Consider the following 144,179-nt stretch of genomic DNA (forward strand, 5'->3'; position numbering starts at 1 on the left):
TACATTACATTTGTGGAAATATCTAAAAGTCCAGGATTTATATTAAACACTTCTCTTGATTTTTGTAATATCTACCTGTCATTTTTCCATTTGATTAATAGATGTCAGAGGGCTTAAATTTTGAGTGCCTGAATTCACTGAAACTAAAACTTCTTACATCAAATGTAATTGAACTGAACATAGCCAACAGTGCATGCTTTTATAAGTACTGATTAAAATATATAGAAAAACACATATCCATGAACATGCAGATGGGGGCAACATGTTAAACCGTGGAAGTAGAATTAGTATTCTTTGTTTTCTGAGAAGACAAATTTTTAAAAAGCTAAGGGGTCTTATAACTTTCTAGTTTCCAACTTATTTACCCTAAAGTGGAAGATTGACAGCAGCAGAAGAGGAGATCCTGGGCCAGTGCAGGCTCTGGGAGCAGCGGGGTGAGTGCTGGAAGGAGCTGGCTGGAGGCAGAGCCAGGGAGGGGCTCAGACAGGCCAGGACGGCCTCAGGGCACGCGGCTCAGTGAGTGAGAAAAGGTTCACATTTCTTGGAGAGCCCTTGACTCTGCCCACGGAAAACCCAAACTCCTTCCAACGGGGATGTGCATCTCATGTAAAAGTTGTTACTCCCAGAAAGAAAGCCAGTGGATGTAGAAATTTTATGTATGCAGAAATAATTTCAAATTTGTTTCTAACCTTATCCTTTTCTTCCCCCATCTTAATGTGTGGTGACTTTCTGCAGGTGACGCACACATCTTAGGAGAGCGCTGTATTTCAGTTGCTGTTGGCTCTGATGTGACTTTGTGGTGTGCGATGTTCTTGTTCTGAGGTTCTGCCCAGAACGTGGCTCCTCCCTGCTGAGCGTTGCTTGTTGAAGGCCCGTGTGGAAACTTTCCCTGTAAGCTCGTTGCCCACAGCAGTCTTGGTTCAGAAATCTTTGGACCTCCTGAGACTCCACACAACCTTCTAAACTTTCTAGCGTGACCTTTTCATTTTACTGTTCCCCACTAACTCAGATGTTTTCCAGAATGTAAGTAATCTGCTGCATGCAGGGCGGGGAGTGCCCTCCGTTGGCTCTGGGGAGAAGCATCGCTGTTTCTCCGGGTGGAGCTTCCCGCCCACCATGGTGTGCTCCAAGACGCAGCAGGGTTCCTTGGCAGAAGTAACCGTCGAAGGCCCGTGTCTCCGTGGCATGGTGGCTGTGGGTATGCGGCCATGCCGGCCCCTCCCCATCAATGGCACCACGGAGAGGAGCAGGGGGAGGTCTGGGATCTGTCTCCAGAGTCACAGCTGTGCTTCCGAGACTGCGTCGTCCGTTTGTAACTAGACATGCAGAGAAAGTGTTGGAGATCAGCAGGAGACGGTGTCTGTCCCTAATGAGCTCAGGCATGCCCTTGAGAGGGTCAGGTTTCTGTGCGGCTGATCTGGACTCAGCCTGGCTGTGGCAGTGCAGGTGACTGCTGGGCTTTGGCAAGGCTGCACCCACTGTCCGTCTGAAATGGCCCCCTTCCCTGGCTCACGGTGCCAACTGGGTGCCCAGGCCTGTGTATGTGTCGGGGAAGGGGTGGGTGGGGGTCCTACTTTATTGCCGTATCCAATGGCACGCGGGGTCAGCACTCAGGAAACATGTGCTGTGTGGGTCAGCGATTGAGTTCAGAAACCTGGAAAATTCAGCAGTGTAGGCTTTGGGCATGACCCGTCCAGCCTTGGGGCTCTTTCTTTCTCTGAATTTCCTTCCATGGCATCCTCCTCATCCCAGGGGCCCCTGTCCCCGTATGGCTGTTGGCAGCTTCACAGGTTCCTCTGCCTCCCCTCCCAGGCCCTGGAGTGGCTGGGACAGCTAGTGGCTGTGCAGACCCCACAGCCAGTAGATCGTGGGTGCCAACGCCTTGGGCCTGGGTTACCTGAGTCAAGGACTCCAGTACATGGCTGAGCTCACCCCGAATGTCTGGATCAGAAGGCCTTGGGTTGCAGAAAGGTGGGAGTTCGATATCGAAGGACAGCCTCCAAAGCAGAAGGGGAAATGGCTGTGCTGGATGGGCAGCTAGAAGAGTCTGTGCACAGCCTGGGACCCAGTGCAGACACAGAGCTGACATGGGCACTGCAGTGACACGGCCACCGTGGAAGTGGGCAAAGTTATAGGCTTCAGATCGATATGGAGGGGCTGGTCTAAAACAATCCTCTGTTTCCTTTAATCCTAGCAACTGCTGGCTTTTGGGGTGGGGGAGTGAGATCTGTGGTGGCCGCGAGGAGAGACAGGGATTTTAATTAAACCCCTCTTTCTGGGAGAGGGGAGTAGCCGTTTCTGTAGGGCGGTGAGCATCGTCATCTCAGGCAGCTCAGGCTGCTGTAACGAAACACCATTGACTGAGCGGCTTATGAACAACAGGAATTTGTTTCTCACAGTTCTAGCGGCTGCAAGGCAGGATCAGGGTGCCGCACGGGTGGATTCTGGTGTGGGCTCCTTCCTGGTTGGCACACACCTGCTCTCTGGCCCTGACACAATGGGAGGGTGAGGGATTTGCTGGGCCCCTTTCTGAGGCACAAATCCCATTCAAGGGTCTCCAGCCTCGGGAACTCATCACCTCCCAAAGACCTCCTGACAGCATCACATTGAGGGTGAGGATTTCAACCTGTGTTTTGGGGGGCAGGCAGTTCGTAATCTTCACCCTCTTTGTGTATTTCTGACTCAACATTGAGTCTGCCTTTGGCTCTCCAGTGAACAGAGCCTGTGTGGACACTGAGCAAGGTCAGAGCTGCAAGCATGTGCACATCGGGGGCAAGGGAGCTGCCAGGGGTGTGAGAAGGGGGTTTCAGCGTCAATCGGAGCTGCTTTCCTGGCAAATGTACTCATACGCTATCCTGGCAACATTTGCTTTTCACGAAGAGTCGATGAGGCAGTGGGGGCAGCAGGCGGTGTTGCCAGAAGCTTGGAACTGATGGGCAGCAGAGAAGGGGCAGAGGCCATGACCTTGGGGTGGTCAGCAGTGCCAGGTGTCTGCCCTCCAGGTCTCAAGTCTGTGATTGTGCAGAGACTGAGCAGACCTGGAAGGTGTCCACATGGTGCCTTTTCTCCTGACATTCTGGGCACCACGAGGAATCATTCCTGTCTTCAGCACTAGCAGGAGACTTTTCCTGAACACCTGCTCCTCTTTGGCGTTGTGGGTGTGAAGGGGTCAGAGTGAGCCTGTCTTCATGGAGCTTTCAGACACCATGGGGATAGTGTGGCACAAGTGTCGGGCTCAGGGGGGACGGAGGCTTTCCCCCAGAAAACAGCTGCCGATTCCAGGATGGTCCTCGACCCCTCCCTCCCTCTGTTCCTCTGCGTCATGTGTGAATTAAGGCTGTTCTATCGTAGCGGGGGTGTCATGTTAACTGGAAGTGTGCTTTTTTACTGGGCAGAAAGGAAATTAATGGTACATTTGCCAAGGACAGCGAGGTTTGATTTGATGAATCCAGTGGGGGAAAGGAGAAGGGGCTTGGCTGTGTGGGGATGTGTGTGATGGGAGCAGAATGGAGCAGCCATGCAGGCTGTTGGGATGGAGGGGCCACGCCCGCATTTCCATGGGGTCCGTCGCTGTTTGTGCCACTAGACCTGAACCTCTGTCTCTACAGTAGTAACGCATCATTCACGTCCCAGCAGGCCAAGTCCTCAGGAAAATGGGGCCAAAAAGTAGAAAACCATGACCGTAGAAGGTAACGGCACATGACTGAGCTTTCTGGGTGGTGCGTCCTTGTGATAAAAACAGTCCTGAGCTGAACACCAGAATGAAAACGAACCGTCCTCCGTGCTGAAGGCGGAAGAGGTGTGCTTGGCTCTCCGCAGTGCCTGCCTGTTTGGGCGGTGATTACTGCAGGTCACACGTGCTGTACAGGAGGAGGGCAGTGAACTCTGGAGCCAGGCTGGCCGGGTGCAAGTCCCAGCTCCATAGCCAGCTCTGTGATCTGGGACAATTCACCTATGTCCTCTGCCTCTCGGTTTCCTCCTCTGTAAAAGGGGGGTAATAGTCGCATCTATCTGAAAGGGCTATGTGAGAATTAAACGACCTTGTAAATGTAAGGGGCTGAGAACAGTATCTGCTCTTGGTGAGCAGAAGGATGACCAAGGAGGTGACCAGCAAAATACCCCTTTCGAAGCCTCAATACTGTTCCATAGTGAGCAAAGACACAGCTCCTCTATGGACGAAGCCATTAATAGTCGATCCTGGCAGGCAGAGTGCAGATTCCTTCGAATCAGAAATTTGAACTCTGGCCAGCGACTGCTGTACTGATTGAGTAAATCTTAGGATTTGTTGTTAATGGTAAAGTCTACAAAAACAGAAACAGTCTGAAGGAGTTTGAGAGGGTGTGGGCTCAGCTGCAATCTCTCCTCCCAAGGCCGTTGGTTAACATCATCTCCAGCCCTGTGGAAAGACAGCAGCAGTGAAGAAAATGTCGGGCAAACATTTGGTGTGTTTGTACCCTTCTCCCAGAAATCCTAAATGCTTTGCATGTTTCAGCTAATAATTCATTGAAATGGATTATGCTGACCATTTTATAACCTACTTCACTGCTCTCCTGTCTAAATCCATCCCTTTGTGACACATTTTTTACACTTGGCTCATTTTTTCAATTGTGTTTGCTGTCTTACTGCCATGTAAAGGATAAACGTGCATGTCTATGTTGATTGGACTGAGACAGCTAATGCTAAATATGTCTCTGTTCCTTGAGGGTTGACTTGTGATGGTGTCATTTAAGTCTCTTACTTTTTCCCCTTGAGTCAGCAAAATATTCCATGTTACTTTGAGCAAAACTTGCTCACTAGTGTTATGGAGGGTATAAAAGCAAATGGAATAAGTTTCCTGCCTTCAGGAGGATTGAAATCTCAAAGTCGGTATGACAGCATGGATGGGAGTCAGCTCAGTTTGCAGCTTTTAAAACATGTTGGAATCTTTCCTCTGCCACTTTTAATGGTGAGACCCTGAGCAAATCCTTTCCACAAGCATCAGGCTCCCCATCTATGACATGGAAGTAAAAATAGCAATCTTGACAAAATTGTGATGACTACAGACGTGTACCTAACCTCTTATTTACCGCCTCCCGATAGAAGATATTGTAACTCATCCCATTTGAGAGCAGGTGGTGATCACCCCATCCTGTGAGATTCAAGTATAATAATTATCTGGAATCCCCCATCTGCAGGCGAGGAAGACCCAGCAGCCCTCACAATGTCTTCTGGAAACTGGATTTTGTTTGAAGGGTGAACTGACTCCAAGTTTCTTCTGTTTTCACGTATTGTCCTTCCTACGTGTCTCCTGGGGTTTTTCCCTACCTCCCAATCTACATTAACCTGATAACAGCCAGCTATGTTTTCTAGAATTCCCCTAAATTGACTCATGCCAAATACTGAATACAGTAGATTGGGAGGGTTCATTAAATCACGATAGAGCATCCTAAAGAAGGAAAGTAGACACCTTTGTTCTTAAAGGGTCTTCAGCCATCCCACCCTGGAGAAGGTTGCTGATTGCCTCTTCTCCTCGGGCAGTCTTGTTACTATGCATCACTTTTTTTTTTTTTTTTTTTCCTGAGATGAAGTCTCTGTCACTCAGGCTGGAGTGCAGTGTCATGATCTTGTCTCACTGCAACCTCCATCTCCTGGGTTCAAGTGATTCTCCTGCCTCAGCCTTCCGAGTAGCTGGACTACAGGTATGTGCCACCACACCCAGCTAATTTTTGTATTTTTGGTAGAGACAGGGTTTCACAATATTGGTCAGACTGGTCTTGAACTCTTGACTTCGTGATCCATCCACGTTGGCTTCCCAAAGTGCTAGGATTACAGGCGTGAGTCACCGCACCCGGCCTGCATCACTTTTTATGCCTCGTCTTCATCCTTACAGCTTCTCCTTCCTAGGGGCCTCAACTCCCAACCCTGGAGTAAGGGTCACAACTGTCCATCTTCATGCAACACAGCTTAGTTCCCCTTCTTCTCCTCCCCACCATGCCCTATGGGCTGCTTTTCTACAACCAGAATGGAGACCCAGGGAGATCTGCTAAACTAAGACAGTTCTCACCCCTGGGAGAAAAATCTACTTCCCAGTTCTCAGTCCTGCTAAACTATTGTTAAGATAAAGAAGGACCATGATAAATCCTATTGGCTAAGAGAAGAAGATTCTCCAGGTTGCCATAGGACAAGAGAGGAAGTGACAGAATCTGCAGCCATTTGGTCGAATATGTGATATGTGAGTCATTCTGAGGAATACGTTAAAATTCTGTAGTCAGATCTTGGAAAATGATATTGCCAGTAGAGGGAAGAATGTAACAAAAAACCCAGGCAGAAAACAAACAAGTGTGTGTGGAGAAGAACAATAATGTGATGTGAATGAAGGGTTCGGTGTCATGAGTGAGAAATGGCTGACCGAAAGTAGGGAGATGCAGAGAGGAAGATACCACGGGAAGACTGAACATCACATTAAGTGATTTAGGTGATTCTGCCTGCAGTGCAAATATTTTGGGCTCTGAAGTGAAGTCATCAAAAGGTTTACGTCTGTAATGGAGGATTGGTCTAGATAGCCTCTCAGATCCCACTCGGCTTTGAGATCCTTGATTCCGGGTCACACCTGCGGGTCTGGAGGGCAGTTCTTCAGGGTCATGAAGGAAGGATTCCAGGAGGCTGGAACATGAAGGACATTCAGGTGACCACATCAAGAGATCAAGTGGGGTAACAAGAGCCTGAACTAGAAGGAATGCAGTGCAAATATGAAGAAGAGGAAATGGGAAACTGACTAGAAACGATAAGTAGAGAAAAAGGGAAACGTGTGATTCCAAGGTTTAGAACAGTATTTGTAAGTTACAGTCCCACAACTTCTTGCAGAAACAGTATCTAAGAGAGTCATTTTAAAAAGAATAGCAAACTTCCAAGTTCCACGGAAAGACATCAGTATCTCTGTGGAGTGAATTGGGGAAAGAGAATGAAGAAGTCTGTTCAACTTTTAGATATACAAAATGTGAATTGAATTGCATGAGTGACACCAACAATGTGAAGATATTTAACAGGAGCTCTTTTTTCCCTTTTTGGCCTGTAGTAGTTAATCCTTCTATCATCATTATCGTCCTTTCTCTAATTTAATGTCTTTGAACCTTTCTTCAAAAATCCACTATGTATAGGTAACATGTTTGTGAGATTATTACTAGACCCTCTAGGAGGTTTCATTAACCCAGTTTTGATAGTTCAGGTAAGTCCTCCACCATTTTTTTTCCAAGTTGTCTTAGCTCTTTTGGGTTCTTTAAATTTCCAGACACATTTTGGAATCTGCTAGTTCATTTCTACTGAAAAAAAATAAAATAAAATCATGCTGGGATTTTGATTGGAATTGCATTAAACCTCTGCTCCACAAGGGCAGAACTGACATCTTAACAATATTGAGCCTGCTGATCCATGAACACAGTATATCACTTCATTTATTTAGTTCTTTAATTTATCTCAGCATCACTGCCTGCTTTACAGTGCATAGATCTTACACATCTTTTGTCAGATTTAGTCTTAATATTACTTTGTAAATTTCCATTTCCAATTATTTCTTTGCCAGTGTATAAAGAGATAAATACTGCTTATGGAAAGTTTGCAAGATACAAGCTAAACCCAAACTCACTTATTAGTAAGTAATTTATTATTAGTAGTTTTAGTGGCTTTTTGTGATTTCAGGAGATTTTCCACACGGGTGATCACGTCACCTGCAGATACAGATAGTTTTAAATCTTATTTTCTAATAAGGGTGCATTTTATGTGTTTTAACTTGCCTTATTGCACTGACTAGACTCCAAAAAAATGCTGAAAAGCAGTGAGAAAAAAGTCATCAGGTGGGATGGTAAATACAGCCCTTGTTCTTCCATTTTGACCTGAAGCACCCAGTGTGATCATTTTCTCATTTGATTTTTGTGAGGACATTTTGTTTCCTTTTTTTCCTTTATTTTTTTTTAAAAATACACTTTATCTTTTAGGCAGTTTCACGTTCACAGAAAAATTGAGGGAAAGGTGCAGAGAGACCTTCTATATGCCTTCCCTTCCCCCACGTGCACAGCCTCCCCAACTAACAACACTCCTGCCCAGAAGGAGCATTTGTAATAATTGAAGAACCTACGTTGACATATTGTCACCCAGAGTCCACCGTTTACATGAGGGCTCCGTCTTGGTGCTTGTTCTATGGGTTTGAACAAATATGTCATGACATGTATCCACCATGATAGCATCGTACAGAGCAGTTGCACTAAAATCCTAAAAATCTCCGTGTTTCACCTCCTCATCTCTCCCTCTTCCCAACACCTGGGAAGCACGGACATTTTCACTCCATAGTCTGGCCTTTTTCGGGATGTCCTTTAGTTGGAAGCTTACAGTATTTAGTCTTTTCCGAGGGGCCTCTTTTGTGTAGCCGTGCATGTTTAAAGTTCCTACGTGTCTTTTCATGGCTTGACAGCTCACTTCCCTTCAGTGCTAAAGAATATTCCATTGTTTGGATATATCACAGGTTATTTATCCACTCACCTAGTGAAGAACATTTTGGTTTCTTCGTTGCCTCCAAGTTTGAGCAATTATGAATAAAGCTGGAATAAAATGAGCAATTATGATTAAAGCTTCTATAAATGTCCATGTGCAGGTTTTTCTGTGAACACAAGTTTTCAACTCCTTTGGATAAATACCTAAGAGTGCAATTGCTGGAGCACATGTTAAGAGGATATCTCGTGCCCATCAATGATACACTGGATACACAAAATGTGGCACGTATATACCACGGAATACTATGCAACCATAAAAAAGAATGGGTTCCTGTCCTTTACAGGGACATGGATGAAGCTGGAAGCCATCATTCTCAGCAAACTAAAAGGAACAGAAAACCAAACACCACATGCTCTCACTCATAAGTGGCAGTTGAACAATGAGATCACATGGACACGGGGAGGGGAACGACACACACGGGGGCCTGTTGGGGGGTGGGGGCAAGAGGAGGGAGGGCATTAGGACAAATACTTCATGCATGCAGGGCTTAAAACCTAGATGATGGGTTGACAGGTGCAGCAAACCCCCATGGCACATGTATACCTATGTAACACACCTGCATATGTATCTAAGAACTTAAAGGAAAATGTAAAAATAAAAAATAGGGAGTATAGTTTGGTAAGACAATGTGATAATTTTACAAACACAAAACATGTCATACCCACTTCCCCACCTCCCTCAAGTGCTTTCAACAGCATCCTGTTGCTGTTATTAAGAGAATAAAGCATCTACCATCATCTCCCAGCCCCTGCCTGCCTGCCTTCATTCTTGTCTTGTGCCACTTTCTCCCGTGTTTACTTCCTTGCACGTGCCTGTTTCCTGCTGCAAGAGGCATTCTGCACGCACCCCCATCTCTGTTTAGACCGTGGTGTCCCTACACTCCACCCCCCTCAACAAGCAACCTCTACTTCTCTCCAGACTGCAAGGGGATCATACCTTCCAGAATGCATCGGTTTTCTACCTCTCATCCCAAGATACGCCAGATTCTTTTACAGCATAAATTTAGAGAACCCCGCTTCCCTTTCTTTGGTGCGCTTTCCTCAATTCTTCATCAGAAACCCATTAGACTGATTGTCATATTAGTGCCCATTCTCCCCATCAGGCCGCAAGTTCGTGTGAGCAGGGGCCGCAGTCATGTTGGTGAACCACGGTATTCTCAGTGACTATCCATGTGCTTAGAAAGTATTTGCTGAATGGGTAAATGGGTCTGCAGTTCCAACCAAAGCTAGAAGCTTGACTTTGGAAGAATGAAAGTAGATAACATCTCCAAAGCAGACCCCATAGCATGAAAAAAGAAAGGAAGAACGGAGGCAGAGCTGAAGGATGAATATTGGCACAGGAGTAGGTGAGACTTTGATGTAGTTTGAACTACATCAAAATCTTAAGAGTAGCCATTTCAGGATGACAAGAGAACAATATATTGTTTTTGTTCTTTCTTTTCAACATTTGCAAAGTTTTTTGCCTTGAGTATAGCCACTTTTGCAATCAGAGGTTACAGTGCTTGATGGAATGAGGCCATGAAGCACACACACCACCGAGTTTCTAACACAGAGCAATCTGTGAGGAAGGATGGAGACACAGGAAAGGTTCATTTTAAAGCAATGCAGGTGTTTTCTTTATAAAGGCAAAAGACATTTTTTAAAGTGTTTGCATCATACGCAAGTCTGCTAAATTTGGTCAAGAAACAGAGAAAACAGTAACAGAAGAACACTTTAGCCCACAAGGAGACCAGCACACCCAGCTCGAGACCACTCCAGATGAGGAGTGGAGAGTGGTTTCCTCACAGCTGACCCACAGGATCGGGTAACACAAGCAGAAGGGAAACATGGGGACCACAGAGACATCAGACTGTGGACTTCATAGCAAGAGACAGCAACACAAACTAGCGGAGTAATTAAAAACTATGGTAAAAAGAGGTCCACATTCTATTTTAACCTGAAATCAGTGGCACGGGGACCACCACACCACCCTGCAGTTGCCTCCTCCCTCCCCCACACACAGCAGCCTCCTGGGACAACATCCTACTTCCAACTTGCAGTTGCCTCCCGTCCCAGCCCCCCACAGTGGCCCCCTACGACAACATCGTACTTCCACCCTGCAGCTGCCTCCCATCCCCAACACACAGCAGCCTCCTGGGACAACTTCCTACTTGCCGGCCACAGCCTGGAGCCCCCAAAGCATGGAGGGGCTTAGCGAGCCACACAGCATTCCCCCTTCACACCTGGGAAGTCAGCCCCTCACTGAAGTGGGTCCTGTGCCCACCAGCTGTGCACGATCAGAGGTGTGAGGTTATGGACCTGGTCACCCACTGTGCAGAGAGGCGTGAGGTCATGGACCTAGTCACCCGTTGTGCACGATCAGAGGTGTGCAAGGTTCCAGACCTGGTCACCCACTATGCACAATCAGAGGTGTGAGGTGATGGACCCGGTCACCCGCTGGGTATGAATAGAGGTGTGGGTGGTTAGTGACCTGGTCACCAGCTCTGCACAATCAGAGCCATGCGAAGTTGCAGACCTGGTCACCAGCTGCACCCAATCAGAAGCTTTTGAGGTTAGGGACCTGGTCACCTGCTGTGCACAGAAGTGTGAGGTTATGGACCTCGTCACCCGCTGTGCATGATCAGAGGTGGGCCAGGTTAGGGACCATGTGCGTGGTGATGGACCTGATCAGCAGCCAAGACACCTGCCGTTTCCAGTGTCATCCCGGCTTCTTTCAAAACTGGAAAAGTCTTCAGATATTTCCCAAAAGCTTGTCCATCTTTGAAAACGATATGCGTGTGCACAGGTGATACCGATGACTGAAGATTGAAGGTTAGAGCATTCCAGCCCCATGCCCATGTCCCATCCCATCTGCGAAAACTTGAGCACAAACATCTCCCTCTCTGAAGCTCCCTGAACCCTGTGGCAGGCCTGAGACTCAGGTCCAGTGTCCTGTCAGTTACACTGAACAAAATGTAATTCAACACTGGCCATGGGCCCTGTGCTTTAAAAACCACATATAAATCTCCCAAAGAACTACAATCTATGAAAGCTTTCATGGCTAGTATTTTAGGAAGACTGATCAGTCTTGACCTAAATCAAAGCCGACACTGCCCAAATGCACTCTAACCCCAGCTTCGTGCACAGGCAGCCATCGCCTGGCCGTCAGGGTGACCAGCAGCCTGGGCACAGACAGGACCAGCGCCGGTCCCTCCCTGCACCTTAAGGGGGCTTCTGAGCTGCTGTCCATGATCAGTGATGGTGACGCCCAGAGCAGCTTTCCGGGAAAGCAGTAAACCTTTCAGGTCCTCACCTCACGAGGATGGCCATGTATAAATCAACCGCCTTTGTTACTGCCCTGCCATTCTCAAAGAGGAGATGGGTTAAACTTCTTTATCCACACGCCCAACACAAGGCACACCTGCCCCAGCACGAGGCTCATCTACTTAATCCCGGGAAACTCACACAACCCACAATCAGAGGCCGCGCACAATCCGAGACTGAGCACAATCAGAGACCACACACAATCAGAGGCTGCACAGAGACCACACACAGAGACCCACACAATCAGAGGCCACAAAGAGGCCAGAGGCCACAATCAGAGACTATACACAATCACAGGATGTGCACAATCAGAGGCCATGCACAGTCTCTGCAACCTCATCAGAAACTGTTTCTGACCATTCACCTGAGGCCACCAAGTTTAAATGAGAGGCCCAGGTTTTAAAAGACAGCAGGAGTTCTCTGAAGGCAAACTCCGTGCATTCCACCATCAGCACCATTTGTGCCTGTCACGGTCAGGAAGAACCACAACCACGTCTCGGTGCCCTTGCAGTGCAGGGCGCTGCGTTTCTCCCCCTTTCCAAACCCGCGGCGGCTCCTGGCGACCCAGCGCCTCTGCTCAGCCACACGCCCCCAAGGCCTTCCTCCCTCACCCCACAGGGGAGCTCCGGCAGCCGGGCTATCTGGCTCATCACTCCGATTCAGTCACTTACACCCTCATTCCAGGCTGAAAATCTCTTTTGAAAATATCCAAATCTTACCCACGTCAGGCTCCATCTTTTCCCCAGAGCTCCTCATCCCCTCCAGAGCAGCAGCCCTGGTGCCCGTGCAGCCGGGGCCTGTGGGCAGATCCGTGGGCTCAGAATGCCCAGCCCCTCAGCCCCTCTGTGTGTCCCCTTACTCCCTGCTCCCTGGCGTTAATGCCCTCCGTCTTCGATTTCCTGATAGGCAAAAGGGGGTTAATTCTAAGAGTGCTAACCGAACTGGATCACTTAACACCATGTCGGGCCCAGAATACCCCTTGATCAATGACAGGTATTGCTGCGCTCTTACCATTGCGCTGGGTCCAGGTTTCCTGTGAGCCCTTTAGGCTCTTTGCCGTAAAGGCCACTCAATGGTCCTGTGCAAGCCTGTCTGTGGCAGATGGACAGGTGAGTGGCCGATGCACACGTGTGATGCTGAATGGGATCGTGCAAAGCTGGCCCGGCGTATTGTGGTCAACGTAAGAAAAAAGTCGCCCATGCTTGCTTGCTGCTGCCCTGCGGTGTCCAGAAGGAGCCGCTTAAAGGCAACTGCGCCGCACCTATCTTCTTGGAAGGAGACGGCAAGACCAGACTGGCTGGAGCTGGGAAGTTGTGCGCTACAGATCAGGGCTGCGTAACCCAGGGAAGGCATCACTCGAAACACGTGCTGGAGGGCAGCCAATCCGACCCGACCGTCCACCTCCAGGGTCAGCCATGGGGCTCCACTTGATGTGTCATCCTGATCACCCCTCACAGAGCAAATGAGCCTTTGACTTCAGCCTGTCCTAGGTACAACACTGACTCCCACCTCCCACGTCCTGAACCAGCCTGTTCCGGGGATTGCTGTGGAGGTAGAGGAGCAGGCCCAAGACATCTAGTGGCATTTCCTGGCAAGGACACTCACCATGCTCGACCATAAAACTCGGGTCAACTGGTTTTTCGGAGGGACTGTAATTTACTTGTGGCACGCATGGATACTGATTGACCCAGGGAGGGGCACGGAGGAGGCTGAAGGAAAACCCATGGTGACTGCGCCAGGCATTCCCGCACACACCGACATCTTCAGACTGGGGCGGCGTCCTAGTCTTACAATCAAACCGAAAGCCCAGAGAAACTAGGGACCTTGTCCAAGACCAGCAACAGGTATGTGGGCAGCTGGGATTCAACTAAGTCCTTTCCTGGATCCATCCGCGCTGCTCCCTGCCCCCACTCCCACCACCCCGCCATGGCCCCCGATAGACACAGCAGGTCTGAACATCAGGCACCCCGCACGCAGAGTACGGAGCAGAGCCGGCTTCCGCAGTGGGATCTCACACACATCCCACTCCCCTTCTTGCCGAATGCCTCGGGACTCTGTGCGGTCAAGTCTGCAGATGTGGCCTCACTCTGCGCTAGGAGATCTGGGTGGCCGGCAACGTTTTGCAGAGTGCTCCTCCAGACGGGGCTCGTCGGCTGATCCATGAGACACAGGACACCCGAGAGAAGGGCCGACAAACCCCACAAAGTCGCTCCCAACATGGAGAGGACAGGACCACAGCGGGGCTCTCGCAGTCCACGCTTTGGACAGGTCTTGCTGCAAACTGTGGTGCTCGTCAGGCGCGAGGAAGTTTCCCAGGGCAGGAGATCTAAGTGACACAGCAAAAGCGACACAGGCGATGCAGCAGGATGTACTTCAGCTCAGGGCTCAGGAACCACGGGGTGCAGCGTGGCCTGCAGCAAACCAGACACATCAGAAGCCAATGTCCCACCTTTTACATTCAGTGACATTGAACGGAGGGAGTTATATGTAGCAATCATCTTCCTGGGGGACCCGTACAGCACGCATGACCACCGACACTGACCACGAGTCCTTCTTAGGTCCTGGGGGCTACCCCACTTTACACGCACGGTTCCATGCACAAATCTACGCGTGGCAGTTGTTAGCCCCAGCTTAGAGATGAGGAAAACGCTGCTGGAAAAGCTAAGTGAGAAAATCAGACTTCAGCACACCTGCCATCTCCAAGACCACTACTACTCTATGTGCTAGGGTCTCAAGGGTTGGGTGTGTGGCATTTTAAGTGACTAATTGTAGGTGGTTTTCTTCTCTCCTACACCTGTTTAGCCTGAACGTGCACGTACATGCTCTGCTGCAGGGGCACTGCCATATGTAGACCAGCAACACTCTTTCCTGCCTCGCTGAGACTTTAACGGCGAAGACAGTGGAGTAATGGGGATAAACTGAGCAAAACTGTATTGTAACGCAGATGAACGTCTAGAAGCAAAAGAAACGGACACCCCTGAGAGCAGGCGACTGTCTCTTACTATGATGTTAATAGCAGCTTGCTGTTTCCAGTGTCTCCGTGTGCCAGGGTTTCCAGTCAGCGTTTGTGTTTATCTGCTCTTGGGCTACCTGATCAAACCTCTACAGAGATCAGGGATATCTAAATTGACCCAGTATCTGCAGGCTGGCTGCTCAGAGGCCGTGGTGTGGAACGGCCAGGACATCGCTTAGCCATACGGGGCACAAGCATGTCACTTGCCACTCCTGTCTTTCTGTTTCATCAAACCCTCTTTTCTCCTGAATATTGACCATAGCAAAGTCATTAGCCTTTGAGATGCATTTGAAACATCAACTTGCTTTGTTCAAGAGGTTTAAGACACACGTAAGTCTTTCTTGCCATGCTCAACACACACAGCCGGCCGTTTCTGAAGTCAGTGTTTCTGGAACAAAAGCCTCGGCCTGCCCCAGTGAACATTCACAATGAGCACACTGTCGCAAGGCTGCTTGGCCAACCAGCAGGGGGCAGGAGAGAGCTGCAGGGGCCACGTGGGGTCCCTGCAAAGGCGCCTCACTCCCTCAAATCAAGAGCGGTGCCTCCTGCCAATCCAGCGGCTTCCTCCAAGGGGAAGAGGCCTCTTCAGCTGCTACTGCACTGATTTCAGACGGCTCAGCCAATGGGGCAACAGATTCAACAGAGTTCTATGTTGTTTAAGGAAAACTTCTGTTACCAGGCAACCTTAGTACCATATTCAACGTAAAATAACCAACAACATTGTTTCCAAAACAACATGCTACTAGTGCCTAATCCTTCAATGCTGCTTAAACACGGAAAAGTATGAGGAAAAAAGAGCATGGCACTTACTTCTTAAAAAATAACACCTCTTCCAGGTTATTTTTACCCCTATCATAAAGACTTAGAACTGTGGATTCCCTACAGGAACGTGGAGTGGGGGTGGATCCCCACGCTGACCCAGCCTCACCCCAGGTCAGTCTTCCCCCCCACCACGGGGTTCACACCTCTCCAGGCCCTGTCACCTCATCAAGGAAAGGTGGCGTCTCTGAGCTCTCTTCGCAGGAAGCACCCGAACGGGAGCTAGAGACACAGACACACCCACAACTGCTTTGAAATCCTGAACATATTTAAGGACTTCATTATTAGCTTTTTAAAACTGTAAGAACAAAGTGACCCTGGTTTTAACCTCTCTGCCACAATAACACCATGTCCATCTGTCTTTTACTGTTTGTTCCTTCTCCAGCAGCCGCTGCCTGGCTGGCCGACTGCAGAAGAACAGCCTCTGGTACCCCTGGGAAGCCCTCGGTAAAAGCGTGAACACCACGATCACGTCTCAGGACGCCGCACATGTTAGGGTCGCCCACAGACCGCCATTCCCAGTGCCTAGAAGGCACTGAACAGGCCTCCTGCTCTTTGTAAATGTCAACTTTCCTAAGCTAAGTTGTGTTGAAAATTTTTAACTGCAGTCCACACGTACTTCTTTGTGTCTTGTTTTTATCCTAGAGGAATATTTTTATGGAAAATTAAGCTTGCAAGGTTGAAGGATTTTCTGAAAGTCGACTCCTAATCCTGGAAGAAAAAAAAAAATGGGCCAAATGTGGTGCTCACGCCTGTAATCCCAGCAGTTTCGGAGGTTGAGGCCAGGAGATTGCTTGAGCCCAGGAGCTCGAGACCAGCCTGGAAAATATGGCAAAACCCTGTCTCTACTAAAAATACTACTACTACTACTAATAATAATAATAAATAATAAAGCTGGGCGTGGTGACGTGTGTCCAGTCACAGCTACTCAGGAAGCTGAAGTGGGAGGATCACCTGAGCCCAGGAGGTGAAGGCTGCAGTCAGCCAAGATTTGCATCACTGCACTCCAGCTTGGGCGACAGAGTGAGACACCGTCTCAAAAAAACAAAAAGCAAAAACAACTGTAAAATCATTATAGAAGGGAGCTGGCCAGGCACAGTGGCTCACACCTGTAATCCCAGCAATTTGGGAGGTCGAGGTGGGCAGATCACCTGAGGTCAGGAGTTTGAGACCAGCCTGGACACTATGGCAAAACCCCATCTCTAATAAAAATACAAAAATTAGTGGGGCATGGTGGTGGGTACCTGTAATCCCAACTACTGGGGAGGCTGAGGCAGGAGAATCACTTCAACCCCGGAGGCGGAAGTTGCAGTGGGCCGAGATTGCATCACTGCACTCCAGCCTGGGCAACAAGAGCGAGAGTCCATTTCAAAAAATAAAAATAAAAAGGAAGGGAGCTAATGTTTTTCATTTAAGGGAAGGGAGAAGAACATCCAGTATTTATACCTCTCAAGCACACATCTCCAGTGGTGTCCTAAAGTATTCAAGATACACATTCCTACAAATATAGCTCAAAACTACTCACCAAGTTACATGCTAAAAGCACATGCATTGTAAGAATGCTACATTATATTTTTTGAGCATCTGTATCCAATATTTTAGCATACTGGCAGTTTTCCCTTCAGGTGCTGTATGCCTAAATTATTACATGTTTAGTCATTCATTTTAGAATTTATCACTTGCTTTAGGCAATAAACATAAGCTACTAAATTAATGACTTGGGGGAAAAGTTACTAAGTTAACTTGGAAGTTAAACTTTGCAAACTGAATTTGTTGGACCTCATTCAAGCTAGATGATCAGTTTTTTAAATTGTTTCCTGTGTGTTTCCCTCGAGGATAGAAATAGCTTCACTCTCATCCACTGTGCACACTGCAGCCCGCGCCTCTCGTCCACTGCGCCACACTGCAGCCTGCAATTCACCCTGTGCCAGGCTTTCCACACCGTACCTGAAAGTCACTAAGTATAACCAAGAAGGAAATGAAAAGCAGATAAATGACCTCCACCCCCACATCCAGCATGCAAATGTTAAACATTCATCAAAGTAAAACCAAAAACCCATGTTAGCTCACGATTGTAACTGGTAGAGTTATGTGCATGGCAATTTTAAAAGTCTAGTTAAGTAAAAACCTAATTGAGACTCTCAAGAAAGACATCTGCAAAGATTGACAGTGAGGAGAGGACTTCACTCTGCATCCAGCCTGTTCTGGAAGCCACGGCCAAATGCCAGGTTGTATAGATCCGAAAAGCAGGAAAAAACAAGTGTTGAAAGGTGTACAGTCTCAGCAATGTACAAATTCGATGTAGGATGCTCAGAAACCTTGAATTTCCAATCAGGAAACAGCAACATGAGCAAGTTTCCCAGCAGTGCCCACTTTCTACCTACGGCACTTGTAACAGTTACGCTGGCCACCTCCGGGGGGACAGAGGCTTCCTGGTCACATTCGCTCTGGCAGCCACACAGCTGGCCCTGCCAAACACCTGTCTAATACTGAGGAACCACTCTCTCCCTGGGCTTTGCTCACTCTAGCCAGGAGAGCATATTTACAGAGTACTTTACTGAGTCCTCGTTCAATGCGTCAAGCTTGTTGAAGGCAGGGCAACCCCATTCCTGGCCCAATTAAGTGAACTGAGCAGAGGAAATGCCTCCAGTTGGACGGCACTCAGTCACAACAGCAGTGGCCACTGTTCACAGGGCGCTGCCTTCGTGCCGAGAACAGTTACAAGCGTCTTCTCTCTGTCCGAGGAATGTGCACTGCAACCCTGTGGGGCCGTTTGCAACGTCCACCAGAGTTCTGAGGCAGCCAAGTCCAGGCTGTCCGTGGGCCTTGCCACGTGGCCGTCCACGTCCCCTGCAGATCAGACCTCACTGCAGGGACCACGGGTTCCAGGGCTGCCTTGAGGCACATGCTCCCTTCACCACCTCCTCCTGGCCCCTGACATCAACCCTCACCACTGCTGCCAACACTTGATTTTCTCATGGCTCCTGAGGGGCCTGTTCTGCCCTTCCCTGCTCCCTGCGTCCGGCTTGGAGGGTACCCACATCAACGCCAACGCTCACGTAATCACCAACCTTTCCACGGGGCTTGATGCCTAGGAGTCTCAATATCAGAAAGTCAGATTCCTGTGCTTGTTGGAGAATTTCTTCCCATTGTACAAGTGAAGGAGATAAAATTCTAGGTGCCTGCAATAACCTCATTTCCACAACGAAGCAACTTCAGTAGTAGCACAAAAAAAAAAAAAAAAAAGCTTTTTTTTTTTTAAACTTCTTTTATACAAGCTAAATACAATTTAGTTTTTACATCCACGTTCTCATCAGCTCCCACCTGGTGAGCAGGCAAATAGTAATTTTCAAAGAAACAAATTGTTGCATAATTTTAACACTTAGCATTATCACTATTAAGCAAGAATTATCCCAAAAATACATGATGATCTTGTTCTCACGTTCAAAAATTGATTGTCACACAGTGAAATAACACTTAATGCAAAGGAAAGTTTCTTTTCAGGTATCTGTTCTGGAAAAGAAAAAAGATTTCTGGCAAAGAGATAAACATTAATTATGTAACAATCCAAAATGCCTCTGGGAAAAATGATGTCATCCAATTAGTTCTTTGAAGTGTTACAAATGCAGCTGAGTTTTAATAGTAATTTCTCCATAATTATCAAAAGAGTCTTTAAAAATCTTAGTGCTGAAATAACTATAAATGGATATAATACGCAAAGCAGAAGAGTTAACATTTGGGGTAGATTTTGGCCCATATTTTTAACATATGCATAGTTATTCACCTAGTTGAAGCTTATCCCTCTCCTCCTAGGCTCTTCAAGACTGATTTTCAAACATAGACTGGCTTTTGGTACATGAAGGCAGCTTTAAAAGATGTCAGGATCAGGCCGGGCACAGTGGCTCAAGCCTGTAATCCCAGTATTTTAGGAGGGCAAGGTGGGCCGATCATTTGAGGCAAGGAGTTCGAGACCAGCCTGACCAATATGGCAAAACCCAGCCTATATTAAACATTTTTGTAATTAGCCAAGCGTGGTGGCACACACCTATAATCCCAGCTACTTGGGAGGCTGAGGCAGGGAGAACTGCTTGAAGCCAGGAGGCGGAGGTTGCAGTGAGCCAAGATCGCACCACTGCACTCCAGCTTGGGCGACAAAGAGAGACGGTCTCAAACTAGAACTTAGCCCTCAGGAAAAGCATTGAGCACCCCCCACCCAAACCAACCCAAGGAATCACATGGCGATGGTTATCATCTGATTTCGACAAATAAAGTTCTGTTCTCCCCTCTGAACACAATGGTAAACACCTGCCATCAGCCCACAGAAACTCCCAGGACCCAGTAACACTGGACTAGCAAGATCAATGGGCCACGTATGCAGGGTTCAGCAGCAGAAAGTCATGGCACCGAGAATGGTGTGTGCTCAAACCAGATTCCTTGCTGTCGGGGTAAAGGGGCTTCCCGGGAAAATCTAGTCCAGTGGGATGGTTTCCACGTCCACCATGAGGAGGAAATGGGGGGTTTCCTGAGGGCACTGACAGGACCTGGGTCTCTGCCCCTTTGTCCTCTGTCCTGTTATGGGATGAGGGTGGGCTGAAGGCAGGTTTCCCCTACATCTTCCGGGAAGGAGAGATGGAGCTGACACGTGGACGACGCTTTTTCCAAAACATTCCCATGTTTATAACCTGTTATCAACCTGTTTTCCCTGGAGATCAGTGAAGCAGCATCATTGACTCTCTTCCATTAGGGACAACCCGGTGTTACGGGAGGCAGGAGACGACATGCGAGCTGGTCTGGGTCAGTCACTTGTGTCTGGTCCCCAGCGTGCTCATCTATCAAATGGGCGGCCCCACAGACCAGTGACTTTGAACCAGAGTTCCATGGAGGTTGCCCAAGGACAGGGAGGGGGAAGAGGGGGAAGAGGGGGAAGAGGAGGGAGGAGGAAAGGGAGGAAGGAAGGAAGAAGGGGAGGAAGGAAGGAAGAAGGGGAGAGGAAGGAAGGAAGAAGGGGAGAGGAAGGAAGGAAGAAGGGGAGAGGAAGGAAGGAAGAAGGGGAGAGGAAGGAAGGAAGAAGGGGAGAGGTAGGAAGGAAGAAGGGGAGAGGAAGGAAGGAAGAAGGGGAGAGGAAGGAAGAAAGAAGGGGAGAGGAAGGAAGGAAGAAGGGAAGGGGAAGGAAGAAGGGGAGGGGAGAGGAAGGAAGGAAGAAGGGAAGGGGAAGGAAGAAGGGGAGGGGGCGGAAGAGGAGTGTGGAGGGAGGAGTGTGGAGGGAGGAGTGTGGAGGGAGCACTGTGGAGGGAGCAGTGTGGAAGGAGGAGCAGAAGGGGGGTTCTCTGAGGAGGAGGGCCAAGTTTTTGAGGTGTCTTGGAGTCAGAGGTGGCAGTGGCTTGGGCTCTAGGCCCTCTGTTGCATAGTTTTAGGCTTTAACTATTTATATTTGTGGACTCTTTAAAAGATTTAATTTGAAGGAAACCGGAGTTGGGGATACCTTGCTTCTAAAACACAATTTCTCAAGCCTGAGACTAAGTGCTAGGCATTGCTCATTCTGTTACAATCATTTCCTCCTATTTAAAATCAGCCACACACCCCCAATCTCCCTTCAGGGCAAACACCTTTTCCGAGGATCTCAAACAGCAGAGCGAGCGGCCCGTGACCCCAGCCGTGGGCACGAGGAGCGAAGAGGAGACGTGTGGAGAGGGCTGCTGATGACATGAGAGGTAGAGGCCCGGCACCTCCCTGCAGGGGTTGTGCTCCTCCAGGCCTAAAGGACATCCTCGCCTCTGGGGTGAACAAGCAGCACAAACTATCAACACTTATTCCAAAAGAACAGGAAGAAAATTCAAACGAAGTTAATACAGTTACCCCAACACAACACTGCAGCAGCCCAGAAACAGGAGGGCCATTGAGCCTGAGGCGGGCGGTTCCAATAGCAGGACAGCGACGTTGGCATTAGGGCTTTTCGGCAAAGAAAAAAAAAAAAAAAAAGACACAAAAGGTAACATGGGCCACCCATTATTTCCTGCCAGTGGAAAGACACCCACAGGCCCCCAGATGCCAACGGCCCCTTGGGAACGAGCTCACGCAGCACTTCAGGTCTTCGCACGAGCAGGCACGTGGTGTCCTCAGTACCCCCGCCTGTGACACACACACCACACTTGACTCCCATACCTGAGGGTCCAGGGGAATGGCGGGAAGTTCTCGGGGGACCGGGCATCCTGTGAGGGCGCTGCATGACTATGTACCTCAGAGGGGTCCCCGGGCAGCTGCTCTCTCTCTCCAAAGGATGAACTGGATCCTGACCACACCCAGATTGTGCTGGCCTCCAAGCCGAGCGCCAACATCTCACATCCAAAGGGATGCACAGATGTCTGCTGCACGTGGAGCCCAAGTCCCTCGCAGAGCTCAGGACGAACCCAGTGTCCAGGCCTGGGGCCATCACCAGCCAGGAGAGGTGTCCGGGGCAATTCCCAGCGATGGCCACAAGAAGAAACAACTCAGGACAAAGCCAGTGTCCAGGCCCAGGGCCGTCACCAGCCAGGAGAGGCGTCCGGGGCATTTCCCAGCGATGGCCATGGGAAGTAACAACTCAGGCCCATCAGGGCTTCCTCACTATGCGGGTGTTAGAAGTAGAGACAGAGGTCCAGGTCTAGTGGCACAAACAGCGACGGATCCATGGAAATGCGGGCGTGGCCCCTCCATCCCAACAGCCTGCATGGCTACTCCATTCTGCTCCCATCACACACATCCCCACACAGCCAAGCCCCTTCTCCTTTCCCCCACTGGATTCATCAAATCAAACCTCGCTGTCCTTGGAAAATGTACCATTAATTTACTTACTGCTCAGTAAAAAAGCACACTTCCAGTTAACATGACACCCCCGCTACGATAGAACAGCCTTAATTCAGACATGACGCAGAGGAACAGAGGGAGGAGGGGTCGAGGGCCGTCCTGGAAACGGCAGCTGTTTTCTGGGGAAAGTCTCCCTCCCACCTGAGCCCGACACTCGAGCCACACTATCCCCATGGTGTCTGAAAACTCCATGAAGACAGGGTCACTCTGACCCCTTCACACCCACAACGCCAAAGAGGAGCAGGTGTTCAGGAAAAGTCTCCTGCTAGTGCTGAAGACAGGAATAATCCCTCGTGGTGCCCAGAATGTCAGGAGAAAACAAGGCACCATGTGGACGCCTTCCAGGTGAATTCTGGAATGACTCTGCCGAATGCCAGTCATCCTTTTACAGAACAAAACCAATACCGGAAAACATGTGTCGCCAGCAGAGAGATGGTCCTTTTGATGGCTTACAAACACACCTACGTTACGCTGAATTTATCTCAAGCCACCCTCTCTGTGCTAATGTAAAAAGTCTCCTTTATTAACCAGTAGCCTTTTTCATCTGGTGCTTTATTAACAAGCAAGACGGTCCTGTAACACTCAGGCATTGTTGAAAACGTCAAATGGAAGCCTAGAATCCTCTTCCGTGCAGCTTCACTGCAAAGTACTTTGACGTGAGCCAAATCATGCTATTCCTACATCTCCACAGGAAACTCAAGGCTTCATCAAGGAAACGCAGCATCATTTCTGCTAGGCACAGAAATTGGTGGGGTGGGCATGGGGTTGAGGGAACATTACATAGAAAGCACAACGCGATAATCACCTGTATGAGAGCCACACTGGCCGGCAAGCCCCGGTCGGCTCGGTCTCTACACAGTCACAGACGTGAGGCCTGGAGGGCAGACACCTGGCACTGCTGACTACCCCAAGGTCGTGGCCTCTGCCCCCTTCTCTGCTGCTCATCAGCTCCAAGCTTCTGGCAACACCGCCTGCTGCCCCCACTGCCTCATCGACTCTTCGTGAAAAGCAAATGTTGCCAGGATAGCTTATGAGTACATTTGCCAGGAAAGCAGCTCCGATTGATGCTGAAACCCCGTTCTCACACCCCTGGCAGCTCCCTTGCCCCCGATGTGCACATGCTTGCAGCTCTGACCTTGCTCAGTGTCCACACAGGCTCTGTCCACTGGAGAGCCAAAGGCAGACTCAATGTTGAGTCAGAAATACACAAAGAGGGTGACGGTTACAAACTGCCTGCCTGCCCCTCAAAACACAGGTTGAAATCCTCAGCCTCAATGTGATGCTGTCAGGTGGTCTTTGGGAGGTAATGAGTTCCCGAGGCTGGAGACGACCCTTGAATGGGATTTGTGCCTCAGAAAGGGGCCCAGCAAATTCCTCACCCTCCCATTGTGTCAGGGCCAGAGAGAAGGTGTGTGCCAACCAGGAAAGAGCCCACACCAGAATTCACCCGTGCGGCACCCTGATCCTGCCTTGCAGCCGCTAGAACTGTGAGAAACAAATTCCTGTTGTTCATAAGCCGCTCAGTCAATGGTGTTTCGTTACAGCAGCCTGAGCTGCCTGAGATGACGATGCTCACCGCCCTACAGAAACGGCTACTCCCCTCTCCCAGAAAGAGGGGTTTAATTAAAATCCCTGTCTCTCCTCGCGGCCACCACAGATCTCACTCCCCCACCCTGTAAGCCAGCAATTGTTAGGATTAAAGGAAAATGAGGATCGTTTTAGACCAGCCCCTCCATATCGGTCTGAAGCCTGTAACTTTGCCCACTTCCACGGTGGCCGTGTCACTGCATTGCCCATGTCAGCTCTGTGTCTGCACTGGGTCCCAGGCTCTGCACAGACTCCTCTAGCTGCCCATCAGCACTGCCATTTCCCCTTCTGCTTTGCAGGTTGTCCTTCAATATCCAACCCCCACCCCTCTGCAACCCAAGGCCTTCCGATCCAGGCATTCGGGGTGGGCTCAGCCATGTACTGCCGTCCTTGACTCAAGTAAACCAGGCCCAAGGCGTTGGCACCAATGATCTACTGGCTGTGGGGTCTGCACAGCTACTAGCTGCCCCAGCCACACCACAGCCCGGGAGGGGAGGCAGAGGAAACTGTGAAGTTGCCAACAGCCATATGGGAACAGGGGCCCCTGGGATGAGGAGGATGCCATGGAAGGAAATTCAGAGAAAGAAAGAGCCCCAAGGCTGGACGGGTCATGCCCAAAGCCTACACTGCTGAATTTTCCAGGTTTCTGAACTCAATCGCTGACCCACACAGCACATGTTTCCTGAGTGCTGACCCCGCGTGGCATTGGATACGGCAATAAAGTAGGACCCCCACCTCCCCCTTCCCCGACACATACACAGGGCCTCCGTCCTGGCGGGAATTCAGGCCTGGGGGCCCAGTTGGCACCGCGAGCCAGGGAAGGGGGCCATTTCAGACGGATAGTGGGTGCAGCCTTGCCAAAGCCCAGCAGTCACCTGCACTGCCACAGCCAGGCTGAGTCCAGATCAGCCGCACAGAAACCTGACCCTCTCAAGGGCACGCCTGAGCTCATTAGGGACAGACACCGTCTCCTGCTTATCTCCAACACTTTCTCTGCATGTCTAGTTACATACGGACGACGCAGTCTCGGAAGCACAGCTGTGACTCTGGAGACAGATCCCAGGCCTCCCCCTGCTCCTCTCCGTGGTGCCATTGATGGGGAGGGGCCGGTATGGCCGCGAGGTCCCATACCCACAGCCACCCTGCCACGGAGACGCAGGCCTTCGACGATTATTTCTGCCAAAGAACCCTGCTGCGTCTTGGAGCACACCATGGTGGGCGGGAAGCTCCACCCGGAGAAACAGCAATGCTTCTCCCCAGAGCCAACGGAGGGCACCCCCCACCCTGCATTCAGCAGATTACTTACATTCTGGAAAACATCTGGGTTAATAGGGAACAGTAAAATGAAAAGGACACACTAGAAAGGTTAGAAGGCTGTGTGAAGTCTCAGGAGGTCCAAAGGTTTCTTAACCAAGACTGCTGCGGTCAACGAGCTTACAGGGAAAGTTTCCACACGGGCCTTCAACAAGCAACGCTCAGCAGGGAGGAGCCACGTTCTGGGCAGAACCTCAGAACAAGAACATCGGACACCACAAAGTCACATCAGAGCCAACAGCAACTGAAATACAGCGCTCTCCTAAGACGTGTGCGTCACCTGCAGAAAGTCACCACACATTAAGATGGGGGAAGAAAAGGATAAGGTTAGAAACAAATTTGAAGTAATTTCTGCATACGTAAAATTTCTACATCCACTGGTTTTCTTTCTGGGAGTAACAACTTTTACATGAGATGCACATCCCCGTTGGAAGGAGTTTGGGTTTTCCGTGGGCAGAGTCAAGGGCTCTCCAAGAAATGTGAACCTTTTCTCACTCACTGAGCCGCGTGCCCTGAGGCCGTCCTGGCCTGTCTGAGCCCCTCCCTGGCTCTGCCTCCAGCCAGCTCCTTCCAGCACTCACCCCGCTGCTCCCAGAGCCTGCACTGGCCCAGGATCTCCTCTTCTGCTGCTGTCAATCTTCCACTTTAGGGTAAATAAGTTGGAAACTAGAAAGTTATAAGACCCCTTAGCTTTTTAAAAATTTGTCTTCTCAGAAAACAATACTAATTCTACTTCCATGGTTTAATATGTTGCCCCCATCTGCATGTTCATGGATATGTGTTTTTATATATTTTTAAATCAGTACTTATAAAAGCATGCACTGTTGCTACATTCAGTTCAATTACATTTGATGTAAGAAGTTTTAATTTCAGTGAATTCAGGCACTCAAAATTTAAGCCCTCTGACATCTATTAATCAAATGGGAAAATGACAGGTAGATATTACAAAAATCAAGAGAAGTGTTTAATGTAAATCCTGCACTTTCAAATATTTCCACAAATGTAATGTATACATTAGTACATAACCTTGAGCATTTTCACAACTCTTTGCACTCAAATTCCATTCTTAACTTTTATAGATAAATCGACATCCATATGTGATTTTAAGCAGCTCAAACATCAGCTCTTAAAAACAATCAGAAATGTTGCGGGCAAATCCCACCGAGCAGCAAATAACGGAACTGTACCCAACAACCCAGGTACCTCCCCTGAGGCATCTGGAACTTGAGCATTACAAGCAGCCTTTGGTTTCTGAGGCACCCGAGAGTGGGGACTCCCAACTCCCCAAGTCTAAGAAGGCCTCAGCGTTAAGGAAAACTGGTCAAAAAGTCATCCCTGCCGGCTCCCTGCGCCACGGGCTCCTCCCTGCCCGCCCTCAGCCACGTGCTTACAAGATCTCACTTCCTCTCTGTCCCGCAAAGCCTGACTCCTGATTCCAGCCCTGCCGCTTACTGGGATGTGGCCATGGACGTCAACTGCACCTGTAAGGGGAGAAGCTGGTCAGGATACAGGATCCTGGCCATCCTGGCAGTGCTCAAGCTGATACTGTAACTTGGTAGTGAGTTACTTAATGCAAAGGTTTAACTTTGAAAAATTTAGATACGTGTATTCTAAAAGGGAAATTCTGAACGTAGAACACAGGCCACACCCTCACACTGATGTTGTCTGGCCAGCACTTTTTTGTTTGCCTTTTCAATAGACGTTTTTAAAAGCAGTTTTCGGTTCATAGCAAAATCAAGAGGAAAGTACAGAGAGTCCTCACATATCCTTTCCCAGCACAGGCACAGCCTCCATCATTCTCCTGCCCTCACCAGACCAGCATGTCTGTACGACCGACAGACCCGCATCAACACGGCACCACCACCCACAGTCCACAGCTCACACGAGGACTCGGCCTGCTGCTGCTCACTCTGTGGGTTTCACAGACGTGGAACGGCATGGATCCCCCATGAAAGCCCCACCTGGAGTTGCTGCCCCACCCTACACACCCCCTATGCTCCTCCCATTCATCTCTCCCCTCCCCAACCCCTGACAGCCGCTGATTGTTTTAGTTTCCACAGCTTTGCCTTTTCCAGACTGTCCTGTGGTTGGACTCAGACAGCAGGCAGCCTTTCCAGATTGGAGTCTCACTTAGCAACATGCGTTTATGATCCTTCTGTGTCTTTTCATGGCTTAGGGGTCCAGTTCTTTTTAGTGCTGAATAATATCCCAGTATCTGACATACCACAGTTTATCCATTCACCTACTGAAGGGCATCTTGGTTGCTTTCTGGTTTTGGCAATTATAAAGCTGCTGTCAATGTCTGTGTGCACATTTCCGCATGGAAGTAAACTTTCAGCTCCTCCGAGTAAACGTCCAGGACTGTGACTGCTTCTGTGGTCGGAGAGCTTAGTTCCACGGAAAACCGCCATGCTGCCTCCCACAGGAGCTGCCCCACTTCCCCCAGCGATGAGTGAGGGTCCTGATGCCCACACACCCACCAGCACGTGGTGGTGTCGGAGTTCAGGTTTTGGCCAGGCCGATGGGTGCACAGTGACGCCTCGCCCTATGACATAAGACGCGGGCCATCTTTCCACGTGTAGATTTGCCATCTGTGTATCTTCTTTGTTGGGGTATCTGTCCAGGTCTTTGGTCCATTTTTAATCAGGTTGTTCATTTTCTTGTTGAGTTTTGAGAGTTCCTTGCACGGTTTGGATAACAGCCTTTCTCAGATGAGTCTTTTACAGATGCGTTCTCCCCGTCTGTGGCCTCCCCTCTCATGCTCCTGAGACACTGTTTTTTATTTTAAAAAACACTTCAGACAGAAGATGGACCTCCCAGCCCACCACGGTTCTCAGTTTGGCTGTGGTCACCACCCTCCCAGCCATGGTTCCCACCTTTTCACGATCTGCTGGTCCTATGGGCATCAACCCATACCAAGTCCCTAACATATCTCCAATGATTGCAACGTCAAAGCCGGCAGTTTGCAGGTAGGAAGGAGCTGATGGAGGCCGGAGCAGAATGTGAAGGCCAGCGGATTCATCCCTCGGGGACCGGCAGGCCTCTCAGATATCTCCCTGGGTCACCTCCCAAATGAAGTACCTGCTTTGGCCGCGAGCAGGAAGCAGGACCTGGCCCAGATCTCAGCATATTTGACCTGGCACGGCATTTACAGGTGAGCCTCCATAACCGGAAACTCGACTCTTTGGGGAGAATGCATTTTCATTATCAAGGCTTTTAGGCTTTTAATTAAGAAACCAAAGAGCAGTGACTGGAGTGAGGATGCAGGGACTCTGGGTGACCCACACGCTCGTTTCCACCTGGCACGAAGGACCCTGGAGTGAGGGTGCAGTGCCTGCTCTGAGTCACCAGCACACTCATCATTTCTACATAAACAACCCTGTGAGCCTGTCCCAGGACTTTTTAGCCTAGACCTAAAAATTCACAGCTCAGGAAACCTTCATCATTTTAGGAACCTGAGGGGTGGGCCAGGGGGATCTCACAGAGTGTGGTGCTGTCTATGGGGTCAGCAAAGTACAGCTGGGGCTTCCCGCAAGCACTTCAGGGAGGCCGTGCACTGGCCCGAGGCTGGTTCCGCCTCCTATCCTCGGTTCTCATGCCCAGCCGTGAGGGGAGCCCCCCGCTTCAGGAGCGGTCCCTGGCTCCAGGCCCTAACGTCCATGTCCAGGCCCCTGGTAGGGCAGCTTCTACCCCAGGGAGGCTGGGACTGGAGACAGCCTGGAGCTCTAGGCAATCCTGGCAACCACATGTTTCCCGAAGTGGCTGCAGATAAACTCCTGCTTCCAAAACCTGGCACGGGCTGTGTGAGGCCTGGAACGCGGGAGGCGCGTTTCCAGGGTCCCTGCTCACATACAAAAGCAAGGCTAAGAGCAGATAAATTATTTAATTACCCTCTCATGGTTATCAAGTCAAGTCATAGTCTCTTAGACTTATGTGTGACTAGAAGTATACACATTATGGAAGTGTATATAAATGTGAATACAGATATGCTTATTTTCCTTTTATATACCTTACATATATGTGTATACGTGCATATGTATAAAAGATGGAAGAAAAAACCATACTTAAGATTTCAAATCTCAGTCACAAAGATCTCAGAAGCAAATTATTATTCTTTAACAAAGATGTAACATTTTACATTCTTACAAACAAAACGTTCTCTATTAGCATTTTATTTTAAAAACTAAGAATGCATTGCACTCTCTCAGTTTCAATTTTTAACTCAGCTCACAAAGGTCCCTGTACAAAGACCTCAGTGCCACCGCAAGGATGGCGGTGGTCACACCTGTGTCCATTTATCCTCTCTACATCTAGCTCCTCTCCCTGAGGCAACAGCACCTCCGAAGTCACAGCCTGGCCTCCCATCTCTCCCCCGTCCCGGGCTTTTTGGCATGTTGCTCTGCTGCACACACCTCAGCAAATACTGCTGATTAGCCAGAATCGCCCAGAAATCTCTTAACCTTGATTCTGGCTGCTTTTGTAATTTGTAATATCTGTACTTCTGGTGTGATTTGAGAAACAACAAATTTTAAAATTAGAGAAGATGTAGTTTTTATTCTCTCCTTTCTACTTTCAACCTTGAAAATTCAAGTAGCAGCAAGGGTTTGTTGAAAGTAACTTCCACCCAATATAACCTATTACAAAGGTACTACAGAGTGTCAAATAACCACATAGATGTAAAATAGAGATGCAGACACAGATATAAAATCCAATGGTTAAACCAAATTGAGAAATGCTTGCCAGTTTGATAGGACTTCTAAAACTTGACATAAACGTTGGCTGAGGGATACAAGATGTTATGAGATGAGTGAGATGCTTGGCCTAGAACCACAGGCTCTCTCCTCTTTACAGCAGAAAATCCATAAGGAAGTCAAATCTGAAAGAACCAGGTACCATTGAATAGCATACTCAGCCATCCTTCCCCATTCCTGGGCCCAGCTGCGGTGAGTGCAGCCAGTCGTTCACCAACATCCATCATCCATCCTCCAGGCCATGGCTACACTTTACTCCCAGGCTCCCTGTCATTATGTAGATTAGGTAAATCAGGGACACTCTCACCTTAAGCCTCCCCTGCCAGCATGGCAATCGCCCAGTCCCAACCACAGCAAGGACAGCCATGTCCCTGGGAACGCAGAGCAGGGGTCGGGAAGAAACCTGGATCTCTGAATACCTCATGGAGCAGTCACCAGCCTGGAACATCCTCCCTGATGGCTTTGCAAGAGAGAAGAACTCCTTGGTTCCTCAAGCTACAATACTGCAGAGTCTCAGGTCACAGCATCCTTATCTACCCTCGTCAGGAACCGTTCATGCTCATCAAGACATGAGAACAAAACTGCAGTGGCACAGTCACACTCGACACAGACCACCTGCTGCTCACATTCATCGTATTAACACCAAAAGGCCACCTTGGTGGATATCCTGGATGTGGACACTTGGCGGCTTTTTGCTGGAGACGCGCTTTGTGCATTTATCGCACGACCATCTTGGCCTCAGGAGGGACTGTGCAGATGGCAGCTGTGCACGTCACAGGGAGTCTCACTTGCTGGACTCTCAGCCAGCTCCCACTATCAGTGCCCGCAGAGTCCTCTCCTCCGGGAGCACGTGCTTGGACGCCACAGTGGCCTGTGGATCCACACAACAGCACTGTGTGCCCCAGGAGCTTAGAAAGTACCACTGCATCAATGCCTCCACAGGTGAGGCCGGGGGCAGAAGCCAACCTCAAGCAGTTACCGTCCTCCGTGGGGCTGGCGTCCAGGCAGGAAGGCGGCTCAGCGGCTCTCCTCTCACTGTGAAACTTCCTAGGTCCCCAGATGAACAGAACCCTAAAAAACACGCAACAAACAACGGGAACGAGAACACGACCAGCAGCTTCTGAGATGAGCAAGCTGGGCTGATCATGAGACACCTGACGGGGACGGTGCCAGAGCCCCTCCCGGTAACCTGTGAGGACAGCGCTGCCAGCATCTCCCTAAAACCAGCCCAAGTCAAGTTAGACTTGAGGCTTTCCAGGAGTGGGTAGATCCCTTCAATCCCACAGTCTGAACCTTCCAGGCCGTGTCTCATGGCCCTCATCTCACATATGGGAACGCGGACGCTGCACCATAAACGCAGCCCCAAGCCCTCGTTCCTTCTTCAACACCACACACCAGTACAGTGAACACTTAGGATCTGGGCATTCACGTAAAATACTGCTTAACTAAAACTTCTGATTTAGAATATGTTTAATTCCTACTCACAGAGCTGAAAGTGTATTGTCATAGAAGGCGGTAGCTGTAACTAAGCATGAGAGAAGAAGGGTTCAGAGTGGTGCCAGGTATTAAATATTCCTCTAAATCTATTCACCAGGTTGCCATGCTATTGTCACCTGCTTTATTTTCTGTCCTTAAAAGACATAATAGTTACTTTTCAAAATAGACAACCTGTTTTACTGATGCTTAGCTATAAAGTAGCGAGCTATGTATCCAAAAGGGAGATATGGGAAAACAGAAAATGTCCACAAGCGATCGGGTGGGGAGGGGCGCAGTTGCAGCAGCACCTGGCTCTGTTGCGTTGTGAGCCAGCCACGTGGGCTGGACAGCTCACTTAGCCACTGAAATTATATCATCTAAGATTTTGTTGCAGTTACTTTGACAAATTCTCCCTCCTGCTATGAAGAGTAAGGTTTGAGGGTTTTTTTTTGTGTTTTTTTTTTTTTTTGACTTGGAGTGTCGCTATGTCATCCAGGCCGGAGTGCAGTATTACAATCATGGCTCATCGCGGCCTTGACCTTCTGGCTCAAGCAATCCTCCCGCCTCAGCCTTCCAAGCAGCTGGGACCCAAAGGCGAGTTTGATTTCTTTGCTAACGAATTCCTAATTCACCTCGCAGTGGGCCTGTCAAGGCCATATGCCCGGACATCCACCTTGCCGACCGTCCATGTGGTCTCTAAGGTGGATGCACTCCGGTTGCCTGGGCTCTGCACGCGATACTGAGTCTCCAAATCTGCCGCTGTATAAGGGACTGACAGCCCCAAGCGTCTCGACGCGCCACCTTGAGCCGGGCTTTATTCCACAGGGCGACTCTGCTTCCCGTGATGAGATGCAGCACGTGAGCACAGATCAAAGGGTATCAGCAACTAACCCATTCCCCTGGTACTAAGCAGAGGACCAAGAGTTTAGTTCCTTACTTATTTACTACGGGCTTGATTCAAAGCAGCTTTCTGGGATCCTGGGGAGAAACATCTCCAACTGGTGAGAATTCTGGCTTTAGTAACAGAAGAATCACCTAATGCCCATTTTGTAACTGCTGTTCCCATCAGAACTTGAGGCCAAAGCAAAAAATAAAAGGGGGAGGCTAAGATCGTGACACCCCAGTTTGCACAAGGCCAACCAGCCTGCTTGAGGGGGTGAAAGGAGTAGGATTTTTGAACTGCTGAGTTTTAAAAACATGGCTGTAGGCTGGGCGCACTGGCTCACGTCTATAAGCCCAGCACTTTGGGAGGCTGAGGTGGGAGGATTGCTTGAGGCCAGGAGTTCAAGACTGGCTTGAGTAACACAGCAATACCCTATATCTCTTGAAAAAGAAAAAAAAAAAGGTTATTAAAATAGTAATAAAAAGTTTAATGCAATAAATTACTATATCAACATGGCACCCCCAGCTGTCAGACGAGGTACAATCTCTGTGGCTATGATGAGATCTGGAGAGAAATGTAACTGGCATCATAGGGAAGGTCAACCCCAAAGCCCCACGGCACTACTCCTGTACAGTGTGTTAACCAGCATGAAGACTCCTCCACAATCAGAAGCCTGGTTTAGAGGAACGCTGTCCACGGGACCTGGGTGGACTCCAGAGGCTGGCTGACCAGACAACCCCCCCACCGGGACCCTGCCGGCAGCCCCAACTGGACAGAATGACCTCGTGAATGTCCTTTCCCGCCACAAGCTGCAGACCCTGAGCCAGTCCTGGCTGTGACTGAGGCTGCGCATAAACGTCTGCGCTCAACAGCTCACCTTTGTACATGACACGCCCAGTCCACCTCATTTCAAATGTTACGCTCGCCCCAAGGCGAACATGGATGTTACAGGTTAACTCACTGCATGTGTGCTAGACTTTCCCTGTAAGTGTTCAGACATTGCACGAACCGGATGAACAAACCCCACTTTCCCTGTAAACGTTCAGACATTCCTTGAGCCCGATGAACACACACAGCCAACAAACCCCGGAACGTGTAATGCCGCGGCCTCCTCTCCTCCTGAGGGGCGTGTGCTTACAGCTCCCCCAAGACCACATTTCCCAAAGCACAGAGTGTTACTCTGAAAATAAAACCTCCTTTTTCCTTCCTCTGTACATCTCGTGGTCGTGTTAACAACTATTGCTACAAATGCAGAGAAATGGGGTATCATCCGTGCTGGTCACCGAATTCCTAGCACCAAAGCTTCAGGGCCCCCCAGTCTGAAGGAAGCTTCTATCGCCCTAAAGCCAACTCTGGAGACGAAGGCCAAGCTGGGGAAAGGCTGTGTCACCGCAAATCCACACCACGGGGCCCTCTGCAGTTGTGTGTAACGAACTCTTGGCCTGTCCTGGGGTTTGGGGAAATCAGGATGCAAGCAGATACCGTACGCTCTGCCACGGGACTGTGAAGTCTGCGGAACCTCAGAGGAACACGGAGACAAACGGTGGCACGATTCTCACAGGCCGAGCCTCGATGGGCGCCCGTGTCAAGAACACAGACACGCCGGGAGGGGCAGCCGATGCAGGCAACGCCTGCAACTCCAGCAAGCAACAGCGTCTGAGTGTGGGGGTCTCTGGCCAGGCTCCACCACAACTGCCATATTCTGTGACAATATTTTAAAAATAGGTTTTAACTAGTTATAACTCTAACTTGTTTTACACATAAACAGAACACAGGGTACCAACAGGCTCCAAAATACTTTGCCTAGAACCAAGTCTAGAATGCAGATGGATGCTGCTCCGAGTGTGAGGAGTCCCCCTGTAGTGCCATAAATCCTAGATCTAGGTGACTAAGTGCTCTTCCTAAACCAGACGGCACCATGAGGCTCTGAGGGCACCCTCTGTCCCCAGGCCAGTCCATCAGGCCCTGCAGAAGCTTCTAGAGTAAGAGCCTGTGGATTTGTATTGGACGGATGTAAACCAGGCAAAGTCACAGGGGCTCGTCCTGGAAGCCTATCCATTTACCCACTCATGCCGTGGAGAGCCCTGCCCCCAACTCCACACCCGCAATCACGCTCAACCACAAGAACTGGCTTCTAAGCCCTCAAGCTACTCCCTCTCGACCCCGGACAGACGCTTCTCAAACCATGAGACCCAGAGTAGTCTTAACAGGTGGTCCCAGCAGAACTGGCCACTGCATGAATTGATATTTTGTGTGTGGGGGGGTGGTTGTTCTTCTGCCACTCAGGCACAGTGCACCATAAGTACAGTGGTGCTATCATGGTTCACTGCAGCCTCAACCTGCCAGGCTTGGGTCATCCTCCAGGCTTAGCTTCCCGAGTAGCTGGGACCACAGGTGTACATCACCTGTCCTATTTAATTTTTTGTAGAGTCAGGGTCTTGCTATGTTGCCCAGGCTGGTCTGGAATTCCTGGGCTCAAAAGTGAACTGCCCAACTCAGCCTCCCAAGGTGCTGGGATGACAGGTGTGAGCCACTATGCCCAGCCTAGAATTGGTTTTTCTTAAACCTGAGTTTGACACATGAACCCCACTTACATAGATATCAGCACACTCTCACAGCTCGAGAGTTTTCCTGAATCTCGATTCTGTCCGTTCAAGGTCAATATCTAAGAAAGGGTCAGAACTGACCCTCCCTCCGTGAAGCCTAAGAGCAAATGCAGCAGCATCTCAGTGTATGAGGAGACAAAGTAAGAAGGGTGGAAAATACACACTGAAATTCTAGTGCTAGAATCATAATCACCAACACTTTAAGAGGGAATCTGCTTTCCAAAATATGTAGCTGCTGGATTAACTTCAAAGTCACCAGATTCCACAGGCAGTAGCTCACAGGGGCACAGCTTTCTAAGGCCGCACAGCCCGGGACAGCGTAACAGCCTCAGGGCAAAGCAAACTAAACAAAGGCTTGGTTCTCTCAAGGACGAAGGTGCTCAAGTCCTTCCAAATAGATTCTTCTTCTAAGTAAGTTAGATGCCTCCTACAACACTGTTTAGAGTGCCAGTGTATTCAGAAACATGAAGTTGAAAATACATCTCAGGACCCCAAAATCACTAAGGTAAAGGGACGTCAAGGTGAGGAAGAGCTTAGACCAAACCTGCCTCCCATGCTCTTCCTAACAGAGACAGCTACTGGGGGTGGGGGGAAAAGCCACGTACCTCCCTCACAACCGATCCACAAGGAAATTCCTCATGGACAGAGGACAGAACTCAAAGTCACCATCTGCACACGGAGATAAATGCGGATCTGACTGCTTCCTCTGGAAAGATGCACCAGAAATGCATTTGTCTGATCTACCTGTGACCTGGAAATCCCTCCCCGCTTCGAGCCGTCCATCCTTCCTAGACTGAACCAACGTACGTCTCACATGTATTGATGTCTCACGTCTCCCTAAAATGTGTAAGACCAAGTTGTGCCCCAAACACCTTGGACACATGTCCAGGACCTCCTGAGGCTGCCGCAGTGTGTCCTCAACCCCTCCTAAGGCTGTGTCTATAACCTTGGGAAAATGAACTCTCTATGGATCGAGGACTGTCGCAGAGATCCTTCTGGTTTACAGGAAGCATTCTCTCCTGCGAGTATATCAATGAAATCATGTGGAATTACAAAATGCCACTTTAGTAAAAGCCAAAGGAATTAGGGTTCTATGTGCTTCAAAAAAAAAAAAGTAACGTTCTATTTGTCAATGGACCATGAAGCCCACACCCCCTTTTGCAGTGAAGATGTCAAATGGGACGAGAGGCCCCTCCTGAGGATGCTACCCTCTGACCCCACTTCCCAGAGTCCAGTTTCCTGCTGCTCAGGGAACAGCAACCCCAGCTTCACGGGGCTCAGGCCTCCAAACCCAACTCCCACCCATGCTGGAGAATCACCCCAGGGACTAGCTAAGTGGCAGGTGCAACTCTCACCTCACCCCCTTAAAGGGGAAAAGGCACCTTCCCGCTCCTCTTCCTGCTGGTGGGAACAGGGGCAGGAGCTGGAGGATCAGGAGTCGGGCGGCAGAACGGAAGCAGCCTGGGTCCCTGCTAGTCAGAGTTGGCAAATGCCAACCATCCCCGACATTCACTTTGCAAATAAATCCTTCTCTTTTGTCAGGTCCCTGGTTATAAGTTTGCACCCATAACTTAAAAAGAAAAAAAAAAACTCAGATAAAAAATCGGTGTTTGGCTGACAATATTTCAATTATCTTGGGGCCTTGGGTCAAATGATGGCAAAACAGGAAACTGAACGCTGTTATTCAGGAAACTACCTTCCAGCGCCGTCTACCCTCCCAGGCTGTCACCTTATGGTTGTTTGTCTGCTAGATGATTAACAAAACTGTTCTGAAAACCTAGGTGTACAGAACAGACAAGAAGTCAGCTTGGGTTGAGGGGAAGCAGGATAAGACCCCCTTCCCCGCAGGATGGTGGAAGAGGAGGAACCTTCAGCACCTGGGTTTTCAGGATGCTGGATCTCTGAGAGCATCTCTCACAGCTCAAGTACAGCCAGACCCTCCTCTGACACAGCCTGTTCAGGCGAAGGTGGGCACCTGCCCTAGAGACCCACAGCCCTGTGCGGGGCTCAGCTGGAGCTGAACTTGCCTCCCTTGGTAAGAGTCAGGGCCAGGGGTGGGGAGAGGAGAGAAGCAGCAGGCCTGAGGGCCACTGTGGAAACTCCATGCCACGGTAACTCTCGTCTGATGTGCTCCGGCCAAAGCCACGCTTCTCGGAGGGAGTTTCCCTTCACACATCCGGAAATCATCAACATCTAGTCTCCCCACAGAACAAATCCTTCCCTAGGAGGCAGACGCTTGGCTGTAACACGGGGTAATGAGGGGCGCGCCTTCGTGCCCACTCTGTAGTGTTTCCTGTTACCTATTTTACCTTAAGCTACAAATGATTCCCGTTTACACGGGACACAGTGACACAGACAGCAAAACACATGAGATTCAGTGTGATCCCACACCCGTCACTGCTGACCTCAAGTGCTTTGTTCGTTTTGCTTCTAGAGTTTGTATTCTCTCCCGGGGTTCCAGGCCTGTGGATTCAACCAACCATAGATCAACATATTTTTTAATGTATTTGTACTAAGCATTCAGACTTTATTATTCATTAAACAACTACTCGCATGGAATGTCCATGGTATAGCTGTTACGAGCAACCCTGACATGACTATCTGCAGGAGGATGTGCATATGTCATATGCAAACACGATGCCATTTTATTGCAGGGACCTCAACGCCCAAAGACCTTGGATTCCATAGGCAGTCCTGCAGCCCACCCCCATGGGCACTGTGGAATGGCTATAATAGAAAATATGGAGGTTTTAAACAGTTATGTACTAAATCTAATCTTTTGTTAAGAAATTAATGTGTATCACTTGTATTATTTGGAAGTCCTTCCTGGCCCAGAGACTTGACATGTTCTTATCTTTTTGTCCACGGATCTAGCCATTCCAGTAAGCTTGTTGAACACAAATCAATTTTACAATTAAATTCTTACAAGAATCACACTCAATCTGTAAGCTGCTTTGGTTTTTAAAGTGAAATAACCAATAGTTTTGCCAACCTGCTATATCATAGAATAACAGGATAAAGCAGCCCCATGGCATGCAAAAACATGGGGTTTCAAAGCTAACCAGTATAAAACACGTTACAAACCCCTAAATATGAAAACGTTTTACACCAAAACAGATATTCCAGAAAAAAACAAGATGTTCAAAAAAGCCCTTTGCAGAAAAGCACTTTCCCCTTCATTTTTCACACGGTTTCCTGAAGCTTGTGTTTGGTGATGACCATGAACCAGAAGTAGCGTCCGCTGCAACTACTGTTACGGCAACACAGAATATTAAGGGGGGAAAAAAAAAAAAAAAAAAGGCCGGGCGCGGTGGCTCAAGCCTGTAATCCCAGCACTTTGGGAGGCCAAGACGGGCGGATCACGAGGTCAGGAGATCGAGACCATCCTGGCTAACACGGTGAAACCCCATCTCTACTAAAAAATACAAAAAAAACCCCAAAAAAACCTAACCGGGCGAGGTGGCGGGCGCCTGTAGTCCCAGCTACTCGGGAGGCTGAGGCAGGAGAATGGCGTAAACCCAGGAGGTGGAGCTTGCAGTGAGCTGAGATCCGGCCACTGCACCCCAGCCTGGGCGACAGAGCGAGACTCCCTCTCAAAAAAAAAAAAAAAAAAGGACACAGCATATTTCCTATTGATGAGAACAGGTAGAGTGTTATAAAATGAGTGTGTCCTAAAGTCAACAATGTTCAAATTCTAGGTCTCCCACAGACACTAGACGGTAACCGCCAAAGCTTATGTACCTGGCAACGTTCAAGGAGACCAAGTTCAGAGCTGTCACAATGCAGCACCATCCTCACGCGATTATCTCAGGCAGGTTTGAGGGCAAGTGCCCCCGTCACAGTGGGAAAGCTGCCCAGCCCAGCACTTCCTGAGATCACAGACCTTCGCCTTCCCACGTCTTCAATAGCTCCTTTACACCGGGAACCACACAACAAAACCTAAAACACTTCCTCAAATCTCAAGACAGTCTTTAGAGCTCTTTTCCTTGCCCCTTCTCTTACTGAAAAAGCTTATTTTGTAAGCAACCTGTAGTGCTTACCAGAGCTGGGGCGGGAGGAGAGCTAGTGTTGGGTAGACCGAGTTTCAAGCGTGGGGAGACCAGAAAGTTCTGGAGATGGATGGCGGTGATCGCAGCACCACAGTGTGAACACACTTAATGCCACAAAACCATACACTTAAAAATAGAGTGCTGTGTAACTTTACCACAATCAAAAAACTGAGAAAAGTCATCTATAATTACTGTCTCCAATATCTTCCATCCTGTAAGTTACATTTGCTTTCGGCAATCCTCAGAGCAATCATGAAAAACTAATACCCTGTCGTCTCTGAAACGCAAAGTCGTTCAAGGGCTTTGGTTATAGGAAAGTAGCTGGAAAGCAAAGCGTCCGTTAGGCACAGCAGCCGTGATAGGACAAACACACGGTAGGAAGGTGGTGGTCATGCTACACACAGATGGGAAGGGTGTGGGGAGCCACAACACCTGATGCTTGGGAGGCACCTGGGCAGGAGCTGAGAATGTACCAAACACGTTCGATCATGCAACATTCACGGACCCCGAGTCCAGCCACCACCGCTGACATCCACTGTGGCTGGGGTGTCCTCCCAGCCTGTGATGGCTCGCTCCTTCGGTTAACTGCCTTGAATCTACTGGTTCCTCTCCTCATGGACCTCTTTCCTGTCATCTTCCTGTCATTTTTCTGTCAGCAAACACATTTCCTGTCATTTTCCTGAACTGACATGACATTTCCTGTCATTTTCCTGAACTGACATGACATTTCCTGTCATTTTCCTGAACTGACATGACATTTCCTGTCATTTTCCTGAACTGACATGTCATTTCCTGTCATTTTCCTGTCAGCAAGCACATGCGTCCAGCCTGACTTTGCTGATGTGCTCCAGCGGCCCTGGACTCGAGCCGCACTGTTCCATCAGTGTGGCATTCGCGAGTTACCTCCTGGGAAATGCCAGGTGATGGTAACATCAACCAGGAGGCACAGCTGAGAAGCAGAACGCATGGTGCAGTGCCCAGAACGTCACGTCCTTGAACAGACGCTCCGTATCTTCTCCTCTCCTGCCAGAGCTTCACTGTAGGAAGGCGGCCATTCCTCCAGTGCTGCTACTTCCAACACCGGGGAAAGCAAGCTTCAGAAATGAACGGTGTCAAAGAGGGAGGACCCACCAGCAGGGCTATCGGCAGCCAGACAACCGCAGCCCCAGCATTCCCCAGCCACCATGACTGACAGCCCAGGCTCCAGAAATGCACGGCTTCAACCTTAGGAGTAAAAACCCTCCCAATCCAACTATTATTTTCAACAATGGGATTGAGGAACGAGGTGTTCTAACCCTGCCTCTCTCGACAGCACAGATCATCAGATCCCAGTTCTTATAGGATTGGGGAGTGGGGTGGGGTGGGGTGGTTCCTAACCCTGCCCGCCTTCATAGAAAAGAACTTGGATATGATGACCTGTGCTAGATTAGCACTTTGCTTCTGCCACATGCAGTCATCCTCAGCACCAGGAAAAGTCAGAATCGTTGAGTGATGACACCAATACCAACACACGCCGTTCTGCGGCTCTGGTAACTGGCTGCACAGATACAACCCGATAGTGGTGAGGTCTAAAGACATCACCAGTCTTCCCAAGGATTGTGTTCCTGAATATTTTGCGTTTGGAATAACGGTCTTCTTTGCCAGGGCTGAGCCATGCTTCCCTCTCGCCTGTCCTCTGCCTTCACCAGCTTCGTGTGCGCTTCCGGACAAGTGTTTGTGCAGGTGCTATCACTTATTTCCACAGCGAGAATATACAGAGACACCACACAGAAGTGGGCAACCCCGTTAGGAGCTGTGCAGGGAGATCTAACTCATCCCATGTGCCAAATTCCTGTTGCCATGGAAATTAAAACTAACTAAACTAACGTTGCTATGATCTCATCTCTTACTGTACCACTAAAGATCATCCGGGTAAGAGGAATGTGCCTCTGCATAGCATTCAGCTCACATTTACATGTCGGTTTTTCCTGAATATGGTTATGTGAGATAGAAATCAGTAAGATGGGGTGTAACATACAGTATAGGATCGTTGTGTCTCCTAGCCTCAAACACTTCAAGATCCTCAGAAAATGAAGTTTAACTCTGGGGACGTGAGTTACATAGTAACTTGTTTTGGATACTATCATATCAACACCAAATAACTTCTTGAATTCCTTTTTAAATTGAAAAGCAATTTACAAAGCACAAAAGCCCCAATATTAAAGAATACAATTCAGTCTTTTTAGCATATTCTAAAAGCTGCACATCAACCACTAGTATGTAATTCCGGGACTTTTTCACCACAGGCCAAAGAAACCTTGAACCCATTAAGAGTCAGCACCTGGCTCCTTCCTTCTACCAGCCCCTGGCAATCACCAGCCAACTTCCTTTTCTCTGGATTTGCCCATTCTGGACACCTGTTGTGAGGAGAATCGTACAGTGCATGACCTTTGGTGTGACCTTCGGTGCTGACATCTTTCACGTCTAAGGTGAGTTGAATCTCAGTGAGTGACCGGTTGACAGACACCTGGACTGTTTCTACTACTATGAATAATGCTGCTGTGAAGATTCAGGCATGACATACTTTTTGGAAAAATGTTTTCAGTTTTCTTGAGCATATGGCTAGGAGTGAAATTGCTGGGTCGTACGGTGATTTCATGCTTTTCTGAGGAACTGTCAGACTTTTCCAAATCAACTGCACCATTTTACTTCCCCTCCCACTAGCAATATATCAAGATTTCAGTTTTCCCCAATTCACCAACATGTCACTGTCCAATACTGGGGTTTTAACCACCCATCACGGTGGTTGTGAAGTGTTATTTCACGGTGGTTTTGATTTCCATTTCTAAGATGACGAATTCTGCTAAACATCTCATGTGCTTTTTAAGGCATTTATATGTCTTTCTTTGGAGAATGTCTATTCAAATCCTTTGTCCATTTTTAAATTGGATTTTTATTAAGAGTTTTTGAATATATTCTTGATATCAGGTCCTTATCGTGATAATGTATCCTGTTCTGTGGGTTGTCTTTTTACTTTAATAGTATCCTCTGAATTGAACATTTTTAATTTTGATACCGTCTTTTTCCCTTCAGTTGCTTGTTATAGCTCTAGACGTCTCAGCCAAGGAAACATTGCCTAATCCAACCTAACAGTTTCTCCAGGATTCTCCCCTAAAGGTGTTATGAGCTGAACTGTCCCCCTCCCCCAAGATTCCATGTTAAAGTCACAACCCCAGAAACCCAAAATGTCACTGTATTTACATACAGGGCCTTTAACTTGGCAATTTAGGTCCCATAAGATCTTAAAAGTAGGCCCTGATCCAGTATGACTGGTGTTCTTTTAAGAGAATTTAGACACAGTCCTCAGTGCTGCATACACGTAAGAGAAACCTGTGAGGACACAGAGAAGAAGCTGTCTACACAGCATGGGGTGAGGCCCCAGAGAATCCAACCCTGCCCTCACCTTGATCCCAGGCTTCCAGTCTCCAGAAAAAAGGAAATAAGATGCTATTGTCTAAGTCGCACGGTCTGTGGTGTCCGTTATGGTACCCAGCAGACTGACAGAATGGGTCTCAGTCAGCTCCTTACATTGGAACCATGTTGAGCTTTGCATGTAGGGTGAGGAAGGGTCCAGTCCATCCTTTTCTATGTGGATACCCCAGTTGTCCCAGCACCATTGAGTTGTGAAAGGAAAAAAGTAAAGCAACCCTTGCTGTCCTCTCTCCATCAACAGATTAGAAGATACACTGAAGAATCATGGACAATTTTGTCGGTTTAAGCCAGTGGTTTTCAAACTTTTTGGTCTCAGGAACCCTTTGCACTTTATTAAAGAGCACAAAAAAGTTTTCTCATCAGGCCGGGAGTGGTGGCTGCTCATGCCTGTAATCCCAGCACTTTGGGAGGCAGAGACAGGTGGATCACTTGAGGTCAGGAGTTCGAGACCAGCCTGGCCAACATGGTGAAACACCGTCTCTACTAAAATACAAAAATTAGCCTGGCATGGTGCTGAACACCTGTAGTACCAGCTACTAGGGAGGCTGAGGCAGGAGAATCGCTTGAACTCAGGAGGCAGAGGTTGAAGTGAGCTGAGGTCACACCACCGCACTCCGGCCTGCGTGGCAGAGCAAGACTCCGTCTCAAAAAAAAAAAAAAAAAGAACATAATTTAGTTTCTTTTACAAGGATAAAGTCATTACATCTTAACACACTCTTAAAGAAGAAACCATTTTCCAAAATAAGCAGCAGCGTGGCAACAGTTTGTGCTACTGTGAAAACACCTAACATCTCTGCACCTCAGACAGCAGGATTCTCATGCCTGCATCTGCGTTCAGTGGGCTGCAGAGCCATGGCTGAAGTTTATGAAGAAAGTCCGACCCCATACTGATATACAATTAGGAAGCAGTATTTTCATTGTGTTTTCAGATCATTTTAGGTATTCTCTGCTGCCAAATGTAACAAGTGGCACTTCCGTACAGGCTGTCTGCAACACAGAGTCTGTGCTCTGGTCGACGGGCCTTTCTGCCCCAATTCCTTCTAAGTCGACTGGTCCGTCTTGCACTTGAATGGCTTTTACCAGCACACGATTTTGTAATCACACATTGGTTAGAAAATACTGGTTCAGAGTTATGAGCGGCTTCCACATTTCATTATATGTCCAAAAAAAAAAAAAAAAAAAAAAACCCCACATCAGTATCACCATTGATCACATGAGAAAGTGGTGGACACAAGGTTTTTATGTTTTAATATTCGCTGGAAAGCTCAAATGTCTATCATTGGGAAAAATGTAAGGTACTTTCCTTGAGATGAAAGTCATTTTGTTCATTTTTCAGGCCACACCTGCAAATACCTCCATCTGAAGTGGCATCTTTTGTAAGTCATTCTTTATATAAAGGCGGCCGTTAGTGGAACAAGTGGTTCTGCAGGTTCATAGTTCAGAGGCACCAGTGCTCTCCCAAGAGATAACCATAAAATCCGCAGAAGACGCACCTGTGCGCACTTCCTGTTTCTCACTCAGAACATTCCAGAAGGAACCCTGAATCCCAATGCCACAGCGGGACTGAAGTTTGCTCTCACCCACACAATAAACCCAGGGAGCTCCCCCAGCCCCCACCCCGAGGCCACAGCCTTGGTCCTCTATCTGGTCTAGGGGGGCTCCTGCAGCTCCAGCCTAACAGGGAACAGAAGGCACCCACATGTCACAAAGCCCTCCCAAGGCCCAGCGAGCACTTCTGCTTATGTGCCAGCCAAGTGCGTTTGACAATTCTACAGCCAGCTGTACGGCAGGTAGCGAGGTACCCAGCAAATACTCAGGGCTCACGTTACTAAGGAAGGTGCACAGCGAGGTACCCAGCAAGTACTCAAGGCTCACGTTATGGAGGAGGAAACCAGGCAGATAGTGAGGTACCCAGCAGGGTTCACATTACCCAGGAGGAAAGGAGGGTAGAGACAAGGGGGCTGGAACAGTCTGTCATAAGCTTTAGCATTTACAAGGCTCGCTGAAGATTATCTGATTTGATCGTCACAACAGCTCACAAGATAGGCAGAGGCAAGACTATTTTCACTTCATAAAAAGAGATCCCGAGAACTGATGATGACCACGTGCTCTTCCCACAGGCTCCCAGAAATCCTCCTCAAATCATCTCTCAGTTGTATACATGTGATAATATCTCAGTCACGTCCCCTCTCTGCAGGGGAATTTTACTGCCGCCCTGCTGTTCCTTCGCACCCCTGCCCTCTCCTGCATTTCAGCCATGCCCACCATCCATGGGGAGTCTGCACCACCCCACCCCCGCTGCTGCTGATGGCTTGGGTCACGCTTACCTTTCATTTCCACCTACAGGGACCTGTTCTTCCTTCAAATGTAGCTCAAACTCACTCATTGTGTGAAGCCTTTCTGTCATGTGTAAAATCAGTCTGTGGAACGCTTCATTCAGGAGGTGCTTATGTTGCCTCATTGGCTGTGATCAGGACCAAATTCTGAGCAAACCAGGTGGTCCCCTCTCCCCATCTCTGCTCCAGTGCACTTAAAACAAGGATTCCTGGAAGCATCTTTTTAGTCCAATTCATGCATGAGTCTGCCCCACACACTGCAGAAAAGCCCTGGTGGTCGGTGGTCAGGGCTCAGGGCCCCCCAGGTAGGTAAGGAGAGCTTAGTGCCCTCTCTGGAGTTGTCGCTCAGAGACCCACGGCTGGAAGGGAAGAAACTTGCATCCTGTGAAACATCTAGGCCCCGAGACCCACTCAGGAGTGGAAAACGGGGAAGGAGCCTTGAACAGACCCTCGGGAGGGCAGACAGTGGGAGCCACGGAGGCCACCAGGAAGGAGGGAGGCAGGCAGTGAGGCCACAGGTGATGTGGCCGGGAGGGAGGTGTTGTGACCAGAGGTGAGGTGGTGGGCGGATGACACGGCATGGTGTGGGGAGGAGATGTGGCCAGGGCAATGTGGCCAGGGAAGAAGACACAGCTGGAAGGAAGCGACAAGAGGGGTCTCCAGGCCCCAGACTGTGCCTGATTTATAGATGACATTTTACTTAAGATGTTATATCTAACTTTAAAGAAAAGTAGCAATTTCGACCCTTGTGTACATTTAAAGCACGGTACAAATTGAGCACATTTCCCAAACCAAAGAACAGGGCATTGAAGAAAAAATTCATTTAAGATCAGAAATAAAGAGATCCTACAGCTCTTCCAGTCCAATCCCCACCCTAACGTGAATGGGGGGAAAAGGAAGTAGATTCTAGTCAGTCAGCATTAAAGGCAAAACCGATCCACTTTACTTTCTAGACAGAAAACAAGAAGCTCATCAAGGAATCCCTACAAACAGTACCTTTAGTAGTTCCCGAAATGCAAAATTCACCTACAAATTAAATCAACTGCTAAGTGTGTATAGAGTAATTTTTTTCATTATTGCCTTCCTCATCTGCAGGGGCTTTTTTAGACCTTGTTTCCCCTTAATTGCCTCCAACACCCAGGAAATTTAAACCCCACAAGTAAACTGTGTCTCGATTCATGCCCAGCGTCCTTTGGAGCAGACAGTCCGTTGCTCTAAGACGTTCTTGTCACCTAAGCACCGAGTACAGCCTGAGAACGCACAACACGCACTCACACAAACTCAGACAGTCAACAGGTGAGATACGGCACATGAGGAGGAAGACAAGATAAATGAGCTTCACTGACACCCCAGATCCGACAAGAAATGACACACGCAGCCTGCTCTGGTGCAGGTGACTCCTGGAAAACAGCCAAGGACAGCATTTGGAGAAGCAGCACCGCAGGCCAGGAGGGTCTGGGGGCTTAAGAAGGGAGGGGCGCCCCGACCAGGTACTGGGGGATTCAGAAGGGAGGGGCTCCCCGACCAGGTGGCTGGGGGATTCAGAAGGGAGGGGTGCCCCGACCAGGTGCTGGGGCTTCAGAGGGGATTGGTGCCCCGATCACTTCCTGGGGGCTTCAGAGGCAAGGGGTACCCTGACCACGTGCTGGGACTTCAGACGAGAAGGCACCCCGACCGGGTCCTGGGGGCAGCAGGACAAGCCCAGGGTTCCGTCGTCACTTTTCACTCCCTACTCCCGAATCTCGCCCTGAAGTTGCAGCCAGTCCAGGTATTCATTTACCCATAAAATTAAGTATCTGTGAGTAACACAAGTCACTAATCCACACAGATCTGAGTCTACAGATACCTCCCAGAGACGCCACCATCCCTTCTGGTAGAAGAGCAGCCCAGCGGCCCACGCTGCTAGGAAGGGAGACTGTCTCCAGCCTGACGCTGCAGAGTCCTCAACACAAAGTCTACCTTCTGGAACCATGCCGTCTCCTACAGAGGCAACTAGGGGCATGTAGGGTTTTTTAAAATCTTTTTTTTTTCTTAAGACAGAGTCTCCCTCTGTCACCCAGGCTGGAGTGCAGTGGCTCGATCTCGGCTTGCTGCAACCTCTGCCTCTCGAGTTCAAGTGATTCTTCTGCCTCGGCCTCCCGAGTAGCTGGAATTATAGGCGCCTGTCACCGCGCCAGACTATTTTATTTGTATTTTTAAGTACAGATGGGATTTCACCTTGTTGGCCAGGCTGGTCTTGAACACCTGACCTCACATGATCCACCCGCCTCGACCTCCCAAACTGCTGGGAATACACGCATGAGCCACGGTGCCCGGGCCATATAGCTATTTAAATTTGACTAAAATTAAATAAAATTAGAAGTTCTCATTTACACTTCAAGCATTCAGTTACCCACAGGCGGCCACTGACCAGAGGCTGGTAGAGATGTCACACTCCACACTGCAGAAGGATCTAGGGATGAAATGGCTCTAAGATCATCTCAGAATCTTTATGTTGAAGCTACTGAAGTTTTACTCTGATTATTATAGACATCAGCATTCTCCCACTTAAAAATGTCAGTGCTATTGCAATGATCAGATCTGTGACTTCCCATCAGCTCTTCTCTTCCTGGATAGATAACTGTAGAGCATCTGCACTCTGCCTCCACACTAAGGGGTAGTAGAAGGCTCCGTGTAAAATCAGGGGGAGAAAAAAAAATGAATCCCTAGTCCGCCTCCCCCCTTACGATTTTGTGAAACTCCTCTTAATATGCAGAATAACTGCCAGAGTTGCAATAAAGAAGCATCCCTTGACCAGGAAGCAGCAGGGAAGCAAGAGGAGGGAGATGCAAAGACCCTCCGTTCCCTCTGGGACCCCAGGCCCAGCCAGGACTGAGAAGGGCCGCACAGCCCGGCAGACCCGCACACCTGATGCGAACCATACACACGGCTTCCCTGGGCCTCGGTCCCCTGCTCTGCCCTCACTGGCCACTGTGGCTCTGGGTAGAGGCAGCTCCCTGAGCCCCAACACCCACAGCCAGTCCCCTCCTTGCAGGTCTCAGCTGTGCTCTCACTGCCTCCCTGACGCTTCTCATCATCCGCGTACCGTGTCCACTCTACCCCACAGCCCTTGCTACCGCCCACCCCACCACGGAGCCAAGCACACAGCAGGTGCCCAAGACGCCCCAGTGGGCGGGCATGCCAGCGTAGGGCTTGGAGTTCCAAGGGCCTCGCCCCGCATAACACCACAAACGCCACGGAGGCTGTGGAAGGGGTCCAGGTTTCAGGCCTGTACTCAGCTTCTCCTGGCCCCCGAGGCCAAGAACCTAGCAAGGGAGCGCAGCCGGAAGCAGGGTCCCAAACCCCCTTCATGCTCCTCAAGAGGAAGGGGGCTTCGGGGCACAACCCCACGAGCGTCTTCCTCCTGCCAGGCTGCCTGTCACAGCCCCGACACCTTCACAGCAGGGAAACCCACTCCTGTGAGGAGAAAACCACCATGTACAACAGGAGCCACGTCCCCCGCAGCGTCTGCTGAGCCCAATAGCGACAGCAGCAGCCGGGCCCCCACTCAGCACACACCGACTCCGAACCCGCCACGCACACCACAAGGCCGACCATCTTGAAGCTCAGCTTCCACTCGTCAGGGCCCTCTTCCAGGAGAGCTCGGCATGTCTATCTTCCCTGGGATCACAGAAAGGAGTGGGACCCAACCCCGAGTGTGCACAAAGTTAAGCTCCCACTAGCTGTGCAGACAACCTCCCTAGCCCTGGACTGAGAAGGGGCCAAGCGCAAACAGCCATATTTTGCCCGCACAGGTACGGAATTCCGTCAGCTCTCTCAATGAAGTCGTGACAGGTCAACTCCAGGCTCCTCAGTGCTCTGGGGTTCACCTCGGGCCACTGCACCTTTGAAACGTGGCTGTGGACTCCTCTAGGGTGCTCACTTTCACGGCCCATTTCATTCAGACACTGCAGGCCCCTACCGTGATGTCAATACCCAGGACACCCCTGCTGGCATCCTCTGAGATGCTGCTGTGATCTGAGAACAGCCCTGCACAGGCATCAAAGGGAGGACTTCTCAAGTCTCCTCCAGGGGCAGTGACTACAGCTTTGAAAGACGTTGCACTGAATCCTGGGTGAGCCTGGCTTGGTCCGCAATCTAATCCGGGTTGCTGGGGAGACACACTCTGTTGTAATTGACAGAGGCTGTGGGTGGCAGCTCTACCAAGACTGATAATTGCAACTAGTCTGAGATTTACTATCCATACTTTCTATTTGATGTTTCAAAGGAAAGCATCGTGAAGTTCCAGTAGCAAGGAATTTTCTACAACCTATCACATTAAGATACAGCAGAAATGTAGCTAAAATGTTCATAGGGTCTATGCAGAGGAAGAGATGGGTCTATTTCAGGAAAAGTGCTTGCTGGCTTTTTAGAAACATAGTGAAATCCCTGACAAGTAAAAGGTTGTTTATACTTTTTCTTTGGAACAGAGGGAAAGTTCTTTCTTATTATTTGAATACATTAGCTATATTTAAGTGTTCTGGTAGACTGAGTATTAAATATTCAAAAGGAAGTAATTCTGTTCGGTCTATTTCATTCTTTAAATGTAGCTTTCAAAAACTGACAAATACCTGGCCGGGTGCAGTGGCTCACGCCTGTAATCCCAGCACTTTGGGAGGCCGAGGCTGGTGGATCACGAGGTCAGGAGATTGAGACCATCCTGGCTAACACGGTGAAGCCCTGACTCTACTAAAAACGCAAAAAATTAGCCTGGTGTGTTGGCGGACACCTGTGGCCCCAGCTACTCGAGAGACTGAGGCAGGAGAATGGCGTGAACCTGGGAGGTGGAGCTTGCACTGAGCCGAGATCACACCACTGCACTCCAGCCTGGGCGACAGAGCAAGACTCCATCTCAAAAAAGAAAAAATAAATAAAAAGTGGAAAACACCCCATATCTGCCCTGGCTCCGGCTATCTCCATGGAGTGGACAGAGGTTGAGAAAAGCTCACTGTGGAGGCATAGAAGGCCAGGCCAGGCCGGGCCGGGCCGGGCCTTTGCTCAGCAGATGAGCAAGAGGGTCAGCCACCCTAGTGAAGAAGCCCATGTTTGCTATGTTACTGATGATACCCACATAAATTTCTATTTGCCTCCCACACAGACCTGGGATCTATGTTTGAGCAAGCGACTCATACCAACAGTCCCTCCATGCCATCATTTCCCTGACCTCCCCCAGAAAAGCCAGGCCAGGCAGCGTCCCCACACGGGCACTGGGGCCCAGGAAGATCCTGGTCCTGCCCCTCTTCTCTCTCGTCCCTGCAGCACCCTGGCTTGCTGTGGAAGCCCAGCAGTGCTGGCTGAACCCACGTTCACCTGGGGCATTCAGGAGAAGCCTCTGTGCAGAAATCAACTGGGAAGTAGGATTGTGTGTGCTGGCAGGTCACTCGAATGGATTTGCAGAACTCAGTTTTCAACACAGGTGCGCCACCAAGTCCCTCAAGCCCTTTGTGAGCCTAGAGCCACAGAGCCATTTGCGGCATTCTCACAATCTCTAACAACCCTGCACAAAGGCCCTGTTTTTCCAAAGGACCATATAATTTTCCGTGTAGACAAAGTTTGACATAATGAAATAAAGTGAAGTCACCACTTCTATTTTCTATTAATCCATTCATTCAAACAAGTATCTCTTGAGTATGTGCATCGAATACTGTGGAATTAGGATTTAGTCCATGCCTTCAAGAAATATACATCACAGAAGAAAAGGTATAGCTTGTAACTAACAGTGCTGAACAGGCAAGAAATAAACATCATAGAAGGAAAGGTAGAGCTTGTAACTAACGTCATAGAAGGAAAGGTGTAGCTTATAACTAACAGTGGTGAACAGGACAGAATTTCACAGGCTCATCAGGAGCCACCGAGGAGGAAGCCATGATTCACATCCACCTGCAGTAGATAAATGTTTCCCGGATAAAGTAACTTTTCTACAGTGATATCTGCTCCTTATTGTTTAATCCTGCTCGATAGGGTATTAAATTACCACTTTATGTGCTGCTTATATAAAATACATCATTGTCAGGGGAGGTTATAAAATAATACTTCACACAAGCTTGGGCTGTGAATGGTGTGAGGCAATGAGACGATGTGTTCTCGTGTTCTCGAGACGCAGAAGGGTCAAGACCCTGCTTCCCTTCTCCTCCCCACCGCCCTGTTCCCAGATGAGGGGTGGAGGCAATGCCGCCGGGCAGTCCTAGAGCTGGCTCCAGGGCCAGGACAGCACGCCCAGACTCTCTGTGCCCCATGTGATAAATACAGACTATGGGGCAATCACCAATTTACCTGGCAGTGGGGAGAGTCCTTCGTCAAAAGCCTGTGCTTCCAGGAGCCAGGACAAAGCAGGAGCCCCTAGGAAAACAGTTCCGGGTGCTCCTGAAACCTGGGCAGAGTCACAGTCTGGCAGGAAGCACCAGTGATGCAGGTGTGCCCAAGACTGGGAGGATGGCCAGATGCCTGGAGACCAGACCGGCCTGCAGGAGATGACCACCTCTCTCTGGTTCATTAGAGACAGACAGTCTGGGCTTCACTTTTGTATGTGGAGTCTCACAGTACAGAAATATCACAAAGGGATTAGACTTCGTATACCCCAATTTTTTTAATTAAAAAAACACAATTATTTCAACTAATTCTAAATCCAACAAAGAAAAATAAATAAGTATATAAACGCATACCTCCAAAATGTAAACCACAATCTCTTTACCCATAGGAGACCCAAAATTTAGTTTACCTTTTCTTCAGTATTATCACTTTTTTTTTAAGCCATTACTGAGGTGTCTCCTCACCGCCCCATGAGGAGGTTCATGGGCTCTTCAGGGCTCTTTGCTGTTTCATCGTTTTTTAGATTTAAGGGCAGGATCATTTTCCCACACTTGCTTGCTTCCCTGATCACCAATTTTTCACAAGGACATCATTGTGCCTCAGAAAACCTAGTAACTGAACTTCATTAAAAGTGAAAACAATAAGGACATGTTGGCTGCTATGACAGCATCCTCAGTCACCGAATCTCCCTGGGGGACCCGACACACCCCCAATCTCCTTGGAACTCCAGCATGCCGGTATCGCTGTGGCGGACAGGACTGACCTACCCTGGGGGGGCATGAAAGCAGAGAGAAGAGAAAGCAGGTGACTCATTTAGGAAACTTCGGTGATTCTCTCGAGTCACGTTTCTCAAGGTGTCAGGGGAGAGCCACATGCAGGGAACCTCCTTGGCCTGGCAGGTGGCAGACTCCTGGGACCCTCCTCAGACACGTTAATCAGAGAATCTAAAGGCGGGTAGACTCTGAAAAGTATCTGTAAAGGAAGGACGTAGCTCTGCTGTGACCCCACTACACATGGGGTCACGCAGGATGCTGCTTCCGGCGTCCAGTCTCCATTTCACTCTCCTGGGAGGAACACCCGTCAAGTCACAGAGCACGGTCTTCAGCGAACACCTTCCTGCGCGAGCTCCACTGTCTCCCAGCCCTGCAGGAGTAGCCGCCGAGTAGGGGAAACAAGTCTTTGCTCCTGACCCGGCCACCTTGACGCTGGGCATAAGACCAGCACTGCTACGTCTCTGGGGAAAGGAGCGGCCCTGGGCAGGAATGCACTTGGCAGCCCCGGGGAGTGGCCAGGTGTGGACGACCAGGCCTCTGCCCGCAGACACGTCAGCACGGCATCCTGGAGCAGAACTTCCAGCCCAGCTGAGCCTACAGATGGCTGCAGCCCTGGACAGCATCTTCACAGTGACCCGGGGGACTCGGCCAGAGCCGCTCAGCAAGGCTGCCCTGAATTTCCAACCTGAAAAAGCTGCACAGTCGTACGTGTATGTTGCCTTAAGCCCCTAGGTTTTGGGGTCACTTGTCACACAGCGACAGACAGTGGATGTGCACGGACTCCCAAGGCCACGATGGCCTCTGCCGGCCTCACCCGGGCTGTCTCATCTGTTCCCGTGACATCACGTTTCTCAGAGCCAAAGGCTGCCAGGGCCCCCTCTTTTCTTCACGACGTCGTTACAAGCTCACGATACAAACTGAAAATACCCAATATGTAAAATACAACGTATGACGCAATACAGGGTGAACGCGCAGGCACATACACAGGAGAAACAGGCGCATGCGCGAAACAGGTGTATGAACACAGGAACAGGTGTACACGCATGAAAGAGGTGAACGTGTGAAGGTGTACACGCGTCAAACACGTGTGCATATACACATGAAAGCACCAGACATGAAGGGCTGTCTTTGGGAGCCTGGTTTTTAGACATCTCCCTCACCCTTTTACATCTGCACGATCACAAACACAGCACACCACAGTACTGAGGGGGAAGCCCCAGCTTCTCATGGGGGCACATGAGGCTTTTTATTTATGCCACAGGTTGCATCACTACATCCTAGAACTGCAAGGCCCCCCACTGCCAGGACTGAGTCAGGTCCACCCTGTGCTCCAAGGACCAGGCCGCCTGCCAGCCCACACGGACCTGCCCCTCAGATGGTGCAGCTGCTTCTAAAACAGAGGCTCAGCCCCACCCAGAGACCTGCAGTACCTGTTATTAAATCAAGACTTGGCTGTGGGTAAACGTGAAGATTTTTATTAAACATGACTCTGGAACATTCAAAGGACCATAACTGAATGCTCCTTTCACAGCCACGGCGTGTCCAGACGCTCATGGAGAAGGCCACGGCGTGGGAACCCACGGAGCCCCGACAAAGCAGACTCGGAGCTGAGTGGCGCAGTTAGCACCGATTTTGTTTGACACTTGCCTTTTATATTCAGATTAAAATAAAAAACAAGACGCAAAAGTAGCTCACATTCTATTTCAATTCTCTATTTTTGTAGTAACTGGGCCCCTTTCCCTCTGCTTTCCCAGCCAAGCGATAAATAGGCCCAGCTGGGATTTGTCAAAGTCTAGACCTCTGTTGTAGAGTAAGTGAGGAGGGTAGGGAGGGGAGCAGGAGTGGTGAGGAGGGTTGGGGGACAGGGAGGGACAGAGGAAAGGAGAGAGAGAGAGAAACCCCCGAGGACTGGAGGCAGGAGGGATGCTCCCTGGCAGCCTCAGGTTCCCCATTCCAAGGTAACTGAGCTGGCATCACGCACGCGGTACCGTCATATGACTTGGCTGACACACGCCAGAATGACAACAAAATGCTTGAGGAGAAGACTAAGCACCAGCATCTTCAGATTAAGGTAGTGTCCCGGTTTCACGCTTGCCTTGTATGACATTGTATAAATTGTAAAGATAACGCATTTTCTTACCAGCCACGCTGTTCCCCAAATACTAACTATAACAAAGATCAGACAGCATCTGAGTACTGAGCGTGTGTTAAGCCCGGTGAGGTAGGCATCATTTACTTTGCTAGAGAAAGAAACAGGCTCTGAGAGAAACTTCCTGAGGCCAGGCAGCTGTCTCCAAACCCACCTCGTGCCTCCTGACCCTGAAGGTGGAGGACCCAAGTCATTCACGTCAATAATTTACCTACATGCATGTCAGATTGAGATTCAGCCCCCAGATCTAATCATCTCTATGCAGGAATGTGTCAGGAAGGTATACAATTCTATGAGTTCGAGCTGGGGGAACAAAGGCAGGCACCCTCGACACAGATGTAGGGCGGAGGTGGGCGCCCAGCGCAGGAGCATGTCCAGCCCTGCCCAGTCACACAGCCACCCTGCCATGCCAGTGCAGGAGCCGCCACCGCGTCTCGGGGAAAAGCAGCTTCTCCTGCACAGGAATCTACCCCTGAAAGTGTGTTCCTGAGAAGGTGTGGACCAACATCTCAGAAATTAGACACCGTGTAACACGCTTATCTATACAGGCTGCCTATGTCAGGGAATCACCAATAATTCCCATCTCGCCATCAATTATTTCTGGTAAATACTGGTTATTCTAAGTTAACTGAGGCAACACAAGAACAATATAATGGAAATGTCAGAGTCAATCAGCTCCACCTGCTGAAGAGCTGGGACTAATGATGAAACCTAAGGAATCCTGGAGAACGCAGCAGGATCCCAGACCCCGCGGACCACCCCAGCCTCCTTCCACAGGAGAGTTAGTCGTGGGGCCAAGGAACGGCTTTCCAAGGAATCTCAGAGGATCTCAAGGTCTTGAATGTTTAATGGGAATTGAATATTTGCATCTGAGTCACACGAGCACATTAAAAGTAAAATTTCCTCTTTCCACTAGAATTATGAGCTTGCGGCGGCGACACTGGCTGTATCTCATGCTCGTGAGATGTTTGGGCACAGCCGTGCATCTCTGGTGAATCATTTATAATAATATGAAAGAAGTGCTTGGGCCCTCGATCCAGGACCACAGACCCCACCAACGAGGGTCTAAACAGGACAAGCCTCGGCCTGGAGAGGCTGGTGTCCGTGGGGGCTGGGAGGAGCACCAAGGAAACTCAGGGGCAAGCCCCACCCAAGCTCGGCATGTCCTACCCCACGCAGTCGGCATCAGCCACAGGGATCTTTTGTTCTTTTTTGTTCAGGAAGGAACATATTAAAAAGCCCGGGGCCCAGGGCCTGGACTCCTCAAAGCTCTCCACAGAGCCGGGTTAATTGGCACCTTCCGTCATGTTAAAATCAACTATATATGGCTGCTGAGGGCATCTCAGAGCAGGTGCAACGCTGAGCTTTCTTGCTGTCTGGGGAAAGCAGGAATTCCAGGCCTCTGCCTTCCTACCTCCCCAGAGGCTCTAGCCCAGATGAGCTCAACTTCTCCCAGGTGAGGAGCACAGAAAAGCTTCCCACATGCCCCTCAGGTCACACACGAGCGGTGCAGACCCTTGCACCTTGGCACGAGCCCTCCCAGAGGCAGAAGCCCAGCCCTGTGGCCCCGGCCTGGCAGGAGGCAGCTGCTGGGGCCCCTGCTCAGGGTTCAGCACAGCGAGGTCCAGCCACAGCAGGTGAGACATCCACCATCCGGCCATTCATCTTTAACCTAAAACAGACACAGGAATTTGGCAAGGGGTTCCTTCCCCTGACAAACCCATCCTTCCTGTTCTCATCTCTCCCTCCTGCCCCAGTACTGCGCCCAAGGCCACCCAGCACTGCGCCCAAGGCCTGACTCCCAGTTTCACAGGGAATCCAAGACAATTAAGATTTTGAGAAACTGGGAGCTACACAGAAAATGAGGCGGTAAAGCCAGTGTCCACTGATCCTCCCCTCCCCACAGCGGAGAACAGTCCTCGGGATAAAACCCACGGGGCAGGGAAGACGCGATCAAGGTGGGCAGGACAGAGGAGCCACAAAGCAGGTGGTTCGGAGAACAAGGCCACGTGAACACAAAGCTAAAGTGCTCAGCGGCTGGAAGACAAAACACAGGAGACAGAAACACTGACCATTTACAAAGAAAAGAAAAAAAAAGCCTCACTCTTAAGAGTCTATCAAGATTTAAGTTCTCAAGTCACAATGTATCAGCACAGACTTCTTATAATGCCTGAAACTTGGCACAGTAAACACGTGAATCAGTTCTCCCAAGTCCAACGTTTTCTTTGATGAGCCTCTTGAGTCTCAGGCTGGTTTCAAAGTAAGCCCTTCTCTGTTTGTTGATGACTTAATAATTAACATACTTGAAAACACATTGACTTCCAAATTAATCTGCTAATAAAATATTAATTACTACACTGGCTGTCATCCACAGAAAAAAACACAATCACTTTCTGGTTTTAAAAACATTAGAATTCGAAGCCCCTTTGGCCATCTGAACAGCCCCTGCTTTTGACAAGGGCATTCCAAAGGTAATCTGAAAAACTAGTCCAGGCCATGATCGCTGGGGGGTCGGACTTGCCTCATCACCCCACCTCCCTTCTGGAATTAGACAGAACTTAGACGCTTAGTCTGATGGGAAACATTTACAATCTATTCTCTCCAAAGCTACCTGGAGGATTTCCTCCACATGACAAAGCCTTGGTCTCCACAACCCCTTATCTGACAACTCTCTTAACCAACTGTCAATCAGGAAATTTTCGAATCTACCTATGACCTGGACACCCCTGCTTCCAGTTGTCCCACCTTTCCAGACCAAACCCATGTACATCTTACATTTATTTGATTGATTGTCTTATGCCTCCCTAAAAGCTATAAAACCAGGCTGGGCTCTGACCACCTCGGGAATACGTTCTTAGGATCTCCTGAGGGCAGTATCAAGGGCCATGGTAACTCATTTGGCTCAGAATAAATCTCCAAATGCTTCACAGAGTTTGACTCTTTGCTGACACGGTACCTTTCATGGGTATTCATCTGGGGGACTCACAATCAACCGGAGGCATCAGTTGCCCACTGTGCAGAAGTCTCTGCAGGACTGAGCCTCTGGCACGGGGACTCCAACCCCTGAAGCAGCAGCTGTCTCACGTCCCACGGCCTGATAGACCTGCACCTCCCGGGCTTCTCATTTCAGAGTCTCAGCAACAAATCTACCAGACGTGATCAACATCACAGAATATTCCTCGGGGCTTTTGGCTGTTGTCTCTCCCCAAGTTTACTCTAGAACCAGAATGGCAACACTCGGAACAGGATGGTTCTCAGTCACCGACCCTCCTGGTAAATACACTGTCTCCAAGGCCCTTTCCCGCCAGTCACAGCTTCCTTCATGTCAGGCTCGAAGGCCACCTCCCCAAGAAGGAAATCTCTTCAATCCAGCAATCACAGCTCCTGTTCCCATCTAGAGCTTTTCTGCCAGGAAGGGAAGACTCCTCATTCCAGAGACAGCAGGTGCCACAAACTCAGGGTATTAGCCATTGCGAAGGCAAACACTCATGAAATTAATAGACTTTTTCCTCCTTGGATACTGACGTTTTCTCTTCTGGAGGTCAGCCAAGGCCATCTGCACGAGTCACGAGCGTGATGGCTCCAGCCCCTCCTTCAGTGTCAGGAGTGTGGCTCCACTCTGAGACCCTCCTGCATCAGCCAGGCCATGCACCTGTTCCCACGACTGCTGTCAGCGGACTACAGCGATTCTAAGATAGTCAGCAAGCTGACGTTCCGAGGGAAGCATTTTAAAGAAAAATGTGTAAGTTTTATTGCATGAAATCAGCTACATCTTTTGCTACTCCAGAGGCTTGTTTTGCTTTCCTCAAGGTTCTCTACAATGATCCTGACAGTCAAGGTTCCCAGTTACAGGCAGAGGGTTGGGCAGGCCGCGTCTGATGTGTAACACACACAGAGGATCCACGTCAAAGGATTTTCCCTGTTCACCAACATCATCAGGACAAACTTTAAACAGTAATAATCTGCCTGTCTGGAAAACTGAGCTCACTTGAGGACTAATGCAACAAATGTATTTGACAAAGTTGCAGGTGGACGTTTTAGTGAATGAGTCACTATTTCAAGGAGGATAAAGGCTCACTATTCAAAGGCATGTTTTTGTCAAGTTTTCTAATTTCAGCTTCATGCATTTAAATCAGGAAGTGAGACTTGTACCTGATACGTTACAGAATCTCTACAAAATAGACAAAATTCCAATTCTGTACCTTCACTCTCATTCTTTTCCATATGTGTACAGATGGTCGTAATTTAAGTTGGCATTCCAACAGGATTTCTAAATTAAACTGTTTTCTACTTTAAACACTACGTGTTAAACATTACACGTGCCATTGTTCAACATTTATAGCAGGGTCTGTATGGCCCATTTTAAAGATTTCTTCCTCACTAAAAACAAGCGTTTAAACAATAAATGGTTTACTCTAAAATATTCTAGAGACAGAGATACATTTGGAGAGTGGACACACTTAACACAGAAGTCCGCAACATCAAACAGGCACAATCAGCAGTGAGGGTGGAAAGGGCGCCATGTGAGTGCCCCTAAAAACACACACAAGCCTGGCTGCTTAAAAGGAATGAATATAGCTCAACACTCCTATGTGAACATTGATGTGTCTACTGCCTTACAGAATCCTCCTAGCTGAGCTGCAGGAATCTTCTTTGGAACCTTTTCTCACCTACACTGCCTACAGGTGCCCACTGGGCTCCCTGGGCAGTATCATGTTTTTGTTTAGAATATCACACTATTTGGAGGCCTGTTTAATCCCAAGTCAGAGCCTTATCATAACTCAGACACCATCCCTCAGGGCTTGTGGGCTAACTTCGGCTAATGCAGGCTGCTCCACAGTGCCCTGCAGATGGGCTTGGTGCATCCACACGATTTTAGGATTTGGGGCTGCCGTTTTCTGCAGTCACAGATGCGGACTTACATATTCATCATGACTGAAGGCAGCACGCATTTTTATGTTCCTTCTGTAATGGTAATAATCATGGCAACATTTCCTCGATCCTTAGAAAAGCCTCCTAACAGCAGTTGCATTCCACCCCCTTCCTTAAAATTAATAGAATTTACCAAACTAGGTGAAATCAGTGTTCATGAGAAAGTGAGAAATCAGTGTTCACACAATGGCATAGTAGCTGGGCATAGAGTGTACGTCAACATCCCAAACTAAGCACCCATCACAGTTATTCCCAACTCGCAGGAAAGCTAGAAAATTTAGAAGGCTTAAAACATAATTATAAATGGAAATAACAAGAAATCAAAGTTTTTGAGGAGCAATTGTTAGCCAAGCAAGGAAAGCCATTAACCAGTGCTGATTACATTGCATTTGATTACAGCAGCCAAAGACGTGTCCAGAGGAAGAGACTTTTAAACATTAGTCTTTCGGTAAGAATGGTTGCTTAAGAAGTTCAGACTACTGGGGTACACCAATTATCAATTAAAAAGCAAGGCAAACTAGTGTGAGTCATTTTCCTTAATCCTTAATGCGTCAAAAATTACCACATTGGCCAAGCTGGTCTCCAACTCCTGACCTCAGGTGATCTGCCCGCCCCGGCCTCCCAAAGTGCTGGGATTACAGGCGTGAGCCACCACGCCTGGCTGAGAACTGTTTGACAGAGGCTGAGGGGAGGCTCCTGTCCCTTCCTGGGACATCCACGTCCCACCCAGTTTCCCATATCGACTATGACACTTGAAGCATCACAGCAAGGGCAGCTGCATCCCCGCAGTTCTCTGCACTCATGCCACAGCTGCGTGAGCAGCCGCAGCCCTGGAGCTGCCACTCAGCCTTATCGTGCTGGCACAAGCACATCAGAAACTACCAAGCCCCCAAGAGGGAGGATTGGGGACCCAGGGGAGTGAACCAGGAGGGAGGAATGTGGCCCAGGAGAGTAGGGAGGAGTGGGGGCCCTGGGGAGTGAACTATGAGGGAGGCGTGGGGGCTCAGGGCAGTGAACAAGGAGGGAGGCGTGGGGGCCCAGGGCAGTGAACCAGGAGGGAGGAGGGTGGAGTTCGGCCCAAGGAGTGAACCAGGAGGGAGAAGTGTGGTCCAGGGGAGTGAGTCAGGAGGGAGGAGGGAGGAAAGCGGTCCAGGGAATGAAGCAGAAGGCTCTGGGGGTAGCAAGTTCACACACCACAAATACCTCCCAATCCATCCGCGTGCAGGGAGGGGATGGAAACCACACAGGACCTGCAGCACTTTCTCCTCGCAGATGAAGAGTGAGGATACCGACTCATGCACAAAATCAGAGCTAAATTTCTACCACGGTGGGGAGACGCTTCATAGACCCAAATGGGTACAAAAAGAAACCAATCATACAAGATCAGTGGATGGAATGGGATCAGAAATTTAAGCCTGTAACGAGTTTTCAGAAAAAACTTCACTTTATCTGCAAGATGACTGCAGCTCTGCTTGATCATTTCTGCAAATGTCTAACTCGCGATGAGCCATCTCAGAGCCGTTCAAGAGGAGTAACAAAATCAAAACGCCACGGCATCCTCCGTATTTTAGATAGCCTGCAACAGTATGGAAATGAGCAGCGGTGCCAGAGCTTTCAAGTTTGTTTGAAGTAAATTCCAGCATCAGGGCAGCATCTTCCTGGCTGAAGCAATGAGGTAGGCTCCTGCTCACCGCATGGGAGACCAGCTTTCAGCTAAGCTGCTGTTAAGGGTCTGCAAACCATGATCCCCGACCGAGCCTTGGACAGGGATTTTTACACGTTGAAGTTTTCACAAAAGAAATATATGCAGAGACTTCTGTGGCCCTCAAAGCATAACACGTTGCCTACTCTGCCCTTTACAGGAGCTTCTAGCTTTGCTGTCAGTTACAAAGTGTTTCTATAAAATAATGTCACTGATTCTCAAGCATGCCAGCAAAAGTCACACTTCTCAACAATCCTCAATGGAGATGCACCATCCTGTGTTTCACACAGATTTTAGATTTTTAAAAGCCAAAATAAGGGAGGTAATTCAGCTAAGTATTATAGTAACACAATTTGAGATACTTAATGATGTGTGACAACAGAATACTTGGCATTCCTGTGAGGCAATAAACTAGCTCAAACACAAAATAACAAATCAAAGCATGTTTTGGCCTCTCAATCAGTGAAATTGGAAATAACATTCAGTTAAATGACACTAAAAAAAAAAAAAAAAAAAAAAAGCACAAACAAAACAAATACTACTACACCATCACTCCTTAAATTTATTTAACTACTGCTGCCAAATAAAATGGAGAGACTTCTTACTGCAGGGTAATAATCGGCCATTGTCATCATGAAATAGACCGCTGTACAGGCTCAGGCCCTCCAGCCCACAAAGGCAGGGGGAGGGAGGAGAAACGATGGCCAGAAACAAAGGGACAGGGCAACCATGACCTAGTCAGCAATTGTACCCTCCCACCTTTCTTCTGGACTTACAATTTTGGAGCCATCTGGGTTTACCTTCCTATGTCCATAAGTCAGCCAGTTCTCGAAGCCAGAAATCTACAATGCTTCTGGCAGCCAAGTCCTCTCGGCCTTCCCCCCATGTTTTAGGGCCTCATCAGCTCACCCCTGGATAGTATCAATGGCCTCGGAGCTCCAGTCAACCTTGCACTCCACAGACTCAAGTATGCCAAGAGCCACTCCAGGCTGCCACTGCCATGACCAAAGGCTTTCAGAGACAGTCGCCAGCACTGCACAAATCCATGTGGCTTCACCAGGCGCAAAGCGGCTCCAGCATTCCATCCAGTCTGTCGCTGCTACCATAGCTGTGAGTCTAGGATGTGTCAGGAAGGGAAGGAAGACACCATGTACCTCATCTCATTTAAGCTTCAGTGTCACAAGGTGGATTTTGTCGTGCCCGTTTTATGGATCAGGAAAGTTTTAAGGAGGGCAAGCACAGGGCCCTGCTGACACAAGAGCAAGACCCGCAGAGGCCTGGGCATGACCCCCGTCCCACGCTCCCTGGGTCCTGATATCCACTCCTCCCCCGTGGGAGCCTGATCCTGGGTCTGCCTGAATTGCTACCATTCCTAAGACACGACTCACGTCTGTCCACCTCCTCCTTTATCTGTTTCCCGCAGCCCAGAGGCGTGTGTGCTCTTCCATCCAGACAGACATCACACTTCAGCACCTGCATCTGACATCACTTCAGCCAAAAGCTTCTCTCAAACCTCCCCCCACACCTGCCGGTCACACAGGTCTGCACCCATCACCTTTCTCACACGAATTCTCACATATTCCTGTGTAGCACCATCCAACTGATGATAGTCTGAGAGGAGGAAGCTTTGTAGATAAATCCACTTTCTACTTTGCTCCCAGCCCTCGGTCTTGCGTCTTGGATGAGGCAACCGATTAACAGCAATTTCATTTCAGCACAACATTTCCATTTGAAGAAACGCAGAGCATAGGGCTCTGGTCATAATTAAAAGCTTGTTTCATTTGTCATTTGAAATTCCATGTACTGCTGCAACAGCAGCACCCCCTCCTCGCCAGGCTCTGCCCTAAGGACATCTTTCCTGGCAGTGAGAGCCCCGCAGGTTTCCCAGCGCCTCTGGCTGCAGCTTCCACGCTGGGCCGGCACTGACAGGACCGGAATGGTGCCCCCAACAACTACAGGATCGGAAGCTGGTCGACTGCTCTGTAGGATGGAGACATGTTAGTAATCCCCGACATTTCCACTGACAGGCTGCTCAGGTAAACTGGGAAAAATCCACAAACTAGAAAGAATCCATGGGGAGGAGCACTTCTCTCTCCAACCTGGCAGCAAACGGTGGCTGTGCAGACGATCTCTTCAGGAAAACTATCGACTGTATCTCAGGTCAACAACAGCCCCGCTGAGGGCCAAAAAATCAGCTCCCCCTGGCCCTCACTTCCTAAGGGTCAACCCTCCCAGGCCACCTCTCCTGGAAGATCAGCTCTGACGCACCCACGACGGTCAGGAACCGGCTCTGGGACACATTTCCCAGGCTCCTGCCCACCGCCCTCTCTCTTCTTCCTCCTCCATCTCCCTCTTCACTCCCATCCGCCCTCCCCCCCTTTCGCTTCCCTTCTCTCCTTTCCTCTCCCTCCCTCATGTCCTTTCAGCCCTCACCTTCCTCACTGCACTTCCCTATGCAACTCAGCGGATGCATTCTCAGGTCAGTAGAGTTTTCTTTCACTCTGTTTTTATTGCAATGATCATTCTTAATGAACAGAAACCTGTTTCGGACCATGTGGATGCCACCTCCTGACCAACTGCTGCCCCGTGGCTCCGTGTCCACTCAGTGACCTCACGGCGCAGGTGCCCAACAGTATGGCTGTGACCAGGGGTAGCAACATGGGACATGAGAGAGGTATCCCAGCCAAGAGGCCCTGCAAAGCCTCCCCGGCAAACCGGAGCAAGGCCCAGGGCGGTAGGGAGAGCGCCGTGCTCACGATGTAGGCAGTTCAGCTTCCGCAAACTGTCCATCGACTGCAACTTACTTTGTTTCCATGGTTACAAAAGAACCATAAGCATTCTGAAATATGTTCTTGGTTTCATGTGTTGCGAAATCTAAGCAACATTATAAGAAAAATCACTGAATTCTGCCTGAGGCTCTAGGGGTGTTTTCCTCTCTGAAAGGAGCCCCCTTCCAGGACTTGGGATTGAGTGACAGCCTTCAAAATCACGGTTATCCTGGTGGTAACAGGGAACTCCTCAGCCCGCCAGGAGCTGGGGCCCTCGACAGCCCCCATGGCTCCAGACGCCAGTGTTCTAAGGATCACACATGTGCAGATAGCAAAGCTTGCTGCACACACGCCAGGTGCTAACAAGCCCCAAACGTCTCACTCATACTTGCTAACCACATCGCTTCTCTCAGCCTCCACGGCGTTTCACACTCTGCCTTTATATAGAGATGAACCATGCGTCCTGAGCGCTACAAAGATTCAAGTCCTTCCGGGAAGAGGGGTGCATCTTTCCATCACGGGGTCCTCACTCCAGCTGGCACAGGATTTGCAGAGTGGGCGAGTCTAATGTTGATGACACTTTCTCAATATTCCCTTCACACCCCTCCAAAAACAAGAGTGCTGCCAGCTTCTTACCGACGTTGTAATGAGCAAAATATTTTTCTCTTATTTGTCACTTTTTAACGTTATACTAGTGAAGAATGTGACTCTGCATGTACACTGTAAGCACCCACACCGTGAACATTCTGCTCTCCTGTGACTGTATTCACAGGTCACAAGGACAAAACTTCTCCATAGTAGCCTATATATATATATATATATATATATATATATATATATATATATTTATATTTATATTTATATATATATATATTTTTAACATGACTTCCACTCATCTGAAAGTCACAGATGTAGCTTTTCCTTCATAAAAAGATCCAAATGATACACAAACCAGGTTTAATAAACACATTGGTCCAGGTGGGAAAATGACCCCTCAGTCTCCCTCCCCTCAAAGACCAGGGCAGCCAGGAAACTGCGCTCTCCAGTAAATGACAGCCGGCAGGATTCCCTAAATAAGCAGCCAGAAGATTCCCATCTCGCAGAGCACACCTTTCAAGACTCAAGATGCCCCCGCTCCCTGAATATCCGACGAAGAACAGGGCTACCCAACGGAGGACTGAGGCAGTAAACAAACATGTATTTGGCCGGGGGCGGCGGCTTATGCTTGTAATCCCAGAACTTTGGGAGAAGGAGGCAGGCAGATCACAAGGTCAGGCGATCGAGACCATCCTGGCTAACACGATGAAACCCCCGTCTCTACCAAAAATACAAAAAATTAGCCAGGCGTGCTGGCGGGCACCTGTAGTCCCACGTACTCGGGAGGCTGAGGCAGGAGAATGGCGTGAAGCCAGGAGGCGGAGTTTGCAGAGAGTAAGATCACACCACTGCACTCCAGCCTCGGCGACAGAGCAAGACTCCGTCTGAAAAAAATAAAATAAATAAAATTTTAAAAGTTTTCAGCAAATAGCATCATCGACCCACAAATGAGAGGTACCGTTTTCATTCTAGGAGGGAAACACTACAAAGCACGTATACTTTAGCCCTGTAAGTGAATTCTTCGGGCATTCCTGTGTCCGCTATCAAATGCAGCACATCACCTCAAAAGGCAAAGTTCTATAAGTCACATCCAAGGAAGGGAAAAATCATTCTAAGTTTTAGCCATCCAGTAAGAACCTGATCCAGAGAAGCCTACTTGTTCCAGACTCTAAGCGGCAATATATTGCTACAATGTAATGAAAACAAAGGGATAATTAAGAAGATTTCAATGCTAATAAAAGGCAAAAACATAATTAGATTTATTCTACTCTAGACAGAGCAGCCGGGCAGTTCACCCATACGTTATGAACGTTGCTGTTTTTCAGACAGGGTCCCAACTCTGTCAAGGCTTGACAGCAGGGGCGTGATCTCCACTCACTGCAAGGTCCGCCTCCCAGGCTCAAGCGATTCTCTTCAGCCTCTGGAGTAGCCGGGACTACAGGTGTGCAGCCATCATGCCCAGCTAATTTGTGTGTTTTCCGTAGAGATGGGATTTCACCAGGTTGCCCAGGCTGGTTCCCTGGGTCTCGAGTTCCGAGGCTCAAGCAATCCGCCCGCCTCGGCCTCCCAAAGCGCTGGGATTACAGGCGTGAGCCATCACGCCTGGCCCATTTTTTTTTCTTTCCTTTTTAAGCGATTAATGTGCTTCAGAGTCTTGTAGGCATTTAAAAAAAAAAAAAAGAAAAGAACAAGCAAATTCTGTAAGGGAAAGAAACCATTAACATGTTTTACACACCTCAAAACTCAAAACAGAAATACTAAGAATAAAATGTATTTTATTCACAGAGGCATTCTTAAAGTTCTGTAAAAGTGACACCATGGACACCACCACATCACAGACGAGTGTGGCAGGACTGCTCAGATTCAGAACACAGTCTAAACAGTCCTCCTGCCACTTTCCTCAGTGGGAACACTTTATTCTGTCTTTTATTCAAATTAAGTATCTTGCAAGGGAGTTGAAGAAAACTGCAGAGCAGATTTTAAAACTTCAATGCTTTTCTCTATTTTCGTCACATTCTGATGCATTTTTACCTACTACACGGCCAATAAGTTTAAAGCTTTTTGCATCGATAAAGACAATGCTCCTTGTAGCAATAGGCTTTTTCTTTTCTATACAAAGATCTATAACTTAAGCTAGTAAACTGGGCATTTCACAAAGATTTTGCACAATTCCTAGCACAGATTTTAGCAATATAAAACCATTATCTTTCTGCAATTAAATAACCAAACATAGGAAACTGCACAGTTAAAATAACCATTCCATTATTTTATATAAACACAAATGATAAAGGAGAGTATGCTTTGGAAAACAGTGTTTCCATAAGCTAATGATGAAGCAGAAGACAGTTCCTCAGCCTCATATGACATTTGACAACCGAAGTACTCTGGCCCAAGCCCAGCCCGGTTAAATGGAGGGGAAGTAAACATGTGACCGACCGTGGTGGGGCACTGTGATAGCCACAGTCCAGGAAAGAACAGCTGACATGTTTCTTCTTCATGGGAAAACTGAAACATACTCGAGACACCTTAATTCTTTAAAACACAGTCTGCCCCAGTACTAACCTTAAGCTCCCATTGATAAAGATTGCGATAACCAGAGGTGTTTATCCAGGCCCTCGAAAATCACGGACATGGTACATACACAACATTTTCAAACACTCAATGCTGCCAGTATGTTAAATGCGCTGTGATACCGGAGGTCTTGTGCAGGACCAGAAGCATCGCAGCCTGGTTACCTTCCTGGTGTTCAATGCTTTGTATGTGCAAAGTCTGCTGTTACAATTTACTGGGCTTAATGTCATTCAGTTTGTCACAGAAGAGAGCTATGACATTTACTTAATTCCACACACAGATTCTCAAGTTCATCTTCCACCAATGACTGCCCTGTCCACAAGACAGCGGAGGGAAGACCCAGGAAAGGCCTGGGAGATGCCAGGTGCTCACAAACTGCTATCAGTCTGCTGGTTCTGGCTTAAAGGAAAACAGACATAGAAGAAACTAAAAGGACTCACTATATCTAATATCACAATGTTCTCAACTTTACCTTAGCCAAAAATAAAAGCGGAATAGCAAAACTACTCCAGGGCATGATTCCAGGGCTAATCTGAAACATGAAATATTTAGAAGACAAAGCTTATTGTGAGTGCAATTAATATACACACAAAACACTGGTTTCGCAAAACCCAGTCTTTGCGATTGCTTTTATAAAAAGTAAAATTCTCATGAGGATCACATACACTAACTGATTTTCAAATGAAGGGACTGGTAAACTTCAGGGCATATGATTTCTGCCACACACGAGGGGAGCAGTGAGAGAGAAGAGCTAGGATCAAGTGTGCTGAAGCTGTCCTAGGACTGAAATTCAGTTTCTGCCAAAACAAAAACACAGGAGGCTGTCAACTTCGATAGCAAGCTCTGCTTGAGAGCGTCAAGATGCTAAAATTGCAAAGGGGCTTCTCCCTGCTATAGGCACGCGTGATCCTTGCAAAAACATAGCTCAGCATCATCAAAAATCAGGAAAGAACACAAGCTTTCCAGACACGAAATCCAAGAGCAGAAGGGAGCAGAGTCCAAGCTTGCTCGGCAGAACTGTTCCCGGACAACAGCACAGAGGACGTCACAGGGAGGGCAGGGCAAGCAACAGCAGCTTCCGTGATGCCGCAAGCAGGGCCTGAGCCAGGAGAGCAGTCTCCTCCAACCTGAAAGGAGGCGCGAGGAGCCACAGAGAAGTCAATTCAGGGTCTTTTTCAGAAAGGGGCAACAATGAGAAAATCTGGTCTTACCCAACCAGCCCCATCCACGGTAACAGCTAAACTCGCACGTGCGTCTGTCACCTTCCCCACCCCCTCTTGCAGATGCTCTTCCTGCACCCGGGTGCCTGTCTCCGTGCTGCTCCTGAGGCCACACCTGTTGCCATCCAGTAGTGACCACGAATTCACCTTTGTCCGGGCGAAGCAAACGCAGAGTTCACACACTCTTGTACAGGTTTGCTGGCCGAGAATCTAACCGAGCTGTCCAATTCCAGATGTGCTGGTACCAAGGAGAACGCTCGATGTCCGGCATTTATAAACGGTACAGTGGGTTCTCCTGGGAATCCCAGGCAGCCGAACGAGGGAGGGAGCTGTTGCCCTGTTGCCCCGAGCCAAAGCAGCGCTGCGAGGCAAACACCACAGGCCACATCACACTCGAGCACCGACTCTTGACAGTTGCTCGTTTGTGTGTTCAGAGTTCAGGGTACAGGCGACAGACAGGCCTGATCTCAGCCATGGGACAGCAGTGATTGCCCACAAGTCCCGTATCTAAGCCCCGACTTGCCCATCGGCCTTCCTTCAGGAACAATGCCCACCTCACAGTGCTGCCATGAACGCTAAGTCAGCACGTATATACACAACCAGATTCATTGCAATTGTGCTTTCTACCCCAAGTTAATACAACCAGGTGCTATCATCGAGACTGAATAACCAATATTAGAACAGAAGGTCAGGCCAGCGATGGTGGCTCAGACCTGTAATCCCAGCACTTTGGGAAGCTGAGGTGGGTGGATCACTTGAGGTCAGGAGTTGCAGACCAGCTTGGCCAACATGGCAAAACCCCATCTCTACTAAAAATAATTTATCCAGACATGGTGGCACACACCCTGTAACCCCAGCTACTAGGGAGGCTGAGGCATAAGAATCGCTTGAACCTGTGACGTAGAGGTTGCAGTGAATGGAGATTGTACTCCTGGGCTCCACCCTTCCAGCCTGGGTGACAGAGCAAGATTCTAATAAAACAATAAAAGGTCAAGATGAGAACTGATTGCCAAGGTCCACAGTCCATATACTTAAAACATAAAATTCATTAGCTAGTACTTGATCAAGTTGCTGCTTTCTTCATTACAATCTTGTATATCCTTCTAACACGGCTCAAAATGTTTACATTTGAACACACCTCGAGTATAACAAAAAATAAAGTGCCTGTATTTCACAAACGAGCAATTTCCAGTAAGGCTGCATCCTGCTCTAGTTAATCCTTTGACAATGTAAAACTGAGCCATCCTGACATAGCACTGACACATGGTGCAAGAAGAATGACCTCCAATTAAATCGCTAGATTTAGAGAACACGTAAATATAGTTTATCACTAATTCACTAGCCATTAGCAAGATTTTAAAGGAAGAAAAATTATCAGGACTGTAACTAGGAATAAAGGCAAAAATAAACATGAAGAAATTAGTCACGTTTAAATCAATACCCTTTCTGTGAGGCCGTAACAAAGTATACACAGCAGGGGCACAAACTGTCATGCTAAACTGTCACCAAGCTCTCTATGAAGGTAGTAAGAGCGTCCCAAGTCGCAGAGCCTCGTCTTCCTATTTAAACCCTAAACAGCCAACACCACTCAGCATGCAGTGAGAGCTCTGAAAGCTCAGAGGAATGCATGATGGGATGAAGGGCCCTAGCCCTGCCATCACCCTGCTGCTTATTAAAAATATAAAACAAACCCCTGCCTTCAAGGTGCCCAGATCTAACTAGTACAAGGTTTTGCTTTTAACAAGTTAACTACGAATGATGAAGACTCTCAACAGCTGTGCGAAATGTAAGGCAACCTCATAAGAGGAACTTGGCTGAGACTAAACCCAGAGATAGTTTTTTTAACCACAGAAGAGGAAAGAACTGAAGAACCTTACAGAAAGTTGACAGCAATTTCTATTTCTCTATGGTACAACCTGGAATTTACCTTTGAGACAGACTGCCCTTCTGTTCTGAAAAATCAGATTATTCTTGCAATCCTCCATCAGGACTGAAATTCCCAAAGGCATGGAAAACCAAGTACTAATTTTAACCCCCCCCCAAAAAAAAAAAAAACTACCTATGATCTTAGATGTGAGATTTAGTATTCTCAAATTCCAAATTTGGAAATATTTTGCACAAAGTCCTTATTTTCCCTGTTTACTTGAAAGCTCTCTATTCTTTTGTCCTAAACATCTTCCTTCTCATCCTTCCAAACAATATCTGAAGATGAACTTACATATCGTTTTCAATGTTACAAAGAAGATACTACATTTGTCATGAACTGTTTATATTCACAGCTCTAGGAGGGATTTTGCTACATCGTGAGGAATAACACGAGGCAGTTAATACGCCACGAATAAAGAACAGTAGAAAGTGGACACATTTCCTGATGAGTGCCGATTTCTCATTGAGCTGCTGACAAAGTTATAATACAGAAAGCTAGACAGCTGCTCTGTTAGTTCTACCTCACTTAAGTGACCGAGTCATTGTTGTTTCGGTTCCCTCTCTCGTCTGGGGATGAGGCACACCTCACAGAGCTGTTTATGATTTCAGGAACACACACATCAATGAAGTGACTGTTCCTAAATCGTTGCAAAGGGTAGAGTAACCTGCCAAATTTCAACTAGGTTGTAACAAACAACTGTTTTCATCCTACACGCTCCGGTGCCAGCGAGATGGTGCGTTCTTGGATCCCTGCGGGAGCCCTATTCCTGGTGCCATAGAGCGCACACACACATTTACATCCACATAATGTACGTATATGGCACACTGTAACACGTGTACCTGCATAGAGCGTACACACATCCGAATACGTGGAGTGTACATGAGTGCACTACGTGCGTACAGAGTGCACACACATCCAGATCCATGTAGGGTACATGCATAGAGTGTACACACATCCAAATATATATAGTGTACAAACAAGTTCACTACGAGTGTACAAGCATAGAGCATACACACATCCATATAGCAAATGTACATAGGTATGCTAACATGTATGTACATGCAGAGCATGCACACACGTCTATATGCATACAGTGTACACAGGTATACTATAACCTGTATGTACATGTATATGGCATACACATGCACATCCGTATGTACACAGGTATGCTATTTGCTATATGTATACACCTGCATATAACATACATTCTTATCCAATGTACGTAGGTGCACTACAACATGCATACACATGTGCAGGGTACACATATGCACATGTATACAATGTACATCAGTACACTAACGTATAAAACGTATACACATATGCAATAGTGTACGTACATATGCAGCATGTATACGTATTATTGTGTACATATCCAGAAGTTTATTCAGTGTGCATAGTGTACATGCATGCTTGTGTGCACATATGTATATATACATCTGCAGAAATAATGTGCACATACCCACATGGTGCACGTACACAGGTATGTATGTGGCATTAAATACATGCATGTATGTACACATGTAGAACAGATAGGTGTCCAACTAGTGTGCATATAATCATCCCCGTAGATACACACATATACACATGTACATGCATGCCTACAGCATGCACGTGTGTAGGACACAAATGTAGTGTACATACCTATACACTGTAAATACATGCAGTGGAAATACACGTAGTATGCGTACACCACATACACACATGTACATTTATACAGTACGCATACACCGAGACCCAGAACGGGTCATGAGTATTAACATGGCGCAAACGCTTCCAGTTCTACCTCAGTGAATTTTTTTCAAACTATAATAGAACTCATATAAAAAGGGTTTTAAGGAAATCAATACAGCTAGTGACAAAAACAGTGGGAAGGGCACAACCACTTTCCCTCAGAGTTCTGGGCCTGACCGTGGAAGTTCAGAGGTTTCCTAATGCAGTACACATCAGAACTGACTCACAATGAAGCACTCCTTAAAAATTAAAAATGTGTCCTCATGTTTTGGCCTTTGAGACAAAGCCTCTTAGTTAATCGAGTTCTGACTGAATTTGACTCACAGTACTCTGGCAGATTCTTCATTTTCTGGTGAGACAGACGAATGTCCCAGGGTGAGGGCAATGCCAGCCGTTTCAGGGTCAGCTTTTCGAGGAGCGATGTCTGGCAGAACACAATCCAACACCATAGTAGGATCCCCCACCCAGCCACTTAGACGCTTTCTGGTACTTACTCTGTCTGCTTGTTTCCCTTTCTTGAATTCAGCTGGGGGGAGAAAAAAAACCAAAAAAATCAAAACCAAAAACAAACAGCCCATGTGTTTGTGTGTCTGAAAAGTGAATACATCCACATCCAACTTTCTAAATGATACACGGCAGGTGTTGATGGTCACCACAGTGGCCAACCAGTTGACAAAATACAAAGTCATCTGCAAACATGAACGAGTTTCTAGGAATACAAAAGTCAAGGGAATTTACTTCACATATTAAAGCTCTCAAGGGTGCTCATCAAAAATATATTTAGAGGTTTTCCTTTCAAGTTATTTTTGAAGATTTTTAAGTTGCAATACTTAAAAGCCTCTGGGAAAAGAAAGGATACAGGTATCTGGAAGATTTATACTAAATGATTTTCATGTCTTTTTGATAAAGTTAAATAAGGTCAGCCTTGAAGTAATGGGTTCCACTACTCTGAGGCTGTGGATGGAATCCACACCACCACCAGACAATTGAATAAACAGCAAGGCTGCACACACAGGACACAGGCAGTGAGCCAGCCTGACTAGTTGTCAGCTTCTGGGTCAGTTCTACCCAGTTCTGGCCAGGCCCCACTGGAGATGAAAACCTGCCCTTTAGAAGCCTTCAAACCCCACCTTTCAAAATCTAATCCTCTTCAACTGAGGCCCAAGTCCAAAAATCTACTGACATCTTAGCCCGCGTTAGGCCAGCTGTCCCCCAGCCTTTTTGGCACCAGGGATGGGTTTCATGGAAGACAATTTTTCTGGGGGGTGGTTTTGAATTGCAACTGTTCCACCTCAGGTCAGGCAGCGGATCCTCATAAGGAGCACCTCCGAGATCTCTCACAAGCAGTTTACGATAGGGTCCCAGCGCCTAGCAGAACACACAGCTAATGATAGGGTCACAACACCTAGGAGAACATGCGGCTTATGATAGGGCTCCAGCACCTAGGAGAACAGGCGGCTTAGGAGAGGGTCCCAGCACCTAGGAGAACAGGTATTAAATGAGTTGGCAAAGCCAAAATCCACCGGATCTACCACTCCAAAGCAAACATACACCACTGCCCAATATTGATGTGAGCCAAAAACAGGGAAGTCCTGAGGGCCCACACTGACCACAGCCAGACGCCACTTCTGCAAGAAGCAAGCACGCACCTAGAGATCACCAGTGATGACCCAGGAGAGCAGCTTTGAGCAGAGACAAAGGTGAAGGAGAGGCACATGGGCCAGGGTGCTGGGTGTGCCCGTCTTTGTGACCTCACTGAGATTGCTTACCTCTGGCCCTTGGTGTCCCTTCCTGTGGAGGTAGCAGCCCCCAAATCCCTGCCTCCCTTCAGCACTGACTGAGGCGGCCCTGAAGTCTCCCCAGGACTGAGACTGTTTCTAAATCCTGTTAACTGCACACCCACATGAAAAACAAAAAACAAAATATCAAGTATGCAGACAGGAAAATAAAAATACGTGAATCCTCCCTTATTCAACAGGCATTTAAAAAGTAACAGGAAAATTGTGATAGTCTTTAAACAACCACCAGCTATCACGTCCTCTTGAAATGTTTTAGCTAATCAGGAACATCTTTACCAAGCACTTGTGTGTTCAGGAAATCAGTTGACAGGTCCCAAATAACCTCGGAGCCTGCGACCTGACCCCCAACTCACGCACATCACCTCTCCAGAGGAACGTGTCCTGGACACCTTTCAAATGGTGAGGAACAGGAACAAGGGTAGCTTTCCCTCAACACCACAAAACAAGCTCGACCCCGAGGAGCCCGGAGAACAGCGACGTTTGTTTAGATGCTTTCCCACTGTCCTTGTCAGAGCAAACATTCCCATCCCACACCGCCCGGTGTTTAACTCTCCCTGGGATACCAGCAGCCGTCAACCCTCAACAAGCTGGAAACAGAGGCCAAGCTGATAGGAGGCCTCTCTCCATTCCTTACTGAATTCGCTCAGGACACGGATGTTCCCAAACACATATGGCCCCGAGTATTCCACACCTGGGGAACATTCAAACAGCAGACTCTGCAAAGACGTTCCCCTCAAGAGAAACTCAGTTTCTAACTTCCCTTAGGGAAAAACAGGAGACCCAGAACTTTCCAGAAAATCAAGTGTGAGAGGAAGCCACTCACCTCTGGCACTTCCTAAACCTGCCTTCCCGCGGGTGCTCAGGGATGTCCCCGCGACAGCCCCGTCCACCCAGGACGGCAGCAGGTCTCAGGCAGCCAGCACCTGGGCAGCTGGCGAAGCAACCCCAGGGTGAAAACGCCATCCCAGGCACCACTTCCCGGAGCCCCTCAGCAAGAAAAACAGAGGTGGGACAGAACCGAGGGCTGACTCGAGGCTGGGGAGCCACAGACCCGCACAGCTCAATCATCGGACATGCTCTTCTGTGGACAGAGCCCAGGGAGAGGCCAGCACAGAGACCCTCGTGCCGGCTCCACGGGCCAGCGTCCTCCAGGGCTGCAAGTTTGTGATCACAGCTTCAGAATTTGGTTCCAGAATCTTCCGGAATCAAACACGCACCAAACTGTAAAGCTGCCAGGACAGCAGGGCCCAGGAGCAGGCTCAGGGGAGGACCACTTAGAAACCCCACACACAGCATACACGTGTGCATGCTTACTCCACACATGCCACCGCTTCACCCAATAGTATACACGCAAACGCATGTATGTACTCCATACACACCCTCAAATACACTCACTAAATATGATGCGCGTACACACTCCACACACACCCTCAAATACATACGACACACATGAACATGCTCACTCCACCCACACCTGCTAAATACACTCAACCACACACGCACAAACGTGACACACGTGCACACTCATTCCGGACGTCACACCCCTCACCAAGTACACAGGTGCACACACCTCCAAGTTCAGAACCTGTAGACTCCACAAGCTTTGGTTTCCCCCACTGTTTCTCTCATCACATGAGATCCACACACAGGTGTCATTTACTGACATCTAACACGCGGGGAGGCCCTTAGACAGAACTGCACTCACAAGTCGGCTTCATTCAGGCATTCATCACCAGCCTCCTGAAGCCACCTCCTGTCCCCAGGGGGAGCGGGGGCCGAGACCGGAGACGTCACTGGGCTTACAGATCCCCAGGCTGGCAACCCAGCGAAATGAGGAGGGCTGGGCCACGGCCCTGGAGGGAGACGGGTACTGGCTCAAGTATGCGGAACATGAGTCCTCATTTCCAGACAGTGTCACCTACGACAGCGTCAGGTGAAAGCCAGTGGTTTGGCATTCCTGGGATAGACAGTTCTGGAAATACAAGGGAAGCTTTTTACTCCTCCCCTCTGAACACATGAGGTCCATGGTCCCCTCACATCTAACACTGGGAATCCGAATCGGTGACTCCTTGTCCACCTGAGGACCACCCAAGAGGATCCACACACCTGCTACAACAGCAGCACCGCACCTGGTCTGCAGGGGAGCAAAGCAAATCCCACCTTTATGACTAAAACTGGATTACCCTGACACTGGCAGCCTGCAGTGTGTGTATCGTCAAGCCCCCACGTCTGTGCCACCTGCAAGAGGAACACAAGCCCTTAGTCCCAGGTTCTCAGGACGGCCTGTGAGGTAGATGCTGGCACCTTCCCATCTCCCAGGGGAGAGGAGAGAAGGCCACGGTCAGGGCTTGCATATCAGGAGGGTCGGGATTCAAACCCCATCTGCCTCACAAAGCAGCCCTTACCATTCAAGTGACTTCTATCATCAGCCTTAAAATGTACCACAGTTACCAGCAATTCTGAGTGCTGTTCCTTGGGACATCATAAGCAAACATTTTGTTAGAAAGGTTTTGCCAAATCTGCTTTCAAAATCCTATGCTATGAAATGACTAATGAAAATTTGAGCTATGAAATAAAGCACATAGTTAAATGAATCCCAAAATGACTATCGCGAAGGAAGTTTTAACTTGAAGTGAAAAATATCCTCCAAATGACACCAGCCAGAATTATCTTCAATCATTACTGATCCCATATGCTTCAGGAATTATACAGCATCATCTCAGATATGAACTTAAAACCATTAGCTGAATGCACATTTCAGCACAACCAAAGTTCTGCTATAATAAGCAGCACAGGCGTCTCTGGAGAGGATTTTAATTGGGACTACAAACGATGTGCACGATCGTGGTAAGAGGTTTCATGCTGGCTGTTCTCCAAGGTGCGACACAGAGAGACACCACTAACCTCAAAGACACCTGCTGCTTTGTAATGAGATGAGAGACGATGTGGACGGACTACTGTAAATATTCGAAAAGGAGAAACAATGCAAGGAAAGAATCGTATCAGTTACCCTTTACATTCTTAGAAAAAAATGATTTTTCTTTTGGGATGATTTTAAAAGAAAATGACATTTCTGGATTTTTTTTAACTTTTCTTTCTGAGACAGGGTCTTGGCTCTGTCGCCAAGATTGGAGTACAGTGGAGCAATAGCAGCTCACTGTAGCCTTAAGTGATCTTCCCACCTCAGCCTCCAGAGTACCAGGGACCACAGGCACGCACCACCACACTCAGCTAACTTCTGTTATACAGATGGGGTCTTGCTATGATGTCCAGGCTGGTCTTCAACCCCTTGGCCTCAAGTGATCCTCCTGTCTTGACCTCACAAAGATTTAGCCTAAGCGACCATGTCTTATCGGAAAACAGACATTAGAGCAAATGCATTTCTGTAAGATTTTCTACCTCTTTTCACTGGAGAAAAAGGTAACTTGCCTCCAAGGGTCGGAGACAAAGACGTTACTGCAGACAAGAGCGCTGTGCATCCCGGGAACCGCTACACCACGAGGCACGGCCGTGCACACTGGACGCAGGAGTAACAAACGAGGCTAGCACAGGCCGATGCTGGCCCTCTCCAGAAGCAGGCCTATCCTTCCTCCTCTCCTCAGCCCCCTCTCCCTTCAGGCCTCAGTGGCTGCTGACAGCGGAGAGGCCACAACTAGAGGAGGCTCTCAACTCCACCAGGGACAGGAGTCCCGGACGCTGGGGACTCAACTGCTGTCCTCCGCGCATCCACCTCCTTCTGGTCCAGCCTTCTCAGGAGCCAGGCGTGGCCACTTTGACCCTCTTTTCCCTTCTGTGGCTCCTACAAAAAACCAGTTCAGAGAGCCCAGGCTGCCTTGCACTCCAGGGATACCTGGCACAGGCCCCCTCCATGTCCTTATCCAAGCTCCTGGGGCCAGAAGGGTCTTGCAATATTTCACTTTCCAGTTGACCATCCCCAGCCTGAAATCCAAAGTGCTCTAAAGAGCATTTCCTTCGAGTGTCATGAGGAAGCTCAGAATGTTTCAGGTTTTGGAGCATTTTGGAGTAGGGACTCTCAGCCTTAATTTGAACCTCTTCAAGGAAGCCACACACTGAAGCCCCCGATGTCCACCCTACACAATCCCAGCACACCATCTGAAGTCCTCAACAACAGATTTTCTTTCTTCAAAAATAACCACAAGTCACAAACTCACACGCAATCACAGAAGGGGGTTGTGGACACCCACACAGATGATGAAATTTAACTGTCACATTTTTACCTACGTAATTTAAAGTCATTCCTCAAAACACACCTGTTTTACTGAGTTGCATTTTAAGGTGAACACACACAAATCATTTCAGGGAAACAAACGTCACTTTGGGCTGCGTGTGGTTTCTTGACTCCCGTGAATAACTCAGCGTTCACCCTCACTTCTGGATAAGGGAGACGATGCAAAGAAAACTGTTAAAACAAAGACATGAAAACAAGTTTAAGAAGGGTTTGAAAGGTTCCTCCTGTCCTCCTGGAGGGGAGACGAGGATGCCTGGAAAGCTCACGGGGGACAGGAGCACAGCCTCCTCGGTGTGTCATGGACGCTGCCTCACCAAGGGGAGAGGATGATGCCTGGAAGGCTCACAGGGGTGGGAGCACAGCCTCCTCAGTGCTTTCTACAGTCAGCAGCTTCAGAAATTCCTGCAGAAGCAGAACACATCATGAGAACTGAGACTGGAACACCCCAAAGAAAGGGATGAGGGGTCAAAAAAAGCATTCGATCATTACCAAGGAGCGCGGGCATGAAGCCGCTTCAAAGACCGTGTGAGAAGTCACTCATAGGCGTTTCAGAAAATAAGGGTAGTGCGAGATTGCTCGATCAGCTCAAACAGGCTGCCGTCCCTCAGGCCATGAAGTCCCTGAGATGAGCCTGTCACTGAGCAGAAGTCACTCGCATCTCTGCCAGAGAAAGTACTACAAGCTGACACATAACCTCATGAAACCTGGGCTTCAGCCGGTCGACAACAGTGAGTCTGACATGGTACATCCCTCCAGATAGTTAAAGACCCCAGGGGTTCATCGGACAACCTCGAAGGGCTGTGTCTGTCCAGCTCCTTTTCCAAGTTCTGGATGATTTTTCCTAATGCACTATAAGCAGCATGTTCCAATAGAGATGTAATTAACTGGATGGGTGTCCTCTTAATTTTGAAATTAGAAACACACTTGGCCAGGCACGGTGGCTCATGCCTGTGATCTCAGTACTTTGGGTGGCTGAGACAGCTGGACTGCTTAAGTCCAGGAGTTCAAGTCCAGCCTGGGCAACATTGCAAAACTCCATCTCTACAAAAAATACAAAACTAAGTCAGGCATGGGGACACATGGAACATGTGCCTGTGGGTCCTGGCTACTCAGGAGACTGAGGCAGGAACATCACTTGAGCCTGGGAGGTTGAGGCTGTAGTAAGCTGTGCTCACACCACTGCCTGGGCAACAAAAAGGTTTTTTTGCCTGTCTCAAAAAAACCAAAGAGAAAAAGAATTATATACCTGACTAGGCCAAAATAAAAGAGGCCTTCGCTGCCTACATAAAGGGCTTTCAGAATTCACTTCCATCCTTAGGAAAGGCGGCCAACACCAGGCTGTCTCCCTTAAGATGCCCTGTCTCATATGGGAAAAAAAATCAAGAGAAATCAAATAAAGGCCATAAAATACATCAGTTTCAACACTAAAATTTGATAGTATGCTTTAAATTGAAGATGAGTTAAGTCACATTTCCAAACCTCTGAAAGCACGGTTACTGGGAGGGAATGGTTTGCAACACACAAACGCAGCTCTGTAAAAGTGCCCAGGCTGGATGAAGGCTCAAACGTCAGTGCAAGGAGAAAGTCTGAACAAACTCTCTCCTGCCCTGCTGCTGTCCTCTTCCAAAACACACTGTTTATCTGTCAGTTTAGAACAAGGCCTAGGGAGGTGGGAGGCAGGCCTGGGAGGGTCACCTAGCATCCAAGCTCCTCACCCACACAACTGCACGAGGCTGAGCTGAGCAGCACACACAAACACAACTAATTCTCCCCAAAAAGAAGACGGAAGGCAGCACACTGCCACGCCAGGCACCCTGCAGATGAGAAGATTGAGGGGAGCCAGAGGTACCTTTAATCTTGCTTGCATGGTGGAGGGAGAGGAATAATGCCACTCACTTGAGTGTTGCACAATTCTTTCTAGCACTGAGTGGCAGAAAACAAAAATTATAGATGCTTCCTCAGATAAATGTTTCTGAAGAACTGAACATAAATTACGTTCAGGAAATAGCATTATGAATGCCTTAAGTGCTTCTGTTTTCAATAATCCCAGAGTAATTCTATAAACCCGGGAATCAGTCTCACCCAACTCCAGGATCACGGCCCAGGTGACGTGGGCACACATATCCTGAAGCTCCAATACTCAACTAAAGTGGGGCGAGTGAAAATGATCCTGGGTATAATTTACACGGACACAGGAAGGTGGCTGAGCCCCAAACCCCTAAACCAGGAAGACCAGTGTCCTTCAGGGGCCTCACCTCTGTCCTTTCGCAGCCTCTGGGAACCACCACTCTGCTCTCTACTGACACAAACGCCCCTCCCAAGGTACAACACCAGGAAGATCATCATTCAAAACTGAGGAACGTGGCAGAACAAAGCTGTCAGGAGATTTTAATCACCAACACCACTTGTTACATGACCCAAAGATGATTAAAATCTCAGGCCCTTCAAGACTGAATGCTATCTATACTTAAATGCATTTCATCACCATATTGGGGGGTTATTCCTTTGTTTTGCTGCAAATATATCCAACTGCTGTAAAAGGAAAAGGCAATTTGTTAACGAAGCTTCTTGGAGTGTCTCAACAGGCCTCGAGGTAGGATAAAAGGCAGGACTTCCTGGCAGAAACGCTCAGCTCTGAGGTCAGGTGGAGTTCTTGAGCACCAACCAAGGCAAAATAAGGTCGAAGACCACACCACACTTTCCTCAATCACATCTTCATTCCACCTTTCCTTCTATTTCTCACGACTTCACTGGGAGAAATTGTGCTAAAAGAAAATGGAAACACAGACATACATAGGAGACCCTACAGATGCTGAGAATGGGTGCAGCCATCACAGTCCGAATGTCCTTTCAGGGCCATCTGCCCTGGCTGGGATCCAAGTATCCGAGGGCAGGATTGTATGTCAGACCCGTGAAGCCAAGATTACAGCCACTGAACGGCAGTTTTCCATCCCACGGAAACCGGCCTTGCTAGGGGCTTCCTCGGGGACCACCGACCTCAAGCCACCACCCGTCAACTACTTCAACTAACCTACATCATGGCAGAGGCCTCCCTAGGCAGACCAGCCCTGCCCAAGTCCTGCTTCATGGCAAACCCTCCAGACAAACGTCCTTGGTCTCTTCCGGGAGGCTGTGCTCGGAAGGTGCCCTCATTTACTTCTGTGGCTCTGAGACATTTAACTAGAGCCCAACACATTTCTTCCTGTTCACATAGTATTGAGTTAATAGATTTTTATGAGTAAACTTTCACTGGGAAAAATACCATTTCCGGAGCCCCAGTGACCACAATGAAAATGTTTTTACCTTCCCTTACGTGACATCGGCAACGCCAGGTCCAGGAAACGTTCTGGATCTCAGATAATGGCAAATCCACTCATAGTAAGTCTTGGTCTTGTTTCACAAGCTATCAAATGCTGCCCAGAAGCAGGAAAAACCCCACAACGTGGCAGGGAGGGGCGACCAGCGTGAGTTCTAAGGCCAGACCACCCGGATCTGCTGACAGCGTGGTGAGGGGCAAACAGTGCAGGGTCTAAGGCCAGACCGCCCGAGTCCCGCTGACAGTGCGGCTTCAGGAGTTTCCTAAACCCTCTGCTCTCCAAGTTTCATGTCAGAAAAATGCAGTGATAACCGTGTCCACCTCGTTTAAATATGTATATATATACACACACATATATATATACTCCAAACCTACAGCCCTATAAAGGTCATTAATCCTAGTTATCCTCAAGGCATTGAGCGATCAATAATGAGCCATCCCCCTGGCTGCTGACCTGCCACAGCCCCACCCTCCGGAAACCCCGCATCCACACCAGCCACACAGGATGAGGCCAGGGAAGGAGCAGGACTGTGTCTTGGGAACTTAAACTCTGGAAGCTGAGTTAAATCAGTGCCGCTCAAATCTTGTCACCAACTATCTTGTTAAATTGGGAGATTCCATCTCTGGGGATCTTGAAGGAACCTGAGGTTCTACATTGAGTGAGATGAGCACTCGTGCTGCAATGAGACGGCAGGGAAAGCAACCGAATCTGGGGTCGCAGCTGCCTGAGGCTTGGGTCCCACCGGGAAAGTGGCACCAGGGCCCTCAGGACAGTGGCGGAGGTCCCAGGAGGCAAGTCCTGGTGCAGAGACTCATGGACCCAAAGATTGCTCCAGGGCCAGGAGGGGCTGCTGCGCTGACAGCCACGAGGCAGGCAGCCTTCGAGCTCCTCCAGCTGCCATCCTGCAGGCAGGGAGGACAGTGCCCAGACCACCCTGGGGCTCCCCCCAGCCTGCCAGGCTGGTACTCTTACTCCAGCCACTGACAAGAGTCCCCATGTTGCAAGCTAGGTTGAAACAGTGCCTCAGGCCTCGGGGCACATGCACCCCCCTGCAGGGCTGGGATGGCTATTCCCACACATCCCCAACTCACAGCAAAACTTAAAAATGAAAGTTGGAAGATACAGCCAGGAAACCAATGCTCAAGAAGCAACTCCAGTGTGACTCTTCCAAGAGCTATTGCTATTGAACATCTTTAAAAACATTTCCAGGGTGACTTCCTAGAGCAATTGCTGTTGAAAATCTTTAAAATTCTTCATTTCAAAATTAGCTTTTATTACACTGTCTTCCCTATTCTACCAAGACTCTAGAAAACAAAACCATTACAATTTCCAATTCTATCTTATGGCAAGTTAGAAATACACGTTTCCTCAAAGGATTCTACATGTTTCCTTGGCAATATCCTTTCCACGCCCCGTACTACTGCCCACAACAGAGAAGGCTTTTCCAACTCAACCCAACCCAACCCAACCCAACCCAACCCAACCCAAGGGCCCTGAGATAGGCCCCTAACGAATCGTCTACAAACTCTTGAGACAGGCTTGCCCTGACAAATCATCTGCAAACTCCATCTTCCATTAAAAACAGTACCGAAAATGAGCATATTACCACTTTTTAAAAATTACTGTAAAGTGGACAGTGTTCAGTTCTGTGAATTTCGGCACAAATATTCCCATAATCATCATCACACAAGCAGAACAGTCCAACAGCCCCAAACCCACTCACGGGGCCTCATAAGCATACCCTCCCATTCTCAGCAACCACCCTCTCCGTGTCCTCCCATGACTCGGGTCTATCTTTTGCGAGCGTTGTGGCAAAACACTCGCAAAATCACAATTTCCTGGGCATCGTGCTTGGAGGTGCACCCAGGGTGTCCTGTGATCAACAGCCAGGCCTCGGGGCTGCTGGGTATTTATTATTCCACATATGGCTGTGGCACATTGTAACCTGTTTTGGACAACTATAGACAGCGCTATTAACATCTGGGCACAGTTTTTCTTAAACATCAGATTCTGTTTCTCTAGGGTAAATACCCAGGATTGGGGTCACTGGGACCCACGTTTGTGTGAGTTCAGTTTTGTAAGAAACCGCCAAGCTGTCTGCACCGTGCTGAACCCCAGCATCGCACAGGAGTCCCGACTGCCGGTCCTCACCAGCACCTGGGGCTGTCGGAAGACCTTAGTCAGGCGCTCCAGCAGGGGTGTGAACAAATTCACTGCGGCTTCGGTGCACATCTGGGTGCAACCAGTCACGCTGAAGGTCATTTCAGATGCTTTCGGGCCATCCTCCCGTCCTTCTCAGCGAAGCATCTGTTCAGGTCTCTTCCGCTTTTAAGTCAGGTGGTTTGTTCTCTGTCATGAGCCGTGGGAGTCCTGTGCATTCTGGATACGAGTCCTTTGCCGGCTGCATGGTTCGTAGACATCTTCTCCCCATCTATCGAAAATGTGTCTCTTCAATTCCCTAGGGGTGTCTTTTATATTAGAAGTTTAATTTTGATGAGTCTTACCTACTTGTTTTCTTCCTTGATTATGGATCATGGTATGGCTAAGAGCTCTCACCCTAGGTCTCCACAATTTCCCTTTGTTCTGCAGGTTTTGTAGTTTGGTATTTTACATTCAGGGCTATGATCCACCTTAATTTTCATACAGAAATTTCTCCCTGTTTTCACTCTTTTGCATATGGCTGTCCCATAATTCCAGCACCATTTGTTGAAAAGACTCAAATTCCACTGAACTGCTTTTGCATCTTTGGATCTGTTCTAGACTCCACTCTGTCAGCTGACCCGTGTGTGTGCATCCTCAGCATAATTTATGACTTTAGTGGCTGTCTCTGTGAAAAAAAGTAACTCTGTCTGGAAGCAAAAACTACATTAGAAGTGCTCTAAATAAGATTCTTCCTGTTGTCAGGAGAGCAAAGCCACTGCCCTAAGCAGAGGTGAGGCCTCAACAGCTCCCAGGCACAACCTTAACACACAATGGGGAAGGGAATTCATTTCAAGGGCCACAACATGAGACCAGCATAGCCATGAAAACTGCAATAATTTCACAACAGAATGAAATTCATAAAGAATTGCTCAGAAGCGTGTGATAAGTTACATAAATCACTGTTCCTTAAATTCTGACGGTTGACTAGAACAGAAATAGCTTCACGGTACAGTTCAAACAGGAGAAAGGTAGGTAGGGGTGGTTTCCACACCACACAGGGCCTGCAGGAAAGGGACACTCTTCCTCTAAACGGGAGATCCCGGGAGTGATGTGATAAGCCATGGTGAGAGTCACAGAACTGTGCAAGCCGGAGTCGCGGCATTTGCCCCACCACGGAACCTGTGTCCATGAACGACGAGGCTCAAATGTCAGGCCGGGGCAACCGAGGCAGTTATCAGGGGACAAGAAAACGAGCGCACGGTGGAGGCAAAGGTCTGAAATCGCGCGGCAACTTCGAGTCAAGTGGGACAAACTGACTCAAAATACAGGTTCCAAAAACCACCACAGAGAGCTGCTCCTCGGCTCTGGAAAGGCTAAGTGACTAATGCCCACACTGAGCATCTGCTCCCAGAGACGACCCTGGTGACCTAAGGCCCAGCTGCTCCGAACCCGCGCAGAACCTCAGTGAGGAACTTTGTTGGTATCTTACAGCACATTGACATGTTCCCTTAAAATCTGGTATTTCATCCACAATGCAGGCGCCAGCTTTGACTCATACACATTCCGATTAAACAAGATAATTTACACCCTGACCGTGCCAGGTAAGAGGTTTACTACAATCTTTAAACAGAGCCAGAGGCTACAGTCTGCTCCTCCACAACACCATGTCTCTACAAGTTCGATGGGTTTTTACTTTCCATGTCTTCACTTGCCTAGTGCTAGAAAGCAGATAAAAACAGAAGGAACCCAGAAACACTATTGAATGAGACTCAAATATCTTGCAGTCATCATCGAGATGAGATGTTTATTAAACAGAAATGTTCTCCCCTGTAGAAAGCAGCACACATCAACACGCACCGATAACTGTCGCCAGCATTCCAGATCATCTTCCCTTCCATGGCCACAGTGCAGGGCAATGGACCACGCACACCTGCAGGCCCACGGAAAGCGGGGTGACACGGCCGATTCTTGTAGCGAGCAGGCCAGGGTGCACTCAAAGAGCATCTCTTTCCAGAGGTCTGCCATGGAAAGTTACACATTTATTCCATGAGTTAATGGCACTGCACCGAACATTTCTGTAAGAGTCTCTAAGCAAGTATTTCCTTCTGCCTACAATGGCCCGACACAAACTGAAAAGGCTCTTGGAGCTGCCAAAGACTTCAATATCCCCTTAACTATTGTCATGCACATCCATGTGAAGAGACCACCAAACAGGGTTTGTGAGCGCAACATGGCTGTTTATTTAACCTGGGTGCAGGCGGGCTGAGTCCAAAGAGTCAGCGAAGGGAGCTAAGTGTGGGGCCGTTTTATAGGATTTGGTTAGGTAAAGGAATATTACAGTCAAATGGGGGTTGTTCTCTGGCGGGCAGGAGTGGGGGTCACAAGGTGCTCAGTGGGGGAGCTTTTTGAGCCAGGATGAGCCTGGAAAAAGAATTTCACACACACACACACAAATCATCGCTTAAGGCAAGGACTGGCCATTTTCACTTATTTCTGGTAGAATGTTATCAGTTAAGTCCAGGCAGGGCATTTGCACTTTTGTGATTCTTCAGTTACTTCAGGCCATCTGGGCGTATATACGTGCAAGTCACAGGGGACGCGATGGCTTGGCTTGGGCTCAGACGCCTGACAACTACAGTCTTTACTTTTAAGGTGTGGGGTAAGATCATATAATCCCCAACTAAGCTCCTGATGCTGTGTGTGGCATCCAGCAACAGCACGTTCCATTCCTGGATTACATTTGACTCAAGAGTCCACAGTGAGAACGATTTCTGGTGAATGAAACACCAGGCAGGAGGGTGATTCCGCTGGGCAGCTCTTCACACACAGCCCAGGAGCTGAGGGGAGAGGAAGAGGCCCACGGGCGTCCACCGTGCTCACGCCCCCTTGGAATGCGCCCCACTCCTAGAGACCCGGACCCAAGGGAAATCTGACCTGAAAATGGGCAAACCCTCACTTTGCAGAGGGACAGGGACTCGGGGCCACAACTTGACCTCAGAGCAACACAAGTGCAGACAGCACCCCAGGACACCCTCTCCACCCAAATTCAAGGAGGAAAACCAACGCCCCGCCCCCTTGCGGAAACCCCCGGCTGCTGGAGAAGACTCCTGCCGGCGTGTGCAGCCTCTCCCGTCCCACGTTCCGGGCTCAGCACCTGTGCTTCAGCCCTGGCACTGCTCGCCACACCCACAGGTGTGCCAGGAGGGGCAGGTCCTAAGGTCTCCACTGCACCAAAGCCTGCAAGGCAAAGGGGCAGCTCCCTCCAGCAGGAGTCCAGAAGCACACACTGCACCAGCGTCAAGGCATGAGAATTCTCCCCTCGGTCTCCGAGTCTCCAGTCTGTTGCCCGCCACGGTCTTCTGCCAACGGCGAGGCCCAAGCTGGGCGGCACATTTGGTTCTCACCATTTCCCTTGTCAAATCAATACTGCAAACATATCCAATTCATCCTGTCACTAAAAATGAAATAATCCGCCATCTCCATCACAGATGATGCAATCAGGTTTTCATTACCGGGTTTTTGTTTTGTTTAGTTTTTTGGTTTTTTTCTATTTTGAGATGGTGTTTCTGCTCTGTCGCCCAGGGTGGAGTGCAGTGGTGCGATCTTGGCTCCCTGCAACCTCTGCCTCCCGGGTACAAGTGATTCTCCTGCCTCAGCCTCCCAAGTAGCTGGGATTACAGGTGCCTGCCACCATGCCCGGCTAATTTTCATCTTTTCAGTACAGACGGGGTTTCACCATGTTCACCAGTCTGGTCTCGAACTCCTAACCTCAGGGGATCCACCTGCCTCCTTCTCTCAAAGTGCTGGAATTACAGGCATAAGCCACCACTCGCGACCATTACTGGTGTAATTTCTAAGCCGCTCTCTCACACCCACTCCCTTTTTTTTTTTTTTTTTTTTTTAAGAACCAGCTTTATGCCTATATTTTTTCCAAGAGAACCAGTTACCCCATTTCAAGTACAAATAAGACACGGTGTTTAAAAACCAAAAATGCCCATTTGCACAGAAGTCTCCAAATACCCAGTCGATTTAAGCCTTGAGAATAAGATCAAGCTGTTGGCTGAATACAACTTCCCTTTCCATCTGTCTGCCTGTGAGTTAGACACAAGGATGAAGCCACGAGCTAGGGACATAAAGGCAGGAACCAAGGTAGCGGAGACTCCAAATAAAAGCTGGAAGACCAACACAAATGCACCACACCCTGCACACCCTCCTCTCCTTCCTTTTCAGAATTTCCAGAGGATGAAACAGGGACCTTCTCAGACGTCCCACGATGCAGGCGGCCAGAGGGGAAGGCGGCGACAGCCTGAATGAGGCGACCGGGAAATCACATTCCACAAACAGAAATTCTCCATGTGCTTTACATCCTCTGTCTCTGAAGAACTATGCCAGGCTAACAGTCGCTAGAAAACCGCATTCAAGTGTCATTTCCCATTTCAAGCAAAGAAAACAGTGGTGGGGCATGAGGGAAAAACATAGCCATGTGTTCTGGGCTATTAAATAAGGTTTTTTCTGTTATAAACGTATAATTTTACATTCTCAGATTTCTGTATAATTGATATGCTTCCTAATTAGCAGACATAGTAATAAAAAGTGAATTCCAAGTGTAAGATCGGAGGAACCGTTCACATGGCTTCAGGTTCTGCTACTGTGTTTCAACTTAAGAAAATGGTTCTGTGTGTTGGTAACAAGGCCTGAGAGTCTGTGTGAGAGTCTGTGTGGCTGTAATCAGGGTTCGTGTTGGCTCTCTAGCAGAGGATGTTACACTGTTACATTATCTTCTACAAAAAATCCTGAAAAAATGAAGGCTGAATAGACATACACACCCTCCCAAAATAATCCAAATGTCCACCGATATGAAAAACAGATGAATTACGGCTTCCATCGTGGAATATTCTTCAGCAGTGAAAACAAACTATAGCCACAGGTGCCAACTAGGATAAAGACAACCTTTTAAACACGCTTAAAGTGAACTGACTAGGCAGAATTCCTTGATTACAGGCATCTGCTCCAAAAGGGTACTGTTATTAATCCTGTGATGTAGAATGATAGTTAGCAACCCTGTTTCGGGGCACATCTAGAAAAAAGCAAAATAATGACTACACAATTTTAAATTCTTTGTCAATTATAACTATTACTATGAAAATTCTAAAAATGTGAAAATCTTCCCAACTGTTATTGGAAACGCTTCAAAATAAATACCCTGGCATTGCTTGCCACACCCACAGTTGTGCCAAAATAAATGAAAATATAGCCCAAGGTAGTAGAACTGAAACCTGAAGATGTACGAGCCGTCCCTGTCTCGCTATCTATACATCGGGTAGAAATTTAAGAGCAGGTAGTGACACTGCAATGCAAGGCTCAAACCAACTGGGTATTTGGAAACTTCTATGCAAAGTGGCATTTTCGGTTTTTAAACACGGTGTTATTTGTACTTCAAACAGGTAACTGTTTGGTTCCCTTGGAAAAAATATAGCCATAAACCTGGTTTTTTAAAAAAAATACGGGAGTGGGTATGAGAGAGAGTAGCTTAGAAATTTTAAAAGTATCAGCAGGGAGCAGTGGCTCATGCCTGTCATCCCAGCACTTTGAGAGGTAGGCCCAAGGGGCCTTTGAGGACACCGGTCTCCTCTGCTGCCTGCCTGCTGGACTGACCCCCCATGACATTCACTGGGTTTCCACCCCTGTCTCATTCAACATCCCAAGGGTGGTCTTCATCCTCGTCTGGGGCTCAGCTCTGCCCCAATTTCCTAAATCTCTGCCTTCAGAGCCTGAAAACACCCACACCCAGGGTCACCCTAAGTCCACGTTTACCCCCAGAGAGTCCCCATTTTATGTTTTCCAGGCATCGCCTTAGTGATAATTTATCCTGTAAATTCCAACTGCCTTCACACCTCACCCCTGCTGTCTCCCAGCAGAACCCACTCAGATGCACATGCCCCAGACCCACACCCAGGTCTGTACATGCTGCCCTGCTCTACCCATGTGGGGACCACCTCTCTTTCTTGAGGAATCAGCTGGCGATCATCTCCTTGTGGAGGGCTGCCCTGACTTCCAACTCTCTCCAGCAAAGGCAGAAGCCATCCTCGGTACTTCCCCAAAACTCAGGCCAAGTATGAAGATGGCGCAGATGCTAGCTGTGCCTGGGATGCCATGGGCAGGGTCCCCAGATGCTCTGCACATGGCCCGGGGCACCGCCTGAACACAGCAAGTGCTGAAGAAACAAAACTGACGTGCACTGACCTCTGATAGGGCCTCCTTCACCATCCACATCTGTCTCCCCTCTGGACAGTAAAATCCACAAGACACAGAGGGCTTGTCTCACTCATCTTCAAACTCCCAGGGTCACCCTGGTAGGTAAAGGGGACTCAAATGTCTTCTGAAGGAAGCGACTGGTTAGCTGCCAAGTTAAAGGGCCTCTGAAATTCAGAGCTCTGCATAGCAGTCCAGCACACTTTATTATGAATGACTCCAACCACAGCAGAAGTGGCCGTGGAACCAGTGCTAACCAATTCAGGGTTTGTTCACTGTTTCTCAGTTCATTATCACAACGCATTCTCACAGAGCAGCTGCGCACAGATCCTCAGACATCTACACAGAGTGGGACGATGGCGCCAAGTCACGTCAACGTCCTGTTGCAGACTGGGAGACAGCAGTCAGACACGGACCCAGGTAGAGCACAGACCTCGCGTTAAATCGGCTCCGTGTAAACAGCACTCCCTGCCAGGCCCTTTCCTATCTGCACAGCTTCTGCAAATTCAACTCTCGCACCTGACACCTAAGAATACTGCACACCCCCATGTGAATCCCCTACTCACCTCCCAAAATGACCCGGCATGGCCGAGTACAAAAAATTTCAACATAAGGGAACTGGAGGGCATGTGGGGCTTTCTCGAGTCCCTGCTGCCTCCTGATGGGAGGGCCCAATGTTTCACACCCCTCGTGAAGGGCGGGTCTCTTCGGCCCCCAGGCTTTGACCTGGAGCTTAAATCAGCATTAACTAATTTCACTTTCCAGGACCAACTTCAAAGGCCTGCAAAGCCAGAGAAGGGAGAGGAGATGGAACACGCCCTCACCTCAGATCTGCTGCAAGCACACACTTCTCAGATGCGTCCCAAGGTGCACAGCGTGTCCGATGCCTGTTTCACATCCACCGACCTGCAGGTCTTCTATGTGGCATCAGCCTCCTGGGCACTGGGAACAAGAGGTATAATGGCAAGTCCCTTCTGCAGCAAAGCTGAGGCAAAGGGACCCAACACATTGGAACTGACCGTTTTCTGACAGTATCAAAACAGAAGGAAAATACTGTACAGTCAACTCCCCCTCACGCAGGTTTATTTACCTGTGACTCAGAGGCCATGACAGAGAACTTCAGGTTCTTACCGATTCCTATTTTCCCCATCCAGGAAGCCTTTGTTTTTAATATCGTACGAACTTGCCATTTTGTAGGCCAAAAACAGCAAATATTGGCAGTTTCCTACAGTTCAACTGAATAAAATATGATCATGGCCTTTTGTGAAACCATGAAGAAAAGGTGGATATCTCAATATGTGTTTCCAGACTGGCTTTGTTCCTGAAGCGGTAACTCTGTTCACTCAGGATATTAGACACTGAAGAATAAACATCAATATCCCACCAAGAAAACCAAAGGAATGAAATAATTTTGCATCCACCTTGGAACCTTTTTAGGACAAGGCAGGACACAAACTTCTAAAAAGCTGCAGTTGTCCCTCTGTATACACAGGGACATGGATTCCAGAACACGCCCCGAGTTTACCCAAATCTACGTATCCACAGGACCCCACGGCCACCCTATGGAAGCACATGTAGGAAACGTCGGCCCTCCACAAAGCCAGGTTTTTTCAGTAAGGGTTTGGTTGGAAAAAAAATTAACATAAGTGATCCTTCGAAGCTCAAAACCCATGTTGTTCAGGGTCAGCTGCATTTATTACTTGTGTCATATCTGAGGCCTGAAAGCCATCATTCTCGATACCTTAATGTGACGGTTAACAAACTAACTGTTCCGATTAGAAAGAGGAAAAAGCTTATTTTTAAGCTGACAATGAGAGTGGATGCGGCTACGGTGAACGGAGAACAGACCTAAGCAAGCACCAAGGCTGGGGTGACTGCCTGTGCTCAGACCCACCAGGGCCTGTTCTTCCATCTCCCTCTGCTGAAAGGGATAACCTCCTTCTCCCCCACGACTAAAGGGCCTTTTTAAAATATTCACACGAGAAGTGCTATGAAAAGCTGAAAGGTCACAGATAACATTTTTAAAAATAAACATTAACGTAAGCATTTAATTTTCGTATAAGGAGTAAGGAAAGGATCCAGTTTCAGCTTTCTACTTATGGCTAGCCAATTTTCCCAGCACCATTTATTAAATAGGGAATCCTTTCCCCATTTCTTGTTTCTCTCAGGTTTGTCAAAGATCAGATGGCTGTAGATGTGTGGTATTATTTCTGAGGACTCTGTTCTGTTCCATTGGTCTATATCTCTGTTTTGGTACCAGTACCATGCTGTTTTGGTTACTGTAGCCTTGTAGTATAGTTTGAAGTCAGGTAGCGTGATGCCTCCAGCTTTGTTCTTTTGACTTAGGATTGTCTTGGAGATGCGGGCTCTTTTTTGGTTCCATATGAACTTTAAAGCAGTTTTTTCATACGAAAATTAATTCAAGATGGATTAGAGACTTAAATGTTAGACCTAGTACCATAAAAATCCTAGAGGAAAACCTAGGTAGTACCATTCAGGACATAGGCATGGGCAAAGATTTCATGTCTAAAACACCAAAAGCAACGGCAGCAAAAGCCAAAATTGACAAACGGGATCTCATTAAACTAAAGAGCTTCTGCACAGCAAAAGAAACTACCATCAGAGTGAACAGGCAACCTACAGAATGGGAGAAAATTTTTGCAATCTACTCATCTGACAAAGGGCTAATATCCAGAACCTACAAAGAACTCAAACAAATTTACAAGAAAAAAACAAACAACCCCATCAAAAAGTGGGCAAAGGATATGAACAGACATTTCTCAAAAGAAGACATTCATACAGCCAACAGACACATGAAAAAATGCTCATCATCACTGGCCATCAGAGAAATGCAAATCAAAACCACAATGAGATACCATCTCACACCAGTTAGAATGGCCATCATTAAAAAGTCAGGAAACAACAGGTGCTGGAGAGGATGTGGAGAAATAGGAACACTTTTATACTGTTGGTGGGATTGTAAACCAGTTCAACCATTATGGAAAACAGTATGGCGATTCCTCAAGGATCTAGAACTAGATGTACCATATGACCCAGCCATCCCATTACTGGGTATATACCCAAAGGATTATAAATTATGCTGCTATAAAGACACATGCACACGTATGTTTATTGCGGCACTATTCACAATAGCAAAGACTTGGAATCAACCCAAATGTCCATCAGTGACAGACTGGATTAAGAAAATGTGGCACATATACACCATGGAATACTATGCAGCCATCAAAAAGGATGAGTTTGTGTCCTTTGTAGGGACATGGATGCAGCTGGAAACCATCCTTCTTAGCAAACTATCACAAGAAGAGAAAACCAAACACCACATGTTCTCACTCATAGGTGGGAACTGAACAATGAGATCACTTGGACTCGGGAAGGGGAACATCGCACACCGGGGCCTATCATGGGGAGGGGGGAGGGGGGAGGGATTGCATTGGGAGTTATACCCGATGTAAATGGCGAGTTGATGGGTGCTGACGAGTTGATGGGTGCAGCACACCAACAAGGCACAAGTATACATATGTAACAAACCTGCACGTTATGCACATGTACCCTAGAACTTAAAGTATAATAATAATAAATTAAAAAAAAAAAAAGTAAGCATTTAACAAGCCCATTACGATTTAAAGGAAAAAAAAAAAACGGTATTAAGTTCCTGGGTGCAGAGGCTCATGGCCGTAATCCCAGCACTTTGGGTGGCCGAGGTGGGCGCATCACCTGAGGTCAAGAGTTTAAGACCAGCCTGGCCAACATGGTGAAACCCCTTCTCTAACGAAAATACGAAAATTAGCCAGGCATGGTGGCGGAAGCCTGTAGCCCCAGTTACTTGGGAGGCTGAGGGAGGAGAATCACTTGAACCCGGGAGGGAGAGTTTGCAATGAGCCAAGATCGTGCCATTGCACGTCAGCCTGGGCGTTGAGTGTGAAACTCCATCCCAAAAAGAAAAAAATATATAAAGTTTTCCTTCCAATGAACCTATCATTCAGCCACCGAGGTATCCTATAGCTACTTATTCAGCCATGAGATACACCACAGGCGATATAGGCGAACAGGACACAGTTCTTCCCTGAAAGAAGGCTGCACCCTCAACAGAAGGGAGGCACATACTCCGAATGGAATCGGCATAGGGAACAGATGCTGCTGCAGGTGAAACTGGCTGCACAGAGCACCCACTCAAGTGTCTGAGAAACAAGGAGCCGTTGGTGCCATCACCTTCCATACTTGAGCTGGGGCAGTGGGGAGCCTGTCATCACCAAGGACGAAAAGCCCCAGAACCACACAACGAGCTTACAAACTCACCGAGGCGATGACTGAGCAATGTGTGTGGAGTGATGCGAACACACAGATGTCAGGGCCACGCGCGGCGTTGGTTTTGTGCATCAACCTGAGCGTGCCCGGGGTGCCCAGATGGCTGGTTCTGCATTATTTCTGTGTGAGATGCATGTTTGCCTCTGGACTGAGTGGAGACCCATCCTCGCCGGCGTGGGGGGCACCACCCTATCCACCCAGGGCCCGAGTAAAACAGCAAGGCGGGGAAAACTGGGTTCACTCCACCTGTCTGGCTGATGGGCCAGTGACATCTGTCTTCTGCAGCCCGTGCTTCTGGGTCTCAGCTCCTCAGACCACGGTGGGATCCGCACCCTCCGCTTCTCAAGTCTTCAAGCCACACCCTCCCAGGACTCTAGCTTGCAGCCTGTGGGTCCTGGGGCTTCTTGGACTCTGTAGCCCCTGCAGCAAGCCTCGCCCTGGAGACACACGCACACCCGGCTGGCTGTCTCTCTGGAAGCCCTGACTAAAAGCCGCCCCTAAAAGTGGTCTTCAGAATTTCTTTCTAGCCCTAAGATCCCAGCGCCCCTCCTACAATTCTAGGCGGAAAGGTGAACGGAGACCAATGGACAGAGGTGTGTGCGAGGACACGCCAGGCAGCAGCACTGGGCAGGAGGGCACTAACGCTCACTAAGCAAAGAATCAATGTTGCTTGCCACAAAAATGAGAGCAGTAAAGATTTCTTCAAACAGAAATGAGTTTGTATCATGATTTGCTCTTAATACATAAGAAAGCATAAAAGTAGGCCTATTAACAATTACATAAGTCTTTAGAGGCCCTTGAACTACTTCTGCCCCGAGTCCTTCCCTTGCTATTGATGGAAATATGGGAGAAACCAGGAGGTCTGAGCGTGGACCTGGCCGTGCTCCCAGGGGCCGAGGAAAGCACCCATCTGTCCAGTCTTCCCTCCACCCCGCGGGGTTCCCTCTTACCCAGACTCTTGGGCTGATGCGGCTCATGCACTCAACAGCGCCATCATTAAACGTTTAGCTTCGCATCACGAGGGCCTCCTCTGGCCTCTTCTGACCACTCCTGAACCTCCAGTCAGCATTAGTCTGCAGGACACGCGTGGACAAAGTTGATGGATCACGGCCTCCAACGAGCAAGGTGCCAGGCAAGGAGTCGGAGAGCCGGGGATGGAGCAGCCCTCACCCAGGGAGGCGAAGGCCAACAGCGGCCACCACCGAGGACCTCCCTTCCCACCCTGAGGGCAGCTCACCCAGGGAAGCGAAGGCTGACGCCGGCCACCACTGAGGGCCTCGAGGGCTCTCCCCACCCCGAAGGCGGCTGCGATCACATTTTCCCATCGCACCAAGAGACCCCTGTATTGAGCACAAACCTTTCCAACCTTCGAATCAATAAGGAATCACAACACAGACATTCCCTCAATCCAAATGGCCAGCCCACAAAACAGACATGCAATCATACACATTGTCTGTGGGAAAATCAGTCAGTCTCTGGGGCCTCGCGCCAGGCGTGTGGGAGCATCATGGGGAGACGCCCCAGCCCCAGCCTGGCTCCTCCCTCTATAGCTCCTTTTCCCTCCTCTTCCCCCCGCCCCTTCCCACCCCCTCCTAGCCTCAGAGGCTCCTTCCTCAAATTCTTTCCCCTTGATGAAGTCATTCATGCCCAAAATACAAGGCAAAGTCATGGGGGCTCAAGAGAAAATCCATACCGTGGCTCGCGTTTTAGATTCTCATAAGTTTGAGAATAACCAAGCAAGAATCTTTGGCATCTGAATGGTCTGAAGGATTCTGAGCTCAATGTCCTGCACTGGCCCGGAGTGGATCATGGGTGTCTCGGACATCTTCACAACTCTACACCAGTTATTTTGAAACACACCAGCAGAATAGAACCATGTGAATAGCTGCTTCTCAGTTAAAAGTAGGAAAACACTCCAAAAGCTGCCCTCAAGGAACATCCTTCCCATGAGGAGTTTTCTGCATCGGGCCCTTCAGGCACAGGCAAGGCCCCTGGGCCCAACTCCCTCATCCCTGCGTCATCAAGCAGCAAAGACAGTGGGGAATAAAGCAAGTGAAGGAGTCAGTCCCTCACAAAACGGGCTCCAGAAGCCACAGCTACTCTCCCAGTGTGGGAGCCAAGTTCAGAGACCTGGAAACACCAGCATTCCCAGGGAGGAGGGCAGAACAATGCCATTTCCCCCTAGTTTAGGGAGACACCACCCCACGTCCTCTGGCCTTAAAAGAGGAGAGACTTCACATAAATGATTTCAATGACTCCACCACACACAGAAAGTGGGCTGAGGGCTAACACAACCATATAAATGCCTGGCAAAAACACACTAAATGAACACACAGATAAGCAAGGTTCTCCTGTTATCCACCAAATATTCAGAAACAAATCCAGTAAGCAATCTCTTTGCAATCAAAAGACCAATTCAGAGGTGCAGATTAAAAATAAACATACAACTGAACCCTTAATACACCAAGAACCAAATTCCACGGAAGTGTTATCACATCACCACCTCCCAGCTGAAGGAAGCAGCACTGGCCACTGACCAGCTGTTCACTCGTGGATCAGTGAACGAAAGGCAGTGCTGTCCAGGACAATGATGAGATGTTAACCTGAAAAGGGCAAAATTGCAGAGGCTGGAGGGACCTTCCAGGTAACCCGTCCCCCTCAGTGGACAGAGGACCCCCGTGGGACCACAGAGCCCAGAGCTCCAGTGTGTTCGGGGCAAGGACTCAACTGCAACCCTGATGATGTCCGAACGCCTTCTGCCCTTCTGTGTCTCTGCCCCACTAACAGGGAATCCGTGAATGCTAAGGAAATGTAACACATTTTACAATACATGTAGATTTTTAGCAAATTAAAGATAAACAGTGACAAACTTTGAGAATTAACTAAAATATAGTTCAGTGAATGCCCAAACTCAAAGCTAGTCTCCAAGAGGTGATAAGCTGTGTGTGGTGGTTAACGCCTGTAAATCCCAGCAGTTGGGGAGGCTGACGCAGGAGAATCACTTGAGCCTAGAACGTTGGGGTTGCAGTGAGCTGTCATTGCACTACTGCACCCAGCCTGAGAAACAGAGTGAGACTGTCAAAAACAAACAAACAAAAACAAATTAAAGGAGTTCAAATGAACTCGCCCATACCCTTTAAATTTTCATTTGGGTACATGGGGTGATCTAGTTCCTTTTTCCCTTGCAATACATGAATAATCTAATAATTAAATATAATCTAACAATTACATGGGAAAATTTAATTATTTTCCCATTTCATTATTCCCTATCTCAGGGAAAAAGTTAAAAGTATTCCCTATTTCAGGGAAAAAGCTAAAAATCATTTTAAACCTTCCTTCCACAAAACAGTATACTCAGTCATCTCTATCTGCTTGATCATGTGGAATTCAGCTTCACATGTCTACAATACGGTTTTTGTTAAACAGCGTTTATGTAGACAGGCGAGAGAAAGAAACACTTGGTCTATGTAGAAGCAGCAGAAGACACGTTTTAACAGAAAAGGGAGAAGATACCACCGTGTGAATCTGGAAATTCTGTCGTCATCTTGTCCACACACACAGAAAACACCCAAGCACGTGCCTAGTGTCCAACAGGAGCACAGAAAGGACAGGGTTCCTCCAGTTGTTTAATGACCAGCCCCACTTGTCACCGCCACATAACAAAATCCGCACGGCAACTTCAGCACGTTTCATTCACGATTCCACGGAAATCAGGCTGAAGAACATACAGATGTTTTGCCCACATTTAAAAATCCAAGTGTGGGACTCATAGAAATAAAACACATCATGGGTTCACTTAACTTTTCCAAATTTTTACTTGGAGAAACCTATAAAGTTCTTGTCAGTTACATCCTTAAGTTTTTCAGTAATTTTTAAATGCGAAGGTCAGGCAAGACTTGTAAAGAGGTACACACATACGGCCCGGCGTGGTGGCTCACACCTATAATCCCAGCACTTTGGGAGGCCGAGGTTGGCAGATCACGAGGTCAGGAAACCGAGACCATCCTGGCTAACACGGTGAAACCCCGTCTCTACTAAAAATACAAACAATTAGCCAGGCGTGGTGGCGGGTGCCTGTAGTCCCAGCTACTTGGGAGGCTGAGGGTGGAGAATTGCATGAACCCGGGAGCCAGAGCTTGCAGTGAGCTGAGATCTCACCACCGCACTCCAGCCTGGGTGACAGAGGGAAACTGTCTCAAAAAAAAAAAAACAAAGGAGGTACACACATACATGCCATGTTCTTCTCTCAAAGAGACGGGCCCGTTTTTAAGATTCCAGAAGTAAATGGGGTTGTCATCCTGCTTTTGAGAGGATGGGCTGTGTTTTAAGCATGAACAGACTTTCCTCCATGCACCAAGGATGCACCATGGGGGCAGTGCTGCCGCCGCCTCCCCAGTCTCTGCTCAGGGTGGGGCAAGGGGAGCTCCGTTGTCTCCCGTATACACCGTCAACAGGCCAGGTGCTCAGGAGGCGGCTTCCAGGACTCGCTGTAGGCATTCGTCAGCAGGGCAGGCAGTGCCTCGTGCTGGTGGGCATCCAGCAGTAAGGGGGTCTTGCACTTCACTCCCTGGGCCCAGCCGCAGACAGAGGGGAAAGAGACACCTGTATCGTAACTCATGTGTATTTATAGATACACAGAGACTCTGCAGTGCAAGGTGCAGAACTAGAAGGAATCATGGAAATAAGAGGGAAGACATTTGGTTACGACTGGCAGAGTCACCTCAAGCCTCAGCACTTCCTGCCGGAGCCCTCACTGACCAGACTCCTCCAGGGTCACTGCCACTGCCTTGCCCAGCTCATGACAGGGCAGACAGTGACAGAGCCTCAGAACAACCTCCCACTCCTTCCTCACCAGCCCAGGGGATGAGCTGTTCATGAGTGTCCCAAAGCCTGAATGCGGGAACACAGAGGTGACTGAGCAGAAAGGGGGACAGCCACAATGGCCGCGGGTGTGCAGATATTGCGGGGCACCCCAGCAGCCCTTTCCGTCTTAAAGAGGATGGCCACGGGTGTGCTGATGCTCCCGCGTGACCCAGCCGTCCTCTCCACCTTATAGGGGAATGGCCACGGGTGTGCGGATATTCCCGGGTGCCCCAGAGCCCTTTTCACCTTAAGGAGATTTTCACAGTCTCATATCAGTCTCCAAACTCTTCAGTGAGGTTGGAGGAGTATCACTGTGGACCAACACTGATTGGCACCAAGTAAGGGCGATTTTATAACCATGTCTCAACCATGAAACAATCAGGTCTTTGGCCATCTGGTCTAAGCTTTTTCTGTAACAAAGTTGGATAATTTAGTTGAACTTTGGTTTTCCAAAGCTTGTTACAGAAACCACATCTTCCTAGGTGTGGCTCTGTGGTGTCACGTGCACACTTCAGTAGCCAGGCTTGCCAAGACTCACGGCACGTTACACGTTCACCTGAGAAGGCTGCTGAATCATTGAGGGCTCTGGCGTGCTCTGAAATGAATTTGCCACTTCAGCCTACACTCTACTCCCTTGTTTGGTTAAAGAAACCCAAAAAGCAGAATTTGTTTTGGCCAATCGCCTGCTGACCCAACTGCAGAGGTTTTAATTAGAGTACTTTCATTGCATCATAGAAAGCAAAGTCATATAGATCAACTCATTATTACCACTCCAAAGGTTTAGTAAATCTCCAGATAATCAGGCAAACATTTTAAGAAGCTACATTAAGGTTTACAATACTCAAAATTTAAAACTACATCCATGCTCCAAAAAACCACCATTCCCATTTTAGATGGCCAAATGCATATGAGAAAGAAAGAAACGTGCTGAGCGCGTTTTTTGGGTAATCTTATGGAGAAACTGCCACTTTAAAAATGGCTCTAGTTCCTGGCTCCAGATGGGTGTGGTGGGTTGCCTCACTCAATTTCAACTCCACCTGAAGCTGGGACACTAGAAATCCATTCGCAGACTCCACGGCACCAGAATTCCCACTTCTGGAAACAGCCAGGAATGCAGACCTGTAGCAGAGAATTCTTTCCTGCCCACCCTAACTGTCCTCTGTGGAAGGCGACAGTCAAAGACAAGTCCACCCCCCTAGTCGCAACTGCACCACGAAGAACCATTTCAAGGTGGGAAGTGATTGATCAGTGGGAACAGGCAGTTTAGCTAATCACTTATAAGGCAGAGAAGGGGGGTTTGAAGGCCTGTATCTGGTCTTGTCCTCGGTAAACGGTCATCCGCCAGTCAGCCTAAGCCACATGGGAAGGGGCTTCTTGCAGTAAAAGTGGGGGCGCAGTTGTGGGGAGGGGGAATGTCTTAACAATCACTGTTTTACAGGATCACAGGGCTCAGGCAATGTTCAGTATTGTCACACACCAAGGTTTTTACAGTCTGAAGAAAACTACAGTCCTAAAGTGTCAGTTCTCAAAGCCCTTAAGTTCCTCCTGCTAAGATTCCCAGAGTCTCCACTTCTTGCACCGAACCCCAAGTTGCACAGGCACCTGCGTCTTCCTCCTGCAGCAAATGCAGATAAGAAGCTGTGGCTCTGCTGCAGTAATGATGCCATGCAGCCCTAACACCACAGCAGAGCAATGGCTCTGGCCTGAATGTCCCCAAAACCTCATGCTGAAACCATCTCCGAAGGGATACATTAAGAGGTGGGGCCTTTGGGAAGTCCTGCTCTCAGGACTGGGGTTGGTGTCCTTGTTGGGAGGCCTAGAGGAGCCCTCCTGCTCCTCCACCACGTGAGTTCTGACGAGACGACCGCTGCCACGCAACACCTGTTGAGATGCTGCCGTCTGTGAGCCACAGGCCCTGGGGCACCAGATGTGCAGGTGCCTTGACCTTGGACTGCCTTGACCTTGGACTTTCCAGCTTCCAGAGCTGTGAGCAATAAATGTCTCTTTACAAATCACCCAATCGACAGCAGCCGGACAGAGACAGTAATGTCACAACATGAGTCACTTTCTCAGTGGGCCAGAGGACTCCCCATGAGCCACCACTGTAAAGCAAGAACTCCCTGGAGGATGGAAAGGGGTTCACAAGGAATTCTACCCAGCACCAGGGTGTCTGTCCTTTCTTGCAGGAAGACAGCTGAGCCATGGCAGGAAACTACAGGGTGGGTGGGGCTGGACAGTAATGTGTCACCTGCTCATCTAAGCCTCAGTCTCCTGCCTCTCATCACGACAGTGGGGGTAACACCCCCCTCACCTGAGCTGTTGGGGGAGGTAAGAGTGCTGGGTGATTAACAATTGTTAGTTCCACAGAAATAAGGCAAAGAATCTGCCCCATGTCTTATAAAACCAAATCAGCCCAGGAATTCCACATCACTACTAATTTGCATGGGAAAATACCAGATTCTCCTAAGTTCTGGCATGTCATTTGTATTAATAAAGTTTGCAGAGTTTTCACATACTAAGTATATAAAACAGGAAAATAAATCATGCAATTTGGAGGCTGAAGCAGGAGACTCACTTGAGCACAGGCGGCGGAGGTTGCAGTGAGCCGAGGCCTCGCCACTGCACTCCAGTCTGGGTGACAGAACGAGACTCCATCTCAAAAAATAAAAAAAAAAAAGATTTTGCTGCTTCATACTAGTAAAGTGGGCAGACTCTACATGCCAACTCTTATTCAAAGGTCGCCTAACACTGACTCAGGAACTCTGGCCCTGATGTGCTTGGAGTTTTAATCCTAACAGTGTTAAAGACCACTCCCCCAGGAGCTCTGAACAAGTACTCCAGGTATACGCTGAACAAGACCACACACTCTGACCGAAATCTAACTTCCCAGACCCAAACTACAGAACCACAGAAGACACTGCTTCTGTCCAACTTTGTGTTCTGCCATCGTTTGTGTCCATTATTTCCTACAAACCATCTCATTAGAATTTAGGGCACACAAAAGGCCGATACAACAGGGTCACTTTTCAAAGGTTTGGAGGTGAAGAACAGATACAATGCATTAGCTTCCTATTGCTGCTGCAACAAATTACCACAAATGCAAACCTCCTCTCAGCCCTGGAAGTCAGGAGTCCCAGGGCTGAAGTCAAGGGGTCAGTAGCTTGTATTCCTGCCTGGAGTCTCCCAATTCATAGAAGCCACCATGCAGCTTGACTCACAGCCCCACACCCCTCCTACCACTGCCCCGGCCTCAGCCCTGCACCCCTCCGGACCCTGCCCCTGCCCCACACTCGCCCTCACCCCCACAGCCCTCTGGCCTCTATCTCGTCCTCAGGTCTCCTCCTCTGAGGCAGACCCTCGTACTGCCTTCTCAAAAGGCACATGTGAAGACACTGGACCCACCTGGACAACCCAGGGTCCTCTCCCATCTCACTGTCCGTTACACTCACATCTGCAAAGCCTCTTTTGCCATGGAAACTTCATTATACTAACAATCATTTAACAAGTCCATTCTAATGATGTGAAAATTGGCATTGTTTTCCTCCTAATGAACAGATCAGTCACCCATGTAACCTATAAATATTTGACTATTAAATATACAATACTGTAGGAGACAGAGATGAGGAAGACGGTTCCTCCCTGAAAGACGACTGGACCCTAGACGGAGGGATAAACATTCTGAACAGAATCAACATAACTCAACATTTGAGTCGGAGAGGTCAAGCAATAAGACGTTCAAAGAAGCAACCAGAAAGTATGTACTGTGCCCGTAGTTCACATCTGCGCCTGGCGTCATGAGCACGAGCATGCGGACACGCACACAGGGCCCAAGTGTAAGATCAAATATAAGGAGCTTTCCACTGTAGTATTTAACTAGATCTTATTACAAAATAGCCTCCTGATTTTTATCCAAAAAGTTCTCTGTAATTAAGGAAATTAATTTTCCCCTAAAAGGCATTTTTCTAGCTATCATTCCATATAAACTAAATGGGCATATGAAAGAAAAAAGACAAGGCCGGGCGCGGTGGCTCAAGCCTGTAATCCCAGCACTTTGGGAGGCCGAGACGGGCGGATCACGAGGTCAGGAGATCGAGACCATCCTGGCTAACACGGTGAAACCCCGTCTCTATTAAGAAATACAAAAAACTAGCCGGGCGAGGCGGCGGGCGCCTGTAGTCCCAGCTACTCGGGAGGCTGAGGCCGGAGAATGGCGTAAACCCGGGAGGCGGAGCTTGCAGTGAGCTGAGATCCGGCCACTGCACTCCAGCCTGGGTGACAGAGAGAGACTCCGTCTCAAAAAAAAAAAAAAAAAAAAAAAAGAAAAAAGAAAAAAGACAAATGTTTGACTTCGGGGGTTTGCCTACGACTTGAATAAGCATGATTTTCTTCTGGCCAAGCAGGGAGCAGCTGGACCAGACTGGAGGGAAGGAAGAACAAATTTCCACTCTGACCTCAGTTGGGCACCAGAGTCTTCCCTGTCAGAATGTGGGTGTGGTGCTTCCCACACACCAGCCTCTGACGAAACTCAGCCCAAGGGTGTGGGAAAAGGCTGTCTACTTCTGAAAAATCTACAAAGTGCAGACACATCAAAAGCTTCAGAAGACTGTAAACGGCCAAGGAGACCACTACACCCTTGGAGTTTACAGAAAATGGTCAGCATCACACGTGCCTGAAGTCCAGGGTCAGCTCCCGGCTGCCGCGACGCCGTGAACGCAGCCCTGGCTTCCCCTCTGATGCAGAGAGCTGGTCACTCTGCCGGCAGCACTCAGAGCTCAGAACATTCTAGAGGAAAGCAACGTGTTCCTTTTAAAATGGGGAACCGGGGCAGCACAACTGAAGCTCTACGACTGTCTCAACTACTGGGTTTCGGGGTAGCATTAGGAAATCGTGAGAATCCAAATCTCAATTTCATACAGATTCCAGATTCACTGCAGGTTCCAGAATTTCCTGAGACATTCTTCCAATTTATCACTCAGGATTCCCTTGCCAAAGCTAATAAAGTCTACATTCCTTACGGAAAACCCACCATAAGCACCACCACAAATAAGATCAACTGACTGACGCCCGCCCTTCGCACCAAACATAGAAACTGTTACTCACACAAGACTGTGCTGGAGGCAGCTCTCAGCTGAAGCCGAATCCGTGAGACTTCATTATCCCCCATTTTGGATCGAGTGTGAAGACTGTCAGCAAACCAGGGCCCCAGTGTAAAGCAGAGAACAGATCCTCTGATGCCTGCCTGAACATTTCCTTCCCACCTCTGTCTTGGATATTGAACACCCTCAGAGCTACTGAGTCACCCACATTTGCAGGTCATTTATCCAGCCACCAGGATAACACAATTATGCGATAAAAATGCCTTCTCAGGGCTGTCATACTCAACAAAGAAGCTCAGAGGGCTAGGTAAGCGCAAGAAAGGGGGAAGCGTCCTCCAAACAGACAAAAACCAAGGAAAATCGTGCAGAGACTCGAGAGAGAGCAGAAACACAGCCCGCTGTAGCCTTTCAGGTCCTGCTGGCCGCAGCCCTGCGTTAGGTGGCACCATTTCCACAGATGCATCCTGCTGGGCCCACTTGAAAGGTCCCGCTTGCGAGACACTCACCCCCACTTCCAGCTCCTGCAAGACCCGCTGCAGCCCCACTCCATCCTGTGGGCCGACTGTGCAAGTCTTCCCGGCGAGACCCCTCAGAGCCTACTCAGTGTCTGAGACTGGGAAGCACCAAGGATCCAGAAAGGCACAATCCCGTTCTCCTCGTGCTGCTTTCTGGGTTCCAAGTTGTCTAACGAGTCCTGCATAAACCCCGGGCTGGGGAGCCAGCCAGGGCCCAGCAGCACCCAGCTCATGCGCTCCACTCACCCCACAGAGGACCACGGAGGCCCCAGCACGCTCTGTCCGCGGGGCAAGACACCAGAAACAGCCACAGTTCAGGGTTCTGCCACCCGCCCCGCTGCCCTCATTACCTCCTGGGATCTGAATTCTCATTGGTTGCAAAGGTGATCCCACAGCTCCGCTGCCTTAATTACCTGCTGGGATCTGAAATTGTATTGGTTGGAAAGGGGATCTCATTGCTCAAGCACTCCCTGCTGCCTCCTTGCAAACATAAAAAATCCAAAACCCCTTGTAAAGAACGTTTACTATAACCTCAAAACAAGACACATCCCGAGACCAAGGAAGATACATACGCACATCTGACACCCGGTGGACGCCAGTGACCGACGCCACGGCTTCCGTGTGGCGTGTGAAGCAGGAGGCCTGTCACGGTGACTCAGGCTGGGGTCTGAATGGGGGTCTTCCAAGCAACTAGGCAACCAGGACGCACACCCCAAAACCCAAGTCCCCGCACTCATGTACCTGGCAGAAATGCTGCGTGGCCATCGACGCCAGTTGTGAACCAAGACCGATCTGTGTCCTGTGGCCCTCACAACGTCCGTACATGCCTGGGCCCAGCAGAGGCCCGCACGGCACCCTGCTCGCCTCCAGTGTGGCTCTCTCCTGCCAAAGGGGATGGCCCTGAAGTCCGTTGAGATTTCCAAAGCTCTACAAAGTCGTGCTTCCTCCTGCTTGTTCAGAAGGCCTAAAGCCCTGAAGACACCAGTGAGAATTGACCTAGCCTCTTAAGGCAGCTCAAATACCTAAACACAGGAACGCTGGACCTCTCTGCCCTCGAGAGCAGCCGATAACACACTGGGCTAAGCAGAAGGTACAGATGTCACATCCAGAAGCCAGTGGCGCTCAAGATTGCATTCCAGGAGCCGCCCATGTGAGTCCCTCCAAGGCTTCCAAGTCCCACTTGATTGTTTTCATCGTATCTCTATAACATCAGAGACATTATATCTCACGGTATCTATGAGATCGTCTCCACTTTTATGAGCACATATGCTCCCTGACTTACCATGGGATGAAACTGTTCCAATAAACCCAGCGTAAGCTGAAAATATCCTAAATAGAAAGTGCATTTGACATCATAGTTTCAACTTACAACGGGTTCATCCAGAGGCAGCCCATCTTGGGCCAAACAATGCACTGAGTGTGACTAGTTCACACCATCACAAGGTTGAAAAAAAAAATCAGATATGTAACAATTGGGAGCCAGGGACCCTCTGTATTGGGGCTCCTGTCTTCAGAGACAACAGAAACCTCTTCTTAGACAAGAATCACAATTTATAATCCTCAAAATGTTAAACTTAGTTTAACAATCTAGACGTTCAAACAAAGCCAAAGTAGGCCCACAAGGCCGTTTGTGCCCTTCACTAAGACGCACGACTCTATAATAACCCTCACCACAGCCCCTCAGGGTGGGTCCCAGAGGCAGTTGAGGCTTGTGGCTACGGACACTAACGAAAGCAAAATCAGAGTACGCAGGTGCAGTCAAGTCATATGACTTCTCCACTAGCATGTGCACAAATGTTCATCAGCAAATCTCATCTTCGCTTTACCTCCCTCCCATGACCTAAAAAGGAGTCCACTACACACACCCATACACACACACACCACTTCAAAAACATAATTAGTACTTGCATTCAATTCTGGGCATTCGGAATAGACCTAATGGGTGATTAAATCTTTCCTCCAACCCATTGCTTAGTCTTCTTAGAGGATGAAGGATTTTGCATAACACAAGTCAACATATAAAAGATCTGCTATAGAAACAGACTTTCAAGTGGTCCTCATTAGAGTGATTCAACTAATATACAAAGGACCCAACACACAGCACAGTGTATATTAGAAGAATGATTAATTTGTTCCCCTAAAAATCCTAATATCTACACAGAAAAAATACCCAATACACATTTTATCATTCTTTACCAGTATAGTCATACAAAGGAGTATCACAAAAGCAAAAGAACAGATTTGGTTTGACTCACAGTTCTAAGTTTAATATAAAATTGCTAAAACCACCAAGACAAACATGACTATGAAATATTTAACGATCTTCACCTAAATTCAAGTCACCATTCAACCACCAATACCTCTGCTCTCCTTACGGGAACTTTCCAAAAGTAAATTCTGGAATTAACAGGACAAAATTTTCTGGTGATAGAAATTAGGAAGAAATTGGTTGAAGGCCGTTCCTTGGCTGTCAAACTTTTTCTCAATAATATTTTGTAAAATAAAAGCATCAAACAGATCTTTACATTAACTTACAATCTATCAAGCAATACTGGAGCAAGCTTTAAATATTAGCCACATTCTGTCAGGGCTGACTAACATTAAATCAGTATCAGTCTCATGTCTTGTAGGATCCACAGCTCATCTTCTTAAAACCACTTAAGATTTCATAATTAACTCAATTAAACAATGTAAGTCATCTCCTTGATCTTTGACATGAAGGGGTAATTTTCCCCCAAAATAGTACCTCTTTCCTTGACATGATTTAATCTGTGGTTAGAGTATTTAACAGGATTTCTTTCCTTCTTAGAAAATAAAATATACACCTTTCCAATATGAAAAACTCTAACTGATAATGCCATAGCTTACCCAGGTCAAAAGCATTTTTTTTTAAGTTAAAAAAAGAACCTAACTGCATCTTTGGACCTTATGTGAGGTAGTGTCCAGGGCCACTGGGACCCCTACTTGGCCAGTGTAGCTGGGTACCAATTAAAGACAGAAACCCAAGCATTCACTCAAAGCCCCTTCCCAGCTGTTCATCCTAGTGGAAGAAGCCATGAGTACAAACGAATGCGGCATTCTACGGAGGGCTTTGGGGATAGGCTGCTTGAGAACATCAAAGTGGCTCACGTCCCCCGAGTATAAAGCCAGTGACTGCTCTCAGCTTCCATCCACAGTAGCCAAGGTCTGGAATCACCTGAGTGCCCGTCAACAGGGGATGAAGGGAACGTGGCCCGAACACACACAGGAGCAATACTCCACCACACAGCGGAGAGCCCTGTCATCCGCGGCAGCATGGATGGAGTTGGAGGACATTACGTTAAGCAAACGAGTCAAGCAAGGAAACAGCGCATGTTCTCACTCATAAGCAGGAGCTGAGAGCAGATCTCATGGAGGCCAAAAGTAGGTGGTCAACAGGGCCCAGCAGAGCCCACTCATAAGCAGGATGGGCAGAGGCTGGTAATGTGCACAAACACACAGCCTAATGGGAACACGAGACCTACTATTGATAAATCAGCAGGGGGATGGCAGTGGGTCATCTACTGTGTATTTCAAAACAGCTAGGAGAGAATAACTTAACATAACCAGCACAAGGAAAAGAAACTATTTAAAGTGAAAGACATCCCAAGTACACAGATTTCATCAATATAGGGGTGAATCAAGGTATCACATGCACTCTGAAAATATGTACGTATATCATGTATCAACAGAAACAAAAACCAATGACAGAACCATTTGCGAAGCACGTGCAGGAGAAGAATGGGAAGCCTGACATGGTGTGGCTGTGTGTCCCCACCCAAATCTCATGCTGAACTCTAACCCTATGTTGGAGGTGAGCCCTGGTGGGAGGTGATTGACTTATGGGGGTGGTTTCTAATGGTTTAGCACAATCCCCCAAGTGCTGTCCTCATGATCGTTCTCCTGAGATCTGGTTGTTTGGAAGTGCATGGCACCTTCCCCTTCACTCTCTCTCCCCTTCCAGCCATGTGAAGACATGCCGGCCTCCCCTTCACCTTCCACTCTGATTGTAAGTTTCCCCAGATGTAGAAGCCTGTACAACCCACAGAACTGTATGCCGATTAAACATTTTTTTTCCTTATTACCCAGCCTCAGATAGTTCTTTATAGCAGTGGAACAACAGTACAGTCCTCAGGACCAGCAATGTTTTCCTTCTACCCAGCGGCCAACAAGGTCCTACACCGTAGCTGGTTTTCCAAAGCTTTGCCAGAATGCTGAAGCTGTTTTGGGGATACTAACTTTCCCCACCTCTGGCAAACCAGATGGGGCATCCTATTTGCCTCTTACCACCTTTCTCAGAGAAACCCCACCTCTGAAACAGCCTCCACCAGGGGCCTCCTTCAGCAGCAACAAAGCTGAGTGTTCCTTGCACTTCCCTTCTTCTGAACAAGTAAACATCTTAAGCTTGTTTTTCCATCTTCCCAGCTCATTGAAAAAAATATCTTATGCTTTCTATTTTCCTGACACACACACATGGAAGAGAAGTGCCGTGAGGGCAGGGGCTCTTGTTTTCCCGGATCTGAGCCTGGCCCTCAAACACTAGCCGAATACTAACACGATATCCAGAGGCAGAAATGCAAATATCCATATGACTTCAAATACCCTAAGGACCTAACAGGCCGAGTGGCCCATGTAACTATGGTGTGCTGGGCCATTCAACTGGTGTCCAAATCCCTGTCCAAGTGAGCTCTTTAATTTCGAGACTTTTCAGACAGCTGTTTTGTTGTTGTTGTTCTGTTTTGTTTTTATTAAAGGGATATGTTACAATTATAATCAAGAATATCCCAGGCCGAGTGTGGTGGCTCGTGCCTGTAATCCCAGCACTTTGGGAGGCCAAGGTGAGCGAATCACCTGAGGTCAGGAGTTCAAGACCAGCCTGGCCAACATGTTGAAACCCCGTCTCTACTAATACAAAAATGAACCAGCCATGGTGGCAGGCACTTATAATCCCAGCTACTCAGGAGGCTAAGGCAGGAGAATGGCGTGAACCAAGAGGTGAGGCTGCAGTGAGCCAAGATCGTGCCACTGCATTCCAGCCTGGGCAACACAGCAAGACTGTCTCAAAAAAATAAAAATAAACCAATACTCCCAGTTAGTTCTTCACCAATGTCAGATACCTCAGTTTAAAGAAAAATATGAAAGCATGTTTTTATATTTCAGTGTTGAATTTAACCATATCTTTTAAGAAGATATGAAGATAGAACTTCCTCAAGGATTGGGGGAAGAGAAAAGCAGTTAAGAAAATCTTAAAACCTCAGGAGAAAAACAAGTATGGGCAAAACTTTTTCTTTGCACTTTGATTTCAAAAGAACAGAGATGCCCAAATTATGAACTCTCCCATCTGCATTTTATATTCGTCTGTGTCCTTTGAAAGGCTGGAGATGGGATCCCAGGTTCCAAAGTGCCTGGCCGTGGCTCACATCAGGCGGCATCTTTCACAGCCGTTTACTCCCCTGACTCTGCCTAGAGAGCTCTGTGGCCCAATTTACAAAAAAAAAAAAAAAAAAAAAAAAAAAAAAAAAAAAAAAAAGTCCTAATTAGTCACGTTCATCACTTTCAGCAGAGTCTCAAGAAATGAGACAAATATTGAGACTCCACAGAAGCAAGTACTCTCTTCCAAAAAGTCAAGTGTCAGGTTCCCATGAGCCAGGCAGCTTGCTTACAGAAAGCACTGGCTGACTTGCTGGTTGAATGTTAAATGCATTTAAAATGTTAAGTGAGCAAACGCCCCTCCTAGTGGGTGTGCGCGTTGAGCTGGCTGCAGTAGTGATGCAGACCACGTTCTTTCCTTTGGTTTTGCTTCAAGCAGAGCACCCCACACCCAGGAAGAGGCCGAAGGACGGCATCGAGGTCTAGGACAGATTTAAGGAGAGCTGCAGGCTGACTGCCTCATCTGCAAATAGTCTCTCATTTCAGAGAAAATCACTGAACAGAGTTCATAACACGTGAATTTTTAAAATTCATATTTCTAATTTCATCCCATTAGAACTTTTGAACCTCCACCTCCCACCTAGAGAACGTCAGCTCAAGCCGATCACAGCGCAGTGCCATTTTCTATAAATAATGTGCACGCCTGCATCTGAGCTGAGATGTGAATGTCTGGAATGTGCCTGCCAGGCCCAGGAGGAACTGCAGCAAGTGTGGGGACACAAGCTGCTAAGGAATCTGATTTGGAGGGAACTGGAGGCAACTAAAACTAGGTCCACTGGTTTTTCTTGGTAAGGTTTGACCAGGCAAACTGTTATCACTGTTGCTAATTTATGGTAATTGGCATGGGGACTTAACAGTAAGTAATTAGAGCAATTACAGAATTTGCTACTCAATTACAATGGCACAGATTCCTGAGAATGGAAGAACTGTTGCCCAGGAATAGAGTTCAAGAGGTCCTCCCCATGCTCCGAGGAACATGGCATTTCCACGCACCCCTGCTTTGGTCCCTGGCCACCACCATCCTGATCTCGGCCATCTGATGGCATCAGTCCCCAAAGCTGGAAACACCTGACACCTCTTGTCACCCTCCCATCTGCCCTGCCTTCCTCCAGTCCGGGATATTCAGGGATGCCCACATACAGGACCAGGAAACCAGGGTTATCCCAAACCAGTGCCTGCATTCAAAGTCCTCCACGGCAACACAATCACCAATGGCCAATACTCCCAGAACGTTCCACCTCAAAACGGGAGCACATCTGGATTCAAGCTGACAATGCTGCATTCTCTTTGCCATGTACACATGGAGGCATGTCAGGTTCCACCTAAAGGTATCAGGTTCCACGCTGCTCAGGAGCCCAAAGCTAGTCACTCTGCATGATCTCAATTCACCATCCACAGAGAAGCCTGCAGTTTTCCTCTGGTGCACGGTGTGGATGGTGGATGGTGGATGCATTTCCCCTGAAGACTCGGAAACAGAAGCCTGGCCAAGGAGGCCAGTCACCCCAGCCCCTGCAAGGCCCGGACGTGACCCTCTGCTGTCTGCACACAGTACCCAAGTCTAGCAGTGCTGGCTCTGTGGTGGGATCCATCTGGGCCTGCAGAGGACCCGGGGCACAGGAACCGTGCAGCCTGGCTGCAGCCGGAGGCCTAAGGGATCCCCACGAGGCTCTCCAGCCTAGGTGCCCTCACCACAGGCAGAGCCATGCAAGAGAGTTGCCTGCTGAACTGGAAACGCCCCAATCTGCTCAGCCAACACAGAAAGACAACAGCCACCTACAGCTGCTGAGCCCCAAAACGTGGCCACTGGGCCTGAAGGGTTGAATCTGGAATTTAATCTGTGAAGTTCTTTTCAAATGTGTTTAGCTATGTAATCAAATCTTTATTCTAATTAAATTTAAAGGAGCCTCTGGCTATGGGCTCCCTTGTCGGGCTTCACAGCTCCAGGGAGTAAGAATGGGAGAGAGAGAGGCCCAGAGCCTCTCTGCATTCTCCACGTTAATTCAACAAGTCATCATAAGGAAAGGCACTCCAGCAGGAGAGGTGTACACGGGAAGAACTGGGTTGGCCCTGACAAGCATGACCCCCATGGCATCACAGCTGCCTCAGGCAACAGGCAAAAGACAATGATGCCCACCTGGACAGGCCACCGGATGTGATGATGCACCCCCAAGCCCTAGTCCCACAGTAGCCAGAGACCACCTGCTGCTCATCCCGGGTGAAACAGGCAGAGCTACCGGAGCCCTCAAAAGCAGGAAGAATTAAGGAAGCGAGTCCCACGACACACGTGACACTCCTTGGAGACAGACACAGGCTTCGTTGTGAAAGTGCAGAGGACGGTGGAGTCCCTAGGCAGGCTGCTTCTTCCAACGATCAGGAAGAAACCAGATCCATTTCCTTGTAGGAGAATCATTTGTACCGTGATTAGACAGAAGACAGAAGGTGGCTGATGTTATCAAATCATCAAGCACCTCACGGCTGCTTCTCCAAGGAAGGCCTGGAAACTTGCAGCCACCCGCGTAGGGGCCGCAGTGTTTACAATGGAGATACGGGTGACCGAGGTCTGGCTTCCTCAGGGAAGCTACATTTGAACTTTCACCACTGAGGAATCGGTCATTTACAGTCACTCACCCTCAATGCAGAAGAGGGCTCAAGACACTGCACCAGACTTCAACACTCAGGGTTGGGGTTAGGGTCAGGGTCAAATTCACAAGTTTTACAAGATGTATTTCCTTGGGATGCCAGAAGAGATGCAGCTTCACACCCCCGACCTCCATGGTTTGCTTAGCCCCTTCACCAGTGGATCTCACCAACAGATGACACATCCACGCCTCATCCATGGCAGCACAGAAAACCACTTGGAAGACAGCCACTCCCACCAAGCTTCCTGACTTTGGTGTTTAAAATCTGCATCATTTAAAATCTGCATCTCATACGTGAGATTACACTCCTCCGAACAACGACATTGCCACTGTCATTTCACCCAAAAGGGCTTTAGGAAGTGACACGCGGTCCAGACGCCAGAGGTCGCCGGCCGCCTTACTCTAGCCTAATTCCTTTGTGCCTGTATGGAGGCTTCACAGATACAGCCCATTAATGACTGTATGAGAAGCTCAGGGCATAGACGAACTCAGTGCTGAATTTTCTCCATTTATCACCCTTTGTTTTGTCCAGAAGACAGCTGAGAAAGGCGGGGGCAGATCATCTCCTCGAGTGTAATGACTCTAGCCACTTCTCTTCACCCCAGGTCACCACTCAGTCAACACCCTTTTGAGAAACCAAAGCAATTCCGATCCCTTCACTCTGGGTTCCAAGCACTAAATTCCTCCGTTTTATCAATTAGATTATCAAGCAGCCGTTTGTAATCTGGACTGCAATCTGATACGAAATTTAAAGCTAATTTAAGTTGCGGTAATAGCTCCTATTCACATTATAGATAAGGCATGAATGAAAACTTTAATCTGTTCATAGGACCAACTTTGTAAACAAACCAATTATTCAAGCAATGATTGTCTTCAGTTAGATGCAAATTACTTTGCTCATAAAAGATTTTCCAGTAGGAATTTTTAAATCCATGTTCTGTCTTTTCTGAGCCTGTCTCTGCACCTTCCCCTGAGTGCACAGCAGGACTTCTCAGGGCATCTCATCAGCAGACCCACTGAAGAGAATAAGCCCGCAGCCCCCAGCCCCCAGCCCCCAGCCCGGGAATCAAGTCCGAGCCCCAGCAGCCCCTCGTCCAGCCGGGGCTTCCTCACCAGCACAGCACCCAGAGGTCTTCCAGGTTTAATGCCAGGTGTGCGTGGAAAGTAGAGTGCTGGAAGGAACACAATAGACATTCAACAATGCAAATTCCCCCCTGGAACAGCCCAGCAATCCTCTGTACCTTCCCCCAAAGTACCCATGCTAGGCAGGCGTAGAGTCCAATGGGGGTGCCTAGGAATCGGCATTTAACACTATTCTGATGAATAAAAGTTTGAGAGGTCGGTCAGCGAGAGGCTGTCGTGGCCTCCACTCATTTGCAGGCTCTGAAGAGACACAGATTCAGGTAACAGGCCAGACAGGACAGGACAAGGATGAGGAGGTGGAGGGCAAATTCCATGGACCACCATCCGCCCCGCCATCCCCACTGAGACTCCGTGATTTAAAGAGAGGCAAAGCCAGGGAGAAAAGATGCCCGCACCACACGAGCGACTGAGATTTCACCTAAAGCACGCAGCATGTGGCTGAGGGCCAAGGTTGGGCAAGCCAGGAGCACAGAACGGGGTTCACTGGCCCAGAGGTGTCTCCCACACCCACACCCCGTGCAGACCTCCCAAGCACTGCCTGTGTCTCCTGCCTGGTTTAGTTCCTCCCCGCCTTCTACTGTGTTGGTTTCTCAGCCGCCACCCACCACCACACAACCCTCTCTACAAGCTTGGTGGACTGAAAAGAGCGGGGGCGGGTAAGATCTGGGCTCTGGGGCCAACGTCCTGCCTGAGACATTAGTTCCAACCCACCTAGCTGTGATGTGAGCCCCCGAGATTTCTCAAATGTGAGATGGGAAGGTAACTGAACCCACTCACCAGGACGGCTGTGCAGACTGAGATTACATATAGCCACACCTCGGCATCCACCACACGTGGGACCCCAGTCGTGTTGCCCCTGATGGGAATCCCTCTATCTATGCCCCTTCTGCTACCAGAGCCAACTCCCAGCAGTAGCTGTGGAGGGTGCATCCTCTATTCCCACTCCACTCCACTCCCCTCCCATCGCTCCACGCCGTGACCTGCCACGCAGCGGCCACCAGCCAATCCGGCCCCACTGGATAACCGACCACCAGCCCCCCCTCACTTTGGGGCGTCTTCCACTTGCAGTTCCGAAGCAGGCCGAGAAACCGCCCTCAAGGGCAGTCACCTGTTCCTTATTGCATGTAATGACCTGCCACGCAGGACCACCAGCAAACCCAGCTCCACCATCCAGGCTCCTGTGGATTAACCGAACCCCCACCCCCCAACCTTGGAGCGTCTTCCACTTGCGGTTCTGAAGGGGGCCGAGAAACCGCTCTCAAGGGCACTCACCTGTTTCTTATTGCATGTAATGACCTGCCAAGCAGGGCCACCAGCAAACCCAGCTTCACCGTCCAGGTTCTGGTGGGTAACTGCCCCCGTCCCCCGCTTCCTCCTGGGGTGTCTGGGAGGCTCAGAAACTGCCCTCCACGGGCACTCACCTGTTCCTTATTGCACTAATACCTCATTTACAGAAATCCACTTTGACTTTCCAGCACTGCAGTTGTGACAATTTAGCAATCCTGCTTGCAAGCTACAAGAGCTTGAGGTCACGTCCACCTCACCAGTATCCCAGAGACCCAGCACTATCCCACTGTGTTTAAAATTCCAAAATACTCCTTCAAAATGCTACTGGCATTTGCTTTGCACATAAAATGCTAACAACCTTCAAGTGAAACAAATATCTTCAACAGTTTGGTACAACGACATGTGAGTTACACATCTGCCAAGTTGTAAAGCCTCATGCATTTATAACATTTTAGGTACGGTCAAATGGTTCATTAATATAAATTATGAGAATCTCTAAGAAACAGGTTTTTTCTGGCATTAGATGACCTAAGGAAAACTGGGTTCTGGCTGGCTTGCGGGCCTGTAGAGGCAGACATATCTGCTGACACAACCAAGCTCCTTCCCACTGATGTGGCCTCATCCCAGGCCCCTCACCCGGATGCCTGCAGGCCCCTGGAGGAGCAAGCTGACCTGTCCACATTTCTCAAATGCACAGCTGTTGCTCACACTGCAGATAGAGTTCAAGGCACGAGCAGGCCACCATGCTAAAAATACCACGCAGCGTCCACGCCAGGTGACGGTGGTTTTCACTCCATCCCAAAGCCCCAGGTATGAGTTTACAGCCATGATTACCACATGGATTTTTAGACCCTCAAGACATACTTTGTTTCCTTTTATGCAACAAAGTTAAAAGACTATCACTCAGATATAGGCTCTGAAACTGTGGAATAATTATTTGGGAACAGAGCCTCTGCCAGATCAGGATTAGCACTTGGGACAACACCCCGTGACCTCGGTCCACACAAACCCATCCAGACCAGAAGCCTCCCGCACTGTAATTTCTGTGGATTTCTGTAAACGAGGTATTACTGCAATAAGGAATAGATGAGTGCCCTTGGAGGGCAGTTTCTGAGCCTCCCAACCACACGGCCACGTTCAGGCTGAAGCCGCACCACCTCCAGAAACACTGTCCCTCGCCGAGGTGTGCCTGGCTTCTCCCTTTTTCCAAAACTTAACAAAACCTGAAAAGGACAGGTCTGTGTAGAAAAAGACAAACTACTTGCGATTCCTCTTCCCAGTTCAGGCTGTAGGAAGCTCGTCTCGGCCCTCACCGTGTTCTGACTGTGGCTTGGTTCCCATAAGAAATAAAGTCAGAATTCTAGTCCCTGTCTCCTGGGCAGTGTGGCAGGCATACATACCTTCAGTTATATGAGGAAAGGCGTGGCGAGCCCCCTTCCTTCAGTAAAACTGCACAGTTCCCAGAACCATGATGCCATCTCCCTCACACCACTGTGAACACCTGGACAGAGCACATTTCAATGCGTGCACATTTGTGGGCTAGTTTTCTATTTCTCCACTAAATCACCCCAAATTTAGCGCCCTAAACTCTGACTTATTTTCTCACATTTCTGGAAGCTGGAGTCCAAAACAGGTCCCACCATCTAACGTCGAAGTGGCGGCAGGGCTGGCTCTGGGGAAGCCACCGTCTCCTTGCCTCCCGCAGCCTCTAGAGGCTTCTGCATCCCCTGGTCCATATGGCACCCACTGTCTTCAGGACCCACAGCGGCTCTGACGGCCCCTCAACTGGAAGACGCAGAAATGTCAGGAGCCCGGGAATCTAGTGCTAAGGCCAAGCCTCCCCACCCTCCCAGCTCCTCACACACTCCCGTGTGAGCTAATATAGATTCCACTTTAACTAGTGTCACCTGTGTAAGGGGTACGTGCCCAGCTGTGAACTGCTTAACCTCGCCCACACAAACCCCGAGAATAAACTCACAGGCCATGGACCACTCCACAAGCAATAAGTGACCACCTGCTCAGGGACCTCCATGCCCCAGCAGAGCCCTCCGGTACCTCCTTGTGAGCTCAGACTGGCAGCAGGGTTCTGCAGCGCCACAGGGCCCTGGATAAAAAAGACAGCTCCCATATCGGGAGGCACCGCCCGCGGTTGGGTTCCCAGTACTTTAATAGCCCAGGTGGACAAGCCGGGGCGCATGCAACCCCATCACCAGAATAACGGCTGCACGTGGCGAGTGCACGGGTGGCCACCACTCAGCCCAGCTGGCCGCGCTAAGCACATCACCACCGTGACGCCCAATCAGATTGAACTGCTGGAACAGTCCCAGCATCGGCCCCCAAGAACATTCTGGATCACAATTCAGAGTAGTGATTGCGATCAGGGCCACATGTGGCTGAATGTTTTTACAGGAGGACACCACAGCTGGACTGACGCCACAGCTGGATCTGGCTGGACTGAGAGCATTTCCCACTGTACATTCTTACAACACCATTTTATTTGCGCTTTATTAAACTTCTATGGCTTTCTTCTGCTTATCTACTTTATGGGAGTGTTTCTTGTTCTTATGACTGCGGTGATACTTCAAGCTACAACTATCAATGTGTAAATTAGTTTGGAAGTCGCCTTATCATTAAACATTTCACAAGCTAGCAGTCAGAGGCACCTAACCCGGAGGCCTCTTTTCTTTTCTGAGCCAAAGCTACCTTGGACTCAAAGAAAATGGCACATGGAGGGGGGCTGGATCTCCAGCGCCCATTCCTAGGGAGCCCCCTGGGGAGCAGATATGGAGGGAGAAGCCCTGGGTTATGGCACTGTCGTACTAAAGAAAAGTCTATTTGGGTAATGTAAGCACCAGACTTAAGAGATTAAGCAAACCATGAAAAGAAACTACTAACCACAGCTTCTCCAAAACAGAACTAAACTCCCTTCCTTTAGTTTGAATTGGAAAAGCAGAAGTGATGATCAGGATACAAAAAAAAAAAAAAAAAGAAAGAAAGAAATGACACAGTATCTGAACACAGGAGAATAATCAAGGGCCACTGTCTCTTCCTGTGTCAGTGGGAGCCTCGCATCTAAGCTGGATTTAGAAGGTTGCTACTTTGGACTGAAAGGTATCCCCAACTCTAGTTTGTAAGCAAGTGGAGCAGAATGCTTCAATTATTTCAAGGTTTAGCGGTAAAGCTTTGCAACTCTCACAACCATTTTAATTGGTGTGAATTTTAAAGTGACTCAATCTGTTGGCTGGAGTATCTAACGGCTTAACCACGGGGTCACGTTGGAAAATTTTTCCAATTGCTTTTGTTTTTCCTACTGAAGATGCATTTGAACGTTCTTGTAGTTTGCAGTTGGCTGGTTCTGATGTTTGGTCCTGAGGAAGCCCAAGTATCTGTAGAGGAAGAATCTGAAACCTCAAGCCACTCGAGTGCTGTCTGGGCAGATGGAGACCCCAACCCGAGGGCCACTGACGGGCTCAGCATGGGCGCAGGGCCGCCCGATGCAACAGGCCACGTATTTGCCGGTTACAAAACATCATAAGCACACACCCCCAGGTGTGCACACACGCTCTGTACACATCTGTCCCTATCAACACCAGCACACACCCCCAGGTGTGCACACACGCTCTGTACACGCTCACGTCTGTCCATGCCAATGACAGCATACACCCCGAGGTGTGCACACACGCTCTGTACACATCTGTCCCTGCCAATGCCAGCACACATCCCCAAGGTGTGCACACACATTCCATACGCGCTGACATCTGTCCCTGCCAACGCCGGCATATACCGCCAAGGTGTGCACACACGCTCTGTACACACTCACATCCCTCCCTGCCAATATGAGCACACATTCCCAGGGGTGCACACAGGCTCTGCACATACTCATGTCTGTCCCTGCAGCCTGAGTCAAACAGTCACAGAGAGGCAGAGGAGGAGGAAGAAGGATGCGATGGGCACTAAGGTCCTGGGCCAGTTCCCCTCCCTACCTCGGGAGAGACCCCTCATGTGATCCTGCCATCACTCACCCTTCCGCCTCCATCCTCCATCCTCCCACAGGGATCAGGAGGATGCCCACTGCACAGAGCTGTGATGAGCATGAACAGAAGATGGCAGGAGCTCACGCCAAGGTGCTGAGCACGGGGCCTACGGAGTGCTTCTTTCTGCTGTGGCTGACATCATCAAACAGAGACTGACACAGCTTCTGCAGAGAATGCCACTTGCTAAGAAACTGAAACGTGTGACCTAGGAGCCTGTGAAGGTCTAAGAACAAACCAACAAACCAAATGGTTTTGTTTGTTTTTCAAACACCATAGCCTGTTTTTTCTTTTTTTTCATGCTCTACCTTGGGTATCATTTACTTTAATTTCAAAGTAAGTCCAATAATTACACAAAATCACAGGACTGAGCATGGAGCATTGTTTCACTTCATGTCCTCCAGCCTTTAGGACACATTAAGGAAAGACATGATTCCAGGATTCCCATTAGAAAGGCTGCCCTGAGGCACCTGCTGGGGCAGCCAAATTGCAGCTGTTGATGCTGCCCCCAAGCTGCTTGGATGAAGCAGAAGATTCCGGAGATCTCCTCTCTTCTGCCCCTTGTCCAGGAGAGAAGGTGGGGGGAGAAAGGTGAGAGAAGATAGGAAGAAGGAGAGGGGAAGGAGGGAGAGAGGAGGGGAGAGGGAGGGAGAGAGGAGGGGGGAGGGAGGGATAGGGAGAGGGAGGGAGGAGGGGCATGTTCCATCCACCAAGGCAGCTACACTGCAGAGAGAATGGAGGGTGTGTTGCCTCTCAGGACAGCAAGTTCAAGCTGTTTGTAATTGTTAGCGTAAACAGTGACCAGCTGAGGACAGGGCTGTCATTGGAGTTGACGTTTTATTTTCATAGTTGATATTGGGGACCTGGACCTAAAGCAGCGTGCCTTGCCCTTTTGCCAGATGGGCCTATGCTTCTTTATACTTGAGTCTATTTGACTAAATACCCGATATTGACTAGGAATTATGACGTGTAGGATACCCCTTACCACAGTAACATCAAACTCATATTCTAAATGCAATTTATTCAGGGACTGGCTTCTAACTCTGGGTGGGAATGTTAAGCTCAGTCCAGTTCAATTCAGTAAGCATTTATCAAGAAACTCCTAGACCAAGAGCTCTGTTAGACACTGGGTATGGGGTGATGGGGATACGAAGATGTGGAATTAGAACTCGAGAAGCTCAAATGCTTCCATTTAATTCCCTAATGCAATTACTAAGCTTCAACCTGATGGCTGTAATGTCTAAATTCACTTTTTCTTTATTCCAGTTCTACATAACAAAGCACAAATAATCACAGAGGAATGATTCTGTGTTGGACTATTCAGTGGACAGAGAAGAGCATTCTGACCGGCGTGAGACACTGTCTTCCTTCCCAGGGAGCCCGTGAGGTGGCTGCACAGAGCACACGCGTGAAGATTCAGGAACACGAGCATCAGGTGATGGGAGGGGCACGGAGGCAGCACCAGAAAGATGCCTGCCGAGGGGCCGCTGCAGCCAGGCCGGCCGGGAAGGTCACGGGAGTGGGCGCAGGCATCTCCCTCCAGCCGCACTTGGTTTTCATGAGGACGCGTGCACGGAAGGGGATGACACCGAAATGCTGTGGCGCTGAGGGGAGGAAGGGAGGGACACAGGGCCGACGGCTGGCCCCCACCCCTTCCGTCCCTGCCCCTATGAACGCTGCCAAAATCAGCCCCAACGGGGAGAAATGAGGTGGGTGAAAGAGGTGGACAGACTTGGCTTCCATGGAATTCACAGATTCCAGTCATTAAAAATCCCTTCTGAGTTTTCACCTGGAAAACTTTGCCAATGTACTTAGGGACAAGAGGCGGAAGATGAAGCCAACACAATTGGGCTCAAACTGCCACCCTTCTCCTTCTCTCTTCATCCACCAGCCTCCCTGGGCCCCTGAGTGTGAGAACCAGGAGCTGCACAGCCCAAGGGTGCAGCCCCTGACCAGAGGAGGGAGCCGCACGGCGGGGCCCCCAGCACGTGGATGGCAGGATCTGTGCTATGTCAGTCCCAGGGCCCCAAGCAGAGAAGGCCTGGGGCTCCCAGCTGAAGTTTTGCTGTCTACTCTCTCACCAAAGTCGAGAAGGACTGAGTGGGACCAACGCTGCACCTGGCGGCTCCTCAGTGGCTGCCGATGTGGTCCTCACGCTGCAGGTGAGACCCTCTAGGGAAGCCCAGACAGTGGCGAGAATGACAGCCACGAGTGCTCCAGTTGCCCCAAAACTCCAGCATAGCCTGAGGAAGGCAGCGCCCGCTCAGATCCCCGTGCAGGCTTGTGTGGCACACTGGTGAGGCACACAGCACCAGAACATGGCACTTTAAGTGGCTTTGTGGGGTGTAGGAACACAAAGTGTGGTCTGGAGTGGCTCAGAAGTCACTCCCACCAGCCTGTGGGACCCGGACGGCCCCTTTGGACGTGGCTGGAGTCTCTCCAGGGCGGGCTCCAAAGTCCCAAGGATGAGGTGAGCGTCGGTCTTGCTCTGAGGAAGGCCCCTGACAAGTATCCTGAACATGCAGGTACACAGCTGGCTGACTCATCTGAAGGGACCTGCTGAGCTACGAGCTAGGGACAGCTAGAGAAAACTGCGTGAACCTTTGTGACTACTCACAGGTAGGTAGTACTGCCTGAGACACAAAGGTAAAGAATTAACCTGAAACTGCATATTATAAAACTTATTTTTAAATGATGGCGCTTAATTGAAAAGACTCCCAAAGACTACTGCATTAGAAAGTGACAGAGTGAAACCGTGAGGCTGACCACAGGAGTCCCTGGAAATTTCACCAAATGTTGTGTCAAAACTGGGAAACAGAAGAACTGCACCTGATGAAACATTCCATTAATCACTCGAGTCCTCCCCACATACGAAGCTATGTAAAAAGTGTTCCCAGAAGGTAAAGTGAGCAGGAGGGCTGTGAACACACAAAGAGAGAGCCACTTCGTCCACGGACCACAACAAAAGAAACGCTAATGAGTGCCGACGACACGCTGGAGTCCAGGGCTCTGGGCGCAGCTGGGACGGGGACACTCAGGGTCCCACTGTCCAGATGGGAAAACAGGGTGGAAACACCAGGGAGCCTGTCCCAGGGTGCAGAGCTAGTGAACAGTGGTTCATACTGCGACAATCCCAGCTGCCAGGCTCTGGGGCTCCTCGGGACAGAATCCTGTTGACTTCACTCTGGGGTGCGAGAGGCGGCAGCATCCCCCAAAGGCACCTGGAGAAGTGGTGTTACCCTCCATCCCCTGTCCCCGGCGTTACCCTCCATGCCCCTGTCCCCGGCCTTACCCTCCGTCCCCCTGTACCTGGTGTTACCCTACTTCCTCTGTCCCCAGTGTTGCTCACCATCCTACTCACCTCCAGGCCCCTCTCCCTGTCCTCCCTCGTTTTCCTGTTCAGCCAGAGCACATCACATGTCTCTTCCCTTTTCAAGAGGCTCAGCTGCACCCAGAGGCATTCCAGCCTATTCGGGATGGGGCACACACCCTGGGATGGGGCACAGCACAGGGCCGGAAGGGCCTGAGACCCTCTCACTGTCGCCCAGGAAGGATGGAACAGCCCACGGTCATGCTCATTGTCAGGCAGGATGAAAACTTCTGTGTCCGAAATGTTCTTTTCACTGGAACTGTTCGGACCATTCGTGAACGAATCAGTTAAATACCAGCAAGTGCCACTCCCACTTATTCTCTGGCTAGTTTTCCACCCACCAGCAACCACACTCCTAGGAATTATCCCTAACGCAGAATCAGCGCCTTGTGCCTTTAGGAAAACCTCTTTCTCTCCAGCTTTGTCCTCCTTCCACAAAAGGTGCCTCTGACTGCCTCACTGGCTGTACCAGGATTTCACTCGGCTATGGAGGAAAATCTGCGTGGGGCTCAGAGGTGGGTGGTCCCTGCATGGGCAGCAGGTCTGTGACATCCTCCGAGGAGCCTGGCCCAGGCCTGCCTCACACGCCAGGACTCTGCCTTCTGGCCCTCGGGCCCCCGAAGCTGCTTTCCCTCCAGGTGTCATGCCCCGGGCAAGAAGGCCGGACAAGGGCCCAGGGCTGCTGTGGGTCAGGAAAGCCTCCTGACACCTCCCACTCCAGGACCCCCCATCAGCATCCCAGCATCTGGACCTGTGTCACCAGCCGCTCCGCCGTACAAGAGAATTGGATTTTCAGCTGGGTGTGCTGCTTCCCTAAACAAAGTAGGGTGTTGTTACTCAGGAAAAAGGAAAAAATTGGCATCTTCTTGGCAACCCCGCGACATCCAGCCACCGGTTCTCACCATCCCAGAGATGTCCATCCAGGGCAGATAGTGTCTTCAACCAAGCGCCACTGACCCAGAAGTGCAGTAATTAGTACACTTTCACCAGAATCACCCACTCCTTCACCTTTACACCCAAGAAAAACATGTTTGCCAGGCAAATTAGATGTCCAGGAGGTGTAAGGAAACCCCAAGCCTGCTTTAAGCCTCAGACTTTTGAGATCGTTGAGGGCTGTGCGCACAAGAGCAAGGCTGCACCCGAAAGCTCTGCTCCTGCCAGACGTCATGGACAGACCACACGGCTCAGCCACATGGACCCTTCCAGGACTTCACGAGAGGGACTTCCGTGGTACATGCAATGATGTGCACTTCGTTCAGCCTCGAACAGACCACGCCCTCGTTACAGGGTCGGTGGTCCACCTCCTGCCATCAGCCCCCCACCTCACCGAGGGTCTGTGTCTGCATCTGAAAGAACTTTGCTGTTTTACCTGGGTACGAAAATGCAGCATCGCGATGTTTAAAGGTCTTTATTTATTTATTTTTTTTTTTTTGAGACGGAGTCTCACGCTGTTGCCCAGGCTGGAGTGCAGTGGCGCGATCTCGGCTCACTGCAAGCTCCGCCTCCCGGGTTCCCGCCATTCTCCTGCCTCAGCCTCCTGAGTAGCTGGGACTACAGGCGCCCGCCACCGCGCCCGGCTAATTTTTTTGTATTTTTAGTAGAGACGGGGTTTCACTGTGGTCTCGATCTCCTGACCTTGTGATCCGCCCGCCTCGGCCTCCCAAAGTGCTGGGATTACAGGCTTGAGCCACCGCGCCCGGCCTTAAAGGTCTTTAAATATCAACACTCCGGGTGCAGTCCTTGTCACTTTAATGCGGTCACTCGATGCAGGCCTCACTCACAACTCTGAGGTAGCTCATACCTTCCCTACCTAACCAAGGAAGAAACGAAGGCATGGAAGGTGCAGCTCCTAAGGAGCAGATTAGGATTCAAACCAGTGAACTTCGTCACATGCTGACCTACCTCTCAGGCTGAGATAACGTTGAAAATTAACCAGGTAGAACAGCGTTCCATAAATCAGCTGAAAATGGTCCTTGTAGATGGGCCTGTGGTTACTCCCTGAAGAACAAGACCATTAGCCCAAAAATCCACCTGTGTCACACTCAAATGTTTACATATACAACTATTTTTAAAATAACCCAATCAAGCATATTCACAGCCATTTAGAGCCATATAGATTGTCTGCTTCGCTGACAATCAACCCAAGACCTCTGTCGGCAAAGGCCACGGTGCCGGGTCCAGAGAAGGCGGGACAGAGACACAAGCAGACACAAGCAGGAACCTTTCCATCCCTGGGAGCCTCGCTCTGATCGGTCCGTGAGGACACGGTACAGACCGTGGGGCACAGGCAGACGGCAGGCCAGGAGAAGGGGCTGCATTGCCGGGAGGCAGTGCTTTGAGCTCTAATGGATGGAACACTGCTAACCAGTGAAGGTGGAGAGAGGGCACACGTCTGAGAGCATGTAGAGGCAGCAAAGCACAGCCAGCCTCGGGGAACCAGAAGCCACAGGGACATCAGGTTGGGTGCTGCTGTCTGCCGGCCACTGGCTGGGGGACTGTACTGGGCCTGGAGGGACATCCCTGACACTCCCCACCAGATGCCAGGGGCACCCCCAGCCCCAGGTGAGAACCACGGATCCCATGGTGAATGAGGCCAGCCTGTGGGAAGTGGGGCTGGGACAGCTCTGTACAGCTTAATAGGAAAGTTGGGTTCTATTTTGTGGGGTTTTGGTCACGCCGATGGCTAGTCATGGCTGTCCGTCAGGAAGTGATTTGAGGATAGACTAGAGAAGGGGCTGCCAAGACCAGCGGAGCATTCGCTGTCTGGGTCTAAGGAAAAGGAAATAAAGGCTGGCGATGTGACAGTGGGGGGGAGCACAGAGCAAAGGAACTGGTGGAGACACAGGGCTGGCCCCGCACAGGGCTTTGAGCAGCTACCCGGGGGTCGTCCTATTAATTCTCCTCATGGCCCCAAGAGGCGGCTGTGAGGATCCATCTCCTGAGGACAGAACTGCTCCAGAGCCACACAGCGAGGATCCACAGAACCAAGATCCGGGCCAGCTCCAAAGTGGGTGAACTTGACCCCTCAGCCATGGTCCTAAGACAGGGATCGGAGCCCCCTGGACACACAGACACAGGAACTGCAGGAAGGGGAAACGGATGCCCCGGACCAGTGGCGGGACCCAGGGTTTCAGCCCTCCAGGGCCACTGGGACCAGCCACTGCACAGGTGGACACATGATGCTTTAACTCGCGCTGGGGGAAGGAGCCCTCACTCTCAGGGTGGAGACCGCAGCTCGATCGGGCCGGCCTCCCTGCTGGGCACAGCCTGAGCCACACAGGATGCTGAGGTGCCCCAACGTTGGGGTGCTCAGAGCCACTCAGCTGAGATCGTGGTGCTTTCTGTAACCACCCTCGTTTCTTCACGGTATAGATCTGGACTCCATCCTTTGCAATGTGTGAGGTTCTAGGAAGAGGCTGGCCAGCTGGGGAAGTGTCCTGGGCTCTGTCCCAGCGATGACGAACTTGGCTCCCCACAAGGGCGGCCTGTTCACCACAGTGACCCCCGGGGACCACGCCTGCACCCACCTTGCTGAAGATAATTCACTTCTCATCCGTGAAAGAATAAAGCTAGACTAACTCAATTTCACACTCACTTCCAACTTTAACAACTTGTGTTAGGAAATCAAAGACAAGGACTCTGACCACGTCACAAACCCAGGAAGCAAAATCCGAGACTAACGGAATGATGCCACCTTCACAGTTCCGAGCTTTACTAGATGTTTTTCTTTTCTGGTCTGTTTTTCTCTTTTGGTTTAAATAATTAAAGACCCTCGTTGACAAGAAAAAAAATTCTCTATGAAACTAAAAAAAGTGGTTCTAATTAAACATTTAAACATTCTTCCATATGCTTTATAAACAGTTGAAAGTACAGCTCTACTTAGTGTTAAGTACTTTAACCAAATGAAAGGTTAATTATACAGACTGGCAATTATAAAAAATAAGGCTACATATTCGTGGCATCATGAATAATTAATAAGAACCGTTTGATTTCATTCAGACCAGGGATTCTGTGCTAATAGGCTCTTAGCTGTCTTGAAATAATGGTGAAATTTTAAAATTACTTTTGTACTTAAACACGTCCCCGAAGTGAAGCACAGCGGTTAACATCCATCATGGTGCCCAGCAGAGCGACCCGCCCTACTATGGCCGACACCCTGATTCCCGAGGGCTGCATCCCGGGGCTGTACTCGTGCAGAGAACGTTCAGGAAACAGACCAGGTGGCAGGAGGGGGTCTTGTCCTCAAGGAACCTCATGAGTCTTGCTAGGGGGACAAACAGCGAGAGAATGAAACCGGCAGCCACGGAATCTGGACAGCGATGCCCAGGCCCCGCCATGCATAACCCCTGGCTGGCACCTCCCTGAGACCCGTCTGGCACAGGCAGCGGCAGGGTCCGGCCCTTGGAGCGCAGGGATGGCAGAGCAGGGCCATCAAAGCGGGTGGCATGCCGACAGCGGCTTCTCCGCAAGAGCTCCTGGCTCTCAGGGAGCTGAGGGCTCCTCAATGGGAAATTCTGGCTGAGCTCCAGGGGAAAGCGGGTGGGAGGCCTGTCTCCTCTGCCCCCATCTCCTCTGCCCCAACCCTGGAAGAGGGTCAGATATCAATGCTAACTCTTGTGCTGACTCAATTAAATCAAACAATTCAGAAAACAAACTTGCTTTAAGTATTAATTTCCTAAAAAGAACTAACATGAATTCAAATAATTCACATAATTAAAATGATTTTAATTGTTAATTTAATTAAAACATCTCCGTTTTCACAGCATCATGTACCCTGGTACTTTCTCCTTATTGCATTTCCCATCTTCCAGGGCAGGTTTCCTTCCACCCAGGGCAGCAGCGACTCTGGTGTCTCGGGTATTCCCAGGCTTCCGTCAGCCCCTGGGGGGCTTACAGTTCTGCAGCGGTCTCCATCCTCATTAATCTGCATAAGAACATCCGTCCGCAGGGATGTCCTGTGGCCCCGTGGCCACATCTGACGTGCAGCTAAACGCTGGGCGTGTCGCCTGGTGACAGCAGATGACACAACTGTGGGCAAGGTAGCACCTCTGGGCGCCGACACTCTCGATGAGTTTTTTACAAGACCATTCTTTAATGGGTGAACCCTGACAGGAAACACTAAAGATTGTTTTTAACTATTTTTATATCGAGACAAATCTTTGTCAAACGTTCACTCAATGCTAAATGTCACTTCTCCAGCCAACCCCTTTAAGAATACCTAAAACTTAAGACTGGAATGACGCTTTCAAACACATACTCTACTCATGCATTCCCGGGAGCAGAGAGCAGCTTAATGTTTTCACGCTACACAGGCATGAAGTTTGGCGAAGGCATTTTCATATTTTTACCTGAATATTTTAATAAAATCAAAAGATCATTTTCACTCTAATACTCTACTTAGAATCTAATTTTCCATTAAATAAACAGTCAATGTTCAGTAACCCACATGCTGATAAACTTTTGAAAACTTTAGAAAGTATTAAGTATAATCAAAGATTACTTTTAATTTTCGAGCTGGTAAGAGCCTGTGTCAGGGAACAGAGTTGAGATTGAAGAGATAAAAGCACGATGATTTTCTTAAAGAAAAGCGAAATTCGTAAAAGAGACCAGGTGATTATATAAAAAAACACAGAATCCGTTTTCAGAAATGGCAAACATTGACCACAGAACACCAGTGTTGCCCGTGATGAGAGAAACAGTTAAAAGGAAGAATTCACGGTGGCCCAGCATAGATCAGGTGTGGGAGGACAGAGACGTGATGAAATGATCCTCCTTCTAACTTCCCAGAAAGGCACAAATGGCCAGCACTGTAACTGAAGACCACGCAGGCACCAGTGTGAACTCAGACTCCATGGCCAGCACCGTAACTGGAGACCACATGGGCAATGGTGTGAACTCAGACCCCACGGCCCGCACCGTAACTGGAGACCACACGGGCACCAGTGTGAACTTAGACCCGACGGCACGTGCCTGGGCTGCTCCAGCCACCACCAGAACCTGTTCTGCAGCTGAACTGGAAGCTGATTCTGGAAGGAACTGAGGAGCATGAGGACGAGATCCTTCTACCTCAACAGGGATCAATTTTTTAATGATTTCTTTCTTTTAGAAAACTGTTAATAAAATACTTTGTTCTAAAATGACCAGGATTTCAGCAGCCTCTACATTCCTTCATGTCAATCAAAGCTTAGGCACGTGGGTTACTTCACTGTTCATGACACCCTTTTGAAATAAAACCCGGGGCCGCCTGTGTACCCAAGAGCCTGGGCACCGAACATTCAGACAAAACGTCCAGGGCGAGAATGTTCACGTCCCAGCGGTGCGGTAGAGTGGATGGGGGGAGTTCGAGCCACAGGTGGCCACGCCTCCCCTGCCTCCGGCCAGTGCCCACTGCTCACGCACTCCTTCCTCGGCCCATCCTGAGCCACGGGGCCCTCGCGTAACCAAGGCCACTGCGGTACCTCCAGGAACACACTGGTTACAGGTGGACTGCTCTCTACGCAACGTACAAAGATTGTTTTTAAAACTGCTCGTCTCTGGAACTTATCCCAGTAACAGGCTAGATTAAGAAAACTGACTAAAAACAGTAGGAAGAAAAACTCACTCTACCCGTTGAGGCAAGAGAAATGCACACAGCCTCTGAAATAACTGCAGAGGAGTTTTCCTGGGTTAGGTACGCGGTGGGGTGACCCTACCCCATAGGGGGGCGATGGCACATGGTGGGAACCAAGGAACATCTCCGAGTAAATGTAGAAAAATGCACTCAACTCCCAAACAGAGAGAGAAACTGCTTTTTCCCTTAAAAGCTTCTCTCTTTTATTCTCAGAAAGACTCTCTTTGGTGTCTTGACTGCTGAAGGGACAAGCCTGTCATCCCCAGAAAGCAGCCCTGGACAGTCTCCAGATCCTATGGCCCTCAGGCCCACCTTGCCTACTGATGATCCCACATTACGAAACCTAATAATCAGAAAAAGCCTCCCAGTCCGCAGCTCACAAGTGACATTTTATTCAGGGAAATGCTAATAAAAACCTGGGGCTCTGTGTAAACGCTGTCCCCTAGGTACTGAGGCTCCACACAGATGGCACACAGGGAGACAGGCCTCACCCTTTCCTGGTGCCCCATGTCTCTCCTCACATTTTATTAGCTGAGTTTTGTGGCGGTTTGTTACTTTTAACCTGACTGTCCAAGGCAGCTGCACTAAACTAATTGTCCAGGGCAGATCCACTCATAATGACCATCAGCTCAGAGTTGGAAGTAGCACTGGAGAATGAGGTGGTATCAGGGCACTATGCTTCCCTGCCCTCTTTTCCAGGGATGCCAAGTAAGTTTCTGCCATGGCTGATGATGTCAGCACTACACTAACATTAGTTCAACGGCAGGCCACCAATTAATACTTAATGAACAATGCCTTTAAGAGCAAAACCCCATCTCTGCCAAAAATACAAAAAATTAGCTGGACGTGGTGGTGAGCGCCTATAATCTCAGCTACTGGGGGACTGAGGCAGGAGAATTGTTTGAACCCAGGAGGCAGAGTTTGCAGTGAGCCGAGATTGCACCATTGCACTCCAGCCTGGGCAACAAGAGTGAGACTCCATCTCAAAAAAAAAAAAAAAAAAGAAAGAAAAGAAAGAAAGAAAGAAAGAAACGATTCTCATGACCCTGTCAACATCTTCAGTTTTTCCCAAGGATAGTGTAAAATTATCACACACAACGTAAACCCAATTAGATCAACGTTCTCTCCTCACCAATCCATACCTAAATCCATATTTCAAAATGGTCCCCAATTTTTCACAATTTAAGAAGACTGAGAGGAATAACCATGAACAAGCAAGGTTTACACCGACGTCAGTCTTCCCAACTCTCGCTCAGGAGCTCACCCCAAACTCCTCCTGTGGAATCAGCCCGGATAACAGTTCCTGGTGGCCGCACAAGAACAGAGGGTCCCACGAACCCACGACAGACCCCACCATTCAGCCCCAGGCAGAGGAGGGAGGTGGACGGTCACGAAAGACAGAAAAGCAGGGAACTGTGATTCTTCTGAGTTAATGCAGGTGATTGGGCCAAAAAACAAGGCACATCCACCTGTGAATGGGGTGAGCTCCCAGCTGGCTGTGCAGAGGCTGTAGATATGAAGGAACTCACTTCCCTGCACACTGAAGTGCATGAGCATCTCCACATCGACCGCACCTGGGCTCTGCTCGCCCCTCACAAACTAAGATGACAGTGGCTGCTTCTGGACAGAATGTCAAGGACAGATGGACAGACATCCTGGACAGACACTGTACAGAGACCAGGGGCTGGGAAGAGGGAAGCGGCACAGCCTTGGGGCCAGCAGGGGCGAGGCCAGGAAGCCTCGGTGAAGGCCTGCATCTCCTCATCCAACAGAAGCAGGAGGGGCCACCCAGTGAGGGCTGCAGCTGCGGTGAAGTGGCCAGTGGGACATAGCAGGAGGCCGTGGCCAGCCTTACCCCCAGCCCAGGAGGAGGGGCCCAGCTGCGGGCACTGCCCCGGGAGCCAGAATCCTGAGCCCCCAGTGAAGGTGGGAAATTGCCCCTGGGCACTGGGTGCTCAGGCTGGAGGTGGTGAGACCTCGAGGCCCTGCAGTCGGGGAGGTGAGGGCAGAGATGGCCAAACTGCAGCTCAGTGAAGGGCTTTGTCAGGAAAGGCCCTCAGAGGCTGCCTCACCAGCCAGGGGGAGGCTACTTCCAGCCCAGAGGCTCAACAGGGCCCTCGGTGGTGATGCCTAACCTTGTCCTCTGACAGAGGACCATCGAGACAGAGTCACTCAAACCTCTGCCAAGCTCTGCACCCAAATGAAGCTGTTACCACAGACGCTGAGGCAGGTGGTGCTCATCTCAACTCTGTACAAGTGGTTTATTTAGCCAGTTCTCCAAATTCTTAATGACAAACCACACTAAACGTGTGTTTTCAGTATCACCTATGCTCATAGCTATGTGTAAAATAACTATCACAAGGAAAACTAGGTGGTGAACCCAGGAGGAGGAAATCCCCACGACGAGTCGAGAGAACACCAACGGACCGTTGGCTCTTCCCGGCTGAACCCAAGAGCTCTCGGCTGGGCTCACTTCCGTTCTAATTTCCAGATTTATTTTTACTTTCCCACATTTTCATTATGAAAATGTTCAAACATATTTAAAAAGTGGAAGAACAGTACAACGAGTGGTCAAGTTTTCTCCACGTGGAGCTCCAACAACTGCTAACATTTCATTAGATTTGCTTTCTCACTCTCTCTGTAGATCAGACAGAGAGACAGATTTGTTTCTTCTCTGGAGCCACTTGAAGGTGAGAGGCTCCTGCTGCCTCACCGAGTCCTCAGGCACACGTTCCCTAGGAATAAAGGCCCCTCTGCAGCCGCAGTACCATCATCGGCAGACAAGAATGATTTCAGAGCATCGTTGTCCAGGTTATGTTCAGGTAGCACAATCGTTCCGAAAACGTCTTTTCTATCCGGGCCACACACTGTGCTGAGTGACTCTCCTTCCCCGTCTTAGTCAGGGACAGCCTCGCACCCCTTTTATCTGTGATCTTCACTTTTCGAGAAGATCATTGCATTGTCCTGCAGAATATCCCCTACCCCAGAGGCATCTGTTTCTAGGGCCATCATGAAATTCCCTACTATGCACCTCCATTCCCTGTAAACAGGAAGTTTCAGTCTCGAGGCGCGATCACCTTCTGTCAAATGCTTCTCGGCAGCTTCCGGGTGAGGCTGCTGCTTCACGAGGGGCGCGAGCTCCTACTCCTGGTCACTGACGACACGGCCGCGACCAGCACCACACCCCGAATCAGAAACGTCTGGAGGGGCCGCGGGCAGCCGAGACACCAGGAGGTGTGAACGGCACAGGCGTGGGGCAAGAACAAGGTCAAATCATAACGGAACGTCTGATTCCAGACACTTCCACCTGGGTAAGATGGTGACATCTCCCTAGCAAGTATCTGAAGCCAGAAAGCATGACAGAAAATTCACGACCTGCCTTCGTTCACCCAGGCTGCTCTAACAACACACCACAGGCTGGGCAGGGGCTGGCAAATGACACAAGTTCATTTCTCACAGCTCTCAGTCTCAGTCTCAGGCTGGGAAGTCCATAGTCAAGGCCTGACAGGTTTGCCTGGTGAGGGCTTCCTGGTTCATAGACGGCGCTTCTCACTGGGTCTGCACACCATGGAAGGAGCGAGGGAGCTCTCTGTAGTCCCTTTTTTGAGGGCACAAATCCCATTTATGAGACCCTCAAGACCTCCTCACCGCCCAAAGCTCCCCCTCCTAGCACTATCTCCTCGCGGGTGAGGATTCCAACTTGTGAATCTTGGGGAGACACAAACATTACAAAAGCCCATCATTTAATTTTTTTTTAAGGCATTTTTGCTTCTGCAAAGTCTCAAGATAAAATCAAAAGAAAGAGGTCTGAGTCAATCCACACAGTTCTCCCAAAAAGGGAAGTGATCAATTGCCACCACTTTTTATCCGAGACCTGCTGGGTGCCCCGGTCTGCATGACTGATTCTAAAACGCCATCCTCTCCTCTGCCATTCAGAGGTCAGAGTCAGTCCAGAGCTTAACACCAAGGCAGAGCTGACTGAATGACACCAGCTAATCCAGTAAGACAAGCCAAGACTCCTGCCCAAGGCCTAATCCTTCCCCCAGGGAAACATGGAAGGGCCAGACACCTGGCAGCCCTTCCTTCCTGCTCTAAAGCCCCAGAGACACAGCGCCGGCCAGGTGTGTGCCTGGGGCAATGCACAGTAACGTCAGCTGGGCACCGAGTCTGAGAACATGTTATCAAGTAAAAATGAAAACAAGACTGCTGAGAAAAGTTCATGCTTAATCACCTCTGGGCTAAATTCTAAATACAATGTTATTTCAGAGCTAGGTGGAAGTAATTCCTTAAAAATATATATGAACAGTGACTAGCAACCAGGGTGATAAGTACTCAATATGTGTTTGATGAATAGATGAATTTTTAAAATTTATGAAAAGAGCACGCTCTATTTAGGAGAATTCTATTTAATTGGATGTCCTAACTAGACAGTGGTTCCTTCGTGCTGACAGCAGAGTTTGTTTCAGTTAACTCAAAAAATGGTAAGTCACTCTAACAGAAAACCAAAAGGCTTTACAGAGAGTCAAATTATGGTGCCAATTCAACCGTGCATGGCAATTTCACCTTAATATTTAAATTCTCGAAGCACCATACTCAGAAAACGAGACATAACATACATAAATGCATCGACTAAAGCACCATCATCTAGAATTTGACAAAGTTTGACTGTGAGTTTCAAGAAAAGGGCTGATGAGGCCAAGAAGTTCCTTCCCCTCTCCCCTTACCTCCCATTTTGGTGACCAACTTAATGCAGAGAAATTCCTGTTTCAGGTTTGCACACATTGGAACAATCCTGGTATCTATTCCCCCAAGACACCAACAGGCTGAAGTCTGCAGGGTGTACATATTGAAAAATCACAGGAGCACTAGAGTGGCGGAAAGAGGTGCCCGTGAAGACGTCATCCTTTCTAAGACAGGGTCTGATTCCGCCTCCGGGCCCTTTTGCAAAAAGCCATTGGTACAAATTCATAGCCACCAGGAGGAAACACGCAAAAGACCCCACTGCCCTCCTGGCTTCCCAGAAGGCCTCAGAAGGATGAGACATGGAGCCTGCGTGCAATCCTGGACCCTCCTCCCTGCATTCAGTTTGACATGTGTCACTTGTTTGACTGACGGAGGTCCCACAATGGGCACAAGGAGACCCGTCAGGTCAAGAGGGTGCTGCCCGGCTCATGGTCCACACATGCGGACCTGTCAGGTCAGGATGCCCGGCTCATGGCCCACACGTGGGGATGCGTCAGGTCGGGAGGGTGCTGCCCGGCTCACGGTCCACACATGGGCATGCGTCAGGTCAGGAGGGTGCTGCGCAGCTCTCAGTATCAGCCACATATGCACATTCTCCACTGAAGCCACTGCATGAAACCACTGCATGAAGCCACGCTGGAAGCACTTTCTGGCAGGTTTAGGAGGCTCGTGTCCAAGGTCATTAAACACATGGCAAGCTCGCCTTGGAGGCATTTTACTTTGCTTATGACAATGAAGCATTCTCATTGCACTGAATAGAGCACGCTTTCTTGTTCAGTGCCTCGTTGAAATAGGCATTTTGTACCTGTCTTACAGATTACATCAAGGCCCTAATACATTTAGACCCTTGTCTCAGGTACACACAAAGCAGCGGCATCTCTAGAACATGTTTTGGACCACGGGAGGAAACCAAATCGCAGCATTATCCATTGATGTTGCTTAAAGTGTATTTCCAAATGTGTCTCCCGAGCCCGGCCTGTGTTCACGGCTTCCGCTGACCACACGCCATCTGCTGGGCACTCTGTGCACTTTCTCTCACACCCGCCACGCCTGTGGTCCTGTGCCTATCCCGCCACACGTCCCCACGTGGCTAAATCTCCCACACTCACCACGCCTGTGGGCCTGTGCCTATCCCTCCAGGCGTCCGCACCTACCACGTGGCTAACGCACACTTCCTACAGGCGGCAAGTGCCTGAACATCCCCACGGCTGGAGGGGCTTTGGGTAGGTTCTACAGAACCCACAGACAGGCATGGCCACCCCGCCCACGGCCACCAGAGGCTTTGCTTTGTCTCTAGAGGTGCCCTTCGATGAGGCGACATGGCAGATGACCCAGTGTTAGGTAATTAAGACTCAGGAAATCACGGCCGTCTTACCTTTAGAACTCACCTCTCTCCCCAGCACTATATCGCGAAGGGTGGGTCGCCAGAGTTGGGGAAGAGATGCCCAAGGCTCCCTCCTGCCCTGACAAGCTGGGACACTGCTCCCCTCTGTTGGTTTCTCACCGCACCTCAATAAACTGAGCTCACAGCAAGAGGCAGGCATGGGCTGAGTAGAAACACACAGCAGACCCCGGGTGGACAGGACGGAGGACGAGGGTGCTCGCGGAGACGAGGGTGTGCCCCAGGAAGAAGGTGCACGTGGGGTAGAGGGTGCGCGCGGGGAAGAGGGTGCACAGGCCCCGAGAACCTGGTGGCAGCAAGGCTGGTCAAGGCTGAACTCCAACAGAGGCAGCAGCAAAGGTGTTGGGAAGTCACAGAGAAAGCACCACCCAGAGGGGCTGCATGAACCAGCAGCGACCCCAACCCAACGTGCTCATCGGACTGGGCACACGCACATGCTGTGGACACGTGTGAATATGTTCCACTTAACGTGATGTTACATAATAATCAACAATGTTAACCCCACGACTTCATTACATGGCATCTGGCACATTGAGACTTTTTATTCTGTCTCTCTTCCTATACAAAGAAGTGGAAAATAGGTCCAAGATCATTCACAACAAATTATTGCTAATTGAAAAAAAAAAAAAAATTCCTACCCTCACCTTGGAGGATCTCAAGGCAACACCTCGTTCTTTGAGGTCATGGTTGGGACCCTCTCCGGACCCCTAGATGGGTCTGAAACTGCAAGGAATCCCCAAATGGGCAGTTTTGGGGCCAGCACAGATGCCAGCCACACATCCAGGCAGGTCTTGGCAGGTTGCTCCGTGACTTCGGCTGGGTCACTAACCTTTTCTTGCACTCAGAACCTGCCAGGAACCAGGGCACTGGCCCGCACGTCTCTGCTCCCAAGGCTACATCCCCTATGTTCCGCTGCACTCTGGGTTCCATGCCTTAGATCCCAGGCACCTTAAAGTTGACGTTTCCCCACCAGCTCTCATGAAGTTGATACTCAGATAACGTCCTTCCTCTCCCACCTGGTCAGTACCCGGGGAGAAAGGAACCCGGGTCTCAGTTTGATTTTCTGCCAGTCCATCGAAAAAACAGCTGGCCAGCAGCACTGGTGCACAGCACTGCCAGGTTACCCGTGACGAAAACAAAGCAAAACGAGATATACTCAAGTCAGCTGCGGCAAGTGCTTCTACATCCCTGCTCCAACAAGGAAAGACAGGAGGCCAGGAGTGTGGCTCACGCCTCTTGTCCTTCCTTGTTGGGTCAGGGGTACAGAAGCATTTTGGGAGACTGAGGCAGGACAAATGCTTGAATTTGAGACCACCCTGGGCAACATAGCAAGACTCGTCTCTACAAAAAAAAAAAAAATAGCCAGGTATGGTATCGTGCCTGTAGTCCCAGATACTCAGGGGGCTGAGGTGAGACGATCACCTGAGTCCAGGAGGCAGAGGTTGCAGGGAGCCAAGATTGCACCACTGCACTCCAGCCTGGGCATCAGGGTGAGACCCTGTATCAAAATAAAGAAAAAACAAAAAACAAAAAAAAGATAAGAAATACAGGAGACCACTAATAATTCCAAATAGTGCCTGCTAATTTGAAATCTTTTCCAGATATGGTGAAGGAAATCATTTTTCTTCCTACGCCCATTCTAAGGAAACGTTTCTATTTTTCTGCTATACAATTTGGTAACCTGCCATTTCAGATCCTGGCCTCTTTAAGCAGGACTTGCTGGAGTGCCAACAAAGCAGCGCTCTGAAACCTCAGCATCCTCAGCATCACCCTGGAGGGCAGGTGAAGGATGCTGGGCCTCCACCTCCAAAAGTCACACTGGGGTGGGGCAGATCTGGGGTGAGGCAGGGTTTGCATTTCTAGTCTAGGGCCACACCACCCTAAACACGCCCATCTCATCTAACGCATACCAGAGGGAGAAGCCACGTAGGGCAAGTCACAGAGCAAGCGTCCAGGCACCAGGTCACCAGTTTTCTATTTAAATGCAAACCCGTCAAACAGCTTAAGTCAAACAGGTTCACCCTCCTAACACACTGGCCAACACAGCTAGTGATAAATATCACTGCTGTTAGACCTTCTGCTCACTGATGACCAGAGCAATGGCCTGAAACATCAAAGCTGAAGGGTGTGTGCCACGGTCAGGGCTCTGAACACCCCCATCCCAGGCCATCTCACACGGGTGCCTTCACTGGCACCGGGGTCTCACAGACCAGCTCCACGCTCACACTTACTGGGACGCAACCACCCTTTCAGCCCTTCATGCATCTGTACCCTATAGCAGTGTTCAAGGGAGGCTAATTTAAGTAAGAAATGTAATACGGACATCTGTGAACTCTTCCTCCATATCCACTGAGTGGCCGTCCAGAAACAGAAATATTAAAAAGAAAAAGAAGATTTAAGAGTCAAACACAGGGCCGGGTGCAGTGGCCCATGCCTGTAATCTCAGCACTTTGGGAGGCCAAGGCGGGTGGATCACATGGGGCCAACAGTTTAAGACCAGCCGACCAACATGGCAAAATCCTGTCTCTACTAAAAATACAAAAATCAGCCAGGCATGGTGGCACATGCCTGTAATCCCAGCTACTAGGGGGGCTGAGGCAAGAGAATTGTTCGAACTGAAAGGCAGAGGTTGCAGTGAGTGGAGGTTGCAGTGAGCCTAGATCATGACACTGCACTTCAATCTGGATGACAGAGCAAGACTCCATCTCAAAAAAACAAAAACAGGCCAGGCACGGTGGCTCACGCCTGCAATCCCAGCACTTCAGGAGGCCAAGGCGGGTGGATCACAATGTCAGGAGATCGAGACCATCCTGGTTAACACTGTGAAACCTCGTCTCTACTAAAAATACAAAAAATTTAGCAGGGTGTGGTGTGGGCACCTGTAGTCCCAGCTACTCGGGAGGCTGAGGCAGGAGAATGGTGTGAACACGGGAGGTGGAGCTTTCAGTGAGCCTGGATCGCGCCACTGCACTCCAGCCTGAGTGACAGAGAGAGACTCCATCTCAAAAAAAATAACAACAACAACAACAACAACAACAACAACAACACAGAAACTCGTGGAACAAGCCCTTGCCCCACTCCATGTCAGCTGTGCTGTGCCACCCAGGAGCATGCCAAGCTCAAAGAGTCATCCACCTGCCTTGCGTAAACGATGTCACTACTCGAATCACAGAGACTCAGATTCCCTAGCCCTCGCCATGTGCATGTCACTCACAAGCAGGCATGAGGACCCCCGCAATTCACAGGGAATCCCTCTGGCCATCTGATGACCATCCATTCATAAATAAAAAGCATTAATTCCAGCGGGGTTGCAGAGGTGTACACATCAATACTTGTTACTGTTCACAAATGTTCCACTTGAGGATGGAGTGACTTTACAGAATTGGGAAGAACTTCACAGACATACGAGGGGTGCATTTAAGGAAAAAGTGTAAGGAAAAGGTGAGAAAATGGAATACGCTAACCTCTGTCTTTTCATCACCTTCTAAATCTTATGATTCCAGTTCTGTTCATTCTGCAGTGAAAAATAACAAGTGATTCACATTCAGACACAAGGTGGCTTAGGAAACTGTGGCTGTTTTACAAAGATGAAACAATTTAGAAGATCAGGGTTCCTGAACGTACTTACTTAAAGAGAGAAGAGACTGGGAGTTACACATCAACTTACCAAGGCTGTCCCGAAGTCCAGGAGCCCCTTAGGAGAACAGAGAATGTGCAGCCTCCACAGACCAATGCAGGTGGCTGGGCCCAAGAGTGGGGACGGGGAGGCTGCAGGAGGCTTGCGGAGGGAACTGTACCGCCAGCCACTCGCAGAAATTCCTAATTAAACCCTGACGGCAACTCTGTTTAGTGAATTGTCTCCTGGTCACTAAGAAGAGTGAAGCTGTTGAAAGCCTGCAGCCAACCCTCTGGATAACAGTTGAGATGTATTTTAGAGAAGGAAATGATCCTGTCACAATCCCAGTCCTGCCCACAGCTGCAAGCACGTCCTGGGAGTGCGGCTTCTTGCTCTGTCAGCACTAGAGCCCACCGTGGAGCCACACGGGTTCTGCCCGACGTTCCCACTTGAGGGAGTCTGGGCAGGTGCAGCTGAAACACCCAGGGGGCAACCCCCACCCTCACTTCTCAAAAGTACATGCAGAGGCAGACAGAATGAAACACGGCCCCCAAACCTCAGATGTACAGTTCAGCAACACGGCCCACCATAGAGCCACATGGGCTTTGCCCGACGCCCCCAATTCACAGAGTCTGGGCAGGTCCAGCTGAAACAGCACCTGGGGGGCAACCTCCAACCCCACTTCTCAAAAGTACATGCAGAGGCAGACAGAATAAAACACGACCCTCGAGCCCCAGACATAAAGTTTGGCACGGGCATCTGTGAAACAAGAACAAAAGTCGCATGGGAAAGTGAGCACAAAAATGAAAAAAATAACAGAATTACATACAGTGAAGATGGATGAGATGGGGAGGATTGCGAGGAAGTTGAGAAAGGGACCGAGGACCTGAAGGGGCACATAAGGGCTGGACATTCCCGACAAGGTAACAAACACACCTCTGGATGAGGTGGGACATCATCTTCATTATGGAAATAAAGGGGAAAAGCCTGAAAACATCAGTTTCCTACCAAGAAGCAAAAATCAAACTGGCTTCAGACTTCTCCTCTACAACACTGGGTTCCAAAAGATGAGGATGTGGCATCCGTGGGGTCTTGAGGGAGAGCTGGCACAAACGTCCCAGAGCTGCCGTCTCCAGAAGCAGCTGAAACAGCCTCAGATCCAGCAAACTCTTGTCTTGAAAAATCTATCAGAGTACACCCCCTTATCAAAGGGATGCGTGGCTGCAGGGGTTGTGGTGTAAGGCAATTTAGAAATCTTACTCCGTGCAGACCCTAAACTTGGGAGGCTGCTGGTCACACCCTGGGAGGACCTCAGCCAGCGGGAAGCCCTGTGCCTCCTCTCTGCTCCATCTCTAATGCCAAGAAACATTTTATGCATAAAATTACGTTATTTCCAATTTGTTAAATTGTATCTATTAAGTCCATAAAGAGACCAAGAAAATGTATAAAAACATTGATGACTTCACGGTGGTATTATAATTAAGTTTTAAACAAAACATGTTGTCTAAATTTTCCAGACTGAAAAAATACTCCTTTTAGCAAGAAAGGTGCTTTTAAAGTCACCATAAACAATTATATATCCATCCTACGAACGTGGCCTTAAAATAAAAAGTGAAGAGCAAAAACAGCAGAAGGAAGTGCATGAATATGTTGATAACGTTTATCTCTGAATGGGGGGGGGGCTGTTTTGACTTCCATTTCCTTATGTTTGAAGTGTCACCTCTGTAATGTAATAATAGAGCAAACACCATAGTTGAGGAAACACTGCTGCCCACTAGGACATAAACCAAGTCTCCTCCAAAATGCTGCGACCCCAACCTCTGATTTTATCTTTTAAATCAGCTAGGTTTTCTCCCCTAAAAAGAAGCATATTGTATCATTACTCTTTAAAGTTAGGTGACTTAACAGGCATACAGACTAAAACACCTTCTGGAAAGGTGATGTGTCAAGTTTAACTAAGATTTGTTTTGTTCTGAAAAGAGCAGGGGCACGTTCCCAGGTGAGGGGACTCCAGGAAACACTGGCTGTGTCCGATGGGCCCTCACCTGGAGAAACAAGCGCTCGACGCCTCCACTCTCCACCCGGACTCAGCAGGAAAGGGGTGCAGAGCTGAAGACAGACTCGTCTATAGAAACCCCAAGGGCTGTTTCCGGGAGCTACTCACTGTCCCGTGCCGCTGCACCCTGCTCCCCTGTGCAGGTACCGGAGCTGCTGTCCAGGCTTCCCCAGGCTCTCCACGCCTCCTTCCACCCCACGTCAACCTGCACCACCCAACTCCCCACCGTCTCTTACTGACCACCGGCCTCAACTCCCGCATAGCCTGGAAACTGCAAAGCTGCCTGGCAGCAAGAGGGGACGGGCAGCGAACGCACCAGCCAGGTGGCACCTGCTCCCACCAGACTGCAGGGTCACAGCGCCTGCCTCATGGAGCCGTTGTTATGCACAACTACACTGGGAAATCAATGCAGCTTTAGCTTTCCTTTGGTGCTAAATTAACTTTATAACACTTGGTTATAACATACATTAATTTTTACAGCAATTACTAAAATAACAACTCATAATGCATTCATTTACCATATTCAGAAAAGCAACTGAAAAACCAAACACACAGTAGAATTTTATAGGACTGTAGTAGTTTTTGTTAGGTTGTCAAATTATTTTAAGCTCAAAATTAAAGTAATTAAATCTGTGACTCTCAACTGGGGGAGGTGGGCACACACAGAGAGGGGAACTTAAAATACTTTTTTTCTTCCAAACCTCACACAGACCCACTCGGCTGGTCATTTCCATTGCTGGAATTATGTCCTGTTCCTTAGGTTAAAAACAACTGCCTTTATGCCTATTAAAAATAATGTTTCTTCCTTTCCTGAGTGATTGTGAAATGAGCCATGGTGGCAAGGTAGGCACGAACAGAGGGAAACTGAGTCCATGTCCACATTTGATGGTGGGCAAGAACAGAAGGAAATTGGGCCCACACCCACATTTGATGGTGGGTGAGAACAGAAGGTAACTAGGTCCACATCTATATTTGATGGTGGGCAAGAACAGAGGGAAACTGAATCCGTGCCCACATTTGATGGTGGGCAAGAACAGAGGGAAAGTGTGTCCAAGTCCACATTTGATGGTTAGCAAGAACAGGGGGAAGCTGGGTCCACGTCCACATTTGATGGTGGGAGAGAACGGGGGAAACAGGGTCCACATCCACGTTTGATGATGGGCGAGAACACGGGGAAACTGGGTCAACGTCCACATTTGATGATGGGCGAGACCAGGGGGAAACTGAGTCCACGTCCACATTTGATGGTGGGAGAGAACAGGGGAAAACTCGGTCCACGTCCACATTTGATGGTGGCTTTTAATGCACTGCAGCCTGTGTCCCCTTGACCTTCACGAATTTTCAGGTAATAAGAAAGCAATTTTTCTTACTGGAAAGGAGAAAACTAAGTGGCTGCAAAGTAATATAATTTCCTTAAAGCAAAACAACAGAGAACCAACTTTGACTTTTTCCACATTACCCAGTAATTCTAAGACTAAGGGTTTTGTCATGTTACAGCAAATGCCGTTCATTAGGGGGAAAATGGAAGTCAGAACAGTGTGTGCTATTCAAATTCTCAATGAATAATTAACTCAAATGCGTTCAGAGTGCTACAAAATGAAATTAATTTGTTTTTAGTTTAACCCCAAATCCCCAATCCCTTGCCAAATGATCCGCTATGTATCCTACATAAAGACAGGGTCTTTCTGGCAGAAAACCATTAAAAGTTTTTATTTGCAGTAAGAGAAGCATGCCTTCTTATCAAACAGGTGCATGGCCCCCTTGCGGGGGGGTCACCCATCACCTGCATCCCCGTGTGTCACGGTGTTGCCGCACACCATTAACGCATCAAAATGGAAAAGGAAATGTAAGCAGTGTTTGCTGTCCAAAGTTCACGTCAACAACTCCTTATTATGAAGGCACTTCTGAGCCTTTCCTCCTGCATCTGGGAGCTGCCAGCAACCCAGTTCCAGGAGAGAAAATAGCTCGACACCTCCTGCAGCCCATGGAGTCCTCTTGTTGGGACAAGGTCCCCCCAGGAGAGAGGAGCCCCCAGCAGGGTCAACACTGGAGGTCCTGGGGGTGGGTGGTGCTGGGGAGGCCATGCGGGGAGGGCTGTTCCCTGTTCCCTTCCCCTCAGGAGACAGCTGGCCCAAGGTGACACAGGACCGGATGGGATTTCAGGGTCAGGGACCACGGAGCCCGGGGCTGTGGACCACACCAGCCCACGGCCACTGTATGCCCCAGACCAACACGAGAAGAGTGCAGACCAACAACATCTTCGTCTACGGTAGGTGTCACGGTTATCGTTCCTAAGAGAGTCCACGGCCACTTCTACCAGGTGCCCTCCATTCTTCCCCTGCCCCAGCTGGTCCCCCTGTGACAGCCGTGTCTCTGAGAACGGGGTGTGGAGCCAGGGGGAAAACACAAAATAAACCACCTGCTACTAGAAACAGCCTCGCTGTCCTCAGGGAGCCGGTCCCGGGGCCAGCCTCGCTGTCCTCAAGGAGTCGATCCCGGGGCCAGCCTCGCTGGACTCAGGGAGTCGGTTCCAGGACCCCATGGACACCAAATCCAGGCACATTCAAGCCCCACAGGTGGACCTGCCGAACCTGCGTGTACAAAGAGTCGGCCCTCCGACACGCGTTTCACATGGCAGGAACGCTGTATTTTCTGCGTGTACAAAGAATCAGCCCGCCAACATGCGTTTCACGTGGCAGAACACTGTATTTTCTCCCTGAGTTTGGTTGAAAAAATCCACCTATAAGTTGACCCGCAAAGCTCAAGCTTGTGTTGGACAAGAGTCAACTGTATGCAATTGACACTGATTCCTACCAACAATATCCAAATCTTATCATGACCAGCTCGATAAAGAGAATGAGCAAAATTTAAAAACTAAAGCAGAGTGTTTTCCTGCGAGTTGGCGCACTGCGTAAGCCCTGTGGGAAAGACAACACTGGCTGCTGACCAAACTCCATCGGCCTCTTCCTCCGTCCTGAGGGCATCTTCCTCCATCCTGACAGCAGCCTGGGCTTACCTCAGTCCCAGGGCGGGGGAGGAGGACGCACTGTGCACCCTCCCAGCTCTCCTCCGCCCCTTCCCTCAGGCTGGCCCAAGAGCAGCCTGGACAGTCAGGTGCTCAGGACACCGAGCTGCCCCTCCTCGGCCCACAGCCTCAGGCCACCTGTCTCATCTGTGACTGAGAAACAGCTGCAGCTGGAGGCGGGAGGCGGGACTTGCTGGGATCTACCCATGGCCAGGCCGAGCTGCTCTGATCACTCAAGCTTCACTTTCATCACTTGCTCTACCAAATAAACAAGAATAAAGTACGCCACGTCCTCCTTTGCACACACTCCCAAGCCTCCCATCCCACTTCCCAGCGCTGACCCCATAAGAACACTTTCTGCGCCTTTCCAGGTATTTTCTATCCTCCTCAAGCACAGAGCCACATTCAGAGTGAATTTTTTCTTTTTTTTAACAGAAATGGCACCAGGGCAGATAATGTTTTTTTGTACCATTTCTTTAGTTTCTTGGGCATTTTCCGCACCAGGACAGATGGGCTCTGCTCTCCTTCCTCCCCACCGAAAGCTGCCTCATAGCAGCCA

General features: G+C 49.0%; 1 long non-coding RNA gene across 1 annotated transcript; it reads right to left on the minus strand.

The window, feature by feature from the left end:
• Positions 1–8,152: 8,152 nt before the first annotated feature.
• Positions 8,153–116,635, minus strand: LOC144334902 (uncharacterized). Its single transcript, XR_013405157.1, has 5 exons — positions 116,374–116,635; positions 116,168–116,268; positions 90,275–90,392; positions 85,056–85,216; positions 8,153–8,570 (listed from the first exon to the last, which is right to left on the minus strand). It is a non-coding gene; the product is annotated as an uncharacterized LOC144334902 (long non-coding RNA).
• Between the last annotated feature and the right edge of the window lie 27,544 nt (positions 116,636–144,179).

Source organism: Macaca mulatta, chromosome 15 (genome assembly GCF_049350105.2).
Source record: "Macaca mulatta isolate MMU2019108-1 chromosome 15, T2T-MMU8v2.0, whole genome shotgun sequence".
Taxonomy (NCBI): Eukaryota; Metazoa; Chordata; class Mammalia; order Primates; family Cercopithecidae; genus Macaca; species Macaca mulatta.